Source organism: Hyla sarda, chromosome 3 (assembly GCF_029499605.1).
Source record: "Hyla sarda isolate aHylSar1 chromosome 3, aHylSar1.hap1, whole genome shotgun sequence".
Classification (NCBI taxonomy): Eukaryota; Metazoa; Chordata; class Amphibia; order Anura; family Hylidae; genus Hyla; species Hyla sarda.
In genome coordinates this window covers 83,180,001-83,324,179 of record NC_079191.1, presented here as the reverse complement: position 1 = coordinate 83,324,179, position 144,179 = coordinate 83,180,001, and the positions used below count along the sequence as shown (strand labels likewise).

The 144,179-nt window shown below is 44.6% G+C and overlaps 2 protein-coding genes across 9 annotated transcripts; one reads left to right on the top strand and one right to left on the bottom strand.

The window, feature by feature from the left end:
* Positions 1-62,077: 62,077 nt before the first annotated feature.
* GK5 (glycerol kinase 5) lies at positions 62,078-117,616 on the bottom strand. 2 transcript variants are annotated; one of them, XM_056564459.1, is made up of 17 exons: positions 117,461-117,598; positions 103,976-104,053; positions 97,501-97,594; positions 97,144-97,219; positions 96,382-96,475; positions 88,172-88,303; positions 86,242-86,317; positions 80,501-80,562; positions 77,770-77,843; positions 77,630-77,690; positions 77,252-77,378; positions 77,070-77,174; positions 76,077-76,171; positions 74,464-74,567; positions 72,766-72,825; positions 72,550-72,683; positions 62,078-66,296 (listed from the first exon to the last, which is right to left on the bottom strand). In XM_056564459.1, exons 3-17 carry the CDS (start codon positions 97,556-97,558, stop codon positions 66,148-66,150), a joined length of 1,407 nt encoding a protein of 468 aa, XP_056420434.1. In that variant the 5' UTR covers positions 97,559-97,594; positions 103,976-104,053; positions 117,461-117,598; the 3' UTR covers positions 62,078-66,147. The 2 variants fall into 2 exon arrangements, with proteins under 2 accessions (XP_056420434.1, XP_056420433.1); XM_056564458.1 differs by lacking the exon at positions 103,976-104,053 and having other exon boundaries at positions 117,461-117,616.
* RNF168 (ring finger protein 168) lies at positions 117,501-127,371 on the top strand. Of its 7 annotated transcripts, XM_056564455.1 has the most exons (9): positions 117,743-118,086; positions 120,000-120,060; positions 121,457-121,519; positions 121,663-122,000; positions 122,102-122,178; positions 122,920-123,099; positions 123,396-123,520; positions 125,170-125,236; positions 125,845-127,371. In XM_056564455.1, the coding sequence occupies exons 4-9, from the start codon at positions 121,688-121,690 to the stop codon at positions 126,700-126,702; spliced, it is 1,620 nt and encodes a 539-aa protein (XP_056420430.1). In that variant the 5' UTR covers positions 117,743-118,086; positions 120,000-120,060; positions 121,457-121,519; positions 121,663-121,687; the 3' UTR covers positions 126,703-127,371. The 7 variants fall into 7 exon arrangements, with proteins under 7 accessions (XP_056420427.1, XP_056420428.1, XP_056420430.1 ...); XM_056564453.1 differs by lacking the exons at positions 117,743-118,086; positions 121,457-121,519 and adding an exon at positions 117,509-117,659; XM_056564454.1 differs by lacking the exon at positions 121,457-121,519.
* The last annotated feature ends 16,808 nt before the right edge of the window (positions 127,372-144,179 follow it).

The following is a 144,179-nucleotide window of genomic DNA, read 5'->3' as shown; positions in this document are numbered from 1 at the left end:
TGTGTATGAGGGGCAGGGCAGGCTGGGATCGCTGGAGGTTCGGTCAAATGGGGTCTTGGATTCGGTTGTCACCAAGAGGGAGTCAGCAGGTGTCATTTCCTGGCTATATCGAGAACTTCTTAGTTATTATCATGCCTGATTTCCTCTGGTGGTGCGGGGTAGGTGGGAGGCTGATGTCGGCCCCGTGACTGATGATGAATGGACTATTATATTGGCCCTCACCCCCTTCCTCTCTCTATCGGAGGGGAATCGGCTGTCTCAGTTGTATTTGCTACACAGGGTGTACAAGACCCCAGCACACTTACATAGAATAGGATTACGTACGGACTCTACCTGTCTTAGGTGTGGTCAACTGAATGCACATCTACTACACATGATGTGGGACTGTCCGTATCTTATACCTTTCTGGAGGGATGTACTACTCTTAATACACAGGGTATACGGGATTACTTTGCAGCTGACCCCAAGTCATGTCTTCTGGGTCTAATTGGGTGTGACTCCGAACCCTCTGGTGTCAAGATCGGTATGTTATGTGTGTTGTACCAGGCCAGAAAGCTCATTGCCCAGTACTGGATCAGGGCTAGCCCCCCCACTGTTACTGACCTTACCGCTCGGCTGTCACTTATTGTCCGTATGGAGAAAGGTATATACGAGAAGCGGAAGGCCACTCGAAAGTTTCGGGCCATCTGGGGGCCTTGGGTGTGTGCTTATGATCGGAGTTCTGATGCTGTGTGATGGAATGCTCTTTCTTAGTAGTTGGTTGTGTGGGCGTGTCTATGCCCTCTCTATATGGGAGCCTTGGCTCGGTGTGTTCCTCTGCGTCTGTGGATCCCTTTAAGTTATGTATTCTCTCTCGTTGGTGAGCCTGACCTTTGTGTTGATTGAGGCTTTCTTTCCTTTCTTAACTGGCTGATTTACCTACTGTTAGCTGACGGCTTATTTATTTATTTGTTTGTTTGTTTTCAAAGTGGGCATTTGGTGGACACAGGGTTGTTTTGTTATTGGGTGGGGGGAGGGTCTGTTAGGGTGGAGGGTGGGTTTGGGGTGTTTGTTGGTATATGTGAAACTGTTGTTTAATTTGAAAAACTGCTTTAATAAAAATATCTGATTTAAAAAAAAAAAATGTGTAAACCAAAAGGCGCAAAAAAAAGGACACTTACGCCAAAATAGCACCAAATGTAGATAGAAAAAAAAAAGGTAAACATAACGATAAATGCCAGCCTTTATGTCAAAATAAACAGGCTGAGGGAAACTAAACTATGGAGAAGATATTTTTGCACCTTAAGGCTACTTTGGCATTTAAATCTGCATGTATATCAGCAGCTGTTTTTTTAAGCCCATAGATGATTTATGGCAAAATCATCAACAATGATTTTTAGATAGATGCCATCTATAAAATGCTGCAGATTTTAAAGGGGTACTCCGTCGGAAAACATCTTCTTTTAAATCACCTGGTGCCAGAAAGTTAAACAGATTTGTAAATTACTTATATTAAAAAATCTTAATCCTTTCGGTACTTAGCTGCTGTATGCTCCACAGGAAGTTCTTTTCTTTTTCAATTTCCTTTCTGTCTGAGCCCAAATGCTTTCTGCTGACACCTCTGTCCATGTCAGGAACTATCCAGAGCAGTATAGGTTTGCTATGGGGATTTGCTCCTACTCTGGACAGTTCCTGACATGGACAAAGGTGTCAGTAGAGAGCACTGTGGTCAGACAGAAAGGAAATTCAAAAATAAAAGAACTCCCTGTGGAGCATATAGAAGCTGATAGGTACTGGAATAATTAAGATTTTTAAACAGAAGTAATTTACGAATCTGTTTAAGTTTTTGACACCAGTTGATTGAAAAATGTTTTTTTCCAGTGGAGTACCCTTTTAAAGGCTTTAGACACCTTTGAATGCACCTTTAAATTATTACTTTTCTCATAAGTCTTTCACATGCATCGGATACAGTGCAGATTCTCCACACAGATCTGTATGCAAAAAAAAGTCTCTGCTGAACCAGCAATGTGAATGAGATCCTTTACATGCTGCCTGAAAAAAAATTACTACAGGGAATCTGTGTAGAAATGGCCATCTGTGTGGATTTAAAGGGGTACTCCGCTGGAAAACATTTTTTTTCCAATCAACTGGTGTCAGAAAGTTAAATAGATTTGTAAAATACTATTCCAGTACTTATCAGCTTCTATATGCTCCACAGGTAGTTCTTTTCTTTTTGAATTTCATTTCTGTCTGACCACAGTGCTCTCTACTGACACCTCTGTCCATGTCAGGAACTGTCCGGAGTAGGAGCAAATCCCCATAGCAAACCTATACTGCTCTGGACATTTCCTGACATGGACAGAGGTGTCAGCAGAGAGCACTTGTGGTCAGACAGAGGGTGCATTCCCACAGGGCGTAGACGCAGCGTATTTGACGCTGCGCAAAATTTATGGCAGCAGCGGGAAATTCGCTGCGTATCCCTTACTCACTACACACACATGGCTTTCTGGCGGCAGCCCTATGTGTGTAGTGAGTTTTGGAGGCGGAGCCGCGCGTCACAGACAAGCCGGCACATGGCCCCGCCTCCAAAACTCACTACACCCATAGGGCTGCTGCCGGAAAGCCCTTTGTGTATAGAGAGTAAGGGATACGCAGCATATTTCCCACTGCTGCCATAAATTTTGCGCAGAGTCAAATACGCTGCATATACGCCCTGTGGGAATGCACCCAGAAAGAAAATTCAAAAAGAAAAGAACTTCCTGTGGCGCATACAGCAGCTGATAAGTACTGGAAGGGTTATGATTTTTTAATAGAAAGTAATTTACAAATCTGTTTAACTTTCTGGCACCAGTTGATTTAAAAGAAAATGTTTTTCCAGCAGAGTACCCCTTTAACCCCTTAAGGACCAAGGGCGTACAGGTACGCCTTTGCTCCCTGGTACTTAAGGACCAAGGGCGTACCTGTACGCCCGTGGGAATTTCGGTCCCCGCCGCACGCCGGGCGGGGATCGCGCCGGGGTGACTGCTGATATCTATCAGCAGGCACCCCGCGCAAATGCCCAGGGGGGTCATTAGACCCCCCCCATTTCGGCGATCGGCGCAAATCGCAAGTGAATTCACACTTGCGATTTGCGCCGATTCCGGGTCATGCGGGTCTATGGTGACCCGGTGACCCGGAATAGAAGGGGGATCGCGGGTGTCCTAGACACCCACGATCCCCCTGTAGCGATAGGAGTGAGGTGGCAGGGTTGCCACCCCTCCTATCTCTGCTATTGGTGGTCTAGACGCGACCACCAATAGCAGATCGGGGGCGGAGGGGTTTACTTTCGGTTTCCCCATTCTGCCCTCCCACAATAGGCGGGGCAGGACGGGGAAACCGACAGGGACCGGCGCCGAAGATCCACTTACCCATCGGCGACGGCAGCGGCGACGATCAGCGGCGGCAGCGGGCGACGATCGGCGGAAGAAGAGGACCGGGACGCAGCTCCCTGGATCCAACGGAAGCCGGTGAGTTACTTAGCAACATCTGGAGGGCTACAGTCTGAGACCACTATAGTGGTCTCTAAACTGTAACCCTCCAGATGTTGCAAAACTACAGCTCCCAGCATGCCCAGAGAGCTGTTTAGGCTTGCTGGGAGTTGCAGTTTTGCAACAGCTGGAGGTCTACAGTTTGAGACCACTGCAAAGTGATCTCTATACTGTGCACCTCCAGATCTTGCAAAACTACAACTCCCAGCATGCCCAGACAGCAGTTTGCTGTCTGGGCATGCTGGGAGTTGTAGTTTTGCAACATCTGGAGGTCCACAGTTTGGAGACCACTATGCAGTGGTCTCTAAACTATAGCTCTACAGATCTTGCAAAACTGCAACTCCCAGCAAGCCTAAACAGCAAACAGCTGTCTCTGCATGCTGGGAGTTGTAGTTGCGATCCCTCCAGCTGTTGCATAACTACATCTTCCAGCATGCCTTTCGGTGATCAGTACATGCTGGGAGTTGAAGTTTTGCAACAGCTGGAGGCACACTGGTTGGAAAATACTGAGTTAGGTAACAGAACCTAACTGAAGGTTTTCCAACCAGTGTGCCTCCAGCTGTTGCAAAAGTACAACTCCCAGCATGCACGGTCTGTCAGTACATGCTGGGAGTTGTAGTTTTGAAACAGCTGGAGGTTTGCCCCCCCATGTGAACGTACAGGATACATTCACACTGGCGGGTTTACAGTAAGTTTTCTGCTTCAAGTTTGGGCTGTGGCAAATTTTTCACTGCAGCGCAAACTCCTAGCGGTAAATTCACTGTAAACCCGCCAGTGTGACTGTACCCTAAAAACACTACACTACACTTACACATAATAAAGAGTAAAACACTACATATACACCCCCTTACACTGTCCCCCTAATAAAAAATAAAAAACGTATTGTACGGCAGTGTTTCCAAAACAGAGCCTCCAGCTGTTGCAAAACAACAACTCCCAGCATTTACGGACAGCCACTGACTGTCCAGGCATGCTGGGAGTTTAGCAACAGCTGGAGGCACCCTGTGTGGGAATCACTGGCGTAGAATACCCCTATGTCCACCCCTGTGCAATCCCTAATTTAGTCCTCAAATGCGCATGGCGCTCTCTCACTTCGGAGCCCTGTCGTATTTCAAGGAAACAGTTTAGGGCCACATATGGGGTATCTCCGTACTCGGGAGAAATTGCGTTACTAATTTTGGGGGCTTTTTTTCCTTTTACCCCTTATGAAAAAGAAAAGTTGGGGTCTACACCAGCCTGTTAGTGTAAAAAAAAATTTTTTTTTTTACACTAACATGCTGGTGTTGTCCTTTACTTTTTATTTTCACGGGAGGTAAAAGGAAAAAATGTCCCCCAAAATTTGTAACGCAATTTCTCCTGAATACGGAGATACCCCATATGTGGGCGTAAAATGCTCTGCGGACGCACAACAAGGCTCAGGAGTGAGAGCGCACTATGTACATTTGAGGCCTAAATTGGTGATTTGCACAGGGGTGGCTGATTTTTACAGTGGTTCTGACATAAACACAAAACAATAAATACAGACATGTGACCCCATTTTGGAAACGACACCCCTCACGGAACGTAACAAGGGGTATAGTGAGCCATAACACCCCACAGGTGTTTGACAAATTTTCATTAAAGTTGGATGGGAAAGTGAAAAAAAAAAATTCTCACTAAAATGCTGGTGTCACCCTAAATTTTTCATTTTCACAAGGGAAAATAAAAAAAGCCCCCCAAAATTTGTAACCCAATTTCTTCTGAGTAAGAGCATACCCCATATGTGGATGTAAAGTGCTCTATGGGTGAACTACAATGCTCAGAAGAGAAGGAGCGCCATTGGGATTTTGAAGAGAAAATTTGTCCAGAATTGAAGGCCACTTGTGTTTACAAAGCCACCATGGTACCAGAACAATGGAACCCCCCCATATGTGACCCCATTTTGGAAACTACACCCCTCATGTAATGTAATAAGGGGCGCAGTGAGCATTTACGCCCCACAGGTGTCTGACAGATTTTTGGAACAGTGATCCGTGAAAATGAAAAATGTAATTTTCCATTTGCAAAGCCCACTCTCCCAAAGATCTGTCAAACGCCAGTGGGGTGTAAATGCTCACTGCACCACTTATTAAATTCTGTGAGGGGTGTAGTTTCCAAAATGGGGTCACATGTGGGGGGGGTCCACTGTTCTGGCACCACGGGGGGGCTTTGTAAATGCACATGGCCCCTGACTACCATTCCAAACGAATTCTCTTTCCAAAAGCTCAATGGTGCGCCTCCTCTTCTGAGCATTGTAGTTCGCACGTAGTGCACTTCAGGTCCACTTATGGGGTACCTCCATACTCAGAAGAGATGGGGTTACAAATTTTGGGGGGTATTTTCTGCTATTAACCCTTGCAAAAATGTGAAATTTGGGGGGAAACACACATTTTAGTGAAAAAATATATATATATTTTTTTACATATGCAAAAGTCGTGAAACCCGTGTGGGGTATTAAGGCTCACTTTATGCCTTGTTACGTTCCTCAAGGGGTCTAGTTTCCAAAATGGTATGCCATGTGGGTTATTTTTGCTGTTCTGGCACCATAGGGGCTTCCTAAATGCGACATGCCCCCCGAGCAAAATTTGCTCTCAAAAAGTCAAATATCACTCCTTCTCTTCGGAGCATTGTAGTTCGCCCGTAATGCACTTCATGCCAACTCATGGGGTACCTCCATACTCAGAAGAGATGGGGTTACAAATTTTGGGGGGTATTTTCTGCTATTAACCCTTGAAAAAATTTGAAATTTGGGGGGAAACACACATTTTAGTGAAAAAAAAAATATTTTTTTTACATATGCAAAAGTCGTGAAACACCTGTGGGGTATTAAGGCTCACTTTATTCCTTGTTACGTTCCCCAAGGGGTCTAGTTTCCAAAATGGTATGCCATGTGGGTTATTTTTGCTGTTCTGGCACCATAGGGGCTTCCTAAATGCAACATGCCCCCCAAAAACCATTTCTGAAAAACGTACTCTCCAAAATCCCCTTGTCGCTTCTTCGCTTCTGAGCCCTCTACTGCGCCCGCCGAACACTTTACATAGACATATGAGGTATGTGCTTACTCGAGAGAAATTGGGCTACAAATATAAGTATACATTTTCTCCTTTTACCCCTTGTAAAAATTCAAAAATTGGGTTTACAAGAACATGCGAGTGTAAAAAATAAAGATTGTGAATTTTCTCCTTCACTTTGCTGCTATTCCTGTGAAACACCTAAAGGGTTAAAACACTTACTGATTGTCATTTTGAATACTTTGGGGGGGTGTAGTTTTTATAATGGGGTCATTTGTGGGGTATTTCTAATGGGAAGACCCTTCAAATCCACTTCAAACCTGAACTGGTCTCTGAAAAAAAGCGAGGTTCAAAATTTTGTGAAAAATTGGAAAATTGCTGCTGAACTTTGAAGCCCTCTGGTGTCTTCCAAAAGTAAAAACACGTCAATTTTATGATGCAAACATAAAGTAGACATATTGGAAATGTGAATAAAATAAAAAAATATTTTGAATATCCATTTTCCTTACAAGCAGAGAGCTTCAAAGTTAGAAAAATGCAAAATTTTCAAATTTTTCATCAAATTTTGGGATTTTTCACCAAGAAAGGATGCAAGTTACCACAAAATTTTACCACTATGTTAAAGTAGAATATGTCACGAAAAAACAATCTCGGAATCAGATTGATAACTAAAAGCATTTCAGAGTTATTAATGTTTAAAGTGACAGTGGTCAGATGTGCAAAAAACGCTCTGGTCCTAAGGTGTAAAATGGCCTGGTCCTTAAGGGGTTAAAGTGACTTCCATCCATGAGCTCAATAAAGCTATGTGCACATCTCAGAATTTCTGTGCGGAATTCCGCATTGGAATTCTGCACAGAGATTCCGCAGCAGCAGAGTCCTGTTGAATTCAACGGGATTCTGCTGCACTGTGCACACCTCAGACATTCCGACATGTGAACATAACCTAAGCCAGTGTTTCCCAACCAGAGTGCCTCCAGCTGTTGCAAAACTACAACTCCCAGCATGCCTGGACAGCCAAAGGCTGTCCGGGCATGCTGGGAGTTGTAGGTTTTCAACAGTTGGAGGCACCCTGGTTGGGAAACACTGGCCTAAGCCTCACTCCTTTAGGGTGCATTCCCACAGGGCGTATACACAGCGTATTTGACGCTGCGCAAAATTTATGGCAGCAGCGGGAAATACGCTGCGTATCCCTTGGTCACTATACACACAGGGCTTTCCGGCGGCAGCCCTATGTGTGTAGGGAGTTTTGGAGGCGGAGCCATATGCCGGCATGTCTGTGACGTGCGGCTCCGCCTCCAAAACTCACTACACACATAGGGCTGCCGCCGGAAAGCCCTGTGTGTATAGTGAGCAAGGGATACGCAGCGTATTTCCCGCTGCTGCCATAAATTTTGCGCAGCGTCAAATACGCTGCGTATACGCCCTGTGGGAACGCACCCTTAGGGTAGAGGAACCAAGAGTGACTATAAAGTAGTTTTGTTACAGTTCCTACAAAGAGGCAGGGGCAGTCAGAAGTTTTATGGTGGATTTAATTTAATTGTTTGCAGCTTGTTTTCTACTGCAAGTTTGAGCCATGGCAGAATTTCTGTGGCAAAATTTCCACAGCGGAAAATCTACAGCGGATTAAATTTACTTTATTGTAAACCGCTGCTGATTTTCTGATTGGGGAATTTGCCGCGGCTCAAACTTGCAGCGGGAAATACGCTGCTGACTCGCCATTAGATCCACCCGTGGGAACATACCCTAAAAGGGTTATCCAGAATTTAAAAAAACAGACCTAATTTCTTCCAAAAACAGCATCACACCTGTGTGTGATGTGTGATGTGTGTGATATGGCAACTCAGTTCTATTGAAGTGAATGGAGCCTAGCTGTAATACCATACACAACCTGAGGACAAGGGTGGTGCTGTATTTTTTAAAAATGTTGATTTGTTTTTCTATTCCTGGATAAAACTTTTAAGGTTGTGGCCATATGAAGTGTAAATCCTGTTTGATATGATTGTTTTGCCTCTAACGATTTAAAGAGGGTTATGCTTATGTCTAACCACAGATTTGCATAGACTTGTCCAGAAGGTCAAGACTTTAAAGGGGTACTCTGGTGGAAACTTTTTTTTTTTTTTTTTTTTTAATCAACTGGAGCCAGAAAGGTAAACAGATTTGCAATTTACTTCTATTAAAAAATCTTAATCCTTCCAGTATTTATTAGCTGCTGAATACTACAGAGGAAATGATTTTCTTTTTGGAACACAGTGGTCTCAGCTGAAATCATGACCACAATGCTCTCTGCTGACATCTCTGTCCATTTTAGGAACTGTCTAGAGCAGCATATGTTTTCTATGGGGATTTTCTCCTTTTCTGGACAGTTCCTAAAATGGACAGAGATGTCAGCAGAGAGCACTGTGGTCATGATGTCTGCTGAGAGCTCTGTGTTCCAAAAAGAAAATAATTTCCTCTGTAGTATTCAGCAGCAAATAAGTACTGGAAGGATTAAGATTTTTTAAATGTAAGTAATTTACAAATCTGTTTAACTTTCTGGCACCAGTTGATTAAAAAAAAAAGTTTTCCACCGGAGAACCCCTTTAATTCTCAAGGCTGAGAATGAAAATAGGGGGAACCACACCCATTTTATTTTTAATAAATAAATAAAACGCGTAGGATTCTCCATATTTTCCTTCTCAGGAAGATACCAGCCAAGAAGCAACTGGCTGATGTTACCAGGACAATTGTTACTGGCCCTCCCCAGCCTAAATAATGTCAGCCTGCTACCGTCTAGGCCCAGGAGCGCCATTTTTGATGCTCCAGGCCTGTTAGTAAAGGCTCTACCCTGTGGCACTGGGTACCGGGGCAATAATTGGGGGCTAGCTCTAGCTGTTTTGGGGCAAACGCTAAGCCCCAGCTTAGTAATGGATTCCGTCTATAGGACAGCTTCCACTACTAAGCCTTAAAAAAAAACATGACAAATTGGAAAAATTTTATTTAAAAAAACACTCCCTCACAAGCCCTCGTTAACCATTTTACTAATAGAAAAAAAGTGGATCATTGACATAGTCCATGGAATCCGCCATAATCCTCTGCATACACAGATCTGAAGGTGAAGAAAGAAAAAAAACCAATGTAAAATGGGTTAGTACATGCATAATGCTTTGTCTTCACATACAGGGAGCCTCCAATTGTTGGGGGGAAAAAAATGACCTCATCACAAGAGGGCGGAGCTACATGTACCCGGCTGGGACAGGAGCCAGGTAAGTAAGTGGACGTCTGTATACAGTTTATACAGCAGTCGATAGAAATCAGCTGGAGGCTCCCTGGTTGGGAAACACTAATCTAGTTAATGAATGATTGGTATCTTGCTATGAGCTCGGCATCTGATTATTTTTCTGTATTGGGACAAGATTGACAGCTTGTTTCCATCCTGGCAATAATATAAAGCCTGCTATTACCCCTAATTAGCTTTACTCTTCAGATCACAGTTTACAAAATACGATTTAACATTTATTGGGGACGGAATCCAAAAATAAATCATTTGTAGAGGACAGATAATCATTAAGTCGGTTTCACAATTTCAGAACTCGTGCCAAAAATGGCAAAATTACAGTGTAAAAAATATGAACGCAGCTTGACATAAAGAGGGAGTTTATCACATAGCATATTTAAAAAAAGTTGCCCCATTTTTCAGAACAATTTGCACCCCTTACTTTGCAACTTTTTACAATATGGATAAAGCTTAGCGTTAAGGTGACATGGCTTTCCATGATCAAGCAAATTTACAAAAATTTATGCCAAAAACTGGTGGAAATTATAGGGAAAATCTACTAATAGCTGGTGCAGATTTCAATCCGTAATGCACGGGCTGTATCAGATGCGATTTTATTTAGAGGCGTGCACCATTTAAAAAGAAAAAATCAAGATCAGCATTTCTTACTTGATGCTGGCGCTAGCGATATGGCCACTCAGAAATGTGCTGTCTCCATAGAAGCCAATACATTTCTGAGTGGATTCCGCAGAAAGAATTAACATGTCAATTCTTTCTGCGCAGGCCAAAATTTTGATTTTCTGAGGAAATTCTGCTATGTGCACGCTGCAGCAGAATCCCATTGAAACTGAATTTCCAAGCAGATTTTTTTCTACCAGACTTCGCTCGGAAATTCCACTGCGTGAAGAGGGCCTAAGTGTTTATGACCTCAAGAATGTCCAACAAAAATCACTGTTACCTGGTTTTACCTACAAGGTTGGTGCCACCATCAGCAAAATTTGGGCAACCTAGGGGGCCAATGGCAATCTAGATAAACATGCTTTATAAATCTCCATCCATGGATTGGTGGCCACCTAAGTGCCCACATACAACTGGAGTAGGCTCCACTAGTAATACATTGGTAGGTTAATTAAGTATGTCATGATTATCTCTTATTGTTCATCAATTTAAAAAAAAACTGTGGTCACTGGGTCAGTCTAAAGTTTTACATTTATAATGCTGTATAATCGGTTGCCCAGATTCAAATGCTGTTTGCTGTTCACTCCCAGGCTTATAGCGATCATTGTCTTGCTGCCCCATAGACTTAAAGGGGTTTCTTCCCCTGGACATCTTATCCCCTATACAATGGATAGGGAATAAGTGGTCTGATTGCGATGGATCCAGCCACTGGGACCCCCCAGTGTTCTCCGGGTCGGCACCCCAGCATTCTGAACATTTGTAGGCAGATTACCCCTATAAAGCTTGTGCACACTGCAGGCATTCCATGGCACACATGCTTGTATCAGAGCCCAATTGTTTTCAATAGGATTTTGCTGCTCTGTGTACACTGCGGAATCACCAGAGCGGAAATCTGCCAATGGAATAGACATGTTCATTCTTTGGGCAGAATTCCTCCGGACTGCATAGCTGTCTATGAGAGGGCAGACATTTAGCCGGTGGAACATCCACAGTGTGAACAAGACCTTATAATGAAGCAGCAAAGACAAAGATCGGTATGAGTCAGGGAGTGAACAGCAACGCGGCACATTTCTCCCAGTTTATTCTCCTGATCAGTATTAGTGTTGCTCGTGAATATCGCATATTCGCGAATATAGCACTATATATTCGTAATTACGAATATTCTTTTTTTTTTTCACAGTACACATCACAGTGATCATCCCTCTCTGCTTCCAGCTTGTGTGGTGTAAAGAAGGCTCTAATACTACTACTTTTCGCATATGCTAATTTTTACATGCTAATTTTCACATATGCAAATTTTCGCTTGTGCGCATTTTTCGCATGTACGAATTTTCGCATATGCGAAAATAAAACGCGAATATTACGAATACGCGAATTTAGCGAATATATGATGAATATTCGTCCATATATTCGCAAAATATCGCAAATTCGAATATGGCCTATGCCGCTCAACACTAATCGGTATGGGTCTTGGCACTGAGACCTAGTCCAATTAAAACTTTTGACATATCCCTGTGACATTGTGGTGACACGGGGGTGCAAGGAATTCCTAATAACTTCATGATGCCAGGGCACCATTAGCCTATACACGGTCCAAGGTAGAAACAGCTTCTCCTGGGTCAGACACGGGGAGTAAAGAAACACACCAACGTCGGGTAACGGTCTTTACTGAGCTGGGTGCAAATGGTATTACATGCCAACAGTATGGTGCAGAGTGGAAGGGGTGCAGTGTAACCCCTTGGGAGTCCTGTTGACTTGCTGGGACTTATGGTGCTTTTTCACCCACTGAATTAATACTGACTTGATAAGAGACTGTAGATTCTCCACGCCGGCTAGGGTTCTGACAAGGTCCAATTGCTTTCTCCGCCAGGGCTTGACTTTCCACTGTACGGTGGATCCCTTGCAGAAGGGCTGGATAGAACTGAGAAGAGATTTGTTCTTGGACTTCCCTCACAGCTTCTCCACACATGACTTCATCTCTTTACCACACCGCGGCTCAGCCTTAGACTAGGGCAACTCCTCCCCCACTACACTATATACCTATGAATTTAGGGGTTCCTATTGGGCAGGCAGGGTCACCTGGTTTACACTGCTACTCACTCTTAAAGGGGTACTCCGCCCCTGGCATCTTATCCCCTATCCAAAGGATAAGATGTTAGATCACCAGAGTTCACTCTGTGCGTAATGACGGGCGATACAGGGGCCGGAGCAGCGTGACGTCATGGCTCCTCCCCCTTAATACAAGTCTATGGCCGCCACGCCCCCTCCCATAGACTTGTATTGACGGGGGCGGGCCGTGATGTCATGAGGGGCGGAGCAGTGACGTAACGATGCTCCGGCCCCTGTATTGCCCGTCATTACGTGCAGAGACATCTCGCTCTGCGCAGTAATGATAGCGGGGTGCTGCAGCAGCGATCCACGGGGTCCCCAGCAGCAGGACCCCGGCGATCTGACATTTTATCCCCTATCCTTTGGCTAGGGGATAAGATGTCTAGGGGCGGAGTACCCCTTTAAAGGTATAACACACATAAATAACATATAAAACAGTGCACATGGGAAACATACATTATATATATCATAAGATGCTTGAGCATATTAAATATAACAAACAGTCTCTTAGTGGGCCCAACACCTTTGCTGCCCGAGGAGATCCGCACCCCACAGGACAGCCCTTGGTGCTGGGACACCACAACATGTCAAAAGTTTTTCTAAGTGATAGTGCCCATTTAAAGGGCTGTTGAGGGCAAAAATAATAGGATAGGTAATCCATTGCTGATGAGTAGGGTGCCGACAAGTGAATGGGAGCTGAGCTGCAGTTACCAGGCACAGCCACTACACAGTGAGCAGAGTCAACTTTTTCTGCCCCCATTCACTGCATAGATCTGTGCCAACCCCACTGAGCAGCTATTTGGCCGGGTGCCTGGTATTCTGATGATAGGCCAACAATCATTTTTGCCCTAAAACCACTTAAGCTTATGGTGCCAAGTCCTTCAGGCAGTCATTCTGGGCTAGGGACTGGGGTGGACATACTATATATATGAACTGTACTGCAGGGGCCCAGTGCCTCCCTATAAGCAGCACACCAATAAAGAAGTTGGGTGTTCTAGACTGAGTTATCAGAGACCAAGAGGGCGCATGCTATTCCTGCATAGGGACCCTCTGCTGTCTGAGTTTTGGGGGGTGCATGGTAATGATTCAAGGCTGTAGGGGATTTCTTGTTCGATCTGCTTGTAAGTTTTTGGTGCACTGTTGCTGGATATTTTTCCCTTTTGATGCCACTTGTCTTTGAGATGGGAAACTTTTCAACTTTTCATGCTATTAGCAGGGTGTTTTATTTTGTTCTCTTTATATTCTATAACATAATAATAATAATCATAATAATCATAAGTCTAGGTTTCCACACAAGTTTTCTGCCGTTCAAAGTTCAAAGTCCAGCCTGGACAATGCTGGCAGACAATTAGTAGAAAAGAAAAGAGATATCCAGCGCAGCAAGAGCTCAAATGCAGAAGTAATTATTCCGATACAGCAACAGCAGTGACGCGTTTCAATCGTCTAAGCGATTTTAGTCATACTGGCACAATGATCACAATGTGGAAAAACCTATATAGAGGAGGTGCTCAGGATCACAGGTGCGAAATTCTGGTGTTTTTGGAAAACTGCTATTGCCGTTTTTAAGCCAAAGTCAGAAATGGATCCAACAGGGAGAAGAAGTATAAGCCCTTCCTTTATATTTACCATTCCTTTTGAATATACTTCTGGCTTTGGTTCAAAGACTTTAGTATCAGTTTTCAAAAAAACGCCCGAAAAAAACCTGTGTGGGAACCTATCCTTATATTAATAATAAAAATGTAGGCAAACATAAAAGCTTGAACTGGCTGCATACCAGATTACATCACAAGCAAAAAGCCTGTAAAGATTACCTAAACTATCAAGATATTTGCATACATATGCGTGAGCTATGTGTTCCTATGTTAGCTCCTTTTATATGGTATTTCAAATGCTTTTGGACAGGTGAAGCTATGCAAATAATGTGAAAAGCACCTGGCTGTCCAACAAACCGTACTGCTCCTGGGCAGATGTTGGGCTTTAGGAGCTATCTTCTTATCACATGCTAATCTCTCCGCATAGAAAGCTCAGTAATGTCTGTTTTTTTTCTTAGTGATCTTTCACCTCTGATATTTACTTACTGCGTTTTCTGTTGAAATTACGGACAGACAGCAGGCGTGATATGTAAAATGTCAATTTTAGGCGGCTGCAGAAGAAAGCCCCAGAAGCAACACAATACTATAGACACATTTTCTTTTAGTGGTGCTGATATAAATGATGGAAGTGTTTAAAATAAATAAATAAATCCATAAATAAATAAATAAATAAACTACAGCACCCTCTACCTCTTGATAAAGCTACTTACGTAGCGAAACATGTCGAGGAGGGCTGAGTAGGAAGTTTTTAATACAGTGCATAGCCCACAATTGTACTGGGTGTGTGCTGCAGGCGCACTCAGTTACTGACCAATATCAATCATACATTGAGGATAGAGTGAATCCTTTATACATACAGTCCCTATTAATTAAAAGAAAGGCTACATCACTGATGTAGTTATTTTCAGTAAAGCTCATGGGAAGCTTTTAATAGCGTATATGGGAATAAAGGGTACTTTTGGATTACTCTAAGGGGAAATCTATAGGTATACTGATTGAAGTTAAAGGGGTTATCCAGGAAAAAATACTTTATACATATACATCAGCTGGCTCCAGAAAGTTAAACAGATTTGTAAATGACTTCTATAAAAAATCTTAATCCTTTCAGTACTTATGAGCTGCTGAAGTTGAGTTGTTCTTTTCTGTCTAAGTGCTCTCTGATGACACCTGTCTCAGGAACTGTCCAGAGTAGAAGCAAATCAACATAGTAAACCTCTTCCACTCTGTGCAGTTCCCAAGACAGACAGAGGTGTCAGCAGAGAGCACTGTTGTTAGACAGAAAAGAACAACTCAACTTCAGCATCTGATAATTAATAGAAGGATTAAGATTTTTAATAGAAGTAATTTACAAATCCGTTTAACTTTCTGGAGCCAGTTAATATATAAAAACATTTTTTTGGTTTTTCCTGGAATACCCCTTTAACCCTCCATATACCAGTCTTGATTCATTGTGGAAATTGCTTAGGAGCTTTATGGGCCCAACATCACTTGCAAGGTTACCTAATTGAGTTTTTCAGGACTATTTTATTAATGGCCCATAGTCATGATAGGCCATCAATATATAACTAGTGGAGTGACAACCTGGCAACCTGCCAATCAGCTGTCTGCCAGAGCCACAGTGCCTATATATATATATATATATATATATATATATATAGTGAACAGAGCCAGAACCGGACAGCTCCTTATGTTGTGTAGTGGCCGTCCTGTGTTACTTCAGCTCTACTCCCATTGGAATGAAATGTAGCTGAGCTGCAACAACCCAGCCTGACCACTACCCACTGTACAGAGCTACCGACTTCCGGCACCATTCACTGTGTATTGCATGGGCAGAGTCTCTAGCAAACATATTAGAGGGGTACTGGGTGTCAGCACCCCACCAATCAGAAATTGATGACCTATCCTGAGAATAGGCCACCGATAAAAAAAAATTGTATTTTAGACTCACTGGTAAGAGATAACAGGGCCATTCTAACTTGGTGGGGCCAAGACATAACTTAATGCTAATCACATGATGACAAATCAATACAAATCAAACCATTGTTATACATATAAGAATTTGTCTCCAAGGGTGGTTAGATACTTTTTTTTTAAATTCTTTATGACACTATTGTATAGGTACTGTGGCGTCGGGGTGTGAGGTGCAGGGTAGATGTTATAACCCAAAGGGCAGATGTCGTGACGCCAGGCTGTGGTTTAGCCTTAACCCCCTGAAGGTAATACCGCTGGTCCTGGGCTAGGCATGGGAGCAATAAAGACATTGATGCCAAGTTACGGACAAATGGTAGCTTTACTGAGGGTAGATAGATGAGACAGTCTATGCAGTACAATCAATATCCCAAGGAGGTGACCAGTGACAAAGGGGGAACTCCCAGACTTGCTGGGACTTGCAGTAGTTAAACAGACTTTGGCGCAGGCCACGGTGACTATAAGGTGGACTTGATTGACGTGATGACTGACAATTAGATGACTTTGGATTACTTGAAATTGACAGGTGGCTGCAGACTTTAGGCTTGAGACCTCCAATGCTCTGGACACACACACTGAGATGACTGCACTGGACCTCAACATACAGCAGAAGAGAGAGATGGCAGCCCTTCCCTGGTTATATAGGGGGGCTGTGCAAGGAGCCTATAGGTCACTTGGGGTCACCTGGTCACTAGTGCCTCCTGGGTAACAATCACATGGTATAACTTTAATCACATGGTACAAACTATTAAAAGGTACAATACACTTTATAAGGAATAACATATCTACAATGGGGGTAACACTGCAGGGGGCTCTGGGGACATAGAGGGATTCTGCCTGACAGGGCAGGAGAAGGGTACAAGGAAACACCATCCTGTTCTGGGCCACCACAGTACAATATACCACCGATTTTGGATTACCAAGTAGCCTACATAAATTGACTGATGTTTAACTTGCATTACAGGATTTGTCTCTTTAAAGACGACTTCTTTAAAGATGCAGCTGCTGAGATGATCAGGTCGTAGCATCCCGAGTTAATAGTTAGGGCCTATTGACTATTGATTGAACAGGTTGATAATCACCTTTTATAATAGGCCCTGTGATTAGGGTTGCCACCTTTCTTGCAAAAAATATACCGGCCATGCTAATTTGCATAATTAATTATGTATGAGTAACATCGCAGGATACACATATGCGGGGGAAATTTTGTCCTATTCTGACCCTATAACTTTTTTTTTCTCCTTATGTGGGCATGTATGAGGGCTCATTTTTGCGCCCTGATCTGTAGTTTTTAACAGTACCATTTTTTTTCGATAAGTTTTTGATCACATTTTTTTTATTAAATTCGGGAGTTGAAGTTAGTTACTGACTACAACTCCCAGCATGCTCTGATACAACTCCTAGCTTGCCCTGATACAGCCTGTGACTGAGCAGCTTCCCCAATCAAAAACTACAACTCCCAGCATGTTGGACTATATAGTAGTATATAGTATAGGTCAGTGTTTCCCAACCAGGGGTGCCTCCAGCTGTTGCACAACTACAACTTTCAGAATGCCCCGACAGTCGTTGGCTGTCCAGGAATGTCGTTAGCTGCTGGGGGTCGTAGTTGCTGGGGGTTGTAGCATGCTGGGGGTTGTAGTTTTGCAAGAGCTTGAGGCGCTCTGGTTGGGAAACACTGGTATAGTATATGGTGCAACATTCCGGGAGTTGGAGGTTTGGTTAGATAAATACCGGTCATTGCATTGCTGGTATTTTTAATATAAAAAGGCAGGGAGGCCAAAATACCGGCTGTGCACCCGGTATCACACCCTACCTGTGATAAGCCAATGAGCAAGCTTGTTCATTGGCTGTTTGTGGGGGGTTAATAGAGGGCATTGGTTGGACGATTAGGCTTGGTAAACGAGCGCCAATCCAGGAGGTCAGCACTTATATAGGGCCTTCAGTCAGGCTATGTAATACAACCCTTAGTCTTGCCAGAAGAAACCTTGGCCGTTGCAGGGGAGATGTAGTATTAGATGGCGGCCATTCAGGTAAATAGCTTTCAATGTAATATAAGGACTGCTCATGTCTGTCAGAAGGAGACCTACTCCTAAAGAATTTTTCTTCATTCTGGTTCATAGATGCGTTGGTCTCAAGCAGGGCCGATGAATAGGGATGGTCTTCTTAGGACAACCCCTTTTATGTTTCCTCATTCTATGCACTCCTCAAGTATACATGTGAAGAATACGTATTATGGATCCACAACGCTCATTCATATATAATCTGCCTCCAAGCAATGGCTCCTGCCATGCATCACTGACAGGTAGATAGTTCTGAATAAAGCCCTCAGTCCCACACACAACCCTCTGAAGTCTTCAAGTATTTCTCTTTGTGTTTGATTCCACTGTAATTGCTATAGGCTCAACAAGAACCAACATCCCACTCCCCCACTACCACTCCCGCACACGTCAAAATACACCCCTCACGATTTACAGGCTAAGAATAGAGATCCCAAGCCAGGCCTTTGTTACCAGCAAACAGAGGAGCTACATGTCAGTACATTGCTCACATACTCCACATTCTGTCTTGCTGAACCAAGGTTCACAATCCTGGTAGTAAGCTCGATACATTGTTACTGTTCTCTCTTTATTTAGAACCGCCATATACACAGTGAGATATGGTGAAGGCTGTAAATTATTTTATATAGGACCGCCATATATACAGTGAGATATGGTGAAGGCTGTAAATTATTTTATTATACAAGCTATTATCTTTCTGGCTTGTGTCTAAATGCGGTCTCTGATTCCACATCATTATTATGGCAAATCAGCTGTTTAAAGGATGGATTCTGTTTATGAACTTAAACATTGCGTTCTTTTAAAGAATTCCAAGGTAGGTCAGCTACACTATTCCATACTTCGTTTTTGTGGTATACTGATATATACTAGGCTGACATTGACCAAAAGGACACTCATCTGGCCTCTGCTGACAGTGGACCCCAATGGACATATCTGCCGCATACATGCTAAATGTAGTGTCAAAATTGATGTGAATAGGGACTACACATGTTAGCAGGAAGATTTTAAGTACAAAGATATGGCATTTCCAGAGATATTATATTTACAAGTACAGTATCCTGCGTATATTTGATGCTGCAGATTTTATGTTGCAGAGTTTAACGTAAGCTAAAAACGATTGAACACAGCTTTAAATCTGCAGCATCAAATATGTGCAGAATACTGTGCGTGTGAACTTCCTCCACCCATAAATGCCAAAGCTAGCATTTAATGAAAAGTAAATGAACCACTTCTGTATGGTTATGGCTAGATACATATTGGGACTATGGTTCAGATCAACATGTATTACTAAATAGGTACACGGACATATAAAAAAAAATTTATTATAAAAAGAAAAGCATATGGCATGGCCTTTCTTTCTGATCGATTAGTTTGTGGGGGTCTCAGTCCTGTACTTTTTGGTTGATCAGGAATGCATTGCTTTCCCTTAGTTCTTCATCACAGTCCACCCTGTCTATTCCCCTCCAACAGCATTCCTGTCAGTTCCCTGCCCAAAGCTGTTGCAGAACATCTCATTTCACAGGAGACTATTGCACAGTGAGGTTGCAGCACCTCCTGCATTCATTTCCTGTTTGCTCCTCTGCCTGTGGAGCAGACAGGGGAGCTAAAGACAACACCACACAGACAATTAGAGAACTACACAACTTTCTGTCAGGCGTAAAGTTTTTCCAAGGGGTCTGCCACATCTGATGTCCAATACCAGAAAGCGAATCAGAAGGGGTTAATGTTTATTTCTACTTGCATCAATGATGTGACTAATATATGTTTTACATTTCTTAAAAACCTACAGTTTTGTTTGCTGTATTTCATCAGATATGCATGGAACGATTGGCTGTAGCCATTAAAGAAGAAGACAAGGTTTTCCCACCAAGAATTTGGCATTTACCACAATTAGTACTGTTATGTCAACCTCCATACTAGATCCACCCTTCATTCATTTTCAGTAGTTCGGGGATCATGTCGTTTCTTCCGCTAGGTGTTGAATATAAGCTACCGGATCATCAGGTGTAAGGCAGGGTTCCCACACAGTCAGTCAGTATTTGTGAAGCCCATTTTGATCAGTATTTTAAGCCAACATTAGGAGTGCATCCAAAATCTGTGTTGGTTCAGCTCCTGGTTTTGGCTATAAATTCTGACCAAAATGAGCTTCATTGCTGTCAACGGAAATCAGCTGCACAGCTCACATGTGCCACTGAATTAAAACCCCCCAAAGAAGGAACATGTTCAATCTTTTGCAGAATTCTGCACTGACTGTATTGCCGTCAATGGAATTGACCATATGCTGCACTCGGAATGTCCACCTAATACTCAGTGTGAACGCACCCTAAGGCTAAGTTTCCACTTGTTTTTTTTCTGGCAGTTTTTGGAATACTGCCACTGCAGTTTTTGAGCCAAAGCCAGAAGTGTATTCAAAAGGAATAGGACATATAAAGGCAGGACAAAAACTGCAGTGGCAGATATCCAAAAACTGCCAGAAAAAAAAAAACAAGTGGAAACTTAGCCTAAAAGTTCTATCAGGATTAATTCCTGCTCCACATAAAATAAACCTATATTACATGGAGCTCGCCATCTAACCCTTTATCATATCCTGCTCTTAGATAAATCAGCTGACAGGTTCACTATGAGTCTGTGAATCCACACAAGCCATAACTGGTATAAAAAGAAATCCATAATAACATATGTCATCCTCATCTAGGCTTCTTGGTGATGGTTTCTACACCACACCCAAGTAATGCAAGTGAAGGGCCAAAAGAACTTTCAGCCATTGAGCCGTGCAAAAGGATCACTAAACAAGTGCCAATCTGCTAGATAGGAGCCTGTATCGGGCATGAATCCGACTGTATTCACCATCAGAAAAAGGGCCAATTACTAGAATATTTACTCAAAATGCAAGACAAAAATATAAACAAAGATAGAAAATAAAAAATGTAGGCACTGAGATGACAACTACAGAAGAGTTGAAGCGGTGTCTGTCTTTTTGTGCTGCCAGGATCCCCCTGTCTATGTGGAGTGTGAGATAACCGGGTGTTGTCTCTCCTTGACTCCGCCCGGCTTTCCCGTCACGGCACTGACTTGCCATACGATTAGGGATCCCCGTTTGCCTAGGTTTCCATTTGCACATGCGCAGTATGAGAGATTCGGGCGGCATGTTTTTGGACTCCGCCGAACTCTTCTGTTATGCGCCATTTCATCACATGACCCTGTGTCATTTGTTAATCACGCCTCTCCTCCATCCTTGCGATTTACATCGACTGTTCAGTGCCGCCCATGGTTGTATCACACGACAACTATCATGTGACACACTAAATCTTCTGTTGCGCCCCAGGTAACAGCCACATAGGATGACGTAAGTGATGTGTTTGGCGGCATTTAGCACGAGTGAGAGCATTGCATTCATTAGGGTAAGGTTTTTTTTTTACAGCTGGGCTAACATTTATGGTATTGGCTGATTATATCTGTCCATCTTAATACATGCTTTATGATTGGTGGGTAGATATGTTATATACTCACCTTGGGGTTGATTAGAGACACGCCCCCCTGACGAAGCACTGGTGAAACGTACATTGGGGTAAGAAGTGGTGAGGTCTCTGGCAGTATACATGGTGGGATCACCCATTTTTGATGTATTGAATATATACATATATATATACATATATATATACACACAGACTGACATTTATCATTGACTTTAGACTGTTTTTTGTGTCTAGAAAAGGCGCAAAAAGGACGCAAGCAGGGTTTATTTGCGCCTTTTGGTTTACACATTTCTGCTGATTTTGAGTTGCAATCCACTGATTTTGGCAATACACGTGATATGGAAGGGTTTTATGAACTGCGCCTTTTTGTGAAAAGGCGCAAAAAAGGTGCAAAGCCACTGAAAAGTATCTAAACTAAACCAGTCCAGACTTAGCTTAACTTTTTGGTATATGTGAAGAGTGAAATTTCAGGGAATGTGACCTGCACAAAATTTATCAAAATCTCTGTGACCATTTAATAAATTTGGTGCTCCTGCACATTATCAGCACACAAAAAAAGGTGTAGAAATATGCTTCACTTACACCTACAATGATAAATGCTTCACTTACACCTACAATGAGAAAATGCTTCACTTACACCTACAATGATAAATACTTCACTTACACCTACAATGATAAATGCTTCACTTACACCTACAATGATAAATGCTTCACTTACACCTACAATGATAAATGCTTCACTTACACCTACAATGATAAATGCCAGCCACATACTCTGTTCTGTTTGTACTATCACTCTGTGAATACATCCTCTTTATTTTTTGGACTTGTATTCCCCATATTCCACGTGACTCTGCAGTCCCACTGCTTCAACTCTTCTGTAGTTGTCATCTCAGTGCCTACATTTAAAATTTTCCATATCTTTGTTTTTATATGTTTGTCTTGCATTTCAATCAAATATTTTTCTATTTTGAGTAAATATTCCAGTAATTGATCTTTTTCTAATGGTGATTATTGGTTTTGGAGACCACTTAATATAACATTAATAACATAATCACATTGCATATTTTTGATGGTTTAAAGGACAACTTCAGCAGAAAACACTTATCCCCTATCACCAGTATAGGGGATACATTTTTGATTGCAGGGGGTCTGACCACTGGGACCCCCCGTGATCTCCTAAATGGGGCCCCGGCCTTAGCGCTCAGTGTGAGCTGAGAGGTCGACGGTTATGCCCCCTTCCCATACAGTTCTATGGGAGAGGCGGGGAGGCAAGAACGCTGCCTCCCCGCCTCTCCCAAAGTTGAATGGAGGAGGCGTGTCAGCCGCCACGTCATGATGTGGCCAGCATGGGAGGGCCACGGTAGAGCCGTGAGATTCATGGGGGGGGAGAAGGCCAGTGTTTGAACCCCCTGCGATCAAACACTTATTCCCCTATCCTGTGGCTAGGGGATAAGTGTTTTCCGCTGCAGATGTCCTTTAATGAATCTGACTGTATTAGAGAAAGGACTGATAGAAAGATGTGACATATATATATATATATATATATATATATATATATATATATATATATTGACATGATTTATCATCTAACAGCAAATAAAAAAAAAAAATATATATTTTTTAGCTACCTATTAGCCAAAAACTCATAAGTCCTTTGTTAGCTTTTATCAATTAATATCATCTGAATAGAACAGATTTCCACTTATCATAGTATGATTGTCAGCTCCGACATGAAAGTCATAGCTCAGAGGCCAGACTGCTAGAATATATTAGAATTAAATAGTTTTTTTTTTTGACCCAGAAAGGATCAGTTAGGGCTCGTGATGGTCAGTAACAGAGAGAAAAGAGGAGCTGCCTACATATAAGGGTTTACATAGATGACACATTTGTTATAGGCCTCATTAAGAGGGGGGTAGATGGGCATGAAAGCTTTTTAGAAATGAGGTCAGAGGAGTGGCCCAGGATAATGGGAGTGAGGGGAAACAATGACCGTGATGTCCATTAAAAAAAATCTTTATGGAAAAGAGGTCACAGAAAAAAAATTATTAAATAAATACATAAAAGTGAATACACATTTTGCGGATACTTCTCTTACCTACAGATATAAAGCCTATACTTTCACCTCCTCTATAGAATACTTACCCTAGAACGAGCTGTGTACGGTGCAGGGATGTGGGAGTTTGCACAATGTAAATATATCAATAATAAAGAGTTTTTCCAATTGTATAGAAATCAAGCCTAACCTCTCTACAAAGACAATATTTACCATCTAAGTTACTTTGTGTTTCAGTTTCTCACCATTTTCATGATATTCATTTGCTGCGATCCCTGATGCAAATTTTGGAGCGTTTTTTAATTTTGCACATTGACTTGTGTCACGTATTGCCATATTTTTAAGTTGTCTGAGCTGGCCTTGTCATTTTTCTTGTGCCATTTCAGGGGGCGCTGTTAGTAACTACACTGATTGGTGTGTTGAGTTTCTTAAAATATATTAATTAAAATTATTTTGTGCATACTTACTCCAGTGACCAGCTGGCATAGGAATGTGTCTTAGCTTTTCACCCCTTTTTTGTCCTATCCATGGGTTTCCTGTCCTTTGAGCAAATTTATGAAAAAAATAAAAAAAAAATAAAAAAAAAACGTGTAACACATCTTTCATTTTTTGCAGCAACTAAGAAAACTACACATTTGTGAAGCAGGTGAAGCAGGTTTAGCATTTTGCAAAAATCTGTGCTAATGATAAATAAACACCCCCCCCCCCCCCCCCCATGTATTCATGCTACCATGTCCTTTGGGTGCTAAAGGGGTACTCCACTGCCCCAGCGTATGGAACATTTTGTTCCAAATTCTGGGTGCGGGGGTCGTGACGCCCCCCTCAATGCAAGTCTACCATAGACTTGCATTGAGCGGGGGTGGTGCGACGTTACGAGGGGAGTGGACATGACGTCACGACCCCCACAGCCCGCACCCAGCGTTCAATGGGGTTTGTGTCTTTCTATTCTGTCAGTGTCAGCACTGACTAGACAGCACAAACACACATTGCAACTATGTAGGGAAACATCCCCAACACCTAGTTGTAAATTTATTTATATAATACTAAGAGGAAAATCACAAATTCTTAAAAGAGAATGTATAATCAGAAAATGACTTATTGTTTAAAGGGGTACTCTGCTGGAAAAAAAAAATATTTTAAATCAACTGGTGCCAGAAAGTTTTGAATTTGTTTTCTGTGTGACCACAGTACTCTCTGCTGACACCTCTGTCCATGTCAGGAACTGTCCAGAGTACAAGCAAATCCCCATAGCAAACCTATCATGCTCTGGACAGTTCCTGACATGGACAGAGGTGTCAACAGAGAGCACTGTGGGCAGACAGAAAGGAAATTCAAGAACAAAATAACTTCCTGTGGAGCATACAGCAGCTGATAAGTACTGGAAGGGTTAAGATTTTTTAATAAAAGTTATTTACAAATCTGTTTAACTTTCTGGCACCAGTTGATTTAAAAAATAATTTACATTTTTTTTTTGTTAATGTTTTCCAGCGGAGTACCCCTTTAACCCCTTAAGGACGCAGGACATAAATGTACGTCCTGGTGCGGTGGTACTTAACGCACCAGGACGTACATTTACGTCCTGTGCATAACCGATGCCCGTGTCATGCGCGGCTGATCCCGGCTGCTGATCGGAGCCAGGGACCCGCCGGCAATTGCCGACGCCCGCGATCTCGCGGGCGTCCGCCATTAACCCCTCAGGTGCCGGGATCAATACAGATCCCGGCATCTGCGGCAGTGCGCGATTTCAATGAATGATCGGATCGCCCGCAGCGCTGCGGGGATCCGATCATTCAGAACGCCGCACGGAGGTACCCTCACCTTCCTCCTTCCGGCTCCCGGCGTCTCCTGCTCTGGTCTGAGATCGAGCAGACCAGAGCAGAAGATCGCCGATAACACTGATCTGTTCTATGTCCTATACATAGAACAGATCAGTATTAGCAATCATGGTAATTGCTAATTACCTATGGGGACTATTCAAGTGTAAAAAAATTTTTTTTAAAAATTTAAAAGTAAAAAAAAAGTGAAAAATCCCCTCCCCCAATAAAAAAGTAAAACGTCCGTTGTTTCCTATTTTACCCTCAAAAAGCGTAAAAAATAATTTTTATAGACATATTTGGTATCGCCGCGTGCGTAAATGTCCGAACTATTAAAATAAAATTTTAATGATCCCGTACGGTAAACGGCGTGAACGAAAAAAATAAAAAAAAGTCCAAAATTGCTACTTTTTTAATACATTTTATAAAAAAAAATTATAAAAAATGTATTAAAAGTTTTTTATATGCAAATGTGGTATCAAAAAAAAGTACAGATCATGGCGCAAAAAATTAGCCCTTATACCGCCGCTTATACGGAAAAATAAAAAAGTTAGAGGTCATCAAAATAAAGGGATTATAAACGTTCTAATTTGGTTAAAACGTTTGTGATTTTTTTAAAGCACAACAATAATATAAAAGTATGTAATAATGGGTATCATTTTAATCGTATTGACCATCAGAATAAAGAACACATGTCATTTTTACCATAAATTGTACGGCGTGAAAACGAAACCTTCCAAAATTAGCAAAAAATTGTGTTTTTTGGTTGCGCCATACCATACCATGCCATTTTATGATATAATGGGTTATGTCATTACAAAGGACAACTGGTCACGCAAAAAACAAGCCCTCATTCTAGTCTGTGGATGAAAATATAAAAGAGTTATGATTTTTAGAAGGCGAGGAGGAAAAAATGAAAACGTAAAAATTAAATTGTCCTTAAGGCCAAAATGGGCTGAGTCCTTAAGGGGTTAAGGTGTATGTGTCAGATCCCACACAAAAAAAAATATATATTAAAATGTTAGCCAGTACCTAATCCTAACCATGTACATGTAATTATGCCTCTATTACCTATTTATTTATTATTAAATATTAAATACTTATTTGCTCACAGTGTTAGAAATCCTCTCAGGGGAAGGGGGCATGTCCCCCATTGTGGTGGGGGGAGGTGATTGCTGTGTCTGCTCAAGCAGCCTTGTCCATGAGTCATCTTTTGTCTATGACTCATGGACAAGCCTGATGCTGCTGCAGGACTGGCTAGTGTCCCAGTAGGTATGGGGACCCCTAGTGGTGGAATTTTCAGGAGCCATTTTCTTTATTAAAGGGGTACTCCGGCCCTAAGACATCTTATCCCCTATCCAAAGGATAGGAGATAAGATGCCTGATCGCGGGGGGCAAGCCGCTGGGGACCCCTGCAATCTTTCATGCAGCACCCGGCTATCATCAGCCTCCGGAGCGAACATCGCTCCGGGTCTGATGAATCCGCCCCCGTGTGGCATTACAATACTCCGCCCCCGTGTGGCATTACAATACTCCGGCCCCGTGATCGTGATTCATCAGACCCAGAGCGATGTTGGCTCCGGAGGCTGATGATAGCGGGGTGCTGCATGAAATATTGTGGGGGTCCCCAGTGGTGGGACCCTTGCAATTAGGCATCTTATCCCCTTTTCTTTTGGATAGGGGATAAGATGTCTAAGGGCTGGAGTACCCCTTTAAATATTAAAAAACTAAAATAAAAAAAACTATTACAAAAGGTCTTTCATTTTCATCAGTAACAAAATCTAAAAAGTTTTTGGATCCAGCAGTGCCCATTTAAATCAAGTTTTTATGTAAAACTTTTTTTTTTAAATAGAATTCTTTTTTATTTACCATTTTGGAATTATAAAATAATCCTGAAATCTTGCAGTTTTCATTCAGACTAGTAAAATTAAAATTAAGCTGAGACTTCCTATTCTGTAGAGAGAACTATCTAGCGTGTCGTCCTTATAATCACAGAAAGGATTATAGTAAAAGGTGTAAATATACATAAGATGGGATCAGGCTATTCACAATAAGTGATGCTCAAAGCTCAGCTTCTCTTTCTCCTTGCACAGAAATCTCTACACAGGTCACAGAGCATGCCTAAAAAACTCTCCGATACAAGTCAATTGGGTCTCCTCCAGTTTATTGTGCCTATGTCCATAGGGCTGCTGTAAAGCAGATCTCTAAGGCTAAGTTTCTACTTGTTTTTTTGTGCTGCGTCTTTTGGGTAGAAAAAAATGCATTGAAAAACGCCTGAATAGACGCCAGTGCAATTTCCTGCATCTGGAGTTTTTTCTGGCGTTTTTTCTGTCGTTTTTTCATTTGTGTGGAAATTGCACCTTGGCAGTTTTTTTGGTACCCAAAATTTGTTGGGTACCAAAAAAAAAAAAAGGATGCAGCAGTGATGGAAAAAAAATTATTAAACAAAATGTATATATTTTATAACAAAATTTTTATTATTTTTTTATAAAGTGTGTGTGTTTTACATTTTTTTCTCTATTTTTTACATTTTTCAGGTAGTACTACTACTCCCAGCATGGAACATACTGTTCCATGATGGGAGTAGTAGTACCTGTACTATAGACATATCGCCCCGGGTGTCAGTCCTGACACCCAATGTGATCGTTCATAATATAGCAGAGATGCTGCTGTATACAACGCTCGCCTCTCCGCACTATACTGCGGCCAGTGATGTGAATAGAACATCATTCATTAATATTTTCCACCCAGAGCTGTGATTGGCCGGATGGTTGCAGCCAATCACTGCTCTGAGGGAAATATAAATGAGTGGCCGGAGTACAGAGCAGAGATGCGAGTGCTGTATAGAGCCGCTCCATCTCTGCTATAGACAGGACAATCACAGCGGGTGTCAGTAGTGACATCCGCTGTGATCTTTCCTTAACTGCAAGTACTATTACTCCCAACATGGAGCACACCCTGCTCCATGCTGGGAGCTGTAGTATCTGCATTAATAGACAGATCGCAGCGAGTGTAACTTCTGACACCCGTTGCGATCTGTCTATTAATGCAGGTACTACATCTCCCAGCATTAAGCAGAGTGTGCTCCATGTTGGGAGCTGTAGTACCTGCAGTTAAGGAAAGATCACAGTGGATGTCACTACTGACACGCGCTGTGTTCCTCCTGATTAATCTATAGATACGGCCGCTCTTCTATGGTCCCCTGCACGGCCATATATATATACACGTATTCCTATTTCTCACAGAGAGTTGTGATTGGCTGGAACCGTATGAATAGGTGTATATATACGGCAGTGCAGGAGACCAAAGAAGAGCGGCTGGCCGCATCTATACATTATACAGGAGGATCGCAACGGGCGATCTGTCTATTAGTACAGGTACTACTGCTCCCATCATGGAACAGTGTGTTCCATGTGGGAGTAGTAGTACTACCTAAAAAAGTGTAAAAAATAAAGAAAAAAAGTGAAAAACACACACACACCTCATTTTTATTATTGTCGGCTACATTGGGTCTCCGCCCGCCCACCTAAATTGATCCCTGATTAAAAAGCAATAAAAACATTTTTTTATAAAAAAGATACATTTCATTAGATACAATTTTTTCCTTCACTACTGTATCTTTTTTTTTTTTTTTTTTTAATTTAATGGTAGCCTACGAAATTTTAATAAAAAAGGTATCTCCATCACTTTTTTGGATCGCTAAAGTCCACAGTGTTTTTTGGCCGAAAAAACACCATGCGGCAGAACTGGCGTTTTTACAAAAAAAAAAAAAAAAAAAAAAAACAAGAAGAAACTTAGCCTAAATGCTGCTCAGGCAAGATGGCTTCCCATCATCAAGATCTACTAAAAATAAAATAAAAGTATTGATAAGCAGCAAAATAGAAACAGATTAAACAAGAGAACATGGTTCAGATTCTGCCTGTTATCACGAAAAAATCTAGATGATGTAATGGATACAATTGCATCCAGTCTGGGCAATGGTCTGTGGGACCAACAGGTCATTGTAGCAAATAGATTTGTGCAGCTGCATCTAACATCTAGCATTGCCAAGACTGGATCCAACTGTATCTACTACACAGCTGACAGCAGAACTAGCTATGTATGGGCTTGTAGCTTCTGAATGCAAAGAATGTTCACTAACTGATAATAATGAAAGTACACTGCTCAAAAAACAAAGGGAACACATAAACACCACAATGTAACTCCAAGTCAATGACACTTCTGTGAAATCACACTGTCCACTCAGGAAGCAACACTGATTGACAATCAATTTCACATGCTGTTGTGCAAATGGAACAGACAACAGGTGGGAATTATAGGCAATTAGCAAGACACCCCCAATACAGGAGTGGTTCTGCAGGTGGTGACCACAGACCACTTCTCAGTTCCTATGCTTCCTGGCTGATGTTTTGGTCACTTTTGAATGCTGGCGGTGCTTTCACTCTAGTGGTAGCATGAGACGGAGTCTACAACCCACACAAGTGGCTCAGGTAGTGCAGCTCATCCAGGATGGCACATCAATGCGAGCTGTGGCAAGAAGGTTTGCTGTGTCTGTCAGCATAGTGTCCAGAGCATGGAGGCGCTACCAGGAGACAGGCCAGTACATCAGGAGACTTATAGGAGACTGTAGGAGGGCAACAACCCAGCAGCAGGACCACTACCTCCACCTTTGTGCAAGGAGGAGCAGGAGGAGCACTGCCAGAGCCCTGGAAACTGACCTCCAGCAGGCCAAAAAATGTGCATGTGTCCACTCAAACGGTCAGAAAGACTCCATGAGGGTGGTATGAGGGCCCGACGTCCACAGGTGGGGGTTGTGCTTACAGCCCAACACTGTGCAGGACGTTTGACATTTGCCAGAGAACACCAAGATTGGCAAATTCGCCACTGGCGCTCTGTATTCTTCAGATGAAAGCAGGTTCACCCTAAGCACATGTGACAGACATGACAGAGTCTGGAGACGCCGTGGAGAATGTTCTGCTGCCTGCAACATTCTCCGGCGTGTACGGTTTTGGTGGTGGGTCAGTAATGGTGTGGGGTGGCATTTCTTTGGGGGGGGGGGGGGGGCTGCACAGCCCTCCATGTGCTTGCCAGAGGTAGCCTGGCTGCCTTTAGGTAACAAGATGAGATCCTCAGACCCCTTGTGAGACCATATGCTGGTGTGGTTGGCCCTGGGTTCCTCCTAATGCAAGGCAATGCTAGACCTCATGTGGCTGAAGGACATTCTTCAGGAGACCATCTGCCACCTCATCAGGAGCATGCCCAGGCGTAGTAGGGAGGTCATACGGGCACGTGGAGGCCACACACACACTACTGAGCCTCATTTTGACTTGTTTTAAGAACATTACATCAAAGTTGGATCAGCCTTTAGTGTGGTTTCCCACTTTGATTTTGAGTGTGACTCCATATCCAGACCTCCATGGATTGATAAATTTGATTTCCATTGATAATTTTTGTGTGATTTTGTTGTCAGCACATTCAACTATGTAAAGACGAAAGTATTTCATACGATTAGTTCATTCATTCAGATCTAGGATGTGTTATCTTAGTGTTCCCTTTTTGAGCAGTGTAGTGAGAAAGTGAGGCTATATTCACATACCATAACTGGCCTACATTTGGGATATACATCACCATCAGAGATTTTAAAATTTTCAAAAGTTTGGTTCTGTCCATCAAACTCTGACAAAAGTTGTGGTTGTAACCAAACTTGTTCTGTCTAAACACTGTCTAAGAGCCCTAAAAGCCCTGTATAACACTGTCAAGGTCAACTATCTACCTATCATGAATGTATCTACAGGGTGGGCCATTTATATGGATACACCTTAATAAAATGGGAATGGTTGGTGATATTAACTTCCTGTTTGAGGGGGGAAACTTTTCAAGATGGGTGGTGACCATGGCGGCCATTTTGAAGTCGGCCATTTTGAATCCAACTTTTGCTTTTTCAATAGGAAGAGGGTCATGTGACACATCACATCATCAACTTATTGGGAATTTCACAAGAAAAACAATGATGTGCTTGGTTTTAACGTAACTTTATTCTTTCATGAGTTATTTACAAGTTTCTGACCACTTATAAAATGTGTTCAATGTGCTGCCCATTGTGTTGGATTGTCAATGCAACCCTCTTCTCCCACTCTTCACACACTGCTATATACACCGCAGGAGAAATGCTAGCACAGGCTTCCAGTATCCGCAGTTTCAGGTGCTGCACGTGTCTTATCTTCACAGCATAGACAATTGCCTTAAGATGACCCGAAAGATAAAAGTCTAAGGGGGTCAGATCGGGAGACCTTGGGGGCTATTCAACTGGCCCACGACGACCAATCCACTTTACAGGAAACTGTTCATCTAGGAATGCTTGGACCTGACACCCATAATGTGGTGGTGCACCATCTTGCTGGAAAAACTCAGGGAACGTACCAGCTTCAGTGCATAAAGAGGGAAACACATCATCATGTAGAAATTTCGCATATCCAGTGGCCTTGAGGTTTCCATTGATGAAGAATGGCCCCACTATCTTTGTACCCCATATACCACACCATACCATCAATTTTTGTGTTCCAACAGTCTTGGAGGGATCTATCCAATGTGGGTTAGTGTCAGACCAATAGCGGTGGTTTTGTTTGTTAACTTCACAATTCACATAAAAGTTTGCCTCATCACTGAACAAAATCTTCTGCGTAAACTGAGGGTCCTGTTCCAATTTTTGTTTTGCCCATTCTGCAAATTCAGTGCGCCGATCTGGGTCATCCTCATTGAGATGCTGCAGTAGCTGGAGTTTGTAAGGGTGCCATTTGTGAGTAGCTAATATCCGCCAAAGGGATTGTTCGACTAATGCCACTCTCCAGTGACATGCGGCGAGTGCTACGCTGTGGGCTCTTGCTGAATGAAGCTAGGACAGCCACTGATGTTTCTTCATTAGTGACAGATTTCATGCATCCACATTTTGGCAAATCCAACACTGAACCAGTTTCACGAAACTTAGCAAACAGTTTATTAACTGTATCATGGGAGATGGGTGGTCTCGTAGGGTGTCTTGCATTGAAATCTGCTGCAATGACCCGGTTACTGCGTTCACCAGACATCAACACAATTTCTATCCGCTCCTCACGTGTTAACCTCAACGACATGTCAATAGCTGTAAACAAACAGAAACTTGTAAATAACTCATGAAAGAATAAAGTTACCGTATTTATCGGGGTATACCACGCACCGGCCTATAACACGCACCCTCATTTTACCAAGGATATTTGGGTAAAAAAAGTTTTTTACCCAAATATCCATGAAAAAATGAGGGTGCATGTGTGCGCGTGTATACCCCGATATACCCCCAGGAAAGGTAGGGGGAGAGAGGCCGTCGCTGCCCGCTTCTCTCCCCCTGCCTTTCCTGGGGTCTAGAGCGCTGCTGTCGGCCCTTCTTACCCCCTGGTTATCGGCGCCGCTGCCCGTTCTGTCCCCCTGACTATCGGTGCCGGCGCCGATAGCCAGGGGGAGAGAAGGGGCAGCGGCACCCATTGCCGGCGCCGCTGCCCCTTTGCCTCCCCCCATCCCCGGTGGCATAATTACCTGAGTCCGGTCCGCGCTGCTCCAGGCCTCCGTCGTGCGTCCCCAGCGTCGTTGCTATGCACGGCGCGGCGCTCTGACGTCATGCGCCGCGCCGTTCAGCGCATAGCAATGATGCCGGGGACGCACGACGGAGGCCTGGAGCAGCGCGGACCGGACTCAGGTAATTATGCCACCGTGGATGGGGGGAGGCAACGGGGCAGCGGCGCCGGCAATGGGTGTCGGCGCCGCTTCTCTCCCCCTGGCTGCCGATAACCAGGGGGTGAAAAGGGCCGACAGCAGCGCTCTAGACCCCAGGAAAGGCAGGGGGAGAGAAGCGGGCAGCGACGGCCTCTCTCCCCCTGCCTTTCCTGGGGGTGTATCAGCGTATAACACGCACACAGACTTTAGGCTAAAAATTTTAGCCTAAAAAGTGCGTGTTATACGCCGATAAATACGGTACGTTAAAACCAAGCACGCCAGTGTTTTTCTTGTGAAATTCCCAATAAGTTTGATGTGTCACATGACCCTGTTCCTATTGAAAAAACAAAAGTTGGATTCAAAATGTCCGACTTCAAAATGGCCGCCATGATCACCACCCATCTTGAAAAATGTCCCCCCTCACATATACTAATGTGCCACAAACAGGAAGTTAATATCACCAACCATTCCCATTTTATTAAGGTGTATCCATATAAAGGGCCCACCCTGTACAGTATCTCCTATAAGCAAGTCCACCCCTCACATTATATATACAGTATCTCCCATAAGTGAGTCCACCCCTCACATTATATACAGTATCTCCCATAAGTGAGTCCACCCCTCACATTATATATACAGTATATCCCATAAGTGAGTCCACCCCTCACATTATATATACAGTATCTCCCATAAGTGAGTCTACCCCTCACATTATATATACAGTATCTCCCATAAGTGAGTCCACCCCTCACATTATATACAGTATCTCCCATAAGTGAGTCCACCCCTCACATTATATATACAGTATCTCCCATAAGTGAGTCTACCCCTCACATTATATATACAGTATCTCCCATAAGTGAGTCCACCCATCACATTATATATACGTATCTCCCATAAGTGAGTCCACCAATCACATTATATATACAGTATCTCCCATAAGTGAGTCCACCCCTCACATTATATATACAGTATCTCCCATAAGTGAGTCCACCCCTCACATTATATATACAGTATCTCCCATAAGTGAGTCCACCCGTCACATTATATGTACAGTATCTCCCATATGTGAGTCCACCCCTCACATTATATACAGTATCTCCCATAAGTGAGTCCACCCCTCACATTATATATAGTATCTCCCATAAGTGAGTCCACCCCTCACATTATATATACAGTATCTCCCATAAGTGGGTCCACCCCTCACATTATATATACAATATCTCCCATAAGTGAGTCCACCCCTCACATTATATATACAGTATCTCCCATAAGTGGGTCCACCCCTCACATTATATATACAGTATCTCCCTTAAGTGAATCCATCCCTCACATTATATACAGTATCTCACTATATATATTATCTCATAGGTGATTCCACCCTTCACATTTTTTTAAATATTTTATTTTATCTTTTTTATGTGAAGAAATGACCCTCTGCTACAATGTAATTTAGTGAGTGCACAAACTGTATAACAGTCCCCTCAAAATGTTGTGTCGGACTTCCGGTTCCGGCGCGTCTGATGTAGCAGGCGCCTGAGGCGAGCTCCCGCTACCCCCGTCAGTTATCGGCTACATACCGGCCCCACGCCAGGCAAATCTAACGGAGGGGGCACCTGAATGTCCACAGGAGACGCGACGATGGATCGCTTCGTGCAGCGCAGCGGCCGGCCTCCACAGCAGCCATCTACACCGGCTGCTCCGGACCAACAGCGCGCCGCATCTAAAATGGCGGCCGCGCGCGCCAACCAGGAAGGCAGGGAGGAAGACGGAGAACCCAGCACCGCAGTAATAGAGATGCAGGGACGCAGTAAGAGGAGCCCAGGAGAAACGGAGGTTCCCCGAAATACAGCCGCTCCTCAGCCTGCGCCACATACAGTGTCGGGAGAAGCTGCTATGGAGGTAGGCACGCAGGAGCCCCTGCCTTCCCCTTCTCCCCCCACAAGAACAGCTTCACCATGCATGCCCCATATCTTGGATGAACACCCCACTCAGATTATCCCACCTACCCACCAGGCAACACAGGATGGGCAATTTAATATTAATTATGCCTTGCTGGCAACTGAAGTGGCTGCACGTATGGTACCTACTGTCCAACATATTGTGGAGGAGGTGTTGAAGACTGCACTGCAAAGCTTACATCTAGAAGTAAGGGGCCATTCACACAGAATTCTAGAGGTGGAGCAAAGGGTATCCCACTTAGAAGATGGAGAGAATACCTCAGAAAGGCGCTTAAACACTATAGAAGCTGAGCTGGTCAGAGTGTCTGAAAAGTTGGAAGACCTTGAAAATCGGTCCAGAAGAAACAATCTTAGGATTGTGGGGGTCCTGGAATCTATCTTACCACAAGATCTACAGAAGTTTTGTGAACAGGACTTACCTAAAGCATTAACACTATCCCATCCATGCAGGGTGGAACGGGCTCACAGGATAGGGCCACCACCTCCTTCTGCAAAAGGTAACAGGGCGACACCAGCAAACCGCCCTAGACAAGTAATACTACGATTCTTGGACTTCAATGACAAGGTCGAAGTTTTGCAAGCTTACCGGCGCTTACAGCAACCGCTAATAATACAGGGAATGCGCCTCCTAATCTTTGAGGACTTTTCCGTGGAAGTGGCGAAACGCAGAAGGGCGTTCAGCGCCATCTGCACATCCCTATTCAAAGCGAACTGCAGATTTCAACTCCAGTACCCGGCCACGTTACGGGTGTTCCATGCAGATGGTTCCATGTCTCTATATAAAACACCTGAGGAGGCGTCTACAGCGCTGGAAACGATTTTGCATCCGACTACTCACCATCCTAGGAGTCAACGATCACCACGCCGGCGAAGATCAAGATCTCCCCGAGTGAACAGACGATCCAGATCGGTAAACAGAAACGCAGACACGATCTCACCACCACCGAGGGATTATCGCAGGCGAGACAGATCACCCAGACAAGCAACGGGAGGGAGACGCCAATCATCGCCGGACTGAACAGCCACAGTGGGTCCAAATTGACTGTACAGCCGACAAGGTGACGGACGTCTGGGACGTGATCGGGCCTGGAGGCCACAGACAGGTTCACTTTTCTTGTTAACTGTTACCAGTTTTGATTGCAGCTCCCTCACCTACTACTACTTCTCTTCCCGGATGGGGGTGTAGACAGATATGTCCTGTAATCCTGTACTGGGTAGTGAGCTAGGGCTATACATCTGAGACAGGATCTATGGTAGGGGTACACGGCCACCTGAAGGGCACTTTTACAGAATTCGAGTGAGGGTACTTTAAGGGTAATGACCAGTGGGGGAGAAGTAGATGGGAATTTTGTTATGTGCTAGTCTCATAAGGGCCTTTACTTCACGAGGCTTGATCTCAGGGGGGAGGGGTTGACTCGCCTAGACACAATTGGGGTTTCAATGTATATTGGGTTACCTACTGTTATGTCAGACGAAAAAAGGAGGTCCTCTACCCTAGAGAGAGGCATCGTTTTTCCTCAGATGCCTCATGGGTTTCTTTTGTTTGGTTGTCAATGGTTTATTGTTTTGGTTTTATTTGCCTTAACTGTACAGGTGGGATTTCAACAGTCAGTCTCTTACTTAGCCCATGGACACCGAACATCACAGTTACAGCGTCAGGTTCATGCTTTTAGAAATGGTATCTCTTCCCAGTTGAATGTAACTACTGTATTAGAGCTAACTACCTTTTACTTACACTCATGTATCATGCTCACTGGTAAAACACGACTAGGAATGCACCATGACTAGAATTATATCTTGGAATGTCAAAGGCCTACGCTCTCCACATAAACGGAGACTTTTTCTTAGATACCTAAAACGCTTCAATCCTGACATTGTATTAATGCAGGAGACTCATTTGGCGACTGCTGATTTCGTAAGGATGCACCAACAATGGGTGGGACATGTCTTTGGCTCACCCGCAAACGAAGGGAAAGCCGGAGTCATCACCCTCATAAACAAATCGTTCACGTTTAAACTCCTTTCCCATACAACAGACAATGAAGGTAGAGTCTCTCATGTTATCTTGGAACATAACGGGGACACGTTTAGTATCTATAATGTATACGCGCCTAATGGGGAAAACAAAAGGTTCTTTATTGATCTTACTGACAGAATCCAGTCTGACAGGACACCGGGAAAGTTACTGGGTGGAGACCTAAATACAGTACTGGACCCATTAGTGGACAGAAAAAGCCCACATACCCCTAATTCGACCATCCCCATTCGGTCTAGGGACTGTGTATTACCACTGTTCCTGGAGCAACTGGGAATGACAGATGCATGGAGACTACACCATCCCGAAGATAGGGAATTCACCCACTTCTCCAATGCGCACAACTCTTGGTCCAGGCTGGATTATATGCTGGTGACCGCGGAAATGAGTAATAGAGTAGAGGAAGTGCGCATCGGGGAATTGGCACTATCTGACCATGCCCCCATAATATTGCACCTATACCCCTCATGCCCAAAGGGCTCAGATATTTTGTGGAAGTTCCCCACTTACTTGGTGAAAAATGACGCATTTGTGGAGAAACTGAGATCGTGGTGGCTGGAATTTGCGGCACAAAATGCTGATCACCGCACAAATCCGACATTGTTCTGGGAAACTGGCAAGGCTGTAATGCGGGGTAGGCTGATTGCAGATATGGCCAATCTAAAACGTACCTCCCGGGTGAAATTTGCGGAGGCTAGTGCCCGATTGCAATCTGCATACGCCGTATTCCTCGGTTCCCCCACAGATGACCACAAGGAGAAATGGAAAGAGGCAAAGGCTCAATTTGAACTGTGGCTTGACAGGAGGGAGAGGATGAAGAGGGCTCATTTTGAGGTGGATCTATTTCGCCACGGGAACAAGGCAGGTCGCCTAATGGCTAGGCTAGCGAGAGGTAAACGCCCCCTCACACATATCACAGCCCTAAAAGACACCGCAGGAACGATGAACACAGACCCTCATGTCATAAATAAAATTCTGGCTACCTTCTACGCTGACCTATATCGTGCTGGCCCTGCGGATATGACGTTAGGGGAAACATTTTTACGAGGGGTGGATATTCCTCAGCTGACGGGTGAGCAGAAGGATATCCTTAATTCGCCTATAACGGAGGAGGAAGTCAGCTCTACCATTAGGAATCTACATAATTGTAAAGCCCCGGGGCCTGATGGGTACACAGGGGAATTCTACAAAGCACTTCTACCACAGCTAACCCCAGTGCTAGTTGACGTATATACGGTCTATATGACCACAGGATCTCTTTCCCCAGCTGCATCACTGGCATACATCAAACTACTGCACAAACAAGGCAAAGATACCACAGATCCTGCATCATATAGACCCATCTCACTGATCAACCAAGACGTTAAAATCCTATCTAAAATCCTGGCAGATAGACTATCAAGGTTCATGCCGGCCTTAGTGGGCACCCATCAAGTGGGATTTATTAGGAACAGGTCTGCCACCATGAATCTTAGAACTGTTCTGGCGGTCCTGGACCGGTTGCAGCTCTGTCCCCAGCCGGGAGAAAAGCCAGCCCTGTTGACACTTGATGCCGAAAAGGCGTTCGATAATGTAAGGTGGGACTGGCTGGGGATGGTGCTGGATCGGATAGGTCTGCAGGGCACATTCCGCACATACCTAACAGGGTTGTATCGCAATCCGGTCGCTCAGATTTATACGCACGGAATTCTATCTGCACCCATAGCTCTATCCAAGGGTACCAGACAGGGGTGCCCACTTTCCCCGCTACTTTTTAATCTAGCACTGGAACCTCTAGCCAGATCTCTATTGTCCAAGCAAATATACTCCGGAATAAAAGTAGGCAGAGAAGAAGTTAAACTAACTATGTTTGCAGATGATGTACTATTATTTATAGACTCCCCTGACCAATCGTTACATCGATTGCTTACCCATCTACAACTGTTTGGAAGTTTTTCAGGCTATAAAATTAACCTACATAAATCAGAACTGCTAGCTCTAGGAACATCCGCACCAAGGTGGGCCAACCGCATTACAGGGTTAGACATTAGACTGGCCTCCTCCTCGGTCACTTATTTAGGGATAAACATTGGTAAAACGCCTGCCTCAATATATAATCTAAACTACCCGCCCTTGTTCGCTAGGATCCGTGCAGAGTTACTGCGCTGGAATAATATACCCCTCACATTTATGGGCAGGTGCCACTTGCTTAAAATGGTTAGCTTTTCCAGACTCCTTTATCCAATGCAAACCCTTCCCCTACTACTGAGACATGCTGACATACAGAATCTCAACTCGGCATTCACCAAGTTCATTTGGGCTGGTAAAAGACCGAGAATAGCCTTGAAAAAACTAATGTTGGGTACACAAGAGGGAGGTCTAAATTTCCCTAATCTGAGGGGCTACAACCTGGCCTGCCTGTTTCGATTTGTAATTGACTGGATTCACGGCTCCTCGTTCCACGCCACCACACAGTTGGAAAGGGAATTGGCGAACCCTTGGGATTTAACTACTATTATGCATACCTCCTATGCTAAGCTACCACCATTGCTAAAACACTCAGTCCTACTACGGGACACAGTGGTGACGTGGAAGGAGATTCGAAAACTATTTCACCTCCCTTTTTTAGTTTCCAAACATCTCCCCCTCACCAAACACCCAGAAGGCCCACACATATTGACCTCTCAAACCCTGTCGCTATGGGCATCCAAAGGTCTAACAACAGTACGACACATGATTAACAGGGCTGATAAGAGATGGCACACACCTCATGAGATGGTCCTGAAATACTCACTTCCGGCTGCGCATACTTACACACTCATACAACTACACTCTTTTCTGTCATCCCGACTACGAAATGTATCTAGGGAAGCCATAGAACATGACTTTGACCGTCTGGTAGGTGACTGCCCTCGCAAGCTGACAATTTCTAATTTATATCCCTCTCTGAAAAGAGCTCTCATCAAATTAGATCCAGAGTCCATATTCTCTAACTGGTCGAAGTGGGTCCCAGGAGAAGATATTTCAGCGTGTGTCCTGAGGGGATGGCAGGTGATACGACGGCACATCATAAATGAAAGATGGCGCGAGACTTACTTCAAATTTGCTCATAGAGCATTGTATGGTTTCAACATACGTCCATCGCCTGACTTCCCTGACAGGATCACAGAGTGCCCAAAGTGCTCCAGTCCCCTTACAGATATGTGGCATGGGGTATGGTCATGTTCACAGGTTGTGGAATTCTGGCACAAGGTAATACGCTTTGTTAAAGATCTTTGGGGCATTACCCTACCCTTCACACCGAGAACCCTACTGTTCCACCAAAATAGACCCCCGGAACGGGATGCCCAAAGGGAAGGGAAAACACCTCCATTGGTCCATATAACTTTACTTGTGGCACTGAGATGTCTTTTCTCTAACTGGCTACGGCCAGAAACACCAACCGAGGCCATGCTTATTTCTCAGCTAAAACTGCTGTGTGGGATAGACAGGTTGGACACTGAACGACACAGAGACACGCATACTGGCAAGTTCTTTGATAAATGGAGGGTATTTATCCTTTCCCACTATACAATGTCAGAAATAGTAGATATAGTCACTCCATTTGGTTCCACTGAATGGTACAGTATAGAATCGTTGAGTGGCACGCTAGGAGGCTTACGTTTACCCACCTAATGTCAGAAATGAGACTATTATCACAAGTCTTGGTGCATTCTGAATGCTTACGACTCAGGAAAGATTTGACCACATTAAGAGATGTCGCAAGGGGCTAGCTGCCTCCCGAGAGAGAAGAGGATCGACAGTGATACTTCCTATACGCTGAACTGACCTACCTGTAAAAAATTGCACATAACGTGTAAACTGCTTTGTTGTAGATTCTTTTATTCTATTTTGCTTTTCTGTATTTTGTATTTTCTTACAAAATTGAATAAAATATGTTTGAAAAAAAAAAAAAAAAAAAAAAATGTTGTGTCCCCTCAAAATAACTCAACACACAGCCAATAATGTCTAAACCTTGGCAACAAAGTAAGAACACTCCTAAGTGAAAATGCCCAAATTGGGACATCACGGAGATGGTGGATGTCAGGATTCGGCTTGGCTGGAGGTGGATCCTCTGTGCCAGAGAGGGATTGGCGTGGACCGTGTCAGTGGACCGGTTCTAAGTTGCTACTGGTATTCACCAGAGCCCGCCGCAAAGCGGGATGGTCTTGCAGCGGCGGTAGCAACCAGGTCGTATCCACCAGCAACGGCTCAACCTCTCTGACTGCTGAGATAAGCGCGGTACAAGGGAGTAGACAAGAGCAAGGTCGGACGTAGCAGAAGGTCAGGGCAGGCAGCAAGGATCGTAGTCAGGGGCAACGGCAGGAGGTCTGGAACACAGGCTAGGAACACACAAGGAAACACTTTCACTGGCACAATGGCAACAAGATCCGGCGAGGGAGTGCAGGGGAAGTGAGGTATAAGTAGGGAAGTGCACAGGTGAAGGTACTGATGAAAACCTGATGCGCCAATCAGTGGCGCACCGGCCCTTTAAATCGCAAAGACCCGGCGGGCGCGCGCCCTAAGGAACGGGGCCGCGCCCGCCGGGACAGAACAGACGGGGAACAGGTCTGGTAAGGGAATCGAGATGCGCATCGCGAGCGGGTGCGTCCCGCATCGCGAATCGCATCCCGGCTAGGAACATTATCGCAGCGCACCCTGTCGGCAGGGGCGCTGTGAATAAGAGAACGCCGTGAGCGCTCCGGGGAGGAGCGGGGACCCGGAGCGCACGGCGTAACAGTACTCCCCCCCCTTGGGTCTCCCCCTCTTGTTTGAACCTGAGAACCTGAGGATAAGACTCTTGTCCAGGATGTTGTCCTCAGGTTCCCATGATCTCTCCTCTGGGCCGCAATTCTCCCAGTCAACCAAAAAGAATTTTTTACCTCTGACCATCTTGGATGCCAGAATTTCCTTCACCGAAAAAACGTCAGAGGACCCGGAAACTGGAGTGGGAGAAACAACTTTGGGAGAGAAGCGGTTAAGGATGAGTGGTTTAAGAAGAGAGACATGGAAAGCATTGGGAATACGGAGAGAAGGGGGAAGAAGGAGTTTGTAAGAGACGGGGTTGATCTGGCACTTGACTTTGAAAGGACCAAGATAACGTGGTCCCAGTTTATAACTGGGGACACGAAAGCGGACATACTTGGCGGAGAGCCATACCTTATCTCCAGGAGAAAAAATGGGGGGAATTCTTCTTTTCTTATCGGCATATATTTTCATCCGGGATGAAGCCTGCAAAAGAGAATTTTGAGTCTCTTTCCATATGGTGGAGAGGTCCCGAGTCACTTCATCAACAGCGGGTAAACCAGAGGGCATGGGAGTGGGGAGGGGGGGGAAGAGGGTGACGGCCGTACACCACGAAGAATGGGGATTTAGCAGAGGATTCGGAGACTCTGAAATTGTATGAAAATTCGGCCCATGGTAGAAGATCTGCCCAGTCATCCTGGCGGGAGGAAACAAAATGTCGCAAATAGTCTCCCAGAACCTGATTAATTCTTTCTACTTGTCCATTGGATTGGGGATGATAAGAAGATGAGAAGTTTAATTTGATTTTGAGCTGATTACAGAGGGCCCTCCAGAATTTACACACAAATTGAACGCCTCTATCCGAGACGATATGCGTGGGCAACCCGTGAAGGCGAAAAATGTGTATAAAAAATTGTTTCGCCAACTGAGGCGCTGAAGGAAGACCTGGAAGAGGGATAAAATGTGCCATCTTGGAGTATCGATCAACGACCACCCAAACAACTGTGTTGCCATGGAATAAAGGTAAGTCAGTAATAAAGTCCATACCAATCTGAGACCAAGGTCGTTCAGGAACAGGCAGAGGATGGAGGAGACCAGCAGGCTTCTGGCGAGGGGTCTTGTCCCGGGCACAGACTGTACAAGCCCGTACAATCGAGAGATGAGTTGGATGGATTTTTTGATGCCAGCATGGCCTGCGAGGTGAGAGGAGTGTCCCCACTTGAGAATCTTGAGGCGCTGGCGTGGAGAGACGAAGGTCTTCCCTGGAGGAGTTTGTCTGATGGAAGCTGGAGAAGAGGAGATCAGACAGTCCGGAGGAATAATGTGTTGTAGGGAAGTTTCCACTTCAGAGGCATCCGATGAACGAGAGAGGGCATCAGCCCTAATGTTCTTGTCAGCAGGGCGAAAATGAATTTCAAAGTTAAAACGGGCAAAGAACAACGACCACCTAGCCTGGCGAGGGTTCAGCCGTTGGGCAGACTGAAGATAAGAGAGGTTCTTGTGGTCAGTGTAAATAATAACTGGATATTTGGATCCCTCCAGCAGGTGCCTCCATTCCTCAAGAGCCAATTTTATGGCCAGTAGTTCTCGATCACCAATGGAGTAGTTTTTCTCCGCCGGAGAGAAGGTCCTAGAAAAAAAACCACAAGTAACAGCATGCCCGGAAGAATTTTTTTGTAGCAGAACTGCTCCAGCTCCCACCGAGGAGGTGTCTACCTCCAGTGAGAAGGGTTTGGATGGGTCAGGTCTGGAGAGTACGGGAGCAGAAGAAAAGGCAGTTTTGAGATGTTTGAATGCATCTTCCGCTTGAGGAGGCCAGGACTTAGGGTTGGCGTTTTTCTTGGTTAGAGCCACGATAGGAGCCACAATAGTAGAGAAGTGTGGGATAAATTGTCTGTAATAATTGGCGAACCCCAAAAAACGTTGAATAGCACGGAGTCCGGAGGGGCGTGGCCAATCCAATACGGCTGATAGTTTATCTGGGTCCATTTGGAGTCCCTGGCCAGAGACTAAGTATCCTAGGAAAGGAAGAGACTGACATTCAAAGAGACATTTTTCCATTTTGGCATATAATTGATTGTCCCGAAGTCTCCGAAGAACCATGCGGACATGCTGGCGGTGTTCTTCTAGGTTAGCAGAAAAAATCAGAATATCATCTAGGTAAACCACAAAACAGGTATATGGAAGATCACGAAAAATTTCATTTACAAAGTCTTGGAAGACGGCAGGGGCGTTGCAAAGGCCAAAGGGCATAACCAGATATTCAAAGTGTCCATCTCTGGTGTTAAATGCAGTCTTCCACTCGTCCCCCTCCCTGATGCGGATGAGATTATAAGCACCTCAAGTCCAGCTTGGTAAAGATGTGGGCGCCACGTAGGCGGTCAAAGAGTTCCGAGATAAGAGGTAGGCGACAGCGTTTTTTTACAGTGATTTTATTAAGTCCGCGGTAATCAATGCAAGGGCGTAGCGAGCCGTCTTTTTTGGAAACGAAAAAAAATCCAGCTCTGGCAGGAGAGGAAGACATGCGGATAAACCCCTTTTTTAAATTCTCTTGGATGTACTCCAACATGGCTTGAGTCTCCGGAGCAGACAGAGGATAGATTCTGCCCCGGGGTGGAGTAGTACCCGGGAGGAGGTCAATAGGACAGTCATAAGGCCTGTGAGGAGGTAAAGTCTCTGCTTGTTTTTTGCACAAAACGTCAGCATAATCCAGATAGGCCTTGGGGAGACCAGATAGCGGGGGAACCACAGAGTCTTGACTGACAGTACAGGGAGCAGGCTTAAGACAGTCCTTGAGGCAAGAAGTACCCCAGTTCTTGATCTCCCCGGTGGTCCAATCAAGGGTTGGGGAATGGCGTTGAAGCCACGGTAATCCAAGAAGAATTTCTGAAGTGCAGTTAGAGAGGACCAAAAATTCAATTTTTTCGTGATGAGGTCCGATGCACATTAAGAGGGGTTCCGTGCGGTAACGCACAGTACAGTCCAATCTTTCATTATTAACAGAGTTGATGTAGAGGGGTCTGGCGAGACTGGTCACCGGGATGTTGAACCTGTTGATGAGAGAGGCCAAAATAAAATTTCCTGCAGATCCGGAATCAAAGAAGGCCATAGCTGAGAAGGAGAAGGTAGAAGAAGAAATCCGCACAGGCACAGTAAGACGTGGAGAAGCAGAGTTCACATCAAGAGCTGTCTCACCTTTGTGCGGAGTCAGCGTGCGTCTTTCCTGGCGTGGAGGTCGGATAGGACAATCCTTCAAGAAATGTTCGGTACTGGCACAGTACAGGCAAAGGTTCTCCATGCGGCGTTGTGTACTCTCGAGGTGTCAAGCGAGACCGGTCAACTTGCATAGCCTCCACGGCGGAAGGCACAGGAACGGATTGCAGTGGACCAGAGGAGAGAGGAGGCGGGGAGAGAAACTGCCTCGTGCGAACAAAGTCCATATCCTGGCGGAGCTCCTGACGCCTTTCGGAAAAACGCATGTCAATGCGGGTAGCAAGATGAATCAGTTTATGCAGGTTAGCAGGGGTTTCTCGTGCGGCCAGCACAGCTTTAATGTTACTGGATAGGCCTTTTTTAAAGGTCGCGCAGAGGGCGTCGTTATTCCAGGACAATTCGGAGGCGAGAGTACGGAATTGGATGGCGTACTCGCCAACGGAAGAATTACCCTGGACCAGGTTCAGCAGGGCAGTCTCGGCAGAAGAGGCTCGGGCAGGTTCCTCAAAGACACTTCGAATCTCTGTGAAGAAGGAGTGTACAGAGGCATTGACAGGATCATTGCGGTCCCAGAGCGGTGTGGCCCATGATAGGGCTTTCCCAGACAGCAGGCTGACTACTAAAGCCACCTTTGACCTTTCAGTTGGAAACTGGTCCGACATCATCTCCAAATGCAGGGAACATTGCAAGAGAAAACCACGGCAAAATTTAGAGTCCCCATCAAATTTATCCGGCAAAGAATCGGAGGCTGGATGCGGCCACTCTCTGCGGAGGAGGTGCAGGAGCTGGCGGAGGAGATGATTGTTGAAGCTGTGGTAGTAGCTGCTGTAGCATCACGGTCAGTTGAGACAGCTGGTGGCCTTGTTGCGCTATCTGTTGTGACTGCTGGGCAACCACCGTGGTGAGGTCGGCGACAACTGGCAGCGGGACCTCAGCAGGATCCATGGCCGGATCTACTGTCAGGATTCGGCTTGGCTGGAGGTGGATCCTCTGTGCCAGAGAGGAATTGGCGTGGACCGTGTCGGTGGACCTGTTCTAAGTTGCTACTGGTATTCACCAGAGCCCGCCGCAAAGCGGGATGGTCTTGCAGCGGCGGTAGCAACCAGGTCGTATCCACCGGCAACGGCTCAACCTCTCTGACTGCTGAGATAAGCGCGGTACAAGGGAGTAGACAAGAGCAAGGTCGGACATAGCAGAAGGTCAGGGCAGGCAGCAAGGATCGTAGTCAGGGGCAACGGCAGGAGGTCTGGAACACAGACTAGGAACACACAAGGAAACGCTTTCACTGGCACAATGGCAACAAGATCCGGCGAGGGAGTGCAGGGGAAGTGAGGTATAAGTAGGGAAGTGCACAGGTGAAGGTACTGATGAAAACCTGATGCGCCAATCAGTGGCGCACCGGCCCTTTAAATCGCAAAGACCCGGCGCGCGCGCGGCCCCGCTCCTTAGGGACAGCACAGACGGGGAACAGGTCTGGTAAGGGAATCGAGATGCGCATCGCGAGCGGGTGAGTCCCGCATCGCGAATCGCATCCCGGCTAGGAACATTATCGCAGCGCACCCGGTCGGCAGGTCTGACCGGGGCGCTGTGAATAAGAGTACGCCGTGAGCGCTCCGGGGAGGAGCGGGGACCCGGAGCGCACGGCGTAACAGTGGATGTTAGAGACCGTGCGCTCCACCACCTACATTTGAGGATGCCCAATAGGATTTAGGTCTGGAGACAAGCTTAGCCAATCCATTTCCTTTACCCTCAGCTTCTTTAGCAAGGCAATGTCGTATTGGAGAGGTGTTTGGGTGGAGTTGTTATGTTGGAATACTGCCCTGGGGCACAGTCTCTGAATGTAGGGGATCATGTTCTGCTTCAGTATGTGCCAGTACATGTTGGCATTCATGTTGGCAATGAACTGTAGCTCCCCAGTGACAGCAGCATTCATGCAGCCCCAGACCAGGACACTCCCACCACCATGCAAGACACACTTGTCTTTGTTCTCTCTACTTGGTTGCCATCATACACACTTGACACCATCAAAAACAATTAATTTTGTCTTGGTCTCATCGGACCACAGGACGTGATTCCAGTAATCCAGAGGAGCGAAACATGTCAGGAGGGCTAGATGTGTTTATGTTTTAAAGTCTTTTGAGGCCAGGAATGCTGCGCAATAAATAAAATACTGTTTAATAGAGGACAGTTGCAAAAGCAGAGGCACCTTAGATACACTGCACTGTAGGCAGAGAGGCCAGTCATCGCCTCCAATTTGGACTTCCCTTCCTACTCACGCCGATGGTGTGCCTTTTAGGTGTTATCAATGAAATAGTCTCTGGTTCACATAGACCCCTGCTGATTCGCTTTCTTCTATTCTGTGCCCATAAGGTGGTAGTGATGTCCTGGAAAGATACCTCTCCTCCCCCTTTGTCTAGATGGCTAAATCTGGTAAACCATTATGTTCCGATGTACCAGGCGTTGTATGCAAGTCTCCTAGGAAACTTGACAGGATGTGGACCCCATAGCTTCTCCTAGATGTATCGGCTGACCCCCCAGCTAGATTGCCCCAGTAGGTCTCCTACAGCATGCTATTGGTCTCTCAGGGAAGGGCGCATGAGTGATTGGATGTTTGCTGTATGGGGCTTTCTCCAGATGGGTCGTTGAGATGCCCTCCTTATTGCTAATGGCTGATTATATGTGTATTGCTCCCTGTCATTATGGAGGAGTCGGTCTCTGGAAATAAGGAGGCTGTTTATTTTGTTTATCTTGTTGATAATGTCTGTTACTTAACATGCAAAATTTGAAAAAAGGTTGAACATTTAGCAACGTTCTGCCCAAAACTTGTGTTCTATGGGTTCAGTTGGCAAGTATACACTTGGTCACTTATGGGTCATACAGGTGACTTTACCCTCTGGCTGAATCAAACGACGCCCCACCCACCTACTTGTTTTACGAAGAGGAAGAATCCTAAATTGGTTACAAGTGTCTAAAAGAAATAGTGCAAAACTTAGAGGGGCCACACTGGTCATAGATTTTCAGATATTTCTTTGCAGACCTCTACCAATCTCATGAATACAAGGGCAGCCAACACTCTCCAAACGTCCCCATTACATTTTGTTTTTCAGACTAAGGGTACGTTCACACTACGAATTGGCACGGAATTTCCGGGCGCAATTCCGCGGTGTGAACTTTAACATTAGTGTGAACGGGTTTCCGTGAGACCCGTTCACACTGCGGAATTTCAGCGGCGGACATTTCCGCCGCTGAAAGTGTTCCGCGCAAAGAAAGAACATGTTCATTCTTTGTGCGGAATCCGCGAGCGGACCATAGCCGTCAATGGTGACGGCTCAGTGCCCCGCGGCCCTAGCGCCAAAGAATCTCCGGCGGTGGACGCCAGGCGGAATCTCCGCTCGCAGAATTTAGACGCGAGAATTCGGTAGTGTGAACGCACCCATAAGTCTCCCCAGAGGTGCTGCCAGGAGCGATACCAGAACTGAAATGTGGCCCATAGGAACTTTACATTCAAAGAGATCACTACTTCCAGATCCGGTACACTCATAGATCACTCAGCTTGCAGGAAACATGGTCATGTGTTAATGGAGAGATTGTATTAGACAAATGTTCACTCAGCAACTTATTCCTGGCAACTATTGAAAGAATATGGCCAGCTTTACAGTAAATCAGGCCAAAGAGAACATCCTTAAGATGCCAGCTCATAACACCCATTTGCTAATATTTATACCTATACAACTATAACTATATTAAAAATGACATTTAAGGATAAATATTTCTTAATGTTACACAACCAGAAATGCAATTTCTTTAACAAATGATTTATTTTATTGCAGGGTTATGTATACGTAAATGAGAGCGAGTTCAAATGTGCAGGAGAACTGTATAGTATAAACAGCTAGCGCACAGATTTAGCAGGAAGGATCCATTAATGCATAAAGTTATAAATTGGGCTTAATGATTTTATGCTGAATTAGAGGCTTATGGCCTTTCCTTGAGAAAAAGGAGGGGAGGGGTCATCACAGGAGGAATATGTTCTGTACAACCACAGCTTATGCTACTGATCAGCTTAAAGAGTCAGTAATTCTCTCCAGATCTCCCCCATATAGGTCAGTGCAAGTATACATCCCTTTAAAAGGAGCAATGGACAAATATAAAAGTATATATTACAAAAAGAGCTTATAGACCTGGGATACATAGAAGATAAAAGAATATCCCTTATAAAAAAAACTTTTCAAATATAAGGGGTTTTGATCGGTGCGGCAGAACAGGTGCCGATACTCTACCATGTTGCTTATTATTTCTCCCTGAAGACACGACAGCTTGGAATAGATTCATAGAAAGTCTCAGGAAAGCAGACGTAGAGAAACAGCACTCGGGGAAGTGCTCTGCCTCTTCATTTTTTTTTTTTAAACTAGCTGAGTACCCGGCGTTGCCCGGTTTTTCCTTCCTATTCCTTGTTGTGGAGGAAAATCAACAGAGGAAGCTTTTGACTTCATATCCCATCCTCATATATTGTCATACCCCGACCTCCTATCCCGACCCGTAAATATATGTACCAGGTATTGAAATATCTCCAGCCGTACGGAATTATGTGGGAACATACATTTCCCATTGATTTGCATGGGACTTTAAACAAAAACCCCGACCCTGGCAAATGGGGGTGAGTAAGGGTTAAATTACCTATCCTATGTTTGTTGTTGACATATAAGTAACATGTGTGCCAAGTTTCATGTTAATATCTTTAGCCGTTTGAACGTGATGCTGGAACATACACACATACATATATATATATATATATATATATATATATATATATATATATATATATATATGTATCACACTGTATTTATCGGGGTATACCACACACCGGCCTATAACACGCACCCTCATTTTACCAAGGATATTTGGGTACAAAAAGTTTTTTACCCAAATATCCTTGGTAAAATGAGGGTGCGTGTGTGTATACCCCAATAAACTGTTTCTGACCGTGCAGAAGCCCCCAGGAAAGGCAGGGGGAGAGAGGCCGTCGCTGCCCGGTTCTCTGCCCCTGCCTTTCCTGGGGTCTAGAGCCCTGCTGCCGCCGCTTCTTTCCCCCTGGCTGTCGGCACCACTGCCCCTTCTCTCCCCCTGGCTATCAGTGCCCCATTGCCGGCGCCGATAGCCAGGGGGAGAGAAGCGGCGCCGGCAATGGGGCAGCGGCGCCGATAGTCAGGGGGAGAGAAGGGGCAGCGGCACCCATTGCCGGCACCGCTGCCCCGTTGCCTTCCCCATCCCCGGTTGTATAATTACCTGTTGCCGGGGTCGGGTCTGCGCTGCTTCTGGCCTCCGGTGTGGTGTCCCCTGCATCATTGCTATGCACTGCACGGCGCGGCGCAATGACGAGTGACGTCACTCGTCATTGCGTCTCGCAGCACATAGCAACGACGCAGGCCACACCGGAGGCCAGAAGCAGCGCGGACCCGACCCCGGCAACAGGTAATTATACAACCGGGGATGGGGCCGGCAATGGGTGCCGCTGCCCCTTCGCTCCCCCTGGCTATCAGCGCCGCTGCCCCATTGCCGGCGCCGCTTCTCTCCCCCTGGCTATCGGCGCCGGCAATGGGTCAGCGGCACCGATAGCCAGGGGGAGAGAAGGGGCAGCGGCGCCGATAGCCAGGGGGAGAGAAGGGGCAGCGGCGCCGATAGCCAGGGGGAGAGAAGGGGCAGCGGCGCCGATAGCCAGGGGGAGAGAAGGGGCAGCGGCACTGATAGCCAGGGGGAGAGAAGGGGCAGCGGCGCTGATAGCCAGGGGGAGAGAAGGGGCAGCGGCGCCGATAGCCAGGGGGAGAGAAGGGGCAGCGGTGCCGATAGCAGGGGGAGAGAAACGGCGGCAGCAGGGCTCTAGACCCCAGGACAGGCAGGGGGAGAGAAGCCGGCAGGTCTCTGCACCTGCAAAAGCTGCTGCAGTTCATTAACTTAAAGCGCCCACTTTAAATCATTGAACTGCAGCGGCTTATCGGCGTATAACACGCAGATAGACTTCAGGCTAAAAATTTTTGCCTAAAAAAATGCCGATAAATACGGTACATACACACACATTGAGTTTTATATATAGATAGATGATCTGTAGGGGTCTCAGCCTGTGGACTCCAACCAATAAAACTTATAACTAGTCATCATGACACCTTAAAACATAAAAAAATAAAAAATAAATAGGTATTTTTTTATATAGTGACGATGGGGATGGGGGGGGGGAGGACATTTTTCAGCCCATCCTGTCAGTTATCCCACAAGCATCGACTCCTCAGTATGTAATGTGTAGACAAAAGCATTGCATAGCAATCATATCAAACTGTAGAGCATGCAAAGATACATTGCTAAAACCATAAATCATGGTGTGACTGGGGAACACTTCAGGCAAAACTGATCCACTGTGTTATGCATAGTGCAGGGTCTGATCTCGGTGGCGCATGACATAGGAATTCAACCACCAAAGAGAATCCCACAGTCACACAGCACCTCCTCAGACACTGCACTTGGTATGACACAATGTTTTAGTTTTGCCTGAAATGTTCCTTACAGTGTTAGGGTCCCATTATATAGGGTGTTTATTGGATGAACAGGTCCATATCGTGCTGTGTAATGTGATCAGCTCATGTATATAAACAAATGATTGTCAGATGATCATTTTACCCTGCTTATAAATCACATAATAGGGGATACCTGTGTAATGTGCAGCTGATGGGTGCGGCTCATGGTGTCTAATAGGACCCTTACTGTCAATAAAAAAAAAAACTTTTACCATGTCATAGTCAAGTCAAGTCAAAGGTTGATAAGTCAGTGTCTGGGTGCCCAGACCCCACCAATTGCTAGAACAAGCAGGAAGAAGCCCTCTGAGCACCCAGATCTCAACCTCAAGTTTTTAAACACTCTAAGACCCTAGCTAAAATTTTAAAACAATTCTGATGTGGTGTGTGTCAGGCCCAAGGCCTGATTATTGAAACATACATGTGTTTTATAATTGCATATATGTATAAACTAAGACCTGGGGGGTGAGGGGTCATTCAGACGGTGTATCCTGTGTCTTTTGTGTATTGCAGTTTATTGGGGGTCTGGCTGTGTGTTTACATCTTCTTTGAAGTCATGCACTCTGGTCCCATCATATAATCAAACAGATAAGGGGCCAGGAAGAGAGAAGACCCCCTGGTGGGATCAGAGGGGAGGGGGGAATGGAGTCTCCCTCCCAAGAAAGCAGTTATGATATATTTAAACAATGCTAGACTAAAAGTTGGGTGTTCAATGCTGTGGAACAAGCTGACAAGACCATCCTAAGAACAGCTGGAACCTCACTCACTCTCATGGACTGCTAATATCATCGTGCTGTAAGAACTTCATTTTTGCTTTCTGAACCTGTCCTGCTAAACTCTTTTATACATTTTTGTAACTGTGTGTCATTTGTTCCTGTATTTTTATCCATAGCACTGTGATACCTTTTATCAGATTAAATGTTTAATGAATCAGCTCTGGTCTTTGATCTCTAAATATATGAGCTCACCTTTCTGAAGGAGGCTTTGGTAAACACGTTTATCTAAGGGTTAATTTGGTGACTTGCTGGGACTAGTAGTGGATACCCAGAGGTCTGGCGGCTTTAACCCTTGCACCATCACACCATCTAGCGTCTCGGCTGGACCGATAGGGTGTGATCGTGACAGTGTGAATATAAAAATCGTCCCAATACCTGTGACCTGTCCTGTGCAGTTTTCATGTTGTGCAAAATCTGCATGCCAAAATATCATTCTGGCCCTCTCCTCCCACCATACCTAACACATGTAGCACTGGGATCATTTCTACTGCCACTGATCTGCCCAGTACTCTCTGATCCCAGCCTGCGTCCAAATCAGCCCAGGCCTATTCCACAAGACATCACAGAAAGAAGAAATTCTAAAAGTCATCAAATATCGGCCTCAAGTGACCTGCCCCGAGATCTCAGAAAGCAGAGGGGAGAAAAACAGTGAGTTTATGGCAAGCTTGTGCAATGTTATACGTCACATTTTCAGCAAATTCTGTAAAAAAAAAAACTTTAACTTCAACCTTTCCACCACATCACAGAATGGTCTAAGTCTGTACACTGGAGAACCTTTCTAAACAGAACAGAATCGTGGATCTGTAAGGCCAGGTCTCCAGTCTAAGGATCCGGTCATATAACTTCCCATATATGTCAGCTTACAGGACCTTGTGACATGGGGGGGCCGCAGATTAAATAGTACTGAATATATGGACCAAAAAAACCACATATCCACTGCAGGAAACATGCGGATTGTCATATAGTCATGTATAGTGCTGCTCCAGGGCACGGCCTTGAACGTCTACAGAAAACTCGGTGTGGTCTTAAAGAAAAACTGGTGTGGTGTGATCTTAAAGAAAAACTGTCACCAAATCCACCCATCCCCCCCCTGCACTAACCAGAGGTACTGGCTGGTAGTCGGGGGACACTGATCAATATGATGCCAACCATTCCTGGATCCGTCCAGCCATTCGCCTGTTATCTTCATTATTCTAGATATGTAAATGATCTAACTGGCACGGGCAAGGTTACCGCCTTCATCTGACACTGTGACATCAGCGCCGCCCGGCCCGCAGGACTGCCCGGCTTTTGCATATTCATGCCCTCCCTCCATATCCTCCCCGCTCTGTATGTGACTCCACTGCGCATGTGCCAGCTTACTGTGTACACCCAGAAGCAGCCGCAGCAGAATCACATTTAGAACGGGGAGGGCATGAATATGCATAAGCCGGGCGGTGTTGCGGGCCGAGCTGCGCTGATGTCACAGTGCCAGATGAAGGCAGTAACCCCGCCCGTGCCAGTTAGAAGATGATTTGCATATCTGGAATAATGAAGATAACGGGCAAACCCCGGCATGGTAGGCATCACATAGATCAGCGTCCCCCGCACTACCAGCCAGTTCCTTTGGTTAGTGCGGGGGAGGGGGCATTTGGTGACCGTTTTCCTTTAACGAAATTAAAGAAATATGTAAAAAAAAAAAAAAAAAATGATGTAATAATAAATATAACAAGGATAGTGCTACAGATGTAAAATATATCCATATAAACTATATATATTTGAAATCTTTCACACAACAGCCCCATAAAACCCCCGCAGAGTTTACCACCATTAATACCAGAAAGAACAGGCTGCATTTTAAACATCCCCCCAGTTCAGGCTCCCTGACTAACTGGATTAGACCACCTGTCACCCATATGCCGTTTGTACATCTCAACTTTCAGAAGCCAGCAACTGAGAGGATAATCAGCCTTATGTCTGCTCCTAGAGCCCTTCTGTAGTAGCTCTGAATGCGGGATTCCTCCTCCCCGCCCCTCCCAGAAGACCCTCACAAAAAGAGATTATCCCCCCTTGGTCTTTGCCCAAAACTGATTCATTAGTAACCCATTACTTGCCAGAATATCCTAACCTGATATGCAACTAAATATGGGTGTGTGTCTTCCATCCAGACTATCCCAGCAACAAGTAGAACAATTGTCCAAAAAAGCCTGATGACACCCGAAAACTAGGATTTCGATGACTTGTCTCATCATGTATAGATGTAATGTAATCTTTATAATGATGACAGGATTAAGGATTAGGACATTTATGGGTGAATTGGCACCATGTAGGTTTTGTACTGCCAAAAATGCATACGAAAAAACACATAGGGGAATTTATCAATGGTTTTACCCTTTTTTGTGTTAAAAAGTTGCAAATGTTTGTGCAATCACTGAAAAAAAAAAATCACAAAAAGATTTATGCCACTTTACGCAAGGTCGAAATGTGGTTAAATAGCATTAAAACCCCACTGTGTGAATACAACCTATAACAAATATTGTTCAGAGCACACAAGAAATGCTACCTAAAGTATAACAGTATAAAGCAAGCAGAGTTGTGGATGTGGATTCATGAACATGATTCACAACAAAAACAGTGGGTATAAAACATGGAAGAGAACCCACAATATCATTATCCTATTTACTTGTATATAATTTAGCAAAACGGTCACATTTCATATCAATATGTATAAGTGCACGGGCAAACTGTATTGTGATATAACAATAAATGCCACCAGAGGGCGCTATAGTAAAGCTCTTCTCACATTCACACATAGGACATTCAGTAGAAGAGGCAGTAAAGTTATTTTTGAATGTATTCTGTGTTGTGCAAAACCTTTAGTAAAGTGTTTCCCAACCAGGGTGCCTCCAGCTGTTGCAAAACTACAACTCCCAGCATGCCCGGACAGCCAAAGGCTGTCCGGGCATGCTGGGAGTTGTAGTTTTGCAACAGCTGGAGGCACCCTGGTTGGGGAAAACTGCTTTAGTAGCTTTAAAACACATGAAAATATATTCTACTATATCATTGTGATTATAGAGGTAAATACTGCAATTTTAACATGCGATATACATTATATATATCTGCAGCAGACCTATTTGGGGGGGGGGGGAGGGGGGTGTAGGTAAGCACTTTTTCTTTTTTGTCTCTCTGCGCCCCAGCGCCGTAATACACACACCCAGGGGTCTGTTCTGGGGAAGGACAGCTGCCAAAATTCAATGACAAGGTAATAATTGCAGGATCTTGCAGATACATAATGCCAGTAATTGCAAGTGGCTTATATTGCGATTTTGATTCTTTTTGCTAAAAATCACTCAACCCCATAATCTGTATACTACATAACAGTATACCAAAAAAAGAAGAAAAAATCTGGATGAACACAACTACGTGTAATTCCGCACAGAAATTGTGCCGTGTGAACATAGACATAGGGAATATGATCAAAGAAGAATAATTTCACATCAAATAGTTTACCAGCATCTAAAAGAAATGAAATATGCATACCTGAAATTTTTCTTGGGAGTCCTTTTCTTGAAGTCCATAGGCGGCACATGTCTAGGAAGGAATAACATTTGCTTGCCTGACATTTTCTTTGCCTGTAGTCTGTAGGCAGCACAAACTTTGTGTGCTGCTGTAAGGCATCCAGAAAATAAAGATTTGTAGAAAAAGGCTATTTGGTGTACAGGGGGTGTGGAAATTTTTTATGTAGTCAGGCAGGTGGGTTTCCCCTAGTAAGTAATGCCCCTGATAGATTTGTCCCCCCAGTTGGTAGGAAGGGTGGGCTCCCCCATATGTAGACAGGTCCGCAGATAGATATGAACTCCATCAGGTAGGGCTCCCCAATAGGTAGTTAGACCCCTAGATAGACATAACCCCCATCAGGTAGGGCTCCTCAGCAGTTACACAGGCCCCCAGATTGATATGAAACCCCATCAGGTGGGGCTCCCCAGTAGGTACACAGGCCCCCAGATTGATATGAAACCACATCAGGTAGGGCTCCCCAGTAGGTAGACAGGCCCCAGATAGATATGACATCTATCACTGATGGGAGTCATATCTATCTGGGGACCTGTCTACCTACTGGGGAGCCCCACCTGATGATTAGGTAGGGCTTCCCAGTAGGTAGAAAGGCCCCCAGATAGATATGACCCCAAGCAAGTAGGGCTCCCATTTAAACAATTATACCACCTAAGTCAGTGTTCTTCAACCAGGGTGCATCCAGCTGTTGCAAAACTACAACTCCCAGCATGCAAGGACAGCTTAAGGCTGTACGGACATGCTGGGAGTTGTTTTGCAACAGCTGGCGGCACCCTGGTTGGGATGCACTGCCCTGCGTAGATAGGTTAGAACCTAGTGGTAGGCAGGTCCTCCCTTATGTAGTAAGTAGCAAAGTTTGAGTAGGTAACTCACTTCTACTTACATCTCCTTGTTCCCTGAAGGGACTTCCTGGCGGAGGTGCGCGCGGTGACGTCATCGCAAGCACTGTGCAGGACATCAGCGTCCCGGCATCCTGCGCAGCACGTGCGATGAGCTCACTCACCTCGTGCACCTCAGCCAGGAAGGCTCGCTATAGGCTGCAGCATGCAGCGGCGGTCTATAGCAGTTTAGTGACGGCGCAAGACGGTATTGCCCCCTCATTTGTGAATTCTTCCGGCATTTAGCGCTGCTTGCCCGAAGCAGGGCTAAATCCCTGAAAAATTCACCTACCCAGTGCACGGAACTGCATGTCCCAGGCGTCGGGCAATACAAGTGTATAGTTTAAAATGCCTTCCTATCCGAGCCCCATTGGCATCAGCCCCAGACTGCTCCACACTCTCCAGCCATTCTGACCAGCTTAAAACATTACAAAAGGTTCAACAGGTTTCCATTTGTCTTTAATTACAGGTTATTTACAGTATACATCCAGTTAGTAAGTAAAATGTACTAATGTATACACCGAGCAGCCGCAACATAAAAACCATCAACACGTGAAGTAAAACTTAACTCATGACCGTGGCATCTGACAAGAGGTGGGAAAGATCAGCAAGTGATCAGTCATTTATTGTATTTGATGTGTTGGAAACAGGATATATGGGCATGACAAAGGCTATGATCACATGGTGGAATATCAGCACAGCGAATTTCCATGTGGACATTCCACCGGAACCAAAAATGGTATCAATAAAAACTACAGATCATGGCACAAAAAATTACGAAAAAAATAACGTTATAGGGGTCAGAAGGGGACAATTTTAAACATAATTTTCATAGAGAAGAAAAAAAGTGTAAAAATGTTTTTCTTTAGAAGTAAAGCAAAATTAAACCTATATAAATTGGGTATTGTTGTACTCGTATGGACCTACTGAATTTAGATAATGTGTCAAAGTGCGATGCATAGAAATGGAAGACCCCAAAAGTTATAAAATGGCTTTTTTTCCCCCATTTCGCCCCACAAATAATTTTTTTTTGTTTCCATGAAGATTTTGGGCGAAGTGATTTATGTCATTACAATATACAATTGGTGGTGCAATAAACAAGCCCTCATATGGGTCTGTAGATGGAAAATAAAAAGCGTTATGATTATTAAAAGGCAGGGAAGAGAAAACGAAATGTGGAATCCATGCATCAATAGCTCAGAGCTGTTTTGGTGGCACGTAAGGGGCATAAAAAAGGGATTAGAACGTTCGGCTGAACGGTGTATCTACAAATCTTAATAACAAAAGGTAATTTATAGATTTTCATAATTTTTTACAGTCACAAATAATTTTCCCTTCATTCTGTTTCTTAGGACAAGGTTTTACTTAAAGAGAATCGGTCAGCTCTCCTGACATGAAGGGGGTACTTTGGTGGAAGACCATTGTTTTTCAGATCAACTAGTTCCGGAAAGTTAAACAGAATCATAAATTACTTCTATTTAAAAATCTTAATCCTACCAGTACTTATCAGCTGCTGTATGAAACAGAAGAAGTTGTGTAGTTCTTTCCAGTCTGACCACAGTGCTCTCTGCTGACACCTCTGTCCGTGTCAGGAACTGTCCAGAGTAGGAGCAACTCCCAATAACCTCAGTTCCTGACACGGACAGAGGTGTCAGCAGAGAGCACTGTGGTCAGACTGGAAAGAACTACACAACTACATCTGGCGCACACAGCAGCTGATAAGTACTGGAAGGATTTTTTTTAATAGAAGAAATTTACAAATTCCGGCACAGTTGATTAAAATTTTTTTTATTTCCACCAGAGTACCCCTTTAAGTATCTATGTTCAGAGAAAGTCCCTCCTGCCACCCATAGCAACTAGAATTCAATCTTGTCCAGGACAGCTTTGAGATACAAGGAACAAAGTTTATTGAAAAACATGATAATAATACAAACATAAAAATAAAGATGTATAATAATTTAGAGCAACAGGGTGCCTCCAGCTGTAGCAAAACTACAACTCCCAGCATGCATGGACAGCCAATGCCACAGTGGTATCCCGCCTCGGCCGGTGATAGGCTGAGCGCACTGTCATGTAAGGAGCCCGGGCTTCAGGGAGAAGGCGGTGCCCGAGCTCTTTACATGACAGTGCGCTCAGCCTATCACCGGCCGAGGCGAGTTGTAGTTATCAACCCACTTCTGGCAACCAATGAGGGTAACCAGTAGGGATCGACCGATTAATCGGCCGATAATCCCGATTTTGGGCATTATAGTTATTGGCAATTACCTTGCCGATAATGCCCCACCCCCCGCACCGCGCCTAGGGGTGCCTCCAGCTGTTGCAAAACTACAACTCCCAGCATGCCCGGACAGCCAACGGCTGTCCGGGCATGCTGGGAGTAGTAGTTTTGCAACAGCTGGAGGCACCTCTAGGCGCGGTGCGGTGGGGGGGAGCGGTGGCGGTGATAGGTCTCAGGACCCCCGGACAGGTAGGGGGAGAGAAGCGGGTGGCGGCGGTGGCCTATGGCACCGCAAAAGCCACTGCAGTGCATTGATTTAAAGTGCCCGCTTTAAATCAATGAGCTGCAGCGGTGTCGCAGGGGGATAAATAGCCGATAACTTATACCGGAATATCGGTATAAGTTATCGGCTATCGGCCCTAACCTCCACCGATTATCGGTATCGGCCCTAAAAAACGGTATCGGTCGATCCCTAGTAACCAGGACCCACTGTGATAATGAGCCCTTGGTGTATTAGATCTTGGTGTATTAGATATAGTACCAACTAGAATACTAAGATAAAACTTAACTTTTACTTAAATAAGTAGATAACAACAAATAGGGTGCACACAAACTGACATAAATAAATGGGGACAGGGATGAGGGGTACAGGTGAAGCCCTAACCTAAAGGCCCTAATATATAGAGGAACTCCTAATCATGTAGATCTGTAGCAGACTTAAACTTCCCTATAGAAAATCAAAGGAAAACCCACAACAGGTCCCCAAAAACTAATCTGACCTGCACAGGTCCGCAGCAGATCCGATCTGTGTGAAAGTAGCCTTATAGAATGAATTCTTCTAGATCGGCGCTTCCCTACCAGGGTGCCTTCAGCTGCTGCAAAACTACAACTCCCAGCATGCACAGACAGCCAACGCAGAGCGCATTCCACAGCAGCGGAAGTAACGCGTCACACTGGCGTCACTGTATATATAAGCCGCAGGACACCTCTATAAACTAGATGGCGTCCTGGTGGCTTATGGTGAATCTTACACCAGAAGACAACATCAGGTTTGTTTAACATCTTTATATTTTTGGAACAAACTACTTGATCTATAATCTCTTGTATTTGGGGTTGGTCTCTGACTTAATCTTTATATCGGTTTCTAGTATGCCGTGATGGGACATTGGTTTCCTGTGCGAGGTCCGGTAGTGACCTAACCCTTGCCATTAACCTTCTGGCGTCCTAATTACAATATCATTAGGTGGCGCTTACATGTCCTTTAAACCTGGGCCTCTTCTTGCTGTTATCAATACAGTTTTTGAACCTTATATTAGTATTTTTTGGCAATCATTTCAGTAGGAGTGAGGGACCCTCCATTTCCAGGGGGCATGTTTACTGCTCCTATTTGGCCTCTCGATGGTCCTGTTCCATGCCACTTGCCGCTCAGCTATCTATGTGTACTATCATTAGGTAAGCTACCTGATTTACTATGTTGGTTACTGCCATCTTTTTCACAAAATCACGTTTGTTTATACTGTTGAAGGGCTTTTTGCTTATTGTTGCTTATATCATCCCTAAGTCCAATGTCATTTTGTTGCCACTATAGGAGTCTGTGTGTTCCAATAACTGTCTGGTCATATCTATGGAAGCGTCAATACCCATTATCTAATCAAAATAAGGCTAAGCTTAATTCTTCATATTTTTATGTTGGACATATGTCACTCTTCCAACTCTAAATGATGTACAGTGGTCCCTCAACATACGATGGTAATCCGTTCCAAATGGACCATCGTTTGTTGAAACCATCATATGTTGAGGGATCCGTGCAATGTAAAGTATAGGACAGTGGTCTACAACCTGGGAACCTCCAGATGTTGCAAAACTACAACACCCAGCATGCCCGGACAGCCAACGGCTGTCCGGGCATGCTGGGAGTTGTAGTTTTGCAACATCTGGAGGTCCGCAGGTTGAAGACCACTGGTATTGGAGGTTATACAATACTCACCTGTCCCCGCCACTCCGGACCGTCACCGCTGCCTTGGATGTCGCCTTCCATCAATGTCGCCGCGTCCCCGGGGTGTGTCCGCCACGGTCCGGCAAAGCCTCTGCTTCCCCGGCATCCGCGCTCTCCGTCGCCGCCATCACGTTGCTATGCACGCCGCTCCTATTGGATGACGGGACGGCATGCGCAGCGACGTGATGACAACGATGGAGAGCGCCGACGATGCAGGGGATCCCGAAGAGGACGCTCCGGAGCCCCAAGGACATGTAAGTGATTGTCAGCGAACCACGCGGGGCACCGTAAACGGCTATCCGGTGGCAGCTGAAGCAGTCAGTGCTGCCGGATAGCCGTTTTTGCGATGGCCCAGACATAAAAAAAGCATCGTATGTTGATGCTGCCTTCAACATGCGATGGTCTCTGAGAGGTCATCGTATGATGATGAAATGATCGTATGTCGGGGCCATCGTAGGTCAGGGGGTCACTGTATATGTATATATTTTTGTCTTGTGTGGCTCTATTATCATGTATCAGTGAAGCTCATCTACAGCTCTAAGTCTGATATTATGGTCACACATCTACCCTCACAATATCTTAATATCCAAATAATATTGTATTTGTGATTGGGCTCTATTGTACCCTCTAGAGATGAGCGAACTTACAGTAAATTCGATTCGTCACGAACTTCTCGGCTCGGCAGTTGATGACTTATCCTGCGTAAATTAGTTCAGCCTTCAGGTGCTTCGGTGGACTGGAAAAGGTGGATACATTCCTAGGAAAGAGTCTCCTAGGACTGTATCCATCTTTTCCAGCCCACCGGAGCACCGGAAAGCTGAACTAATTTATGCAGGAAAAGTCATCAACTGCCGAGCCGAGAAGTTCGTGACGAATCGAATTTACTGTAAGTTCGCTCATCTCTAGTACTCTCTAAATCCAGTATTGTATTCTTCGTATGTTTGTGACGTACATCTGACTGACTGACCCAGACTCCCTTTCACATTCTTTAAAACTCCTTTGGACACCTATCTGTTCCATTTATTGTAATATGTCGAACTACATTAGCACTATCTATGTGGTAAACTGTATCTACCTACATCTATAATACTGTGGTTTCCTCTTATCCCTGATGAGCCCCTGTGACGCTAGAGGTGAAACGCGTTGGCAAGAGAGGTAGGTCTGCCACTTGTCATTGTATTGTAATTTTTGTCAATTATCCCTCTCCCCATTTCCACACCTAGAAATGACGATTTCCTCTATATATTAGGGTCTTTAGGTTAGGGCTTCTCCTGTACCACTCATCCCTATCCCCATTTATTTATGTCCATTTGTGTGTACCCTATTTGTTGTTATCTACTCATTTAAGTAAAAGTTAAGTTTTATCTTAGCCTCATTGTAGTTGTAGTTATGCAACAGCTGGAGGCACCCTGGTTGGGAAACAATGACTTAAGGCAACTCTAAGGGAATTTATCATCCTTTGCACCAGCTCAGAGAGGCAAAAATAGTCAAATCCATATCTTAAATCTTAATAATAACTACCAAAAGGGACAACTTTTCTACTTCCCATGAAAGTGCTCCTTAGTTTCAAAGAATCCCCTCAAGTGCGTAAAATGACTGATAATAGCGAACAATATGTTCACTATCCAGTAATAAAGTGAAGTGCAGCAAGAGAACCTCTAGGCCAGGTTTTCTAGTTTGTCCTGGTATTCGGTCCCATTCTTGGCACATTAGATACAGCTGTTACCTGTAGCCACATTACAGCGATATGAATGTGTCCTAAGGTTACAGTATAGAACTACTGGCCGAAAAAGAATATTGAAAACCTAGAGGAAAAAACATTTCCGACTCCTTCAGAAACACTATAGATTTTTTCCATGTAACTTAATGTGACTAAATGTCTCATAAGCTCAATGTTTGGTGTATACGACAGCAGGCTACATTTTTCATACAAAAGCCCACCACTGTTTCTTTTTCTTTTTGTATGTTTTGTTTCTTTACAATTGGAGTCAATGGGTGGCATACGACAAAATGGAGGCATACTGAGCGATGCCAAAATAGAGGTATGCGGCATAATGCCGAAACAGAGGCATACGTCAAAAGAATGGCTTACGGTGTGACACCAAAACAAGGCGTATGCCAAAAAGGAGGCATGCAGAGTGATCCCAAAACAGAGGTCTACCTCCCCTGACTTGCATGAAGTGTAAACAGGGCATTACTGCGGTGTTGCTCGGTTAAGGGAAAAAAACATTTTTTTATCTGCATCAAGTCCCAGAGATTTGAAGATCTGCTACATAGACTTTTCCATAAAGAGATGGAGATTGCTGTATAAAAGGAATCCGATTCCCCCCTGGCTGCCATCCTTCAGGTTCAACTCGCTTCACTTGTAGCAGGACATGATTCTGCTACTAACAATATGTAAGGATATTGTCTATAATATAACTGCCTAATATTTAAGGAACACTTAACCCCTTAAGGACTCCAAAGGATAGGGGATAAAATGTTTGATTGCGGAGGTCCCGCTGCTGTGGACCCCCGTGATCTCGGCTGCAGCACCCCGCTGTCATTACTGCACAGAGCAAACTCGCTCTGTGCGTAATGACCGGCGATACTGGGGCCGGAGTATCATGATGTCATGGCTCCGCCCCCTCGTCACATCATAGCCCACCCCTCCCATAGACTTGCATTAAGGCGGCGGAGCTGTGACGTCCCGATGCTCCGGCCCCTGTATCACCCGTCATTACGCACGGAGAGAGTTAGCTCTGTGCAGTAATGACAGCGGGGTGCTGCAGCCGAGATCACGGGGGTTACCAGCAGCAGACCCCCGCGATCAGACATTTTATCCCCTATCCTTTGGATAGGGGATAAGATATCTAGGGGCGGAGTACCCCTTTAAGGACCAGACCAATTTTATTTTTGCATTTTCGTTTTTTCCTCCTCGCCTTCTAAAGATCATAACTCATATTTTCATCCACAGACTAGTATGAGGGCTTGACTTTTGCGCGGCCAGTTGTCCTTTGTAATGACATAACTCATTATATCATAAAATGTATGGTGCAACCCAAAAAATACTATTTGTGTAGCAAAATTGAAAAGAAAAACGAAATTTATCAAATTTTGGAAGGTTTCGTTTTCATGCTGTACAATTTATGGTAAAATTACATTTTTTTTTTTTTAATTCTGTGGGTCAATACGATTAAAATGATACCCATGATTACATACTTTTCTATTAAATGTACCACTTAAAATCTCAAACTTTTAAAACCAAATTAGTATATTTAAAATCCCTCTATTTTGACAACCTATAACTTTTTCATATTTCCGTATAAGCGGCGGTATGGGGGCTAATTTTTGGTGCCGTGATCTGTACTTTTTATTGATACCACATTAGCGTATATAAAACTTTTAATAAATTTTTTATACATTTTTTTGGAATATGATGTGTCAAAAAAGCTGCAATTTTTGACTTTTTTTTTTACGTTTACACTGTTCACCATACGGGATAATTAACATTATATTTTAATAGTTCAGACATTTATGCACGTGGCGATACCAAATATGTTTATTCATTTTTTTCCTACTTTTTTTGGCGGTAAAATGGAAAAAACTGACGTTTTACCTTTTTATTGGGGGAGGGGATTTTTCACTATATTTTTTTTAAACACTTTAATAGTCCCAATAGGGGACTATTAATAGAAATCAGTTAAAGGGGTTGTGCACTGCCCTGCCTTTCGGAGCTCCGCTCACAGCGTCCGGAAGTTCATTACTCCGAACGCTGTGTGCGGGCTTCCATGTTCGCGGCCACTGGGCGTCACGCCCGCCCCCTCTACCAAAGTCTATGGGAAGGGGGTGTGACGTCACGAGGGGGCAGGCGAGACGTCACGAGGGGCCAGGCGTGACGTCACGCCCGGCGGCCGCGAACACGGAAGCCCGCACACAACGTTCAGAGTAATGAACTTCCGGACACTGTGAGCAGAGCTCCGAAAGGCAGGGCACCGCACAACCCCTTTAATTGCTAATACTGTTTGGTGCTATGCATAAGGTATAGCACTGATCAGTATTATCGGTCATCTTCTGCTCTGGTCTGCTCGATCTCAGACCAGAGCAGAAGACCCCCGCAGGGGATCCGATCATCCATATTAAGTGCTGCACTGTCGATGATGCCGCGATCTGCATTGATCACGGCATCTGAGGGGTTAATGGCAGACATCGGCACAATCGCTGATGTCCACCATTACCAACGGGTCCTCGGCTGCTGATAGCAACCGGGACCTGCCGCACATGGCATAAATGTACGTCATGGCGCGTTAAGTACCACCGCACCATGACATACATTTACGTCCGATGTCGTTAAGACCCAAAACACAAAAAAAAAAAAAAATTCTGTAGTGAATGAAGTCACAAGAACAACTTTTGTAGTATGAACACTCTGATAAATCTAAGCCTTCACATATATTATTCAGACCAAATGCGATAACAGACCATGAACTATCAAGGGCAGCGGATCCATTATATTCAACAACTATAGCTAAAACATCTGAGGCAACAACTGTGTCTGGATCAGATCCACCTATGCGCAGGTTTTGAAGACATCACATCATGAGCTATAAATAGTGTTGAAAGACTCCCTTCCGGCCAAGGAATTGCCACCACATCAAGGCACGTAACTTACTGTACAAGCAGCATTAAAGCTTAGAAGAGGAGCACTCTACCAATCCAGTAATAAATGACACTACTCTGACATTAATGTGAAACAAAGGTACGGGCAGAGATAGGTTCACATTACTTTTCTTTCTCAGGTAAGCGGTGTCAGCCATGTCCTTCATAGTCTCCTTCAAAGGCGATGGGTACAATACACCTGGTGTCCATAGTTGCCAAATGTCATCGCTCCAGTGTCCTCAGGACATAAAGGTTATAGCACTTAGTATTTTCTAAGAGTCATTGTACCAGTTGGAGCATCGCAGTAATGCCAGTTCCCAACTAGACATGGAGGACTCATAATCTTTGAGTTTGAGCTGTGGCTCATACAAGACTTCTGGATGTCTAAGCTTCTTCAGCTCCTCTTTGGTAGACCAGACACCTATAAAGAAATAGGAAAATTAGATTAAATAAGTAGCTTGACGTGGATATGGTCTTGAATAATGATTTATATGATCATATTCTGGATTTAATAAAAGGTTAATTGTTCTAATTTCAAAAGGTTTAAAGGGGTACTCTGGTGGAAAACTTTTTTTTTTTAAATGAACTGGTGCCAGAAAGAAACAGATTTGTAAAATTACTTCTATTAAAAAAATCTTAATCCTTTCAGTACTTTTTAGCAGATGTTTGCTACAGAGGAAAATCTTTATTTTTTTAATTTCTTTTTTGTGTTGTCCACAGTGCTATCTGTTGACTCCTTCCACGGGTCTTCTGCTCTGGTCTGAGATCGAGCAGACCAGAGCAGAGGATGACCGATAAGAATGATCAGTGCTATGCCCTATGCATTAGGGATGTAAGAAAAAAAAAAACAATCGATTCGCGCGATTATCGCGATTTTTCACTTGCCGATACTGAATCGATTCAAAATATTTTTGAATCGATTCTTTTAGGGATGCGGAATTTGTATCTCCTGACGCCCGGTACAGCATGTCCCGGGCATCAGGAGATAAAAGTTCCACATTTTGTCAGCCGGATCTGACGCGGCGTCGCTCTGGGTGTACGGAGCGGGCTCCGACTCGTGCCCGCTCCGTACTATGCGACCCCCGGCTGATTTCAGTATCCGGGGGCCGCTGATACATCACCGCCGCTAATATCCAGCATGTGGTGCTCTGCAGTCTGTATGGAGCGGGCTCCCGACTCGTGCCCGCTCCATACTCTGCAGCCCCCGGCTGTTCTCAGTAACCGGGGGCCGCTGCTAATAGCCAGCATGCGGCGATCGCCGCGGCTGGCTATTAACCCTTTAGATCGCCGCTGTCAAAGCTGATAGCGGCGTCTAAAGGGATCTGTGAATGCTACCTGGTGGGCTAGTGGTGTGGATTGCCCCCCGCAGCGCGATCGCGGGCGGGCGATCCACTGTGGAGGTAGCCGGAGGGCTTACCTCTGCTTCCCTGCTCTCCATGGCTCTGTCATTGATAGAGCCTGGCTGGACCAGGCTCTATCAATGGATCGCAGATCAATGGAGTTCAATAGAACTCTATTCATCTGTCTGAGGAATCTAATGATTGTAGTGTATAAAAAAAAGTGTATAAAAAAATAAAGTAAAAATAAAGTTTTAATAAAAGTGTAAAAGACATTGTTTTTTAGACAGAATCAGGATATATCGCGATGTATCGTCACCTAGACGGTATCGCGATATATCGAATCGCCACACTGGTATCGCCATTCGAATCGTATCGCCAATTTCTTGGCGATTCACACCCCTACTATGCATAGCACTGAACAGTATTAGCAATCAAATGATTGCTATAAATAGTATTTGGTATCGCCGCTTGCATAAATATTCAAAACTATTAAAATATAATGTTAATGATACCATATGGTGAACGGTGTGAACCAAAAAATAAAAAATAAATTAAAAAAAAGCCAAAATTGCTGCTTTTTTTTAAATAACATTTTATTCCCAAAAAAATGTATAAAAAAGTTTATTCAAAGTTTTATATAAGCAAATATGGTATCAACAGAAAGTACAGATCCTCCCACTGTCAGCTTGTGTCCCGCTACTGTCAGTGAGAACAAGCTGGGAGTTGTAGTTTTGCTAATGCTAGGGGAGATGTGAGCAGACAGGGGGGGGGGGGGGGGGAGGGTGGAGACCTGCACAGTGAGGCCACGCCCCCTCCCTTTGAGAGTCATTTAGACTAGTGAGCTAAATTAAAAGTGTAATAAAAAAAAAAATGTAAAAATAAAAAAGGTGCTAGACACATAAAAATGTGATCGTTAGGTCAGGATTAGATACTGAGTGATATATTAAAAAAAAAAAATTTGGTTGGATCTGAAGGGTACACTTTAAGGCCAAGATGGGCTGAGTCCTTAAGGGGTTAATCTTGCTATATACAAAAGCATAGTCAGTAACAAGATGGTATATAGCAAAAAAAATAAACTACTTACACATTGCTGTGTTTTTGTCTTTTCTTATTTTGCCTTCATAGCATTCGTTACCCTATAGATTATTCATCTTTTTAAGAGTATAAATGTGTTAAATGTAAAATTTAAAAACAAAAGTGTGACCTGGCCTTACATATGTATGAAATATACTGCAGGAATCTTAACCACATAAGGGTGTAACATCAGCCACATATAGTCCAAGGTTGGTAAGGCAAATTGTACTGTATTTTAAAAGAATTTTTTTTATCTTTAAAGAAGACCTGTGACTAATAAACTTTTGTAAACTAACTCAGGCTATGTTCCCTAACTACAGAAATTGGGCGTTTCCCAGCTGGCACAATGTCACTGAAGCCTGCTGGGGGACCACTTCTGCCCTCACATCGTTGCAGTGCTGTGATGAATAGAAGACCTCAAGCAGCAGCAGCAGCATTCTGTCTGTGTATCTTACAGTAAGACTCTGTTCATCTTTTAGTCTGTTCAGCTTTCAGTGAGGCTCTTTATAGCTGTCAATCAAGCTCAATGCAGGGAAACCCTTCCTGAGTTTGGACTTTTGCCATTACATGGATTTTTCCAATAGCTGTTTTAACCTGTTACAGCCCGTTATTAATAACGGCCGTTATTTTGTGACGGGAGAATGAACGGAAGAAATTGTGCATGCACTATTTCTCCCATTACTATCGCCCATCACAAAACAACGGCCATTATTAATAACGGGCTATAACAGGTTAAAACGGCTATTGGAAAAATCCCATAGACTATAATGGGATTTTCTAACGGCAGATTTCCAGGGTTTTTATAACGGGCGTTTATAACGGAGGTTTTTTTTATAGTGTGAAAGCAGCTTTAGTGACCAACAGCCAGAAGGCCAGAAAACAAAACGAGAGTGCTCGAAAAGGATGAAGTATGTGCAAGTACAATGGGCCAGCTCCTGTACACCAGCTCCTTCATGTGTATACATCTATCCCATCTCAGTGCCTCCAGCACTAACTACTAATAAAGAGGAGATGCTACACTTGATCATTGCCAAAAGGCAGAGGAGCGATATACAGTGGTCCCTCAACATACGATGGTAATTCGTTCCAAATGGACCATTGTATGTTGAGGGATCCGTGCAATGTAAAGTATAGGACAGTAGTCTAAAACCTGCAGACCTCCAGATGTTGCAAAACTACAACACCCAGCATGCCCGGACAGCCAACGGCTGTCCGGGCATGCTGGGAGTTGTAGTTTTGCAACATCTGGAGGTCCGCAGGTTGAAGACCACTGGCATTAAAGGTTGTACTCACGTGGAGGAGAGCACCGACGATGCAGGGATCCTGAAGAGGACACGCCGGAGCCCAGAGGACAGGTAAGTGATTGTCAGCGGACCACACGGGGCACCGTAAACAGCTATCCGGTGGCAGCTGAAGCAGTCAGCGCTGCCGGATAGCCGTTTATGCGATGGCCCCAACATACAAAAGCATCGTATGTTGATGCTGCCTTCAACATGCGATGGTCTCTGAGAGGCCATCGTATGTTGAAATGATCGTATGTCGGGGCCATCGTAGGTCGGGGGGTCACTGTACAGTATATGCATCTTTAGTAAGGTGCGAGGCAATGCGTATGCTGTAGTTGTGACAAGGTCCGCCCCATATCCTACAGTAAGGCTTGATTCTTCAGGGATCCTTTAACCTGTAGACATGTGCTTAGATCTTACTACAATTCCATTTTCTTACACATACTTAAAAGGGGTACTTATTAGTTGCTGTATTCTACAGATATACTACCGAGGAAGTTGTGTAGTTCTTTCCTGTCTGACCACAGTGCTCTCTGCTGACACCTCTGTGTATGTCAGGAACTGTCCAGAGCAGGAGAGGTTTTCTATGGGAACTTGTTTCTACTCTTGACAGTTCCTGACATGGACAGAGGTGTCAGCAGAGAGCACTGTGGTCAGACTGGAAAGAACTGCGCAATTTCCTCTAAAGCATACAGCGGCTGATAAGTACTGGAAGGATTAAGATTTTTAAATAGAAATAATTTACAGATCTGTAGAACCTTCTGGAACCCAGTGATTTGAAAACATTTGTTTTCTACCAGAGTTTCCATTTAATGTGAATATCTACATAGTTCTCCCATATGGTGTTATGGATATGAATAGGACATACATTTTATTTGATATATTTGTGTTTTTATGCCACCTTTTCAACACAGGAAGGATTCATATCAACGTAACCTCCTGTCTTTTGTTATAGACCTGCCTGACTGCTTCTAGGAGGTGTTGTATGGATAGGGAATAACAGGGGTCAAGTCCTGGAAAAAAAAGTGTGGGAACTCACCTAAGATTTCCACACAAGGGCTGGTCCTACAGGACTCCTGCTAATGGGAACAGTGCTCCTGCTGTGGAAAAAGTGCATGAACTCCGTTCCCATGCGTTCCTGCAGGACTTGAGCCCTGGGGAATAACCTGGAGGGTGTAGAATCTGAGAGGGGCTTCTTTTAGATAAAAAACGTTGTTGAGCATTGTTGGGGGTCTCTTTCCTTTCCCACCTCTGGCTGTGGCTGGAACATTTTCCAAGATGTAGGCCTCCAGGTTACAGGTCCTCATGGGTCACCAAAGGCCGATCCATCCACCAGAACAGCTGAAACTTCCATCTACATTTTTCATCTAAGATCATGGGATGCTAAGTATAACACTATCATTTCTGTGCATTTTATTCTTTGATAGCCTTTAGAGATGAGCGAACTTACAGTAAATTCGATTCGTCACGAACTTCTCGGCTCGGCAGTTGATGTCTTATCCTGCATAAATGAGTTCAGCTTTCAGGTGCTCCCGTGGGCTGGAAAAGGTGGATACAGTCCTAGGAGACTCTTTCCTAGGACTGTATCCACCTTTTCCAGCCACCGAAGCACCTGAAAGCTGAACTAATTTATGCAGGAAAAGTCATCAACTGCCGAGCCGAGAAGTTCGTGACGAATCGAATTTACTGTAAGTTCGCTCATCTCTAATAGCCTTGATCTGCCTTTATGGACATCATGTGATCTGTACTTAGTACTGCATAGATAATTGTCTAGTTAGGATTACAAGTGATTAACTAGAATATGTTTATTATATTATTAAACTTATTATCTTTTGCTGCATTCTGAGTGATTGTCAATATTGTTTGTTAACTGTTAGGATATAACTCTGCCAGAATTCCTCATATTACCGTATTTTTCACCATATAAGACGCACTTTTTCTTCCCCAAAACTGGGGGGGGAAGTTGGTGCGTCTTATAAGGCGAATACACACACACCTATCACGGCGGTCCCTGCGGCCATCAACGGCCGGGACCCGAGGCTAATACAGGACATCACCGATCGTGGTGATGCCCTGTATTAACCCTTCAGACACGGCGATCAAAGCTGACCGCCACGTCTGAAGCGAAAATAACACTAACCCGGCTGTTCAGTCGGGCTGTTCGGGACCGCCGCGGTGAAATCGCGGCGTCCCGAACAGCTTACAGGACACTGGGAGGGACCTTACCTGCCTCCTCGGTGTCTGCTCCCTGCCGGGATCCCCTGCATGGCCGGCGCTCTCCATCGCCATCACGTAGTCGCGCACGCCGTCCCGCCATCCAATAGGAGCGGCGTGCGTAGCGACATCATGGCGGCGACGGAGAGCGAGGATACCGGGCAGCAGAGACGTTCCGGAGCGACGGGGACACCCCGGGGACGCAGCGACAGCGATTGAGGGAGACATCCAGGGCAGCGACTGATCCGGAGCGGCAGGGACACGTGAGTATAACCTCCTACACCAGTGGTCTTCAACCTGCGGACCTCCAGATGTTGCAAAACTACAACTCCCAGCATGCCCGGACAGCCGTTGGCTGTCCGGGCATGCTGGGAGTTGTAGTTTTGCAACATCTGAAGGTCCACAGGTTGAAGATCACTGTCCTATACTTTACATTGTATTTGGTTCAGAATCTTTATTTTCTAGATTTTTATCCTATACGCTTATATGTCGGAGCGTCTTATATGACGAAAAATACGGTAATAGGTTGGCTTTGGGGGCTTATGAATACATTTAGGCAGCACTAATTCTGCTTAAAGTGTCTAATGTACCTGGGATTTGTAATATTATATTCACTGACCACATGGTTTGGTCAGACATTTTGTGTTATTTTGTTAACCCCTGATGCACATGGCTTACCCCAAGCCATGAACCACAACATTTGGTGATTTATTTATTTATTTTTTTAAATATTACAAGCATTTCCCTATACACAAGGACTCACCTACAGCTAAACCAGCTAGAAAAGCAGCTCCCAGGGAGGACATGTCTGTGTGTTTTGGTTTATCAATGGTTTGGCCAAACAAATCTGCTGTCATCTGCATCACGAAACTGTTGTTACTAACTCCTCCGTCAGCCCTGCAATGTTCAGATCAGAACATCCCATCACAACAATGGAAACAAAAATCAAGGTGTATTTATATACAGGTCAAATACATACCTTATTTTTGAGATTTTAATAGAGGTTTCTCTCTGCATCGTGTCATAGAGCTGCCTATTCCTTAGAAAACAGAAAAAATATAATTTGTAGAATACTGAATGGATAAGCAGAGAAATAACGTATTTTTCGCCGTATAAGACGCACTTTTTCTTCCCCAAAACTGGGGGGAAAAAAGTCTTATACGGCGAATACACCTCTATCGCGGCGGTCCCTGCGGCCATCAACGGCCGGGACCCGCGGCTATCAACGGCCGGGACACAGATCGCGGTAATGACCTGTATTAACCTTCAGACGCAACGTTCAAAGCTGACCGCCGCGCCTGAAGGGAAAGTGACACTAACCCGGCTGTTCAGTTGGGCTGTTCGGAACCGCCGCGATTTCACCGCGGCGGTCCCGAACAGCCCGACTGAATAGCCGGGTTAGTGCTTACAGGACACCGGGAGGGACCTTACCTGCCTCCTCGGTGTCTTCTCCGTTCAGGGATCCCCTGTATGGCCGGCGCTCTCCTTCCTCGTCAACACGTCGTTGCGTACGTGCGTCGGCGTGCGTAACGACGTGATGGCGGCGATGGAGAGCGAGGATACCCGGCCGGCAGCAGAGACGTTCTGGAGCGACGGCGACAGCGATGGAGCGACATCCAGGGCAGCGGTGACGGGTCCGGAGCGGCGGGGACACGTGAGTATTACCTCCTATGCAGTGGTCTTCAATCTGGGGACCTCCAGATAGTGCAAAACTACAACTCCCAGCATGCCCGGACAGCCAACGGCTGTCCGGGCATGCTGGGAGTTGTAGTTTTGCAACATCTGGAGGTCCGCAGGTTGAAGACCACTATTGGGTTCAAAATCTTTATTTTTTTAGATTTTGCACCTATAAATTGGGTGCGTCTTAAACGCCGATGCGTCCTATAGGACGAAAAATACGGTAACACTACTCAATATACACATAAGAAAATATGCCGTACAGAAGGAAGAATTGTCATAACCATTGCACCTATGACTAGGAGCTTGAATGAAAGTTCTATCTGCCGAACTGTTCACACTGATGAACTTCTGCTGACAAAATGCTGTCCTCGAATCGTATTCTGCCAGAAGATTAAATGGGTATTCCAGGAAAAACTTTTATTTTTTATTTTTTTTTATATCAACTGGCTCCAGAAAGTTAAACCGATTTGTCAATTACTTCTATTAAAAAATCTTAATCCTTTCAATAATTATCAGCTGCTGAAGTTGAGTTGTTGTTTTCTGTCTGGCAACAGTGCTCTCTGCTGACATCTCTGCTTGTCTCGGGAACTGCACATAGTAGAAGAGGTTTGCTATGGGGATTTGCTTCTAAACTGGGCGGTTCCCGAGACACGTGTCATCAGAGAGCACTTAGACAAATAACAACAACTCAACTTCAGCAGCTCATAAGTACTGAAAGGATTAAGATTTTTTTAATAGAAGTAATTTACAAATCTATTTAATTTCTGGAGCCAGTTGATATATATATATAAAAATAATAGTTTTTTCCTGGATAACCCCTTTAAACATGTTCATTCTTCTGGTGGAATCCGTGGGTAAAAGCCAATTGGAGTCAATGAGCTTTATTTTTCCTGACATGGAGCAGAATTAAACACAGGCAACATATTAAAAGTTCTTTTAAAAGAGTCACACATTTTTCTACTACTTAATGTATTAAGTATAAATAAAGTATCTGTACCTAAAAGCCACTGACTCCAGAATGGCTCGTACGAGATGGCACTTTGTGGTGGAAGGCTTCAGTCCCATGAAGGAGGCACATGCGTAGGGATCATTCACTGGAGCCTAAATACAAAGATATATCATTTAGCAAAAAGAACATGCTCCCTGCCACTGCCTTTCATAATATAGAAAGAGAGAGACACTTACATACATGCACCGGCAGCAGGGAGGGAGAAAACAGACACGTTACAAGCAGACAATACACACTCTATATGCATTATCTCTGTCTCTAGAGATGTATATGCATATAATACAGATGCCCACATATGATGTACACAGAGCTGCAATGCATAGCATCATGGACAAAAGACTTGTGACCGGTGTTATTACAAGTTTGCCTTGAAGCTCTTCACACTTATGGAAGCACCAAATGTCAGCCTGACTTCAAGACTTTAGCTTAACTATAAAAAATGATGTAGCCTCTATATTTTCTTGTACAAACGGACTACTTTACAGGGGTTGTCCCACTATTAAAGGGAACCCATCAGCTGCATTTGCTGCCAAGAGCTGCAGACACCACTGGATCGCTGTTATGGTATAAAAGCAAACTATACCTTTCCTGGAGCCGATGTGGTTCCTAAATCTATAAAATCTCCACTTTATTTCTTAGCCAAGTGTCAAGCCAAGTGTTCTTGTCAACAGCCTGGCACTACTTCTTGCTTGTCTCCACCTCTGAGCCCCTTGGCATGTCAGGCAAAGATGAGCTGGGTCATGAGAGGGAGCAAGGAGACATGCCTGCCTGTGACACTTGACCAGCTCAGCTCTTTGGATAATTAAAAAAAATAAAAAAATAAAAAGTCTGGTGTAGCAAGGAGCAGAGGGCCCCTCCCCCAGCTCTTATGTCATGGAAGGGGGCAGGCTGGGGGCGGAATAATGATGAGGCAGGGGAGCTGGGCAAGCTGGCTCCCTGCCTCTTTTGTGTGCTGGAGCACAATGGCAACAGACCTACTAATGAGCAGAATGCAGGAGATACCAAACATAAATGTAACACTTCTTACAGCTATTCACCCGCACTATAACCCAGTATATTGGATTTAGTGCAGGTGAAGTAGCTGTCAGTTTCTCTTTAAAAGGTGGCCCGACCACTGATACCTTTAGGCCAGGCTCACATGGTAATTTTTATTATTTTCATTATTCATTTATTTATTTATTTTAAAAGATAAATCACAGCAAAAATTCTTGTTCTAGCTGCAGACTTCTTGGTCCCGTTGTGTTCAACAGGGCTAATCTGAAGCTTTGTGCTGTGTGCCATAGGCCAATGGTCTTCAAACTGGGGACCTCCACATGTTGCAAAACTACAACTTCCAGCATGCCCAGACAGCCAACATGCTGCGAGTTGCATTTTTGCAACATCAGGAGGTCCCCAGTTTGAAGACCACTGCTGTAGAAAAATGTATGCAGCATGCTCATTACTGCATGTGGATATTTTCCTGGGTGTATTACTACAACACCCCAAACACTGCAGGCAGAATGTTCCTAGATTTGGACAGAATTTAGATGCAGAATCTGCACCTAAATCTTGCCAGAAGCCTCATCGTCTGAGCAGTGCCTACTTCCATTGCCTGAACTTACCTGCAGGCCTGTAAAAGACGGTACAAAGTAAATCCCATCACTGTCCGGGACATTTTTGGCCATTAATTCAGTGTCCGGAAAATCTGTGAAAAGATCTTAGGAATGGAAAATTTTACTCAACGGATCCCCTCCTCCATCAGGGAGATACAGCAAATCACGTTTCCATAGCTTATTGTGAATTAAAGGGGTACTCCGGTGAAAACCTTTTTTCTTTTAAATCCACTGGTGCCAGAAAGTTAAACAGATTTGTAAATTACTTCTATTAAAAAATCTTAATGCTTCCTGTACTTATTAGCTGCTGGATACTACAGAGGAAATTCTTTTCTTTTTAGAATTCTCTCTGATGACATCACGAGCACAGTGCTCTTTGCTGACGTCCTTATAATAATAATAACTCTTTATTTATTGTTGTCCTTAGTGGGATTTGAACCCAAGGCCCCAGCACTGCAAGGCAGCAGTGCTAACCACTGAGCCACCATGCTGCCCTTAGCATACATCTGCTATGTACGGTTGCTAAAATGGACAGAGATGTCAGCAGAGAGCACTGTGCTCGTGATGTCATCAGTGTTCCAAAAAGAAAAGAATTTCCTCTGTAACATTCAGCAGCTAATAAGTACTGTAAGGATTAAGATTTTTTAATAGAAGTAATTTACAAATATTTTTAACTTTCTGGCACCAGTTGATTTAAAAGAAAAAAGGTTTTCACCGGAGTACCCCTTTAACACTGCATTTTGGTATGTATCCAACACCATCTACAGCAGTGTTTCCCAACCAATTTGCCTCCAGCTGTTGTAAAAATACAATTTCCTGCATGCCCTGACAGCCAACAGCTGTCCGAGCATGCTGGGAGTTGTAGTTTTGCAACAGCTGGAGGCACACTGGTTGAGAAACACTGCTCTCGAGTTCATGCAACAATGGCTCAAATTCATCACAGCAACCCACATGTTAAGCATTTGGGTTTATAACTATTCTGAAGACTTACTTAGCACTTACTCAGCTCTTGTGCCCACTTGATAGCTGTCCCTGTATCGGAGGCATTACCCTCTGCTACACACACCAGCTCATTGCCGATCTTCCAACCCACTAGTGGGTATAGGCCTTAGATAGAAATATACAATTAGGTTCCCGTATGAACACTATATATTTGTTATGGTAGATTGTAGACATTCCCGTACCCTCTATAGAAGTGTGCAGATTATTCCCAGTATTGATTGTCAAAAATGTTCCCGTTCCCATTGTCAACTTTACATCCCCCACATCAAAACAGCACTGGCCAAACATTCCAGCCTGTTGGTCTGCGACCTGTGAAAATACAAAATTAGAAATATGGTAAGTTGTAGTAGACATTAGTTGTTGTTATCCACATGATTTTGGCTTTATCTCCTAGAACAGTGGTCTTCAACCTGCGGACCTCCAGATGTTGCAAAACTACAACTCCCAGCATGCCCGGACAGCCGTTGGCTGTCCGGGCATGCTGGGAGTTGTAGTTTTGCAACATCTGGAGGTCCGCAGGTTGAAGACCACTGTCCTAGAACATGTTCGGGTTCACTCACCAATGACAGAATAGGAATCCCAACTCCAAAAATGCTTGGATCCACTTCTCCAAAGTTGTGACTAACAACAGGTGAGAAAACAAAATCTCAGGCCACGTGTAACAGGATGACAGACCAAAAAGAAACCTCAATAGCCCTACCTGGTATCCTCCACGGGAGGAAAGATAGACAGGGGGATGGACATGAGTGTGCAGAGGAAGGAGCTCCAGCTCATCTAGAAGAGAAACACAGGTCACGGATCATGTACGTGAAATAATACAGAATCAGCTTATACATCCAAAGAATTATGGCTGTGTCCAGGAGGATTCCTGCAGATGGTGGAAAAGATCACATTCTGCAGGGCAAAGTACTCTGGAGCACGTAGCTGGAATATAGGCTCAGAAGTGAACATACCTGGTTTAAAAGGAGTACTCCAGTTAAAAACTTTTTTCTTTTTATTTTTTTAAATCAACTGATGCCAGAAAGTTAAAACAGATTTGTAAATTACTTCTATTTAAAAATATTAATCCTTCCAGTACTTATCAGCTGCTGTATGCTCCACAGGAAGTTCTTTTCTTTTAGAATTTCTTTTCTGTCTGACCACAGTGCTCTCTGCTGACACCTCTTTCCCTGTCCGGACCTGTCCAGAGCAGGAGAAAATCCCCATAGAAAACCTATCCTGCTCTGGACAGTTCCTGACATGGACAGAGGTGTCAGCAGAGTGCACTGTGGTCGGACATAAAACTTTCTGGCCCCAGTTGCTTTGAAACAAAAATGTTTCCACTGGAGTACCCCTTTAAAAAAGGGTCTGTCAATCAGCAGAAAAGGTTACATTTAATTTCCTTTTTATAGAAATCATGGCTTGTAAAATGATGGCTTTGTTTGAGCTGAAGCAGAGGCATGGATAAAGTCCAGTAATTGAGGGTGGGCTAGTACTCCTCTGTACTCTCTCCTGTCTGATAGCGCTCCTCTGTGCTCTCTCCTGTCTGATAGTACTCCTCTGTGCTCTCTCCTGTGATAATTCTCCTCTGTGGTCTCCCCTGTCTGATAGCACTCATCTGTGCTCCCTCCTGTCTGATAGAACTCCTCTGTGCTCTCTCTCCTGTCTGATAGTACTCCTCTGTGTTCTCTCCTGTCTGATAGGATTCCTCTGTGCTCTCTCCTGTCTGATAGGACTCCTCTGTGCTCTCTCCTGTCCTATTAGACAGAGGTTTGCTAGCCCACCCTCATCTACTGGACTTTGTCCATGCCTGTGCTTCAGCTTGGACAAAGCCATGATTTTATAAGCCGTGATTTCTATAAAAAGGAAATAAAATTTCCTTATAAAATATATTCGAAAGGTTAATGTTTTGCCAAGATAAACGACATATAAAGTTTTTGTATCTGACGGTACCAATTTAAGGATTGTTTTTGGATTTGTAGAAGAAAGGCTGTTCAGTACATGGATATGTAGAAAAGTGTCTTGGTTTTATTCAGAATCAATATTGCATAAAGAATGTAAACAGGAACAGTAAAAATGCCAGGCGCATATTCATGCTTACAGCGTTTAATCATAGAACGACAGGTCTATGATTAAGTGCTATTAGCATAAAATCCGTCAGACATTTTTACTGTTCCTGTTTGCATTCTTCATGTAATATTGATCCTGAATAAGACACTGTTTGCTCCATATCCATGTGCTGGAAATCTTTCTTCTATTATTCGTACTGGAGGTGGTTTCGGCATGACCTGTGCACAGGTGATTGAAGTTGAATGGGGCAAGCTGTTTTTTCTACTAAAAGTTTTTTAATTTGCTTATTTATTAAAGTTGTGAGTGCAGTCTTGCGGTCTTAAACTTCTGAGCTTCTGCTGTAAAGTTTAGCTTCTCTTTGTGCCAGGAGGTGACTAGTAACATGGTTTGAGGGGGGTGGCTGACAATACCCCACGTTAGGACAGTGAGAGGTAAGTAGTAGAAAGAAAAGGCTGAAATCAGCACAGTGATTCAGCCAGTTGTCATCCTCCTGAGGGGTATAGAAGAAAGTGGAATGGTCAGAAAACGTGGCCCTGCGCCATTGCCAATCTGAAGGAAAGTCCAGAAATATGGAAACCTTGGGATTATTATAGGTAACCTCCAGAATGCAGCACACTAAGCAAAGTATGAGGTCATGGTCACTGCAGTTTTACATCCTAGCCAGGGCTGTAGTAGGGCCCCAGGTGGTGGGGGCCACCCAGGGATCCTATGGGCTCTCTCAACTGCAAAGGCCATAAAGAAGAGTACACAAGGAAACCATTCATTTGGCCAGGTCTCATATAAAGAATTCAGGGTTTTGTCCCCCAGCATTCTCCGGTAAGCCAATGAATCTGAGATTATTTGGGCATAGCCGATTCACAAGGTAATCATTCTTCTGCTTAATCTGCTCCAACTGGGTTTGCAAGAAGGTAATGGCATTAGGTAGGAGAGCCAGATTGTACTCTGCTGTAAAGATCGAGTCTTCGTACTGTTTGAGGATTATGTATGTGTATTTATATGTGTAATTGATATAATAAAATTCATCGGAATTAAAAAATAAAATAAAAAAAATGAAAGATCCGGTCTTCAGCCTCAGTAAGACACTCCCTGGAGGATTGCATGCTGTGCCTGAGGATAGTCACATCCACTTTAATCTCCTCCATTGTGGCTATTAGTAATGTCCGACTTCTGCATGGGTTTGAAAATTCTACCTCACACCGGCCAAGTCGGGACTTCGTTGCAGCTGGTGATTGGCCATGAGTGCAGTATGAATCGCCGACCACTGGCAAACAGGAAGAGGATCGCGGCGGAGACCGGAGGAGCGAAGGAAGGTATGTACATCTTTATTTTTTTTGCATAAAAACTGTGATGTTCACTCTTATCTGTGTTTGGTGGCCACTTACCAAGTAAGGGTCAAATATTCCAGTGCCACTTGCATTTGAGTAGTCGGTAGCATGTACAGAGCCTGAAAAACAAAAATAAAAATAAAACCAAACTTTCTCTGACATCCGCATGGATACCAACATGGCATTTGACCCTTACAGCTTTGTGGGATAACTTTAAGGATGCCTTTATTTTGGGAGGTACCTACACAATAGCATTTAATTTCTATTGCAGACAATTTTTTCTCATAAAAGTATTTTGACAGATTTTCAGTTTTGGAATCACCCAACATACCATGTTCTTTATAATGGCACGTTGTTCAATATACATAGAAGGCTATGGGAGGAAACAAAATGCCATAAAAATGCAATATGGGTTTAGCATTGGCATTCTTTTCTCTATTTCTTCCATAGAAATCCTTGAGTCACATGATGAGGTAATCAAATGACTTGTCAGGTTAAAACCAAAGGGGAAAACCACCAAACAAAAAAAGGACGCCAAGACTAACACACACTGGGGTAGAATTATCATATTTAGACCTTTTTTGCTTACACTGGGTGCACCAAAATGTCACGCCTAAGCCCTTTATTTGGTGACTTGTGGGTATGCCTAAAGTTGTAAACAGCCTTAACTAAGCAACTTTCAGTTCTTATGGTTGCGAATTTATGAAGTGCAAAAGTCGCACATAGGTATAAAATAGTAAATGGGGGACATTTATCAAGGGATTTAGAGCTCTTTTTTGCTTACAAAAGTCGCATTAGCACCTAAGCAAATTTTTGTGAGACTTTTGGCTGTAAGCAAAAAGCTACAAAAGAGCCTACGAAAGTAAATTTTATTGTCCACTTTGCAGTGGTCAGGGATTTATCATGTGCGAAAGTCACACTAAAAGTTGCACCCTTTTAAAACAGCGTAAATGTAAGCCAGCCCGGAGCTGGCTTACAAAAAAACGCTACGGAGAGCAAATTGTCATATTTCCCGCTGGCAGCCGCGATCACAACTCCAGCGGAAAATATATTACAACTGTACAAAGGAGCCCGGGCTGGCATCACTCTGCAGCCGCCTGGGACTCCTGCAGACAGGCTGGGAGATGTGAAGGAGCCGTCCCTCTATCCCTCAGCGCTGCGGTACACGCTGCACATCTCCTGACCCAGCTGCGGGATTTCCGGGCGGCTGCAGTGTTATGTTAGGCCAGGCTCCCTTTCTTTAGCTCCACTGAGTTTACTGTCATTTCAAATTGAAATTACAGTGACTTTCTGATCACCGCCGGCCAGGGAGCGGAGCGCATTACCACCTGCTTCCCTGGCTTGCACAACTACAACTCCCTGCATGTCCTTACTGCAAGGGCATGCTGGGAGTTGTAGTCATGCAGCGGAGGGTAGGTGACAAGCTTGTCACTTGCCTGCACATCTCCCGCACCACATGAGTACAACTCCCAGCATGTCCTTACTGTAAGGGCATGCTGGGAGTTGTGCTCGTGCGGCATGGGAGATGCGCGGGCAGGTGACAATAAATGCATTAACCTATTTTTCTTTTTTTTCTCATTTCAGTATCCTGTGGACTACTTCGGATTCGGTGGAGTGTATCGATGACCGGCGTTTATTTTTTTCTTTGCTTAATTTTATTAAAATGTTAATGAGGGCTTGTGGGGGAGAGTTTTTTTGGGGAATAAAATCTTTTTTAAACATGTTGTGTTTTTTTAATTTACTTTACAGGCTTAGTAGTGGAAGCTGTCTTATAGACGGGGTCTATTACTAATCCTAGGCTTAGCGTTAGCCCCAAAATCAGCTAGCGCTAACCCCCAATTATTACCCCGGTACCCACCACGACAGGCGTGCCAGGAAGAGCCGGTACCAACAGGCCCGGAGCATCATAAATGGCGCTCCTGGGCCTAGGCGGTAACAGGCTGGCATTATTTAGGCTGGGGAGGGCCAGTAACAATGGTAACGTCAGGCTGTGTCTTTTTTTTAAATATTTAATTATTTATGGAAAAAGAAAAGAAGAGAAAAAAAAAAAGAAGAGTTACCCCATATTTTTATTCTCAGTTAAATATCAACCAAGCAGCAACAGCCTGACGTTACCAGAGTGGGCGAGGACCATAGTTACCCCACCCCCCCAGCTTTAGTAATGCCTGCCTGTTACCGCCTAGGCCCAGGAGCGCCATTTTTGACACTCTGGGCCTGTTGGTACCGGCTCCTCCCAGCATCCCTGTGGCAGTGGATACCAGGGTAATAATTGGGGGTTAGTGATAGCTGTTTTTGTGGCAAACGTTAAGCCCGGCTTAGTAATGGACTCAGTCTATAAGACAGCTTCCACTACTAAGCCTTTCAAGTAAATATTTTATTTTTTAAAACAACACGTTTAAAAATGATTTATTTCCCAAAAAAACACTCCCCCACAAGCCCTCGTTAACCATTTTATTAACATTAAAACTAAAAAACACTGGTCATCGTACTCCTCTGAATCTTAAGTAATCTGCAGGATACCGGGATCTGAAATGAGAAGAGAAAAAAAAAAAAAAACACCACGAGTTGGTACATTTAAGGGGGGGGGGGGGGGGGGAAGTAAAAAAAATTTAATAAACACATATATATCACTTTTTTCTAAGCTACAAAGTGGCGTTCTGAAGTCATTTATTGGTTTTTGCTTAAGCGTGCTAAATAAAAATGGTATTAAAAAGTGATTTATTGTTTTTTGCTTATGTAAGCCAAATTTATCAACCCCCTGTGATAGTATAATAAATGTGTCATACATAAGAAAAACTTTGCTTTGCTTACAAAACTGCCTTTGGAGGGCACTTTTAAAAAAGGCACAAGGGAGAGGAGGAATCCTACAAACTGGTGTTCTGTGATTTACTGTTTATTGCTTATGTGTGCCACATTTATCTATCCCCCTTGATAGGCGAGCTCAGGGAGGACAGAAATGATAAATTTCCCCCACTATTTAAAAAATAAATAAATAAATGCCACAAAAACTGCACAAAATGACAGGGCAGAGTATAAGTAACTTTTTATTTATTTTTTTAAATAGTGGGAGAAACCTAGCCTTAGTGAAGAATAAAAACCTTTTAGAATCGTATGTTTATCTTAGGACATGGTGATGCTGCGGTTTTCTTCCTGTTTTTTTTTTTCTTTAAGCTAAGTGCCTGATGGGTCAGGGCCTAAAACTGCCTGTACATGTCAAACATGGTTTGCATTTGAGATGCCTTTGGCTGTCCGGACATGCTGTGAGTTGTAGTTTAGCAACAGCTGGAGGCCCCCTGGTTGTGAAACCCTGGCATATACACAGCATAGAATCCAGAAACACAAACAATGTCACCCTTGATGGGGTTTTCTTTACTTAGTATTGGGCTTAGAAACCACTTATATATTCCTTAAATCTCCCAAGGCAATGTCATATTTTATAGATAATGTTAATGTTCTGTGATTTGACAAGTTATGGTAAAAGTACTTGGCAAGTATAGTTCAGAAAAATCCAGCTCGCTCCACCAATGCGCCCCCGACACGGATCCGCACCCAGCCCGGTGCACATGGATTCAAACAAGAAGAGGAGATGATCCAGCGTGGGTCAATAGAAATCCAGACTTTATTAGAACTCACAGTAAAAGCAGTAAAAGCAACCAGCAGATCAGACGCGTTTCAGGCGCATGCGCCCTTCGTCAGTGATGTCATCCATCTGCACAGGTGTCAGTTAAATACCGACCAGGTAGTGGGTGGAGAGTTAACCACCAATTAAACTACACTTGGACCGCTGACAACGGTGCAGAGGAGGATACTAATACAAAACATGGACAAAATGTTAGTAAAAGTACAAGAAGCTAAAAACAATACACTAATATGCAATTTTGCACAAATGGCTTGTACAACACAGGAAAATAACATGGTGATATGAAAGAAACATATAAAATGTACACCAGTTATAATCCGCTGTGAAAGGGGAACAAACGTGTGTGTGTGACTGCGGCGCTAATAATGGAACAGCAATTCTCTCTTTAAATTCAGACCCTTCGGTGCACTGGTGCCCAAAGTGAATTGCCAGAATGCCTCACGTTCCAACAATTTTCGCCGCACACAACCACCACGGGGTCCTATGTGAACACGTTCTATAGCATAAATTTGAAAATAGTTAATGTGGCCACCATGTACAGTTTTAAAATGTAAAGATGCTGCCGATCGTTTTCTTACGGCATTGCTGGTTATGTCATTGAGATGTTCCAGCGCTCTGACCCTAAGTTTCCTGGAAGTGGAGCCTACGTATTTAAGTTGGCACTGCGAACACTCAATGACATAGACTACATTATGGTGGTTACAGTTAATATAATCTTTTATCTGATAATTTTTGGTTTGCTCTGCATTGGAAAATTGTGTGCATAATTTAGCATAATTACAAGTTCTACAAATCCTACCGCCACATTTAAAAAATCCTCTATTACTCAACCAGTTATTTCTATTAACTGTGTTGGACAATACCAAGCTAGGGGAAAGAATATCTCCCAGGGTTTTTGCCTTTTTTGGGACTATGTGACAACCTTTAGATAATATTTTTGCTACAGTTTCATCCTGTCTCAGGAAATGGAGATGTCTATTGATAATGTTCTTGACCTGTGTAAATTGAGGAGAATAAGTGAGTGCTATGACCGGTTTGTTCTGAAAATTAGAGCGACTGTGTTGTGAACAGTTAATAGGTGGAGAAATTAGACGAGAACGGTCCTTTTTAGCAACAATAGTTTTAGCTCTGGATAAAGTACGTTTAGGGTAGCCTCTATTTCACTTCCAGGAAACTTAGGGTCAGAGCGCTGGAACATCTCAATGACATAACCAGTAATGCCGTAAGAAACCGATCGGCAGCATCTTTACATTTTAAAACTGTACATGGTGGCCACATTAACTATTTTCAAATTTATGCTATAGAACGTGTTCACATAGGACCCCGTGGTGGTTGTGTGCGGCGAAAATTGTTGGAACGTGAGGCATTCTGGCAATTCACTTTGGGCACCAGTGCACCGAAGGGTCTGAATTTAAAGAGAGAATTGCTGTTCCATTATTAGCGCCGCAGTCACACACACACGTTTGTCCCACTTTCACAGCGGATTATAACTGGTGTACATTTTATATGTTTCTTTCATATCACCATGTTATTTTCCTGTGTTGTACAAGCCATTTGTGCAAAATTGCATATTAGTGTATTGTTTTTAGCTTCTTGTACTTTTACTAACATTTTGTCCATGTTTTGTATTAGTATCCTCCTCTGCACCGTTGTCAGCGGTCCAAGTGTAGTTTAATTGGTGGTTAACTCTCCACCCACTACCTGGTCGGTATTTAACTGACACCTGTGCAGATGGATGACATCACTGACGCATGCGCCTGAAACGCGTCTGATCTGCTGGTTGCTTTTACTGCTTTTACTGTGAGTTCTAATAAAGTCTGGATTTCTATTGACCCACGCTGGATCATCTCCTCTTCATGGTAAAAGTACTCACTGTCCAGACAACAGAAGATATGGGTCAGTACAGTATATGTCTTTTTTACATTATATATATATATATATATATATATATATATATATACACACACACACACACACACACACACACACACATACACACACACACACACACACACACACATATGGAATGTTTGTTAGATTTCTTTAACCAAATGTTTTGACCAAAATCTAATTCTTAAATTTCATGTCATCAAGTCAACAACACAATTCCTATTGCAAAGAGATAGTCATGCATATTTTAGAAATGGGCATTACTTACCATTTGTGAGTTTATAGAGCAGCCAAGTGTCAATGGTACCAAAACAACAATTGCCCTCTTCTGCTGCTTGGCGTACCTAGGTTGAAATGAGACACAAGTCAAGATAATCCCAGTTAGTGCATTAGTAAAGTTACTAAGATCACAGTATAGTCTAGATCAGCTTTTACCAAACAGGGTGCCTCCCTACTTTTGTATAACTACAACTGCCAGCATGCCCGGAGGCTATTCGGACATACTTGATGTTGTAGTTTTGTTGCAGCAGGAGGCACACCAATATGGAAATACTAGCCGTCTTGTTGCATTTTTGCAGTGAATTCACCCATTAGACTTGACATTAAAGCATCCACCACTAGGGGGAGCTCATTGCATAGATTATTAATAAAGTTCTCATGAAGCTTTGCAATAGGTCAATATGCAGTAAACTTCTCTCAAATGCAGTGTTTCCCAACCACGGTGCCTCCAGTTGTTGCAAAACTATAACTCCCAGAATGCTCGGACAGTCTTTGGCTGTAATGGAAAGCTGCAGACAACAAACCTACGTTGCCTGCTTTGGAACAACTAGCAATGACATATTTATGATCTTTCCTGTAGAAAAAAAATGTGGGAAAAAAAATCCTGAAATATCCGTTTTCACCTGTGGGATATTTTCAATCACTGCTTTATGTTTAAAAAAAAAAAAAAAAAAAAAAGCCAAATAGGCGTTAAAGCTGCATTCACATAATGATGATTTGCTGACATGTGGCATGTATACCAAAACTTCATAGGTTTTTAAAAAATGCATAGGTAAACACATGTAGGCCATTTTTCTCTTATTCTTTGAAATAAATATTTGAGTCACATAATCAAAGGTATCACATGACTTGAAAAAAGAAATGAAACTGAAAAAACAAAAAAAATGCAGTTTTATGAAAAAAAAAAGCATCACAAAAACTTCATCAATGAGAGAAAAAAAAAGACAAAAAACTGTTTTGTAGTGTTTTAATGGAAAAAAAAATGCTATGCAAAAAGTATGTTTACCTGCAGCTATTGCCTGTGTGTCTCTGTATGCTCCTGGCTTACACAGCAGGCAGTTTGACAAGTCCACTGTGTAAGCCCGGAGCATGTCACAAAACTTCAGTGCCCAGAGCCCCGCTTGACCTCAGTGCCCAGAGCCCCGCTTGACCTCAGTGCCCAGAGCCCCGCTTGTCCTCAGTGCCCAGAGCCCCGCTTGTCCTCAGTGCCCAGAGCCCCGCTTGTCCTCAGTGCCCAGAGCCCCGCTTGTCCTCAGTGCCCAGAGCCCCGCTTGTCCTCAGTGCCCAGAGCCCCGCTTGTCCTCAGTGCCCAGAGCCCCGCTTGTCCTCAGTGCCCAGAGCCCCGCTTGTCCTCAGTGCACAGAGCCCCGCTTGTCCTCAGTGCACAGAGCCCCGCTTGTCCTCAGTGCACAGAGCCCCGCTTGTCCTCAGTGCACAGAGCCCCGCTTGTCCTCAGTGCACAGAGCCCCGCTTGTCCTCAGTGCACAGAGCCCCGCTTGTCCTCAGTGCACAGAGCCCCGCTTGTCCTCAGTGCACAGAGCCCCGCTTGTCCTCAGTGCACAGAGCCCCGCTTGTCCTCAGTGCACAGAGCCCCGCTTGTCCTCAGTGCACAGAGCCCCGCTTGTCCTCAGTGCACAGAGCCCCGCTTGTCCTCAGTGCACAGAGCCCCGCTTGTCCTCAGTGTACAGAGCCCTGCTTGTCCTCAGTGTACAGAGCCCTGCTTGTCCTCAGTGTATGGTTGCCAAAATCGTTGAGAACGATTATTTAAATAAACAACTGCAGGTACATATAGTGTGGTTGCTCTGATACCAAGTGTGAGGCTAGGATTTCTGGGCCTTCAGGAGGTTTCGGTTATTTGCAGTTCCTCAGCAGAGGATATAGCAGATTATTCTAAACATTCTTTTCTATCTTATCTTTACCTCAGGAATGTTTTGTAAGACCCAAACCAGCCGTAGGGACACGTGCTGAGTGGTAAAATTGATCAGGCTTGCTGCTAAGAAACGTTTTCTTCGAGTGAAGAAATGGAGGAATTTACAGGAACCATGAATTGACTTAAAAACAAAAATAAAGAGAAGAGTGTGAGGTTATTGTAAGCTGAAGGACATACATTTGCAACATCTGGGGAGGACCACTTGTTTAGAGATTCATCCCCTACAAAGCTGTGCAGAGAACTGTGGCCAAGGTCTATCTGGGTGAATAGGACCATCCCACACTTCCTTACACAGTCAAGTGGTTTAGTGCACCAGTGGAAGAATCAGACAAGGTCCCAGAGGTCAACCCCCACAGATCAAAGACATAAGCATATAAATATAGATACACCCTAGAGATTATGGGAATCCCACCTAAATAACCTGTCCCTCAGCCAACAGAAAGGACATTAAATAGATCTGCCACATGCCAAGGAACACTGAACTATGAAGTCTGGATATCTGCAGACTGTACCATGTACGCCCAGCTACAGTCCAAATCAAAATATTCAGCCCCCAAATGTATATTAGCCCCTTGATGACATCAGGCTTTATATTTTTGCACTTTTGTCTTTTCCCTCGCCTTCTAAAAGCCATAACGTTTTCAATGTTCCACCTACAGATCCATTCTTTGTAATGACATCACTCATGTTACCACCAAATCTACGGTAAAACTAAAAAATTTATATTTGTGGAAAACAACTGAAAAAACACCCCATTGTGAAACTTTTGGGGGCTTCCGTTTCTATGAAGTGCACTTTTCAGTAAAAATGACGTTATCTTTATTCTGTAGGTCCCTACGATTGAAAGGTTTTGTTTTGATTTTTCTACTTAGAAATAAAAATATACAACTTTTTGTACTAAAATTAGTCTGCTTAAAATTGTCCTCTTCTGACCCCAATAACACGTTGGAGACAAGAAGGGCCGGTGAGGACCCTCTGCTTTTCTGTCCATCAGGTTCCTGAGCTGCCAGGCATAATCAAATAGTTTTCTTAGATACTTTAGCAATTTACCACACCTTTTGCCAAATTTAAGTATTATGTTCATTAAACAGAAACCTTTTCTTAATTTTAGAGAGAACATAAAGCTTCTCCTCAGTCTCCTCCCACTGTTTAATCACAACATCTGAATGGGAAAAAAAAAAAAAATTATATATATATATATATATATATATATATATATATATATATATAATTTTGAGACGTGTAATTTTCTTTATTGTATATAACAACAATAATAACTGAAGACCATCACGCAAGAACTGTTCCTGTCACATTCCTGACTCCATGGCTCTCACCACTGGGTTGCAAATGCGGGCTTGCACTGTGGATAGCTAAGCTGGCCATTCATTTGGTTGGTGATAACTGTCCTAACATATGTGGCCTGGATGCCCGGTGTGTACACTGCGCTCCCACTCCGCATGGTGCTGTTAAACCTGCTAGGAGATTGCTGTACTGAACCTGTGAAGGATTCCTTATTCCAATATGACATACTGAGCCTCAGTCGGACATCTGAGCATTTGTGAGGAACAGCGTCCCTGGTCTCCTAGTTACAGAACACATGACGGCGTCTATGACGCCACTTCCGGCTTGTGATCCGAGATCCGGAAGTATACATCGGCCACCGCAATTTACCATGTTGACTGCCTGGTGAGTGACACCGTCTCCCCGCCCACTACCTGGACATATTATTATATGTCTGTACATAGAATGACATAGAATGACACTTATATGTAGCACGATCGGAATGCTTAACTTGATTGTATATGCAGTAATGTACCGATCATTTCTTTCTCGTCACTGTATGTACACCATCTGTATACTTCGCAATCTTGTATTCGCCACCCACCTGTTTGAGCTGCAACCCACAGTGCCAGCTCACCAACAGCCGGGTGGCGACCACGGGGCCGGAGTATCGGGAGTGCCCATGTAAACCAAGAGGCCATGCTCCACCACCAAGAGACTGTGGTAGTTACGCTGGGATGCTGCACATTACTCCTCACAAGAACAGTGCAGGAGAACAGAGATACAGCAGGATGACCAGAGGCCACCAACATGGGAATGTGACAAGCCTTGTTTACGCCCTTGCTGCTTTGGTAATATTCTTCCTAAGGATCCATCGTAACAGGTTCTCCCTTACTCTCATGGCAGTCCTTACCAGGGATAGGAAAAACACTGGTAGATGAAGGGTCTTAAAGGGGTACTCTGGTGGAAAGAATTTATTTTTTATTTTTTTGTCAAATGGTGCCAAAAAGTTTTACAGATTTGTAAATTACACACATATATATATATATATATAAAAAAATCTTAGTCCTCCCAGTATTTATCAGCTCTTATATGCTTTTCTTTTTGAATTTCTTTTCAGTCTAACCACAGTGCTCTCTGCTGACACCTCTGTCCATGTCAGGAACTGTCCAGAGCAGGAAAGGTTCGCTATGGGGATTTGCTCCTGCTCTGGACAGTTCTTGACATAGACAGAGGTGTCAGCAGAGAGCACTGTGGTCAGACAGAAAAGAATAGGAAGTTTCCTTATAGCATTCAAGTTTTAAATAGGATTTTGTGGAGCTGGATAACCCTCTATTGGATTGCATTCATCTAGACTGAGAATGTGGCTCAGCGCTCTTTCCTGTGCTCCCTGCTAGGAAGCTGCCCCTACTCATTGGACCTTTCAACAAGGTACTGGTCCTAATCAGATGCCATAGTCCACCAAAGCTTGGTTATAAAAGTAGTTCTAGAAGCTTCTGGAGATGTGCCAGAAGCCGGTATCTGGCTCTGTGTTCTATTTGCAGCAAGTCGTAAAAGTACTAAGTACTAAAGACTCTTGTCATGGTGAGGTTCAATAACCGTCATATGAAAAAAGGCTCATACACACTGTTACTGCTAAAGCTTCTCCTTTTATATAAACTTTCTTCACAAGAAATATTTTCTTCCTAATACAACAAAGCAAGAAAAAAGCAGTGAATAATCAGCCAGGTGGATGCAGATAGTCCGCAAGATGAGGATTGGAGAAATAGCCGATTTCTTAAAGTGGTACTCCGGTGAAAACCTTTTTTCTTTTAAATCAACTGGTGGCAGAAATTAAACATATTTGTAAATTACTTCTATTAAAAAATCCTAATCCTTCCTGTACGTATTAGCTGCTGAACACTACAGAGGAAATTCTTTTCTTTTTGGAATGCTCTCTGATGATATCACGAGCACAGTTCTCTCTGCTGACATTATTATAATAATAATGCTTTATTTATTGTTGTCCTTAGTGGGATTTGAACCCAAGTCCCCAGCAATGCAAGGCAGCAGTGCTAACCACTGAGCCACCATGCTGCCCTTAGCATACATCTGCTATGCATGGTTTCTAAAATGGACAGAGATGTCAGCAGAGAGCACTGTGCTCGTGATGTCATCAGTGTTCCAAAAAGAAAGGAATTTCCTCTGTAGCATTCAGCAGCTAATAAGTACTGGAAAGATTAAGATTTTTTAATAGAAGTAATTTACAAATATGTTTAACTTTCTGCCACCAGTTGATTTAAAAGAAAAAAGGTTTTCACCGGAGTACCCCTTTAACCCCTTAAGGACTCAGCCCATTTTGGCCTTAAGGACTCAGACAATTTAATTTTTACGTTTTCATTTTTTCCTCCTCGCCTTCTAAAAATCATAACTCTTTTATATTTTCATCCACAGACTAGTATGAGGGCTTGTTTTTTGCGCGACCAGTTGTCCCTTGTAATGACATCACTCATTATATCATAAAATGTATGGCGCAACCAAAAAACACTATTTTTGTGGGGAAATTAAAACGAAAAACGCAATTTTGCTAATTTTGGAAGGTTTTGTTTTCACGCCGTACAATTTATGGTAAAAATGACGTGTGTTCTTTATTCTGAGGGTCAATACGATTAAAATGATACCCATTATTATATACTTTTATATTATTGTTGCGCTTAAAAAAATCACAAACTTTTTAACCAAATTAGTACGTTTATAATCCCTTTATTTTGATGACCTATAACTTTTTTATTTTTCCGTATAAGCGGCGGTATGGGGGCTCATTTTTTGCGCCATGATCTGTACTTTTTTTTGATACCACATTTGTATATAAAAAACTTAATACATTTTTTATAATTTTTTTTTTAATAAAATGTATTAAAAAAGTAGGAATTTTGGACTTTTTAAATTTTTTCTCGTTCACCGTACGGGATCATTAACATTTTATTTTAATAGTTCGGACATTTACGCACGCGGCGATACCAAATATGTCTATAAAAAATGTTTTTTACGCTTTTTGGGGGTAAAATAGGAAAAAACGGACGTTTTACTTTTTTATTGGGGGAGGGGATTTTTCACTTTTACTTTTACATTTTTTTAAATTTTTTTTTACACTTGAATAGTCCCCATAGGGGACTATTCATAGCAATACCATGATTGCTAAAACTGATCTGTTCTATGTATAGGACATAGAACAGATCAGTATTATCGGTCATCTCCTGCTCTGGTCTGCTCGATCACAGACCAGAGCAGGAGACGCCGGGAGCCGCACGGAGGAAGGTGAGGGGACCTTCGTGCGGCGTTATGAATGATCGGATCCCCGCAGCAGCGCTGCGGGCGATCCGATCGTTCATTTTAATCGCGAACTGCCGCAGATGCCGGGATCTGTATTGATCCCGGCACCTGAGGGGTTAATGGTGGACGCCCGCGAGATCGCGGGCGTCGGCCATTGCCGGCGGGTCCCTGGCTGCGATCAGCAGCCGGGATCAGCCGCGCATGACACGGGCATCGCTCCGATGCCCGCGGTTATGCTTAGGACGTAAATGTACGTCCTGGTGCGTTAAGTACCACCTCACCAGGACGTACATTTACGTACTGCGTCCTTAAGGGGTTAAGACTTCATAGTGCAGCTCCACTGCTCAGCTTCTCTGGCCGTCTCCATTCACACGAACGACAGGTGAGAATAATTGCAACGTTTCAGAGGCTACGCCTCCTTTGTCAGGCCTCAGGAGAAGATATGGCCTCTGAAACGTTGCAATTATTCTCACCTGTCGTTCGTGTGAATGGAGACGGCCAGAGAAGCTGAGCAGTGGAGCTGCACTATGAAGTCTTAAGAAATCGGCTATTTCTCCAATCCTCATCTTGCGGACTATCTGCATCCAACTGGGTGATTATTCACTGCTTTTTTCTTGCTTTGTTGTATTATGAAGAAAATATTTCTTGTGAAGAAAGTTTATATAAAAGGAGAAGCTTTAGCAGTAACAGCAGTAACAGTGTGTATAAGCAATCCCTCTTTACCCCTCTACTCATGACAGCACCCCTGGAGACTAGGCTAGTAGTAAGTTTTAGGGAGGGACAATATCCTGCAGTACTTTGCGGCCAAAAGAAAACTCTGAGGTGGGATTTTATTGCAATCTATAATGCATTAAGGTATGTATTATAAAAGGTATGGCAAGAAGACCATGTGGTGGCCTTACAAATTTGCTCAAGAGAAGCTTCTGCCTTCTCTGCCCAAGATTTTGCAATGACTTTAGTTAAATGAGCAGAAAAATATACAGGAGGGGTCTGATTATTACAAATATAGGTCATGGAGATAAAGCTTTGATCCATTTACTAATGGACTGTTTTGAGGAAGATCTACCTTTGTTTGGACCTGAACATTTTCTGACAGACAAAAGTCTTTAGTAGTGTCCAGATAGTTCAAGAACAAAGATCAGGATAGTTGTACGGCCTATCCTCTTCCTTTTCCAAAAAATATCTCGGCATATATACCATAAACCAAGAGAAAGAAGTGCCATTAAAGCATGCTTTTTATTAAATCTTATTAAAATTCTACCCAAAGCAAAAATTATGTGCGTGTCGTTTAATATAAAAATTGCTCCACAGACAAACATCCAACTAATTGTGCCCAGATATAATGCATAAAAACAGATTAGGAACAAAGACTATACACCGGCAGCCACCACAATCATGAGCTACCTAGTGACCGCTAATCTCTCAGGTCAATGATCTCTCGACGCGTTTCTACCAACTATGTCTTTGGCCTCCTCAGGAGAGATGTTAGAGGTGCTCCCAATGGTATCAGAACGGAGCTGTATACCACAAGATTGCACTTATGCCCTTGTACTGATGTCTTTACAACACGATCAAATACTGACCAGAGGGAATTACACATCTTAAATATACTTAATAAGGTGCCAGGCAGTGTCACGTATTGCACATCTAGTATATTGCACAAGTAATGGCATTTATATTGAAACATGCTCAGTAAGGTTCCAGGCAGTATCAAGTATTGCACAAAATCTATTGCACATCTGATATAGTGCACAAATAATAGCTTATACAGTGATCCCTCAACTTACAATGGCCTCAACATACAATAGTATCAACATACAATGGTCTTTTCTGGACCATTGGAAGTTGAAACCAGACAACATACAATGCTACAGACAGTCCAGATCTGTGAAACGTGTCAATGGCTGGAAGAACCGACCAATCAGAATGGGCATTCACTGGTAAAACCCCTGTATTACTGAAGCGTATGCACTGACTGATGTCTGGTAGCGCCCCCTACAGTACAGCAAGGTATTACATGTTCTGTACACTTTACCTCTACCAGGGTTACCTGCTCCTTTGGACACCAGGTGAGGGTGACTCCATGTTACAGTACTGAAGCTCCTGTCCTCTACATAGACCAGTGTTTCCAAAGCAGGGTGCCCCCAGCTGTTGCAAAGCCACAACTCCCAGCATGCCCGGACAGTCTTTGGCTGTCCGGGCATGCTGGGAGTTGTAGTTTTGCAACAGCTGGAGGCTCCATGCTTGGGAAACACTGACAGACAGTGATTACAGCTCCCAGCAGATCTTTCTTACTTTTATATATAAGGATTTTCTTTATCTATATTAGTTATCTACTTATTTTCTTAAATCCTCACTTTTTCCTATTTTTTGGATGACATTTTGGTGCCTTCAGAACCAATTACCAGGTTTCCATAGAGTTCTGGTCTCAACATACAATGGTTTCAACATACAATGGTCGTCCTGGAACCAATTAATATTGTAACTTGAGGGACCACTGTATATTGCAAGTTATTTAAAGGCTTGTTCTTTATTATATTTTTTGGATCAGAGCAAAAGAATGGTAATATTTCCTGATCCTTATGAAATTCAGACACTAACTTTGGCAGGAAAGAGAGTAAAGTTAATATTATGATCCTATTGTCCAGAATTTTAGTGTAGGGAGGGAAGGCTGGAAAAGATTGGAGCTCCCCCACCCTTCTGTCCCAGTCTTGGAAGCAGCGCCTGACACAGAATGCCAGGGGCTGCACCGAGAGCGCGGAGGATCATACAGCGGTGGATCCTTTGGATAGGGGATAAGATTCGAGATGAGCGAACTTACAGTTAATTCGATTCGTCACGAACTTCTCGGCTTGGCAGTTGATGACTTATCCTGCATAAATTAGTTCTGCCTTCAGGTGCTCCGGTGGGCTGGAAAAGGTGGATACATTCCTAGGAAAGAGTCTCCTAGGACTGTATCCACCTTTTCCAGCCCACAGGAGCACCTGAAAGCTGAACTCATTTATGCAGGAAAAGTCATCAACTGCCGAGCCGAGAAGTTCGTGACGAATCGAATTTACTGTAAGTTCGCTCATCTCTAGATAAGATGTATAAACCCAGAATACCCCTTTAAACATAAGAATTTTAATAGGCAGAGCATCTAACAGTTCAAAGGGTGGACCTGAGAGAGCTTCTAAGACTAAATTTAGATCCCAGGGAGGAACTGTTCTCTTTGTATGTGGATCTAACCTTTCAGCGCACGTGATGAATCTCTTTACTAAAGAGTCTTCTGCCAGTTTGTAATTGAGAAAAAGAACTAAAAGCCAAGATTTGTACGTTTATCCAGGGAATCCTACCAGAGGACAGGAGACCTGAACTGAGGGGTGTCCTATATGTATATCCTCAGGTTTCCTGTCCTGAGGTGGGAGGTCCTCTTCAGGGGTTCTGTCATGAGCGGAGGGGTAAATAAACAATTGTATATAGATGCCAGGAGCTGGTAGAGAACTCTAGACTTCAGAGGTCATAATACCCAACACTGACATTATATACATTAGTATAGTGTAATCTCTTATCACCTTCATTTCCTGGCAGCACATATAGTTCTCTATGAGCACAAGGCTGTATTACCTTTAATAGTAAGGAGCTGTTCCAAGAACTGACCAGATCCGCTGCCCGCAGGTCTTGCCAGCTGATAAAGTTATGAAAAGGCTCGCCAGTCTTTCTGGAGACACAATGAGATGTTAAGTTAGGAAAAAAAAAAAGGAACAAGTCCATTAGATCATGGATAACATATCTACACTGATGATTTACATCATAGAAAAGTGAAGAGCCAACACTGAAAACCATACACGCTGCCAGCGACCAACTTGGATGCCAGTCCAGAGACACAAAGTGATGAGAACAGAATAAAACTTCAGTTGTAAGATATTCTGGTCTCAGCTGTGACTGTACCTTCTACATCAGTGCTCCTCAAGCGCGGAATGCAAGACCCTCCCAGAGACAGCACCACTCTTGTACTCAGTTTGTGTGTGGTATTACTGCTCCGTTTTATTTATTAAATGGTATAGATACTTCCCCCAAACCTATGACGGGAGTAATAGGGCGCTGGACACACGGCAAAGGAAAGGGATATGTTTATTCACCCATGATGCAATGAGTTTCACAGTAAGACTGCTTCATCAGATGCCTGATGAAGCAGTGTTACTGTGAAACACATGTATTTGTGAAACAAATACAGAAGCTAGACACATGCAACATAATAAACAGTTTTGGGACATTAAACCTCAGCTGCATATAGACATGCTGGGGGCTTAGTGTCCCAAAATGTAGGAAAAGGCTCTCTTTATTATAGCCCTTCAAGACAACCAGCCCAAATGCTTAACAGCTTACTTGTTCCAGGTAATGAACGTCGCCCTTTGTGTTGAGATACCAAGACCAGCGACTTGATTCAAGTGGATACCCGCATCTGTGGAGATGTATGAAATGTCTTGCGTCAATAAAGAGTTAACAATGACACTACTTCCATTATGTAATAATGCAGGTATAGCCAGCAATGGGGGAGATTTATCAAAACCCGTGTAGAGGAAGAGTGGTGCAGTTGCCCATAACAACCAATCAGATCACTTATTTTTCACAGGCCTTTTTAAAACTTAAAGAAGCGATCTGATTGGTTGCTATGGGCAACTGCACCTCTCTTCCTCTACAAAAGGTTTTGATAAATCTCCTCCAATGTTTTGAAGGGATCACCTTTCACTGCCTTCTTTACTACAGTCACAAACTGCTTCCATAGCTCCTCGGGGTCCATCTCCACATGTCCACGACGGGGATACAACACTTTTATCTGTCAAGAGAGGATTGCAAAAAAATAAAATAAAAATTTAAAACAAAACTTAGGGTAAGTTCACAAGGCGTCAAACGGACACCTAAGAGGTTGGAGAACAACTGACACCGCCGGGTGCTGACAGCCTCCATTGACTTGAATGGTTAACTCCTGTCCTTCTGACTGAGCGACGGAGCTCGCTTTAGCATAACACAGCAGCAGTGTGACTGTAGCACAATTTTTTAAATTTAGTTTTGCTCCATCTATGGCCAAAAGAAGTAGAGCCTACAAGGACTAAAAGAGTGGTCTTCAAACTGTGGTCCCACAGCTGTTGCAAAACTACAACTCCCAGCATACTACTGGCATGTGGGAAGTTGCAGTTTTGCAACACCTGGACCACTGGAGTAGAAGTATAACTAAAGGAATAATGTGGGCTTCCTGCTGCAGATCTGCATGCTGAAATGCAGTGGATTTGCTGCAGCATAAAATCTGCAGCATTTCCACTGCATGTGAATGTCCTCCATAATCACAAACCTGTATACAACTGCACAATCCACCTATAGTAGAGATTAAATGGGCACAACTTTTGATATGTTGTAAGGCATGCAAAACGAATAGGTTTTGCAATTGCTTTCATTAGAAAAATTTCAGTATTTCATACTGAAAAAGCCAGTCAAACAACTGCCCCCCCCCTGCCTGCATGGACACATACTAGTCCTGCTGTGTCCATGCATTATCACCTATGTCATGGACACACTTCCTTGATTGACAGCTGTGAGCGCAGGAAGCCAAAGGCTGTCCGGGCACGCTGGGAGTTGTAGTTTTGCAACAGCTGGAGGATCCCTGGTTGGGAAACCAGTGATGTACAGAAAAGGAAAGATGTAATGTGAGATCCTACATCCTGTATCCTGACAAGGAGTGTGTATTACGAGTCAAATAATCTGTGTCCACAGAGGTAAGCAAATAAGTCCACGCCAAATATTTCATGGCTATATATGTTCAGCCTAAAAAAATTAAAAAAACAGAAGTCATATTTTTCATGCATAAAACGACTCAAAGTTTCAGGTGTTATTTCTATCATTCTGTCCTTTTTAGAAACTTTTTCCCCAGACTTTTATCCATTTGTCCTTTCTTCTTTCTACAGATTTACTGCAGTATAGTTTAAACAGCAATGAGAAGATCGCAACTTCCCTAAAGCGACCTGAAGGGTTAACATATGATCTCTGCTGCAGGGGAGAAGGAGCAGTACACAGACCTTAGAGATAGCAGTCCTCCCTGCACCAGGAAGATCTGTCACGAGGATGGAGAACATAGCTTCTGGCCGGACAGGGGGGCTCCCACCAGGTCAGGACTGTAGACCGAGGACAAGGAGGCAGTGCCAGGTTCTGGACTGCATTCTCAGGGCTGGAGCTAGGCAGCAGATGTTGCAGACCAGCAGCATCTTCAAAAAAAGCAATGAAGAGTAAGTGGAGGCAGAGGGGGACAAATCGGGGCAGACTGAGGGGTTAGAAGGCAGGGAAAGTAGTTACAATAGTATGTAAACTAGGTCACCATGCCACGTCCCCTATTAACAGATGAATCGATAAAAGGAAATTGTCGACGATTACCATTATCGATAAATCGTTGCAGCCCTAGTATCAGCTCTCCAAGAGAGGTATACGCTGTGAGTGTATACATCTGCAGAAAACATCCAAGGCTTCCTTTACATACAGTCATGGCCGTAAATGTTGGCACCCCTGAAATGTTTCTAGAAAATGAAGTATTTCTCACAGAAAAGGATTGCAGTAACACATGTTTTGCTATACACATGTTTATTCCCTTTGTGTGTATTGGAACTAAAACAAAAAAGGGAGGAAAAAAGCAAATTGGACATAATGTCACACCAAACTCCAAAAATGGGCCGGACAAAATTATTGGCACCCTTAAATTATTTGGTTGCACACCCTTTGGAAAAAATAACTGAAATCAGTTGCTTCCTATAACCATCAATAAGCTTCTTACACCTCTCGGCCAGAATTGCTGCCCTTCCAATAAGAGAGACCTGAGCAAAGAGTGTTCAGGGTAGTGCCTTAAAAGTAACCTTTATTTGGATCATTAAAAATCACCTAAAAATTTGTTTAATTCCAACACCATTAAAACGAATATATGTAGACCACCAGGAGCAGAAACCTTCTAGAAACAAAGGAGACGCTCAACCTGTGCCACAGCTAATTAGTAACTGTTGGTTACCAAAACTGAGTAGCAACGTGTCATACCACTAATATATTATACCACCGACGCGTTTCTGCCATATATTTAAATGGCGTCCTCAGGGAGGCATACAATATGTACAGAATAGGTATGTCAGATTCATATAAGATTTTATATGTACAAAATCGGTGTATCAGATCAATACAAGAGTATTAAATAGGTCCTTGGCATAGGAAACAGGTCATCCATCTGCAAAAAGAATATTCTTCTATCCCTATGTATCCTGTAGGGAAAAGCAGCAGATATACACAAATGGTAAAGCTCTGTCCCTATATTGTATGCCAGGACTCTGTCCATTGGTCCACGGTTCCGGTACTGTGTTCTTTTCTTTGTGCCTCATTCGGTTTTCAGTAAACAGTATATGATTTGCTTTACCAAAAAGCTCTATCTTGGTCTCATCTGTCCACAAGACATTTTCCCAGAAGGATTTTGTCTTACTCAAGTTCATTTTGGTAAAATGTAGTCTTGCTTTTTTATGTCAGCAGTGGGTCCACCTGGGTCTCCTGCCATAGCGTTTCATTTCATTTAAATGTCGACGGATAGTTTGCGCTGACACTGATGCTCCCTGAGCCTGCAGGACAGCTTGAATATCTTTGGAACTTGTTTGGGGCTGCTTATCCACCATCCGGACTATCCTGCATTGACACCTTTCAATTTTTCTCTTCCGTCCACGCCCAGGGAGAATAACTACAGTGCCATGGGTTGCAAACTTCTTGATAATGTTGCGCACTGTGGACAAAGGCAAATCTAGATCTCTGGAGATGAACTTGTAACCTTGAGATTGTTGATATTTTTCCACAATTTTGGTTCTTAAGTCCTCAGACAGTTCTCTTCTACTCTTTCTGTTCTCCATGCTTAGTGTGGCACACACAGATACACAAATGCAAATACTAAGTGAACTGCTCTCCTTTTTATCTGCTTTCAGGTATGATTTTTATATTGCCCACACCTGTTACTTGCCCCAGGTTAGTTTAAAGGAGCATTATATGCTTGAAACAAACTTATTTTTCCACAATTTTGAAAGGGTGCCAATAATTTTGTCCAGCCCATTTTTGGAGTTTGGTGACATTATGTCCAATTTGCTTTTTTTCCTCCCTTTTTTGATTTAGTTCCAAAACACACAAAGGGAATAAACATGTGTCTAGCAAAACATGTGTTACTGCAATCCTTTTCTGTGAGAAATACTTCATTTTCTAGAAACATTTCAGGGGTGCCAACATTTATGGCCATGACTGTATATGTGTCATCATTTGTTTTTTCCTCTGGCGCTGCAGAAAATGCACCGGAGGGTAAATGACGCAAGAACTAGAACTGATCCCATAAATTTGAATGGGACATTGGACACCGGATGATTGAGCTCGCCAGACAGGCACAGAAAGGGGAACGCATCTTTCTGCGTTGACCCCGCCCCCCCCACCCCGTCCAACAATGGACAACGGATGATGCACAACTGATCAGTTATGGCAATTTTCGGACAGTTTCGCATGAGCCGGACACCACATATATGTAGCCTAATGCAGTGTATCCAGAGTCCTATCGTTTCTCAAAGCTAAAATTGCTTTGGCTTCAGAGTTCACTGACACCAAAACAAGTGATAATCTGTAATAAGTCCCAGCATTACATCCTATCACAGCTGAAAGACTTACATAGCAAGAAAGGATCAGAGTCCAGTGCCTATCTTATCTCCCTTGGCTCCACCATGTTATTGTTCTTTGGACCATCGGGTGACAAAAACAAAGGTTGTGAAGCCAATAGGGACAGACTCCCAGACAGAAGCGATAACAACAGACTGAGCTTTATTACTATGATGACTACTTCAGGGCATTAGACTTGAATGTCCACGTGAAGAGATGTTGTAAAAGTTATTGGGCCCCATCACTTCACGTATCAGGACTTCATTGCAGGTATATAATGAAATAACCCTGAAAAGATATCCCAACTTACTGGTAGTACAGCCATGGACTTTAAAGGGGTCCTCCGGTGCTTAAACATCTCATCCCCTATCCAAAGGATAGGGGATAAGTTGCCTGATCGCGGGAGTCCTGCAGCTGGGGACCCCCGGGATCATGCACGCGGCACCCAGTTTGTAATCAGTGCCCGGAGTGTGTTCGCTCCGGGTCTGATTATGGTCGACCGCAGGGCGGGCGGCGTGTGATGTCACGCCCCCGTGTGACGTCACGCTCCGCCCCTCAATGTAAGCCTACGGGAGGGGGCGTGATAGCTATCACGCCCCCTCCCGTAGGCTTGCATTGAGGGGCGGAGCGTGACGTCACACGGGGGGCGGAGGCGTGACGTCACACGCCGCCCGCCCTGCGGTCAACCATAATCAGACCCGGACCGAACACGCTCCGGGCACTGATTACAAACGGGGTGCCGCGTGCATGATCCCGGGGGTCCCCAGCTGCGGGACTACCGCAATCAGGCATCTTATCCCCCTATCCTTTGGATAGGGGATAAGATGTTTAAGCACCGGAGAACCCCTTTAAGGAAGCACTTTGGGAAATTGATGTATTTTATTGCTTACAGTGTATTATAGGCTGTTAAGAGTTTGTAGAGGTTCTTGTGTATGCATTGTGCTTACCTGTTTTAGTTAATGTGGCAGGCATGCTTTTGCAGCCATTCTGGTTGCCATTCCATCACTAAAATGTTTTCCTAATTCTGCCTACATTTCCCATGAATTCTCTGTCTACGGGTGGTGAGTTTAAAGAGATATTTCAGAATTTGTAATTTTTTTTATTTGACTATGCTAGAAGGTCTGTAAAGTTAGTGTAGTTCATAATATAGTGTCTGTACCTGTGTGTGACGGTTTTCTCACAATTCTTCTATGATTATCGCCCCAATATTTATTTTTAACAGCATACAAAATGACTGTTGTCTCAGAATTTCCCAGGTTGCAGTGTGTTGAGACCTGACATCACTAGTCAGGTGATCAGAGGGAGTCTGTCCTGCTTTAATGGGTGGAGTGACCTCTGGGTGGGAGAGAGTTAATTCTGCAACAGCTGTAGGCACCCTGATTAGAAAACACTGGTGTATTGCATTGAAGGGATCACAGGTGTGTTTTAATGGGTGGGGTAGCTGATGTGTGGGAGGGAGGAAAGTGACCTAATACATACAAACTATTGAACTATGGGATGTGTAGTTTAGAGAACTAAATTCAACAGTAAATACCCAGTTCTGGCAGGTAGGTACTACTAAAATCACCTTATGGTGGCTAACCTCTCATCAGGCTGCAGGTGCTGGTGTTTACCCAGATGAACTCATAAGTGGGTTGGTGTTTGTTCACACTTCATGCAGTTTTGATGCGTTATTTAGAGAAATACTGTCATGGGGAGAAAATGACCTAAGCTATAATCCCAATCGAGGTGTTTTATGAAGATCTGAAGTCTTTAGGCTGTGTTTACACATAGAATTTGTACTGCATTTTGCGCTTTGATTTTCCAAAATTGTGGTAAAATATCCCAATTTTGGCAGCAATTTGGAGAAATCACAGCAAAAAATAAATAAAAATGCAGAGCTCAGAGGCGGTTTATAACTATACATCCTGACCCATAGAGATAGCAGCAGTGGTGAGTATACTGGTGGGTCAGAGCTAGCAGAGGCGATTACATAGGTTACTGTATCATCCGGTTCACAGCAAGTCAGCTGACACAGGACTAACCACTTCCTATGACACAATAAGCACTGTCATTTCCAATGCTTATTGTGCTATGGAGTAATGTGGCCCTCCATTCTGCTGATAGGTGGGGGTCTGTAAGATGAGATGGGCACTGGCACTAATCTCTTGTATGGATAGCACATCTTGCATTAGAAAATACAGAATGTTTTAGGATCATAGCACATTAATCCTCACGGAGTTCTCATTCATCTGCCAAACAGTCCTGGAGGATTCATTGGGCAACACACCTAGAAAATAGGCTGTAAGATCTTTAACCTGTGCTGGAGGACAACGCCTATGTGAACAAGGCATGCTGGGAGAGCTAGTTCCACAACTGCTAGAGAAGACTATGTTTTCACTGCAAAATCTATTCTTATAATTTTGTCATTTTAATAACTGTATTATAGGGCAGTGGTGGCATTTATAAGTACAACTTGTCATGCAAACAACACACACGCATATATTATATAGCAAGGACAGTGTATAACAGTGCTTACTTTGTTCGTTTTAGTGGTCTCAGCACCCGGACCCCACCAATCAAGTCTTCTCACATGTCAGACATTTTCTGTTATACACTGCCCAAAAAATAAAGGGAACACTTAAAAGGAGAACTCCAGAATATAAAAATTGTTGCCCATACTGCCGGCAGTAAAAAAAAAAAATAAAGATGTACATACCTTCCTCTGCTCCCCCGGGGCCTCCGGTAACCGGCTCCGGTCTCCGCCGTGATCCACTTCCTGGTTGCTGGTGGTCGGATGAATCATACTGCGCTCAGCCAATCACCGGCCGCAGTGAAGTCCCGTCTCAGCCGGCGATAGGCTGAGCGGCAGTGTGAATACGCTTCAGGACACAAAATTCTTCACTACACCGGCACCTGCTGCCGAAAACATCACACTGGTGATTGGCTGAGCGCAGTATGATTCATCCAACCACCGGCAACCAGGAAGTGGATCGCGGCGGAGACGGTTACCGGAGGCCCCGGAGGAGCGGAGGAAGGTATGTACATCTTTATTTTTTTTTACTGCCGGCAGTATGGGGGACAATTTTTATGTTCTGGAGTTCTCCTTTAAAGGGGTACTCCGCCCCTAGACATCTTATCCCCTATCCAAAGGATAGGGGATAAGATGTCAGATCGCTGGGGTCCCGCTGCTGGGGACCCCCGGGATCTACCATGCGGCACCCACCTTTTGCGACTTCTGAAACCGCTGGAGGTCCTCAGGCTAAGTCCATCTCGACCACGGGGACGGTACATCGTGACGTCACGACTCCGCCCCTGTGAGATGTCACACTCCGCCCCTCAATGCACAGCTGCCACGCCCCCTCCCATAGACTTGCATTGAGGGGCGGAGTGTGATGTTACATGGGGCGGAGTCGTGACGTCACCATGTACCATCCCCGTGGTCGAGATGGACTTAGCCTGAGGACCTCCAGTGGTTCCGGAAGCCGCTAAAGGTGGGTGCCGCATGGTAGATCCCGGAGGTCTCCAGCAGCGGGACCCCGGCAATCTGACATCTTATTCTCTATCCTTTGCATAAGAGATAAGATGTCTTAGCGCCGGAGTACCCCTTTAAACAACACAATGTAATTCCAAGTCAATGACACTTCTGTGAAATCACACTGTCCACTCAGGAAGCAACACTGACAATCAATTTCACATGCTGTTGTGCAAATGGAACAGACAACAGGTGGGAATTATAGGCAATTAGCAAGACCCCCAATAAAGGAGTGGTTCTGCAGGTGGCGACCACAGACCACTTCTCAGTTCCTATGCTTCCTGGCTGTTTTGGTCACTTTTGAATGCTGGCGGTGCTTTCACTCTAGTGGTAGCATGAGACGGAGTCTACAACCCACACAAGTGGCTCAGGTAGTGCAGCTCATCCAGGATGGCACATCAATGCGAGCTGTGGCAAGAAGGTTTGCTGTGTCTGTCAGCGCAGTGTCCAGAGCATGGAGGCGCTACCAGGAGACAGGCCAGTACATCAGGAGATGGAGACGTGGAGGAGGCCGTAGGAGGGCAACAACCCAGCAGCAGGACTGCTACCTCCGCCTTTGTGCAAGGAGGAGCACTGCCAGAGCCCTGCAAAATAACCTCCAGTAGGCCATAAATGTGCATGTGTCCACTCAAATGGTCAGAAACAGACTCCATGAGGGTGGTATGTGGGCCTGATGTCCACAGGTGAGGGTTGTGCTTAGAGCCCAACATCGTGCAGGACTTTTGGTATTTGCCAGAGAACACCAAGATTGGCAAATTCGCCACTGGCGCTCTGTGATCTTCACAGATGAAAGCAGGTACACACTGAGCACATGTGACAGACGTGAGAGAGTCTGGAGACGCCATGGAGAATGTTCTGCTGCCTGCAACATCCTCTAGCATGACCGGTTTGGCGGTGGGTCAGTAATGGTGCGGGGTGGCATTTCTTTGGGGGGCCGCACATCCCTCCATGTGCTTGCCAGAGGTAGCTTGACTTCCATTAGGTACCGAGATGAGATCCTCAGACCCCTTGTGAGACCATATGCTGGTGCGGTTGGCCCTGGGTTCCTCAAAATGCAAAACAATGCTAGACCTCATGTGGCTGGAGTGTGTCAGCAGTTCCTGCAAGAGGAAGGCCTAGATGCTATGGACTGGCCCGCCCGCTCCCCAGACCCGAATCCGATTGAGCATATCTTGGACCTCACGTCTCGCTCCATCCACCAACGCCACCATGCACCTCAGACTGTCCAACGCCACCTCATCAGGAGCATGCGCAGGCATTGTAGAGAGGTCATACGGGCACGTGGAGGCCACACACACTACTGAGCCTCATTGTGACTTGTTTTAAGGACATTACATAAAGTTGGATCAGCCTGTAGTGTGGTTTCCACTTTGATTTTGAGTGTGACTCCATATCCAGACCTCCATGGGTTGATAAATTTGATTTCCATTGATAATTTTTGTGTGATTTTGTTGTCCGCACATTCAACTATGTAAAGACGAAAGTATTTCATCCGACTAGTTCATTCATTCAGATCTAGGATGTGTTATCTTAGTGTTCCCTTTATTTTTTTGAGCAGTGTAGTTAGGATAGGTTCACACTACAGAATTTTTCTGAGTGAAGTTCCGCTTTAAAGGGGTACTCCGGTGAAATAAATATATATTTTTTTAAATCAACTGGTGCCAGAATTCCGCGGTGTGAATTTAACATCAGTGTGAATGGGTCTCCGCAAGACCAGGTCACACTGCGGAATTTCAGCGGCGGACAATTCCGCCGCTGAAATTGTTCCGCGCAAAGAAAGAACATGTTCATTCTTTATGTGGAAGTCCGCGAACACTGCATAGCCGTCAATGGTGACGGCGCAGTGCCGCACGGTCCTACCGCCGCCATCGGCTGCCAGCGGAAATTCCGTTCACACTCTGTAGTGTGAACATACCCTTAAGAACAGTCCAGAGCAGGATAGGTTTGCTATGGGGATTTGCTCCTACTCTGGACAGTTCCTAAAATGGACATAGGTGTCAGCAGAGAGCACTGTTACATGGGGGGTAGCGCTGCGGCCATAACAAAGTTATTGTTTTCACCACAGGGTGCCTCCAGCTGTTTCACTACTACAACTCCCAGCATGCCCCGACAGCCAATAGATGTCAGGGCAAGCTGGGAATTGTAGTGGTGAAACAGCTGAAGTCCCCCCCAGCAGACATCAGTGACGTTGCCAGGCAGACAAAAAGCCATTTCTAGGATAGTAAAAAAAAAAAAAAAAAAAAAAAAAAAAAAAAATGTAAAGGCAGGGAGGGGGTTAGGAATAGATGGGCAATAGGCAGGGACAGAGAGGGGGAAAAAAAAAAAAAAGCGGATGGTGGAAGCTGCTCTTTAAACAATGAGTAAAGACTGTGGTTAACAGTACGTAAATCCACAATAGCTGAGGGTCTGCCTTGGATTTCCTCTGCAGATTCTACAAAGGAATTTTCCAATAAAAAAAATCTAACATGTAAACATAGCGTTACATTATTACGAAGAATTTTCCTGGGTACCTTTCATCAAAAAAACTTTTGCTATATTATGGATTAATGTATGCAGAATAACTTTCCAATAGCATGTTATTAAAAAATATGCTTCTTTCTATTTAATTTTCCACTTTGAAAAAATGACCACTAGGGGTCTCCCTACCAGTCCTTCTTTATAGATTTCAGACTCATGCTGGAGTCCTAAATGTCAGACTACAGCCAGGACACAGACAAGCTCAACACTGCTCCCTGGCAGTGAGCAGTGCTGAGTTTGTCTGTGTATAAGCTGCAGTTTGAGATTTAGGACTCCTGCATGAGTCTGAAATCTATAAAAAAAAAAAAAAAAAAAGGACTGGTAGGGAGACCCCTAGTGGTCATTTTTTCAAAGTGGAAAATTAAATAGAAAGAAGCATATTTTTTAATAACATGCTATTGGAAAGTTATTCTGCATACATTAATCTATAATATAGCAAAAGTTTTTTTTTTTTTTTATGAAAGGCACCCTTTAAAAGTACACCTGTTATGAAAAACATTTGACATGTCCTAGGGCAGTGTTTCCCCAACCAGGGTGCCTAAGCTGTTGCACAACTACAATCCCTAGCATTGCCTGGACAGCTGAAGGCTGTCCGGGCATGCAGGGAGTTGTAGTTTTGCAACAGCAGGAGGTGCACTGGTTGGAAAACACTGCCCTAGGGACATGTAGACCTTAATTGATGAACAGAATGTGACGGTTCCATAGAGTCAGAGAGCCAGGAGAGAACACTTCTTGCATTACGCCTGACTCTTTCAAGTGATCGGACAGGGTCTGAAGACAGCCATTGGCTGTCCGGGCATGCTGGGAGTTGTAGTTTTGCAACAGCTGGAGGCACCCTGGTTGGGAAACACTGACATATTCAGTGATTTACAGCTCCCAGCAGGGTGTGTGCGGGTGTGTCTCCTGAGACTTCCAGCAGAGCAGAGCCAAGCAGAGATTTCCAACAAGCCTTCCCCAGGTTTGTGGCAGATTCCTGGGGAAGAAGCTCCTGCAATGGAGCCTCGTGGCTCCACTCCCCGTTCCAGGCTGGCGGGAAGTGGAGTGAAAACTTCGACAGCCATTGTTCCGGCCGGGAGAAGATCGGGCAGAGTCTGCAGCAATGCAGGCTCTGCTACCCAGGCTACGGATGCCAGCCAGAGATCCACTGGTGGAAGAAAGGCACGGAAAAGCAGTGTGGAGATGTGGTCGGAGAGTGGGCCCGGCGAGTCCAGTTCCACGTACTGCTCCCGCATGGCCGCAAAGTTTGCGGAGTACGAGCAGCGCGGCAAGGAGCTGAGGATGGCCAGAGAGGATCTGCGTGCGACCCAGAGTCTGATGAGTACCGGATCCAGAAAGAGCAAGCCAGAACTGAAGAAGAGGATAACATCGCTGAAAGGCGAGATTGTGAAGCTGGAGGCGAGGAGAGCGGAGATACTGGAGGGGAGCGGTCTCTTCAAGGAGAAGCTGATCAACAGCAATCGGTTTGCCGCCACGAAATCCCCAGGTAAGGTGGAGGTGGATGATGGGGAGAGTAGTGGCGGCGAAGATAGTGAGGATGGTGGTGAAGAGGAGAAGATGGAGGAAAGTGTGGGAGTTGTAGCTACTCCAGGTGACACCCAGACCCAGGACAGCTACATTGAGGCTGGACAGGTGGCACTTCCGCCAAGCGAGAGTGAGGAGGATGACGTGGAGGGTGTGGCTGGGGGTCTGCTGAGGGCAATTGTGATGCAGGAGTCCCCAGCCCACCTCCAGAATTTCACCTTTGGGGACGAGGAGTGTGAAGATGTGGTGGTCAAGCAGAGGTCCAAAAAAAGGAAGACCAAGGAGACAGTACAATATGTATTTGTCCCTTTCCAGCAGTCTGGGCCAGCTGCAAAGCTGGTTCAGGCTGCGGGCTCCCCCAAACTGCCAGACCCCGTTCCTGTGGTGGAGCGGGGCCAGCACGGGGAGTACAGTAAGGCGTCAGGAAAGGCTAAGGGCGCAATAGTTGTGAAGCCCACCCATCCTGTCGGTAGGGAAGGGCAGGATGGGCTCATGCCGGGCAGCTCTGGCACTGCAGGACCGCCCCAGGGTGGCAGGGGGCGTGTCCAAGTGCCAGAGGCAAGTTATGCTGCCGTGTGCTCGGGGGGCGGTTCCCCGAGTACTGTGGGCACTACTGGCGCCGCGGGGCACTCCCCTGTGAGGGGGGGGGGGAGTGTCCGGGCGCCAGAGAGCGTTGTGTCTGTGTGCTCGGGGGGCGGTCCCCCGAGTACAGTGTGTTCTGCGGGCACTGCAGGGCACTCCCCTGTGAGGGGGGGGGGAGTGTCCCGGTGTCGGGATCAGTGTCCGGCAATGGCGCCGTGGGAGGAGCTGGGGTGCGCTCGGTGGGGCAGCCCCAGACTCAGGAGGCACCATTGATCATTCAGAAGGAGGAGCCATTATCATCATCAGCAGCAGCAGCCAAGCCGGAAAAAAAGACTGTAATTAAGCCAGCGGTACTACAAATCCCAGCCAGCCCAGAATCAGTTAGGCAGGGTATGAGTGAGAATGCTGAGTGTAGTAGTGTTGTGGATGAGAGGAGTGTCAGTGGAGTGAATGATGGTGGGAGTAGTGGTATGAATGGAATAAAGGATGATGTGAGTGGTGGTGTGAGTGAAGGTGTGAATGGTGGTTCTGGGTCTGGGTCTGGCCCGGCTGCCCCCCCGGCAGTGACTGCTCCTAGGAGCTATGCTAATGTCGCTGCCGGGGGTCCAGGGGGGTCCCCGTCTCCGTCCGTACCCGGGGGTTACTTGCAACAGCGCCTCCTGGAGGCTCTGCGTAGGGGAGACAGGTCGATCCAGGTAGAGGGAAGGGGTGAGGTCGACCTGTCTTTCTGGATAGAGAGGCACGGTTTGGGGGCTTTCCGAGAGCAGAATGGGGAGGTGGTCTGGTCCCTCCCGACAACCGGGCAGGACAATAACCGCAGGAATGTGGTCCGTCTGATTTGGAGGGGTGAGGATGTGTGCCCACCTCGCGCTAAAGTGGTTGAGCTCCTCCTTCAGATGGAATTCAGGGCGAGTGACATCTTTGCCCTGATCCACCCCTACGGTACGTCCGAGTTTGACGTCAGTTTCGTTCGGCCAGAGGGTCTCGAACTCTTCTGGTCAAACTACGAGGTGGCGAAGAACGAGCCCGGCTGGCGGGATTTTGCCGTAAAGGCAATTTCCCGTCAGAACTCAGTCAAGAAGGTGACCGTTTTGACCCGTAACGAGTCACTTTCTTGTTACGACATCATGACCTGGCTCGGTCGGTATGGGGATGTGACGGACATGCCCAAGAAAAACATTGATGAGCACGGGATCTGGTCCGGGGCCTGGACGTTTTCCGTCAAACTCAGGCGTTCAGGGAGTACGGTTGCCCACATTCCGTCAGCCGCCTTCCTTGGACGTGACAGGATCCAGGTCTTCTAACAGGGGCAGCCTAAGGTCTGTCACAGGTGCGGTAGCCCCACCCATTTTAGCGCAGCCTGTACTGTACAGGTCTGTGCTTTGTGTGGTGGGGTGGGTCATCTGGCCGCATCCTGTAGGCAGATCCGCTGCCATCTGTGTGGTGTCCTCGGGCACCCTTTCAGCCGTTGTCCTAGCGCCTTCGCCCGTGCGGCGGCCGCTCCGGCTGGGGAGAGCTGTGAAGTTGCCTCGGCTGGAGAGGGTACGAGCAGGGATGGGGGCGCACCAGGGCTAGTGAGGAAGAAGGGCCCCGCCAAACTAAGGCGGGAGGAAAATCGGAGGAGGAGTAGGGAGCAGGAGAGTGCCCAAGTGACGGGGGTAGCTCCGGCCCCTGCTCCTGAAGCTGGCCCTGAAATGACTGAAGCCCTGGAGGAGGACGTGCTGGATGAGGAGGTCAGGAGACTGGGCGAAGAGGAAGGCAATATGGCCGACTCTTCCGATTCCTCCCACTATGAAAGTGTGGATGAGGAGAGTGTAGAGAAGGCCAAAAAGAAAGACAAGGGCAAAAGGAAAGGGAGAAAGAAGAGGTCCAAGCCCTCTCTCCCTCGTACTGCGGGCCGGATCCAAAGCGGAAGCCTGACTGCCCCCCCTCTGGTTGACCTGTCAAACCGGTACCTCGTCCTTGATAACATCTCCTCCCCCTCCTTGGAGGGGGAAGGTGAGGGCGAGGTGCCTAGGGAGAGAGAGCCTCTGGGGGGAACTGGGCCCTGTCCTGTTGAGGCACCTTCCTCGGAGGGCAGGGCTAGACCGGGGTCGGACGGAGACGGGGACCATATGGACCAGAGTGAGTCCAAAAAAAGGGGTAAAAGCGGTCCTGCCCTTTCTTCTTCTGGGGATGAGGGGACGAAGAAGAAGGGGAAGAAAAAATAAAGGTGAGGCCGTCTAACTCAATCACTCATGATGGCGGCACTCACCCCATTGACGCTGGCATCCATTAACTGTGCCAGCATAAAGTCTGATACGGCTAGATTCGCAGCCTTTGATTTTCTCGGCCGTGTTGAAGCCGACATTTTGTATCTGCAAGAGACCAGGTTGTCAGATCTAGCCTCCCTGGTAAAAGCCAGAAGAGAGTGGAGGCGCGGGCCCTCCCACTGGTCTCTTGCGGCTGAGCCGTATAGTGGGGTGGCGGTCCTTTTTACCGCTCCGGTTGAATGCCGACGGGTTATTGAGTTAGAAATGGGGAGGTGCCTGATCTTAGATGTCCTCATGAAGGGGCAAGAGCTCCGGCTCATTAACATCTACGCCCCACAAACCAAGTGGGGCCGCAAAGATCTCTTTATGAGGATTAAGCCCTTCCTTTTTACTAGCCAGCAAGTAATTTTTGGAGGGGACTTCAATAATGTCACGAGGTCCCAAGATAGGAGAGGTTCCAATGGTCCGCTGGCTTACGATAGCGTGGCCCTCAATAATATAGTTAGGGAAGCTCGCCTAGAGGACGCCCACATCCGGAGCCCCTCAGGCCACGTGGGTTTCACCTATCATCGAGGTAGCTGCAGGTCTAGGATAGACAGGTTTTATTTAAAGGAGGAAGCCGTCTCTTCCGCAGTGTCCGTGGTTGAGGTGGAATTCTCCGATCACTGTATGATTTTGTTTTCCTTGAATGTTTCAGAGACCCCCCGGATGGGTAAAGGTTATTGGAAGCTGAATTCGTCCCTCCTGGAGGAAGCGGAGATAAGACAGTCCTTTGAGGATTTTCTTCAGAGTCAGGTACCTTTACTGGACTTTTGTAGTAGTAAGTCAGAGTGGTGGGAGATATTCAAGAAGCGGGTTGCGGGGTTCTTCCGCCAGCTCTCGAGCCTCAGGTCCCTGAACAGGTACCGCCTGTATCAGGGTCTGAGGAGGAAACTCGAGCTCCTTGTCTCGACTGGAGGTAGCCGGGAGGATATCTCCAGAGTGAAATCCTTGCTGATGGGGTGTCAGTACGATAGGCACGCATCTTTGGTTTTTGAGAGGGATTACGGGAGGTACCGCTCGCCCGACCCTTACAAGAACTGTAAGATGTCAGTGAGTAGTAAAGTGGTCTCAGGACTGATTGATAGTACGGGATCTCTGAATCGGTCCAGATCAGGGATCCTGGAGGTCGTCAGATCCTTCTACTCGCACCTCTTGGGAAGGAAGGATCTAGATCGAGACGGGATGTCGGCTTTCCTGGCTGAAACTATTCCTGAGCCAGGGGTAGACCCCTCTCTTGATGTTTTGGCAGAAGAAATCAGGGAAGAGGAAGTGAGACTGGCGATCGAGGGGCTCGCCCCCAAGAAGTCGCCAGGTCCGGATGGCTTAACTTCCGAGTGGTACAGGACCTTTAAGGAGTCTTTAGCTCCCCTCTTGACTGAGGTATTCAATGAGTGTCTCTCCTCGGGCACTCTACCAAAGTCAATGAGGAGGTCAGCCCTGATTCTTCTGTCAAAGGGTAAAGATCCTAGCCGGATTGAGAATTGGAGGCCCATAGCTCTTCTCAATACGGACAGGAAGCTTCTGGCCAAGATACTGTTTAATCGGTTGGTGAAGTTTGCACCCCGGCTCCTTTCGGGGGCCCAGCACTGCTCTGTTCCGGGCCGAAGCACCTTAAGTGCTGTCCTCAGTGTCAGGGAGGCAGTGGAGCGGAGTAGTGCGGGTCTCTGGAAGGGGTACATGCTGTCCTTGGATCAGGCCAAAGCATTTGATCGGGTGAACCACGAGTACCTCTGGTCCGTCCTCCTGAGATATGGCTTACCGAGTACTTTTGTGAATTGGCTTGTCACCTTATATGCAGGGGCAGAGAGTTTCCCGCTGGTGAACGGTTGGTCTGGCCGCTCTTTTGAGGTGGGGTCCGGAGTCCGTCAGGGTTGTCCTTTGAGCCCGCTGTTATACGTGTTCGCAATCGATCCCTTCGTCCGGAGGGTAGATTGTGGGCCGTTGGCGGGAGTCGGGATGACTCTGGCGGAGCCGGATGTCGCCCAGAGAGTGGTGGCGTACGCTGATGATGTCACTATTTTTGTCTCCTCACGGGAGGAGGTCGATGTGGTGATGTCAGAGGTGGACCGCTACTCGGAGGCATCCGGGTCCAAGATCAACCGGGATAAGTGTGAAAGTCTCTGGCTGGGAGGGGGAGATCCCACGTTTGATCTCCCGGACACCCTTCCAGAGCTCCAAGAGTCAGCAAAAATTCTGGGCATCACATTCGGCCAGGATGATTATCCCACCAAAAACTGGGACGGTAAGCTCCAGGATGCCACTCAGAGGGTGAACCAGTGGAAGGGTTGGTCTATGACCCTCAGGGAAAGGGTACACCTGACCAAATCGTACCTGCTCCCCTTGTTTATCTATCTGGGCAGTGTATGTATCTTACCAGAGGCTTACTACACTAGGGTCTACAGCCTGTTTTTCCAACTGTTATGGGGGAACAGGTTGAACCTAGTCAAGAGGGAGGTTACGTACCGCACGAGGAGACTAGGGGGTTTATCTATGGTAAACCCTGTGGTGTTCTTAACGAACACCTTCTTGAAAGCTAACATCTCGAACCTCTGGTCAGAGAGGGCTCCTCCGTGGGTACTCTCCTGCAGGGAATGGTTTCGGCCTTTCTTCCAGGAATGGGAGACAGGAGGGCAAGTGAAGGACCTCCGTACGCCCCATGGATATCTTCCGGCTTACGCTACCCCGACTCTGAAGGCGATACGTCGGTGGGGTCTGGGAGATCAGGACCCAGTCAAGGCAGTTCCTTGACAAACGGGTTCTGTTGACCCACTTCCAGAAGCCTCTGGCGCTCAGGGACTGCCCAGGTCGGGATCTGAGGGTGGGGTTGTATCTTTTAAACATGAAAAGGATCCCCCAGAAGTTTTGGGACTTGGCCTGGCGCTGCTTTCAGGGGAAGCTATGTGTAAAGGACAACCTGAAGTACAGGAACTCTGATGACCGGGGATGTCCCCGAGAAGAGTGCGGGGACACGCTGGAAAGCATGGACCACTTTCTGCTTCATTGTCCCTTTAACATAGGGGTCTATAACAGGGTGGGCGCTTCCATCGGCTGGAGTCAACTTGCCGGCCTTGCCTATCCGGAGTGGGCTTATGGGGCATTCAGGAACCTGGGTGGCCGAGATCGGGGCACTTTATTTTTAGTCAGTTTAGTGGTTAGGTACTACACGTGGAACGCACGGTGCTTAGTGTCGACCCAACAGAAAATCCTCTCCGAGGTGGAGGTCTGTAGGAACATCACCGGTGACCTCGGGAAGATCAGGTCTTTGGAGTATGGCAGTCTTGGTACCAGTAGGGCATCTCTCCTGTGGAGAGGTTTCTCATTTCATGTGCCCTAGGTACTAAACCTTTTGGGTAGAGTACCTTTTATTTTTGGTTAGGGGCAGTGTTATAGGGGTAGAGATAGGGTGAGGGCAGGGTCAGATTTATTGTAGGGATAGAATTAGGGAGAATTGTAGGGGGAGTTAGGGAAAGAGTATAAAATGATTTATGTATCAGGTCTGCCATCCTTCTCCCTGGTGGAGGGCTGATGCATGTGCACATTAGGTTTTTGTTTTGTTTTTAGTAGACATGGTATGAAGGGCTTACAGGCAACCAAACTTGGGCCTAAAAGGGGTTGTGATTAAGAGTGTATAAGTTTGTATATAAGTTGGTTGGGAGGAGTGTTAGGTGGGGAGGGTGTATTTGTGGGTGGTGGTTTTGTGGTGTTTTGGGGACCTGACATGGGTCAGTTAAGGACTGGACTTTGAGAACTGTATGGACAGTATGGACTCTGACCCATGTACAGGAGGGGTGGTGTGGGTGAGGGGACAGTTTTAGTGTAGGTGTTTTTCTGTTGTTTTTTGTAGTGTATTTACTATATTTTTGTACATTTTCTGTGATTTTGTATATATTGTGTTTTGTATATATTGTGTTTTGTATTTATATTGTTTTATATTATATAGTGGCAGTCGGGCCAGTAAAAAGGGAAAAAAAGCGGTGTCATGTGTATGTATATGTATATATATGTATATATATATATATATATATGTGTGTGTGTTTGATTGTGTATATGCATTTACACATGTTTGTGTATTTTTTTTTTTTTTTTTTTTTTAATTTTCCCTCCTTCGGGGAGCTGCTCCCCTCCGGTGTCTCTGCTCTCCTCGCCTCTGGCGTCGCGGTTTCGCTTTTCGGCGGTGTTGTCCTTTTCTTCAGTTCTGGCTTGCTCTTTTTGGGTCCGGCGCTCGCCGGTTTCTGGGTTGCGCGCGGATCCTCTCTGGCCGTCCTCGGCTCCGTGCCGTGCTGGGCGTGCTTTGCGGGCCTTGCGGCTGTGCGGGGGCAGTGCGTGGGACTGGGCTCTTTAGGCCCTCTCTCCGGCCGCGTCTCCGTGCTGCTTTTCCTTGCCCTTCTTTCACCGGTGGATCTCTGGCTGGGAGGCAGAGCGTAGTTTTTTGCGCAAGTTGTGCTGAGCAATTTATTTATAAAACTTTTTTTTTTTTTTTTATTTTTTTTTTTCTTTTCTTCCCCCCCGTGGTAAGGGTACTTTTTATGTTATAGCCAAGTTGTGCTACTTTTATGTTCCTTTTCATTTGGTTTGTTTTTATAGCCAAGTTGTGCTGAATTTTATGTTTATATATATATATATATATATATATATATTTTTTTTTTTTTTTTTATAAGCCAAGTTGGGCTCTTGCGTGTTTGTGTGTGTTATTTTGGTATGGGGGAAAAGTAAAAGTGTATTTTAGTAAATTTGGGCTGGCCGGTTAGGCAGAATTTGTTTTTGCAATTTTATTTATGTTATGTTTGTTATAGCTGGTTAAGCTTGTTTTTGTTTAATGTTTTGTATCAGATTTGTTTTGCATTTTTATAATAAAAAGAGTTACAGCCCCAGCAGATCTTTCTTACTTTTATATGTAAGGATTTGCTTTATCTATATTAGTTATCTACTTATTTTTCTTTAATCCTCACTTTTTCCTATTTTTGGATGACATTTTGGTGGCTTCAGAACCAATTACCAGGTTTCCATAGAGTTCTGGTCTCAACATACAATGGATTCAACATACAATGGTCGTCCTGGAACCAATTAATATTGTAACTTGAGGGACCACTGTATAGCCTAGATCTCCAAACTGTGGACCTCCAGCTGTTGCAAAACTACAACTCCCAGCATGCCCAGACAGCCTTCGGCTGTCCGGGCATGCTGGGTATTGTAGTTTTGCAGCAGCTGGACGTCCACGCTTTAGAGACCTAGGCTATACAGCATCCTGCATCTCTCCAGCTTTTGTCAAACCACAACTCCCATCATGTCCTGATGGCTTTTACCTGCAACACAGGTTGCGGAACACAGCTATAGAGACAGAGGTTGCTGAACACTATAGGAAGGAATGACAGCAGTCTCTGTTGTCCATAGCAACCAATCACTGCACAGCTTTCACTTGAACATCAGGTTACAAAATAAAAGCTGCTCTCTGATAGGTTGCTACGGGCAACGAATCCTGTTAGACATGCGCAGAGCGGCCATAATAATACTAACACTATAACTACTACAAACAGGCTATGAGAGCAGGGTAAGCACTGCCAGGCTCCGCGCCTACCTTGTCCTCCGCGCTCCCACAAGTCTCCGCAGCCGCGTTATACACGTGACAGCGCAGGACAGTGCTACCCACATCCACGGCCAGCACCAGCCGCTCCCGGTATCCGTTCCGGACAGAGCCCATGGTCCAGGCTCCGCCGCCGCCGCCGCCGATCATTCAGCGAAGACAGCTGCGGTCTATACTGGGCGGAGCTCCTCAGGTAGATCCATGTTTACAATGGGCGGGGTTTGTGACCGCACTGACGGCTGGGATTACTACAGGCGGCGGACATGTTGACTACTGGCAAGTAGGGCGGCCGTGTGACAAGTGACTTCTTCGCTCGCGAGTACATAACAATAGCCGGCCAATTTATGAACTCGGAAGAACACCTCCTGTCTGTTCTGTCAGATATTCCCATTTTAAGCCCTTGTCGCCCGTTCGATAGGTCACTGACCCGGGTGGAGGCGTACGCATCGCTGTCATGACTTTGGTCTCCGGCAAAATGGCGGCTTTCCCGCAGAGTTCTCGCTCGAGCGGGAGAAGCGCGCGCTCCAGATTTGGCGGGTAAGCAGATCGGCGCCTGGGGATTGGTGGTCGGTGATCGCGGAGTGAGAGAAAATTGCTGCGAGTTGGCCTCGGAGCTTACGGTCAGTACGGGGCGGTATATATAGGGATGACTGCGGGACAGCAGCCGCTGTGATCTGTGGGGCCTTGTTCAGACATGTCTGTTAGTGCTGTGTATAGTGACGGACTGTCATGGTGGATCCACACAGATTTGTGACACGAGACTGAATGTCATTCTATGTGTGTATGTATGTATGTATGTATGTGTGTATAATATATATATATATATATATATATATATATATATATAATTATAACTTTCTATATGTTTCCCCCTTTATAGGTTAAGGCAGTGCTTCCCAGCCAGTGTGCCTCCAGCTGTTTTAACTACAACTCCCAGCATGCCTGTACAGCATTCTGGGAGTTGTAGTTTTGCTACAGCTGGAGGCACACTGGCTGGGAAATGCTCTCCTAAGTACATATTCACACTACTTACATAACCATGGTGAATGCCATCAAAATGCGCAAAAGAGACTTGTCACTGCTTTTCTTGACTGGAGACTCAACAATCCTCATATAGTTAAAGCGTTTCTCTTATCGGAATAAACCTTTGATGCATTGTCTGGAGATGTCATAAAGGTTAGACCCTCTTGACATGTCTGGACGCTGGGACCCTCCGCAGTCTCTGGCCCAGCACCCCAGTAATCCACGTGTGTAGAGCCAACTCCGCTCTGTGGCGGATTACCAGTGACCACAGCCGTCATGTTCCCTCCATATATCTTCCATAGACATTAATGTAGGGGACGTGAAGACCACAGCTGGCGTTCTGAGCTTAAATATTCAGAATGCTGGGCTGGAGATCATGGGGGGATTACTCCCGAAACCCATTGCACTCGCGAGTTACATCCAGATGAAGTGTGTGGCGGCACTTCACTCCCCAGCTGTCACTCAAATCCAACTCATTCACTGCATTATCAGTCTATGACAGTGTTTGCCTTTAGCTATTGCAGTACTGTAACTCCCAGCTTGCTTGGATAGCAACAGCTGCCCGGACATGCTGGGTGTTGGAGAGGATAACATCTTGTGACTGCAGCTGATCTCAGGAGAGTGAGTGGTGTGATCTAACCTTATGACATGTCAGAAGTTTATTCAAATTGCTTAAAAGAGAAATTGTGTCAAAAAGGTACTCCGGAGGAAGACACAATTGTTTTCAAATCAACTGGTGACAGAAAGTTATACAAATTTGTAAATTCCATTTATTTAAAATTCTTAAAGGGATACCCCGCCCCAAGACATCTTATCCCCTATCCAAAGGATACGGGATAAGATGTCTGATCTCTTGCAGCACCCCATGTCCTCTGCTGCACGGATCAAACTTCCCTCCGTGTCTGATGACAGGTGATACAGGGGCCGGAGTATCGTAACATCACGGCCCAGCCCCCTTGTCACTTCACACCCCGCCCCCCTCAATGCAAGTATATAGGAGGGGCGTGGTGGCCGTCTCGCCCACTTCCATAGACTTGTATTGAGGGGGAGGGGTGTGACGTTACGATACTCAGGCCCTTTTATCGCCGGTCGAGGCAAGTTCGCTCCGTGCAGCAGATGACTGCGGTGCTGCAGGAGAGATCACGGGGGGGTTCCAGCGCCGAGACCCCCGCAATCAGACATCTTATCCCCTATCCTTTGGCTAGGGGATAAGATGTCTAGGGGCGGGGTACCCCTTTAACTGTTTCAGTACTTATCCGCTGCTGTATGCTCCAGAGGAAGTTGTGTAGTTCTTTCCAGTCTGACCCCAATGCTCTCTGCTGCCACCTCTGTCAGTGTCTAGAACTGTCCAGAGCAGGCGCAAATCTCCTTATCTCTTACTGTGCTGCAGTGCATGTTCTGAATGACAACCAGCCCATGCACGGTGCGCTCCATTCATTTGGGGGGCAATTCTTCTCGGTTCTTGTGACTGGTGGGGTCCCAACATTTACTGAACCTTATTCCTCACCAGATCACCAGCAGATCTCCCCGGAGGCCTCTAGGGTTTGCAGTTTCTCAACACCAGTAAACAGGCAAGCTTTTTAATAACCCTTAAAATTGACCTGTAGTAAGTTTATTTTATATATATATTTTTTTTTAATTACTTTGTAAACTCAGAGTTTATACTTTCTTGCTACTTAGGGAGCAGAGCGGTGGCATGGACTGTCATCCACACTTAGTGGGCGTGATTTCAGCCAAGGCAAATGGGAGTAGCAGAGAATGGCTATCACCCAAGAAACTACTTGGGGGGGGTAGCTTTCAAACTGCATATCCTCACTATCGCTGCTGACAGGAACGTCTCTTGGGCATGGCGAAAAAGATTTTACCCTACATAAATCTGTGCAGTCAGAGACATGATGGAGCCTTCAAGGCAGACAGCTCAGCTGATATGGACAGATTGTGCACTATGGCTTATAACAAAGTTCCTTTATTATACTTTTTGACAGCATGCACAGGTTGTTTTCCACTGGACAACCCTTTAAGGCCTTCCATCTAGGCATTGGTCAGTCCAGGCAGTTAAAAAAAAAAAAAAAAAAAGTCTTAACATATTGTAAGTTGAGGAGTATTGCAGCTCGGCTAGGTAGAAAATTAGACAACCTATAGCACCTAATACCAAAGGTGCTTGGCTAAAAACATGAAGTGTGAAAAGTAAGGTAACAGTCCTCAAGTGATCTAGTGAGAGGGGGGGGGGGGGCGCGAAGAGGAGGAGGGAGAGGAGAGGGGAAATGGGAAGAGGTGGGAATCAGATAATAGAGGTGAGCAAAAACAAGAGATTGGACTATAGAGTAAAAATTGAGTTTAATGAAAAAAAAATTTGATAAAATTACAAAAAGGGTAGATGTGAACTGGAGAGGGGTAACGCAGGGCCCTTGCGATTCCCCTCCAAAAATGAAAAATAAGATATAATAGGATAAATTCAATATAAATTAATAAATAAATAATTGTACATTTTATTTATATAGTATTTATCCTATTTATTATATCTTATTTTTCATTTTTGGAGGGCAATCGCAAGGGCCCTGCATTACCCCTCTCCAGTTAACATCTACCCTTTTTGTATGTTATCTAATTTTTTTTCATTAAATTCATATTTTTACTACTCTGGTCTAATCTTTCTTTTTTTTTTTTTTTGCTCACCTGTATTATCTGATTCCCACCTCTTCCCATTTCTCCTCTCCCTCCTCCTCCTCTTCGCCCCCCCCCCCCCTCACTAGATCACTTGAGGACTGCTACCTTATTTTTCACACTTCATATTGTAAGTTTGAGCCTAGATGCATTACCAAATTTCATTGTCCCAGCGTAGACCACATCATTAGGCAGCCATGATTTACTAGCTACAACCCCCACAGTGGGGTATCATCTGTTTGCTGACAAGGTGTTTCTGGCTGCTGCATCTATTCATGTTAACAGAAATAAAACTCTTTGCAGGAGCAGCCTAAACCTCTGCTGAGAGAGATGGAGCTGGATGATGTTGCAAAATACAGCTCTGCTGTGAGTGGAAACTCTTAGTTATAAAATGCATGTAGTACAGAAACAGTGCATTATGTTGTGGCGTCATTTCTTAATGGAACAGAGTATTGGTGCCCTTGTTTGTGTCATGCCTTTCCTAATTCATGCCGTCTTTCTTTCTGCAGATGATGGTTGTTCCATAAGGCCAGGATGTCGAAGAAAAGAAAATATCCTTTGACACGATTAGAATGCATTTGTGGTATCTGTCGGGAGATACTTCTGGAGCCGGTGACGCTGCCATGTGGTCATACCTTGTGCCACCCGTGCTTCCAGTTAACTGTAGAGAAAGCCAGCTTGTGTTGTCCTTACTGTAGGAAGAGAGTTTCCAATTGGGCACGTAAAAATGCACGTTCTGGAACGTTGGTTGATACAGAGCTGTGGGAAATTATCCAGCGTCAGTATCCAGAGGAGTGTGAGCGCCGTGCCCGGGGACAGGACACTGTGGAGGATGACTTTGAGGATGGTAAGAGCATAAGTAAAGAAGAAAAAATCTAAATGATGATAAAATATAAAAATCTAAGCTCATAATCGCTTATAATACCATATTTGTTTTTCCTACCTCAGGCTTAGCCCCCTATCCGATACCTCACATATGCAAACCTGGAGAAATCCGACAAGAATATGAGGCAGAAATTAACAAGGTAAGAATTCTGTCACCACACATGCTCTTTTCTCTCTCTTTGATAGAATCATAATTAAAAATGTTATATTAAATATATTGTATTGTTGTTAAATAACTTACACTGCTGCTGTCCTAAATGTTATAGGTATCTTAAAGGGGGTTCTCCACTGGACAGAGTTAAGTGAACACGCTGCGGGGGTCAGTCACGCCACGTCCCCTCAATGCAAGTCTATGGGAGTGGGCGTGATGGCCGTCACGCCCCCTCCCATAGACTTGCATTGAGGGGGCATGGCAGACCCCTGCAGCGCGCACACATCGTTCTGAACTAAATGTTCCAAAAGCTTGCCAGTCGAGTACTCCTTTAACTAGAGATTTCCATGAGTTGCATTTAAAGGGGTTGTCTGGCAAACAAACACAACTTTTACCCTATCCACAGGATATGGCATAAGTGTCTGATTGCGAGGGGGTCCGACTGGAGATAGGTGGGGGTTCAAGCGGTCATTGCCCATAACCCTGACTTTTGGGGAGAGATTTATCAGAACGTATGTGGTGGGAAAGATTAAAAAGGCCTCCGACGCGATCTGATTGGTGCTACGGGCAACTGCACAACTCTTGATCTACAAAGGTTTGGCTAAATCTCCCCCATAGTCTCTTAGGAGAACAGAAAGGGGATGGTAATTACAGCACACATGGGTTTATAAATTCATGGTGGAAACAAAATATTGTAACTTACTTTCCTTTATATATCATATCAATTCAGATTAAAGCTGAGCAACTTAGCAGAGAAGAAGAAGAAAGCCGAGCAAGTGAAGAGTATATTCGGAAACTTTTAGCTGAGGAAGAGGAGGAACAACGAGCTCATATAGAATATTTACAGAGGCAACTGGATGAGCAGCTGAAGCGAGATGAGGAGTTAGCTCGGACACTAAGCAGTGATCTGGTAAGTAAAAGAAAAATCCATTTCATATGCCTGTTCCAGTGGCTGCATCACCTACTGAAATATGCAGTTAGCATTAGCATATATAGTATTAAACTGGATGGTCCAGAGGCAAAAATTATGATGCCATTTAAGTAGTTGTGTCTTGTAGAGCACATCTTACTTGAGTGTAGACCAGGCTGTGAAGTGAAGTTGAACTTCCAATTAACACATAAAGGTGCAGATAACATATGAGGTGTTTAAGACCAGTACATAAGTGGGTAACAGTGGAGATCTAAGTAGTGTGTTTTATCTTACAGAATGAGTCTACTACATCTGAACAGTCATCCATTTTAGAAATTCCTGTAGTTTCCAGGCAGACTCCCAGCTCAAAGGCTTCGAAAAGTGTGAAGGCCAAGCCAAAAGTGTCTGGAGACATTGAAAGGTGAGGCCTGCCAATTGTTACCAGTTCCATACTGTAAATTACATGTGACATTTCGCTAACCTCTTGAGGGGTTGAGAACCTGTGCAGTGGAAAGGGTGACCAGTTGCTTGTAGCAACCAATAAGATTGCTTCATTTTTTTTTTTTTTTTTGTCTTCTGAAAAATGAATCTGGTTGCTATAGGTAACTGGTCAACTTTTCCTCTGCACTGATTTTGATAAATCTCCCCCTATTGTGTGTGAGTATAAATTATGCTGGATAGGAGTCCTTTTCCTAAACAGCAGACACCTCCCCCCCGGATTACAGTATTTAGGTAGTTTGGTGGCCTCGGCATAATATTGCAACTAGTGGCTCAGTGAAGGCAGATCTCACAAAAAAACAAGAAAAAATGTTGAATGTTACTCGGTACCTAATCCTGATAATGTACATATGACTTTTATGTTCCTATCATCAATATTTCACTAAAAAATAGTATAATACAGTTGCTCAATGTCTTTTTCATCTTGTCAATGGGAGGAGGTATGTCCTTCTCTTGCCCACACTGACTCCTCCCCCTCCCTCACTCTGCTGACTCACTGCTCTTGCGAGCCTGGCAGCCCTGCTCTGTTACCCTTTCCTCTCTGGATTTATGCTTTACACACACACAGCTATACACACAAATATGGTGAGTATATATCTTACATCTTCCTATGTCATTCATGTGTATCATCCTTTGCCAGTCCTGTAATGCTGGGACTTCTAGTTTTGGAATAGCTGGAGGTACACTGTTTAGATAACTCTTTTTTTGCAGCAGTGTTGCCTTTAACTGTGTGCCTACAGCTTTTGCAAAACTACAACTCCCAGCATGCCCAGATTTCCTTTGACTGTCCAGGCATGCCTCGTGTTGTAGTTTCACAACAGCTGGATGCACATGTTTGGTAAAACTCTGTGTTACAGCAGTGTTGCTGCAGGCTGTGTTCCTCCTGCAGCCTTGTCAATCAGCCATCTTGTGTCCATGACCCTTGGACACCCTCATGCTGCTGTCCCAGGAGGTATGGGGTTCCTAGTGGTGGGATTTTCAAAGGCAATTTTCTTTAATAAAATGTGAATTTTTATCAAAGTATATCAGAAAAACTGTTTTGCCAAGATATACAACCTATAAATAGTGCCTATTTAAGCCTACTACCTTACGAATCTTTGTCTCTCCTTCCAATGGTTGAACAAAATGCAGTGTATTGTATAAGCAATGGTTTGGTTAAAGTGTTACTGTCATTTGGAAAAACTTTTGACTTGGGGTCCAGACATGCTAAAAGTTTAGATTGAACCATGCCCCCTGAACTGACTGCAAATTGTAAGCTGGTGAAAGAATAATACAGAAAAAAATCTAGCAATTATCCACCAAATGAAATAAATGATAAAAAAATGTATTAGACACACAAAGAAAACACAGAAGCTGGTGGAGTGTACTGCAGCCTGATCTGACTTTCACTCCATAGACTAATACATTTTTTTATTTTTATTTATTGACCATAAAAAAATGGCAAAATATCCTGAAACCATATCAATTTGTTACTGCCATTATTGTCCTGACCCACAGAATAAAGTTAACATACCCTTTATGCATTCTACTGTGACCTGTTTAAACACTTGTTGCATTCTCATTTTCATATAGGTTTCTGTCCCCAAAAGCCAAACAAAGCATTCATAGTTTTCCTCAAATGAAGAGTGAAGATTTAAAGGTAAATGCATTTTGTTTGCAGCAATAATCAGCCTCCCTGTCAGATAGGTGGGAACTTATTGTTTATGCCCCCACAGTCTCCTTACCATACCTGAGCCTTTCATGATTTCCGCACACGGCGATACCAAATATTTTTATTTACACTTTTTTTTTTTAATAGGAAAAGGGGGGGTGATTAAAACTTTTGTTAGGGAAGGGGTTAAATGATCTTCACTTAGGGACCTATAACACTGCACACACTGATCTTTTACATTGATCAATGGTTTATCATAGGAAACCATTGATCAATGATTCTGCCGCTTGACTGCTCATGCCTGGATCTCAGGCACTGAGCAGTCATTCGGCGATCGGACACCAGGAGGCAAGGTAGGGACCCTCCTGCTGTCCTACAGCTGTTTGGGATGTCTTGTTTTAGCCGTGGCGATCCCCAACAGCCCACTGAGCTAACCGGCATTGATTTACTTTCACTTTAGATGCAGCGTTCATCCTTGGTTGTTAAGGGGTTAAACCTCTTTTAGAAATGAGTCAAACGCCTGTTATTTGTATTCTGTAGGTCTTTTAATTTACATCAATTTGTTGTAACAGGTTTTTTTGTGTTTGACTTTTTAGAGCATTAATTCCAGTGCATGTGTGTCGGACTCCGAAGGAGAATCTATGCCAAGTCTGTCACCCCAATTCAGTTTTCATGTTGATGGCAGAAAAATGCATGACTCTGATGCAGAGCTGCCAATACCTTGTCTGTCAAAATACTCCCCTACTGATGCAGCTGAAAATGGCCTGCAATTGGAAAGCTCTTATAAGAATTCAGCTGCTAAATCCATGGTGAGAAGTAAGATACCATCAGACTTTGCTGCTATAGACTTGTCTCCACCAATGACTATCAGTGGTCAAAGTGACTGCGGGGGGTGGAGCTCTTCACAACCCAACCATGGTACCAGTACACCAGAGAAGTGGGTTAAAACTGCAGCCAAACGTGCCTTAGAATCCCCCAAAGATGGAGAGTGTCATACAGCTGAAAAGCGTCAGAAGGTCTCTTGCATGGAGAATAGCTCGGTTGCCGGATTACATGCTGAGCGATTAATGGAACTAGAAGAAACCCTCACTCAAAGGAAAATGCAGGAAGAACAGGACAGGTTGCTGGCGCTGAAGCTGCAAAAGCTTTTGGACAAAGAACAGAGTACAGTGTCCAGACACAAAGGATCTCCGGATGAGTACAAGCTGCGGCCTAAGAGAACATCAGTGCAACAAGAAACATTGAACCTAACACCACTGAAAATGTCTGACAGCGAAGCGGAAAGCCCCAAAAGTGAGGACACTTCAGATGAAAATAAAAAACCTGCCCCCAAAAAATGTATGCAGCAACCTCAAAATAGAGCAAGGCACTCATCATCAAGATCCCAAGTCTTAAAGCCAAGTAATAAGCAGCAAACCATATTGGACATGTTCCAAAGGTCCACTGAAAAGTGAGAGTATAAGTGTCAGTGAGGGTTGATTTCAATGTTTGCTCTCGGTTGCTTTTGGTTATTGCGTTAAAGATTTAACAGCATTGAAACTACTTTCTGTTCTTGTCTTTGCATTGAGTTTTAATTTGCATGTGCGGCACCTGATGTCCTCTTATGGCATTATGGAGCAAGCAAGAAAGTTTCCAACTCTTGGTGTGCAGAGTGGGAGAATGGAGAATATAGGGGGAGATTTATCAAAACTTGTGCAGAGGAAAAGTTGCTGAGTTGTCCATAGCAACCAATCAAATCCCTTCATATATTTTTTGACAAGGCATCTGCAAAATGAAAGAACATTTTCTGACTGGTTGCTATGGGCAACTTTTCCTCTGCGCAGGTTTTGATAAATCTTCCCCATAGTGTTTCCCAATCAGTGTATTTCAAGCTTTTGCATGCTGTGGGTTGGAGATTTGCAACAGCTGGAGGCACACTGGCTGGAAAACACTAATATAGATCTTTCAAGCAGTTACAATACATTGTGCTCACAGCCTTCATCTTTTTTGGGGGAGGATTCTGTTCATGTTTTTTTTTTTTGTTTGTTTGTTTCCACATTTCATTACTGTGTATTAAATGTACAGCTGTATAAGAGAATCGGTATGAGGGTCGCTCCTTAGTTGCTGCAATAAACCACTACCATATTAAATGCTTTGGTTTTCTTACAAGCAGAGAGTCTTAGTCCTAGAACTGGTGCTACACTTAGATACCTGGCCCACAGCTATTTCTGTACCCACCCTGTACCCTTGCACAGACTATTTTGCTGAGTGTGTGTATATTGATTGGGGAAAGGGGAGTAAACTGCTGCCAGGCACCTAATGGCAGCTTATTTTTCCTGAGAACATAGCATCATCTGTCAAGGGAGATTCAAGAAGCGCCCCCCCCCCCCCCCCCCCCCTCACACATTGGTTGGCTAGTCCTGCCAAAATTGGTGGGTTTTGCTGACATTGATTTGGTAAGCTTAAAAGTTACCAGGAGTGCAAAGAGGTGTCACTTCCCAAATTCCGTCCAGTGTCTCCTGTGATATTGCCCGAAGAAAGTCCCATGTTCAATTTGGTTAATTGTGTGCAGGAGGCGGAGGCCTGCTGGCTACCGCCCCCTGCTTCTTTCTGGCTCCTGAAACAATCTGCCTCTATTTGCATATTCAAATTCTTCACTGCGCTCTGAGGCAGGAGTTCGTTTACAGACAGCTCTCAGGTCCTAATGATGTGAGTTTCATGTCACGTGAGCGCTGCGCTCCTGGGCCAGCTGGCCTCATAGCAGAATGCTCTGGCAATGTACTCTGCAGGAGCAAAGCACCACATACAGCATCTTGAACAGGGAGTCCATGCACTGAAAATATGAGGGGGCTACAAGACTGAAAGCTAGCTGCACATTTGCCTGTAAGGCAGTGCCAACACTGCAGAGGACCACACCACTGTGAAGAATGCGGAGGCAGTAAGCAGGCACCACTGACTAGGTGAGAGGCTGTGCCACTGTTTGCAGAAATATGCTAATATATATTTGTATGTATGTTCCAGCACCACTTTCAAATGACTGGAGATATTTCTATAAAACTTGGTAAAAATGTTACTTAGATGTCAAATAATTAATATAGGCTAATTAAACTAAACCCTAAATCGCCCCCTTTTGTGAGGGTTGGGTGTTTATATAAGGTCCTGTGCTAGTCTATGGGACTTCCAGGATCTTACTCCACAACCGCTGCATCTGCTGGTGAGTGTGCCGATCCTGCTTGCAAGCCATGCCCCTTCTATTGTAGGGCCTTCTATTTTTTCTCGGCCTAAAGCTGAAAACACCATTTTTGCCTGAGACACTGATATCACAGGTCCTTCAACCACAATCTCTTCATTACAGCTCAGCCCTACCTAAGGTCAGGATATGCGGATACGACTGTAGTTGTTTCTTTTTCCTTTCCCCCAAGGTTCAGATAGGAAGACCAGGCAACGCTGGATACTCTGCTGATATATACAAAAAAAAAAACTACAGTGGGGATCAAAAATTTGTATTACTGTGCATAAAGAAGCCAAGGAAAGATCTCCAAAAGGCATCAAATTACAGATTAGACATTCCTATAATATGTCAACAAAAGCTAGATTTTATTTCCATCATTTACACTTATTCAAAATAACAGAAAACAAAAAAAATGGCGTCTGCAAAAGTTTGGACACCCTGCAGAATTTATAGCATGCACTGCCCCCTTTGCAAAGCTGAGACCTGCCAGTGTCATGGATTGTTCTCAGTCATCATCTGTGAAGACCAGGTGATGTCAATCTCAAAGGTTTTAAATGCCCAGACTCCTCTGACCTTGCCCCAACAATCAGCACCATGGGTTCTTCTAAGCAGTTGTCTAGAAATCTGAAACTGAAAATAGTTGGCGCTCACAAAGCTGGAGAAGGCTATAAGAAGATAGCAAAACGTTTTCAGATGTCAATATCCTCTGTTCGGAATGTAATTAAGAAATGGCAGTCATCATTAAGTGGAAGTTAAAGCAAGATCTGGAAGACCAAGAAAAATATCAGACAGAACAGCTCGCAGGATTGTGAGAAAAACAATTCAAAACCCAGGCTTGACTGCACAATCCCTCCAGAAAGATCTGGCAGACACTGGAGCTGTGGTACACTATTCCACTATAAAGAGATACTTGTACAAATATTGTCTTCATGGAAGAGTCATCAGAAGAAAACCTCTTCTACGTCCTCACCACAAAAATCAGCATTTGAACTTTGCAAATGAACATATAGACAAGTTCTGTGGACCGATTAGGTTAAAATTGAACTTTTTGGCCGGAATGAGCAAAGGTACGTTTGGAGAAGAAGGGGAACAGAATTTAATGAAAAGAACCTCTGTCCAACTGTTAAGCATGGGGGTGGATCAATCATGCTTTGGGGTTGTATTGCAGCCAGTGGCACAGGGAAAATCTCACGAGTGGGAAAAATGGATTCAATAAAATTTCAGCAAATTTTGGATGCTAACTTTCTTTTTTTTCAAGAATACATTTTTATTAAGTTTTTACATGACAAACAGTTGGGTGAGCCCGAAATCAACAGCATAACATGTCAGGCATAACATCCTGAACTACAACAAGTAAATGCTGACCGTCTCATGGAAAAACATACACACTACCGAGAAGGTCCATAACCTGTGAAGGCAAGTGAATGAAGTGAAATAGAAGGCACACAATGGTCAAATACAGTAAGGCAAAAACTTAGCCATTGAGATAACAATGAAAATGTCAGTGCAGTGTCTATAATACGAGTTCTACAACATGAGGAGCTATCCATTACTTAAAACAAGTAAATTGGAGGCAAGGGGATGAGGTAAAATAGAATATCTCTAAGCAACGTAAATTTGTGGGGAGGCCAAAAGAAGGCGTCACCAAGATTTATAAAGGGCCTATTATATGAGGTGGCAAGAAGTCACAGTACCGATGCATGTGGAGAGGACAACCATTGGGACCACGTAAACTGAAATTTGGAAAATGAGAAGTTGCCCATGGCTATGATTTTTTCATAAGAACAAGTGAGGTTCAAAGTGGTTATCACTTCTTGTATTGTTGGGATCTTATCTGATTTCCAGTACCTCGTCAATATTGTCTTAACCGTGGCACACATGATACATAATAGTCCTCTGTAACTGTGAGGAAAATCTTCCATACCTATCAATAGTAAAACTTGTTGTGGGGACCATGAGTCATATGCAGGTATAATTTCCTGAAGTAGCTTGTTACATGCATTCCAATAGTCTTGTATTAGGGGCAGAACCATAAAATATGAAATATCGTACCTCTATGTCCGCACTTCCGCCAACACCCAGCTGAAGATTGGGGATATATTCGGACCAATCTGTCTCGTGTATAATACCATCTGAGGGACGTTTTTATGATTACTTCTATGTGAGTGGTGCATTTTAGATATGTTGTTAACATTTTGAATACGGACATCCATTCATCATCTGAGAAAGTGACCCCCAGATCAACCTCCCAGCTCCGCAAGGTATGACATTTTTGAAAATGTGCAGAGCGAAGCAAGACATTGTATAGAGGTTTTAAACCTTTCTTGCCCTTAGAAACATGAATATATGCTATCGGATCTCTGTATATTTGGGATTGCGCCAGGGAGGCCACTAGGTGTCGGAGTTGAAGGTATTTAAAGAAATCAAAAGTAGGGAGCGTATAAATGTCGCACAGTTGAGAGAAGGGCATGAGGGTATGGCCGTCCATAAGGTCTCCTACAGTGGCTATCCCCCTATTAAGCCATAATTGGAAATTCGTGTCGGGAAGCAATGCTTGCAAAAATGTAAAGGGTAATGCCTGCTTCAAAATGGAAATAGTTGAACCAGGTATGGAATTCTCTCCAAGCAAATAGCGTTGCCGATATCACAGAGCTAAACTCAGGAAGGGTCGGGATCCACCAGAACGGGGTTAGAAGCAAATCTGGAAGGGAGAAGGGGAGCGACGTGGAGTGTTCCAGTTGGACCCATGGGAAGGAGTCGTCTAACGTAAACCACCCGGAGAGAGTCGACACCAGTGTAGAAAGGTGGTAATATTTCAAATCTGGGAGGGCCAACCCTCCTACATGTTTGTCTTTAATTAATATGGAACGGGCTATACAAGGTTCTCCCCTGGCCCATATAAAGGACGTAAGCAGTGAATGAGCTCATCTAAAGAACTCTGAGGGGATATGTATTGGTAGTGACCTGAACAAGTATAAAAATTTGGGTAATAATAACATTTTAAAGGTCACAATACATCCAGTCCATGCTTTGTCAAACTTGGTGAGTGTGGACATCTCTGCCTGAGCTGAGGAAAGGAGGGGTAAATAATTTAGTCTGTAGAGATCTGCTGGGGACTGCGCTAAGGTGATACCTAGGTATTTAATCCCCACCAGTTGCCAGTCAAATGCGTATGTGTTTTTCAGTGAGGACAATAATGGGGCAGGAACATTTATAGGGAGGGCCTGGGTTTTGGCAGAATTTAAATTATGATAAGAGAGGGTACCGAATTTGTTGATCAATGACATCAGAGCTTCCAGGGAACTTGCGGGGTTGGTAAGGGTCAGGAGTACGTCATCAGCGTAAAGTGAGATTTTATGTGATTTACCACCTATCTCTACACCCTGGATAGCTGTGTTTTCTCTTATTGCTTGAGCTAGTGGCTCCATGGCCAAAATAAATATTAGGGGAGAAAGAGGGCATCCCTGCCGAGTCCCGTTGGTAAGATTAAAGGAAGGGGAGAGAGCTTCATTCACATAAGCCTTGGCTGTGGGGTTTTTGTATAAAACCAAGATAGCGGTGAGGATCGATCCCTGGAATCCAAATCTATCCAACATTGAGAAGGCAAACGACCACCTAAGGCGGTCGAACGCCTTCTCGGCATCCAGGGCCAGAACTGGGAGTTTACGCGCTATAGCGTGATGTATCACGCCCCTACTCTTCTAGTGTTATAGTAAGCTTGCCTGCGAGGGACAAATTGATTGGTCAGTAGCTATCATGGAAGGTAACAGGGGGGCAATCCGGTTGGCGATTATTTTAGCGAATATTTTGACATCTATGTTTAGGAGGGAGATGGGGCGAAAATTCTGAGGGCAGGTAGGGGGTTTACCCGGTTTAGGGATGGTCACTATGAGGGCCTGCATGTTCTCTTCAGGGAAAGTGCCTGAGTCCAGAACTTGTTGAAAGAACTGACATAAATGCGGGGCTAGTGTAGTGTCAAAACATTTATAGTAGTGGTTTGCAAAGCCGTCTGGGCCTGGGGCTTTATCTTTGGGGAACTGTTTGATGACCAGGGAAATTTCTTGGGGAGTTATGGGAACGTTAAGTGTGGATAACTGCTGTGGGGTGAGAGAGGGGAGATGTAGTGAAGTCAGAAATTGTTCGACTAAGGCAGGGGTGTTCGGGGGGGGGGGGGGGTAGGGACAGAATCCCCTAGATTGTAGAGACCTGCGTAATAATCTCGGAACCCCTGTGCGATACCCGAGGGAGTGTATATTTTAGAGTTAGTATGAGGGTTGATAAGATGTGGGAGTTTAGATTTAATATGTTGGGCCTTCAGTCGGGACGCTAGTAGTTTCCCTGCCTTATTGCTCATGGAATAGTAGGAAGCTTTGGTCTTGCGATGAGCCTTTTCATAAGAGACTAGAAGGGGGGATCTCAGGGTTTGCCTCAGTGTCCTAAGCCTGTCAACTCCCGATGGGGAGCGGTTACTCATATTGTCCCTTTCTGCCTGTCGTAAATCTTTAAGGGTTGCATCAAGTAGGCTATTTCTTTGACGCTTCAGGAGTGCTCCCTGTTTAATGAAGGACCCTCTAATACAGGCTTTATGGGTGTTCCAAAGAATGCTCGCTGGAATTGAGGGTGTGTCATTTAAGGTGAAGTATTCTATCAAATCTTTCTCAATCTGAGTTCGGGAGACAGGGTTAGAGAGAAGAAAAGGGTTACTCCTCCATAGATACGTGGGAGGTGAGTTGAGGTGTTCAGCTAGGGTTAAGGAGATCGCAGCATTGTCGGACCACTGGATAACTTCAATGGAGGAGTTTAAGGCTAATGGGAGCGTTGCTCTGTCAATTCTGGAGAACATATTATGCACCCCGGAGTGAAACGTATATGTACGTTCAAGCGCGTGATGAGCACGCCATACGTCATAAAGATCCTCTCTCCGCACAAAATCAGCCAGCGGCACAGCATGTCGTGCGGTCCTAGACGTAGAGTCCATTTGTGGGTCTAACATGGCATTAAAATCCCCACACATAATCAAATAACCTTCTCGTATTTGGTGAATCTTTCGCATCAGGGAATTCAAGAAACGTATCTGGAGGGCGTTTGGAGCATAAAGAGCGATGTAAGTGACGTTATTTACTTTACATACCAAAATAACAAACCTGCCCTTGGGGTCTGATACTTGTTTAGTAACTGTAAAAGCAACCGTATTTCTAATTGCAATAGTTACTCCTCTCGTCTTAGTATGGTAGTGGGAGTGGAATATATGGGGGTATAACCTGTGAGACAGTCGGAAAGCATCTTTAGATAATAAGTGAGTTTCCTGTATACAAACGACATCCCCTTTAAGGGCTAACGCCTGCCTCCACATGTGATATCTTTTCATTGGGCTATTTAGACCATTGGCATTAAGACTAATAAAATTTAATACCATTGTATACTAATAGGAACAGCAAAATCTGAGAAAAATATGGAGTATAAAAATGTGCAGGGGGAACGCCTCCCAGCGAGGGGGTCCCTTCCCCAGTGAAATAGGTCAGGCCATACCTTATTGTAAGTGGACGGGCAGCAACAAACACAGTAACAATAACAAAAATAAAATACACAAATAGCAGCTAGACAAAAAGCTAGAAAAAGGATATTCAACAACAAGGTGAAAGATGTAAAAACATAAATCTGTGTGGGGTCAAAGTCCCATCTGCAGTCTTCAACTGCAGGCATCAGAAGAAGTCAGCAGGCAATGGACTCCTGTGTCCGGGAAGACAAGACAACCAGCCATATTCAAGCTTTGGACCATTGGTCCTGGATTTTGGTCGGAGCTGTTCTTTGCAGGGGCAGTATGGAGATGTCCCAACCGCGCAGCAGGCTCTCCCCCTCCTCAATAGACTTGATTGTATGTAGCTCATCTTTGTAGCGCACCAACAGGCGGACAGGGTAAATTGGCGTTTCGAAGTGCTAAGGTGATAGTGTTCAGGTTGCGTCTCAACTGTAAAGTAGCCGCAGATAAATCTGCATATACCAGAACATTATGATATGGAGCTGGTAAACCTCTGTTTTTTCTCCAGACAGTCATGAGTTCCTCCTTCACCCTATAAAAGTGAATGCGAGCCAGCACATCCCTTGGGACCGTGTCAGCGAGGTGTTTGGGCCTGGGTACCCTGTGAGCCCTATCAATTTCTAAATCTGCAGCAGGTAAGTCGGGCAGGGTGGCTGCAAGGAGAGCTCGGACATATTGTGGAATGTCTCTGGGTTGGATAGATTCAGGTATCCCCCTCAGCTTCATGTTATTCCTCCTCCCCCTGTCCTCCAAATCAGCCATCTTCGCCTTCATGCTAGACAGTTCCTCCTCCATAGAATTATGTGCATCTATAAGGTCATTATGGGAATTAGCAAAGTCCTCAAATTTATCCTCCAGGTGGTCAGCTCTGGTTCCCAAATCCCCTATGTCAGCGCGGAGGGGTTGAAGTAAAGAGTGAAAGTCTGCCAGCAGCGATTTACGTTGTGCCAGCATCATTTCCTTCATCACTGTATCTGTCAGTGTAATGTTAGCTACTGGAAGGGCCAAGAGGTCATCTCCCCCCCCCCCTTCCCCGTGGAAGCAGCTCTTCACTCTGGGTCTGGGGAGAAGAAGTGGTGTCCCTGGGACTGGCGTTCAGCTTAGGGCGCTGTTTGTGGGGACTGCAGGAGGGGGAGGGGAGAGTAGGGCTTCCCGGCTGAGGAGCCATATCATGGCGGCTGTAATTCACCGCTGGAGAGGAGACCCGGGAACCAGGTGAGGAGTTGTGACTGCCGGGGTCTGAGATGTGTCCACTCTTAGGGTCCCTTGGAGTCAGCGCCGGGTCCGATGTGGAGCGCCGCAGGTTAGTGTGGGTGGTGCGGCGAGGATCCCCGCGTGCACACGGAGGTCCCTCCGCCCTGTCTCTCTTCACCGCCGCCATCTTGCAGGGAGGCCGCTCCTCTGTTGAAGTAGAACTTAGCCAGCGCAGCGTGGCCAGCAGGTTTCCTGCGTCTCCCTGGCATTCTGGAGATATTTAGCTTTCGAGAGGTAGTAAAGTCGGGCGGCTGGGTGCTATATACCGTCGCTTTATAGGACACAGGAGCCGGAGCTCACGGCTCAAGCTTGCATGCAGCTAGGCAGCCAGACCACGCCCCCCTTTGGATGCTAACTTGATGTCATCTGTGAAAAAGCTTAAGTTGAAGAGAGGATGGCTTCTACAAATGGATAATGATCCTAAACACACCTCGAAATCCACAGGTGTAAACTGAAGGTCTTGCCATGGCCTTCACAATCTCCTGACCTCAACATAATTGAAAATCTATGGATAGACCTTAAAAGAGCAGTGCATGACAGACAGCCCAGAAATCTCAAAGAACTGGAAGACTTTTCTAAGGAAGAATAGGCAAAGTTACCTCAAACAAGAATTGAAAGACTCTTGGCTGGTTACAAAAAGCATTTACAAGCTGTGATACTTGCCAAAGGGGCAGTACAAGATATTAACTCTGCAGGGTGCCCAAACTTTTGCAGACGCCATTTTTTTGTTTTCTGTTATTTTGAAAGTGTAAACGATGGAAATAAAATCTAACTTTTGTTGACATATTATAAGAATGTCTAATCTGTAATTTGATGCCTTTTGGAGATTTTTCCATCTTTCCTTGGATTCTTTATGCACATAATACAAATTTTTACCTGGGGTGCCCAAACTTTTGATCCCCACTGCATATGTTCCAACTTAAAGGGGTACTCCCGTGGAAATTTTTTTTTATTTATTTATTTATTTTTTTATATCAACTGGTGCCGGAAAGTTAAACAGATTTGTAAATCACTTCTATTAAAAAATTCTTAATCCTTCCAGTACTTTTTAGGGGCTGTATACTAAAGGGAAATCCAAAAAAGAAATTAATTTCCTCTGATGTCATGACCACAGTGCTCTCTGCTGTCCATTTTAGGAACTGTCCAGAGCAGCATATGTTTGCTATGGAGATTTTCTCCTGCTCTGGACAGTTCCTAAAATGGACAGCAGAGAGCACTGTGGTCATGATATCAGAGGACATTAATTTCTTTTTTGGATTTCTCTTTAGTATACAGCCCCTAAAAAGTACTGGAAGGATTAAGATTTTTTAATAGAAGTGATTTACAAATCTGTTTAACTTTCTGGCACCAGTTGATTTAAAAAAAAAATAAATAAATGTTTTCCATGGGAGTACCCCTTTAACAGATGAGTTGAGGAGACCCTTGATCAGAGAAGGAAGCTTGTTGCATGGAGCAGTTACCCCGTATGTCTTTTTCATACCAAGAATACAATAAAAAAATATTTCATGATTTTTGCTATCATTGGTACCTTTTGTGCTGCTTCTGTGCCTCTTGGCTGAATCAATCAGTGGCCATTTGCCCTATAGCCCTTTTATAAAGCCACTGATTGTGGTGAAACGTCAGGAGGGCGATGTGTTAAGTTTTAATAATCACCTGCTAAGTCTCTAATAGGTAGTTGTGGACTGTAGCAACGGCACCCTGATACATGCACTTGATGAGACCAGTGGGTTAAGGTTTTTAACTTTCTAGGCTCATCATTTTTATGAGCATTTTTTTTCAAGCTCCCATTAATTTGCATGTGAGCTCCCAAGCAGAAGTGCTATGTCAGTGTTTCCCAATCAGGGTGACTCCAGGTGTTGCAAAACTACAAAGAAATCTGGAGGCACCCTGGTTGGGAAACACTGCGCTATGTAGTAACATCACTGTAAATACTGCAGATGTGCCACTCTTTTTTTTTATTTTTTTATTTATTTTTTTTTTTTTTTCCCTCTTGTCCAATATCTGTAAATCAACCCTAGGACCCTGATTTAGGGTACGTTCACACGAGCGGATTTTTGCAGCGGATTTTGCTGCAGATCCGTCGTTGAAGGACCCTCTGTATTCTTCCTTTACATGTGCCTGCTCGGAGCGGCAATACGCAGACTCACTGAAGCAATGTGCGAGTCGCCGCGCATGCGCGGTGTACTCGCACACATCGCGGCCGCTCCCCCTGCCGCGATGTGAGAGTATACTGTGCATGCGCGCAGCGACTCGCACATTGCACTGTATCTGCTCGTAGCAGCGTATTGCCACTCCGAGCAGGCACATGTAAAGGAAGAATACAGAGGGTCCTTCAACAGCGGATCTGCAGCGTAAAATACGCTGCAAATCAGCTCGTGTGAACGTACCCTAAGGCTGATTTACAGTACAGTACATGTGAATACCACATGTAGGGTAGGGTAAAAGAGCATGCTGCATTTATTCAAATATGCAGCTTGGTTATTTATGTTTTTACTATGTATTTTACACTTTGCAATGCAGGGAGGGGTCAAATCCACACTAATTTGGTGACAAATTAAGCATTTAAAGGGGGTTATCCATATAGCTAAAAATAAAAGACCCTAAGGGTGCGTTCACTTGCTAGTATTTAGCAGCGGGTTTCCTGCTGTGAGTTACGCTACCATTCATTTGAATGGGTCCGTGGACAGTATGCAAATCTGACACTTGCGGAACCATAAAATGAATGGTAGCGTAACTCACAGCGGGAAACCCCCTGCTAGTTACTAGCCTGTGAACGGACCCTCAATGTAATTTAAAAACAAATAATGAAATAATCATGGTAAGGATCCTGTGGTGATCCACGGTACAAGTTCCAGTGGGACCAGAAATTGTGCAGTGGATCGCTGTGAGATTGAAGAGGTAACATTTTTTGTTTAACCCCTTAAGGACTGAGCCCTTTTTCACCTTAAGGACTTGGCCATTTTTTTGCAAATCTGACCACTGTTACTTTAAACATTAATAACTCTGGAATGCTTTTAGTTATCATTCTGATTCCGAGATTGTTTTTTTGTGACATATTCTACTTTAACGTAGTGGTAAAATTTTTTGGTAACTTGCATCCTTTCTTGGTGAAAAATCCCAAAATTTGATGAAAAATTTGAAAATTTAGCATTTTTCTAACTTTGAAGCTCTTTGCTTGTAAGGAAAATGGATATTCCAAATAATTTTTTTTTTTATTCACATATACAATATGTCTACTTTATATTTGCATCATAAAATTTATGAGTTTTTACTTTTGGAAGACACCAGAGGGCTTCAAAGTTCCGCAGCAATTTTCCAATTTTTCACAAAATTTTGAAACTCGCTTTTTTTCAGGGACCAGTTCAGGTTTGAAGTGGATTTGAAGGGTCTTCATATTAGAAATACCCCATAAATGAACCCATTATAAAAACTGCACCCCCAAAAGTATTCAAAATGACATTCAGTAAGCGTTTTAACCCTTTACGGGTTTCACAGGAATAGCAGCAAAGTGAAGGAGAAAATTCACAATCTTCATTTTTTACACTCGCATGTTCTTGTAGACCCAATTTTTGAATTTTTGCAAGGGGTAAAAAGGAGAAAATTTTAACTTGTATTTGAAACCCAATTTCTCTCGAGTAAGCACATACCTCATATGTCTATGTTAATTGTTTGGCGGGCGCAGTAGAGGGCTCAGAAGGGAAGGAGCGACAAATGGTTTTTGGGGGGCATGTCACCTTTAGGAAGCCCCTATGGTGCCAGAACAGCAAAAAAAAACACATGGCATACCATTTTGGAAACTAGACCCCTCGGGGAACGTAACAAGGGGTAATGTGAACCTTAATACCCCACAGGTGATTCACGACTTTTGCATATGTAAAAAAAATAATAATAATTTTTTACCTAAAATGCTTGGTTTCCCTAAAGTTTAACATTTTTAAAAAGGGTAATAGCAGAAAATACCCCCCAAAATTTGAAGCCCAATTTCTCCCGATTCAGAAAACACCCCATATGGGGGTGAAAAGTGCTCTGCTGGCACACTACAGGTCTCAGAAGAGAAGGAGTCACATTTGGCTTTTTTGAAGGAAATTTTGCTCTGGGGGCATGCCGCATTTAGGAAGCCCCTATGGTGCCAGGACAGCAAAAAAAAACACATGGCATACCATTTTGGAAACTAGACCCCTCGGGGAACGTAGCAAGGGGTAAAGTGAACCTTAATACCCTACAGGTGTTTCACGACTTTTGCATATGTAAAAAAAAATTAAAAAAATTACCTAAAATGCTTGGTTTCCCAAAAAATTTACATTTATACAACGGGTTAAAGCAGAAAATACCCCCCAAAATTTGAAGCCCAATTTTTCCCGATTCAGAAAACACCCCATATGGGGGTGAAAAGTGCTCTGTTGGCGCACTACAGGTCTCAGAAGAGAAGGAGTCACATTTGGCTTTTTGAAAGCAAATTTTGATCTGGGGGCATGCCGCATTTAGGAAGCCCCTATGGTGCCAGGACCGCAAAATAACCCCACATGGCATACCATTTTGGAAACTAGAGCCCTCGGGGAATGTAACAAAGGGTTAAGTGAACCTTAATACCCCACAGGCGTTTCATGACTATTGCATATGTAAAAAAAATTAAAAAAAATTTACCTAAAATGCTTCTTTTCCCAAAAACTTTACATTTTTAAAAAGGGTAAAAGCAGAAAATACCCCCCAAAATTTGAAGCCCAATTTCTCCCGAGTACGGCGATACCCCATATGTGACCCTTAACTGTTGCCTTGAAATACGACAGGGCTCCAAAGTGAGAGCGCCATGCGCATTTGAGGCCTAAATTAGGGATTGCATAGGGGTGGACATAGGGGTATTCTACACCAGTGATTCCCAAACAGGGTGCCTCCAGCTGTTGTAAAACTCCCAGCATGCCTGGACAGTCAACGGCTGTCCGACAATACTGGGAGTTGTTGTTTTGCAACAGCTGGAGGCTCCGTTTTGGAAACCGTGGCGTACCAGACGTTTTTCATTTTTATTGGGGAGGGGGGCTGTGTAGGGGTATGTGTATATGTAGTGTTTTTTACTTTTTATTTTATTTTTTGTGGTAGTGTAGTGTAGTGTTTTTAGGGTACAGTCACAAGGGCGGGGGTTCACAGTAGTTTCTCGCTGGCAGCCCGATACTTACTGTAAGCCTCCGCCCATGTGAGTGTACCCTGTACATTCACATTGGGGGGGGACATCCAGCTGTTGCAAAACTACAACTCCCAGCATGCGCTGACAGACTGTACATGCTGAGAGTTTTAGTTTTGCAACAGCTGTAGGCACACTGGTTATGTATCACGGAGTTTGTGACCTTACTCAGTGTTTCAAAACCAGTGTGCCTCCAGCTGTTGCAAAACTACAACTCCCAGCATGTACGGTGCATGGTGTAAGGTGACTGCTGGGAGTTGTAGTTTGCAACAGCTGGAGGCACACCGGTCGTGAAACACTGAGTTAGGTAAAAAAAAAAACTCTAAGTTTCACAACCAGTGTGCCTTCAGCAGTTGCAAAACTACAACTCTCAGCAGTCACCGACAGCCAACGGGCATGCTGGGAGCTGTAATTATGCAACCAGCAGATGCACCACTACAACTCCCAGCATGCACTTTAGTTGTTTGTGCAAGCTGGGAGTTGTAGTTATACAACAGCTGAAGGTACACTTTTCCATAGAAAAAATGTGCCTCCAGCTGTTGCAAAACCATAAGTCCCAGCATGCCCATAAGGGAATGCTGGGAGTTGTGGTGGTCTGCCTCCTGCTGTTGCATAACTACAGCTCCCAGCATGCCTTTTTTGCATGCTGGGAGCTGTTGCTAAGCAACAGCAGGAGGCTGTAACTCACCTCCTGCTGCTGCTCCATCGCAGGCTGTCCCTCGCCGCCGCCGTCGCTCCTGGGGCCCCGATCCCAACATGGACGCCGGGGATCGGGGTCCCCAGCACCCGGGGTCGTCTTCCCGCACCCGCTCGCGCCCTCCGGAAGAGGGGCGGAGCGGGTGCGGGAGTGACGCCCGCAGCAGGCGCCCTGATTGGTCGGCCGGTAATCCGGCCGACGAATCAGGGCGATCGTGAGGTGGCACCAGTGCCACCTCACCCCTGCAGGCTCTGGCTGTTCGGGGCCGTCAGAGACGGCCCCGAACAGCCAGTAATTCCGGGTCACCGGGTCACTGGAGACCCGATTGACCCGGAATCACCGCAGATCGCTGGACTGAATTGTCCAGCGATCTGCGGCGATCGCCGACATGGGGGAGCATAATGACCCCCCTGGGCGATATGCCGGGGTGCCTGCTGAACGATTTCAGCAGGCATCCGGCTCCGGTCCCCAACCGGCTAGCGGTGGGGACCGGAATTCCCACGGGCGTATGGATACGCCCTGCGTCCTTTTTTTTTTTTTTAATCAGCTGAAGCCAGAAAGTTAAACAGATTTGTAAATTACTTCTTTTAAAAAATATTTACCCTTCAAGTACTTTTTAGCAGCTGTATGCTACAGAGGAATTTCTTTTCTTTTTTCTTTTTATTTCTTTTTTGTCTTGTCCACAGTGCTCTCTGCTGACACCTGATGCCCATATCAGGAACTGTCCAGAGCAGGATAGGTTTGCTATGGGGATTTTCTCCTGCTCTGGACAGTTCCTGATACGTGCATCAGGTGTCAGCAGAGAGCACTGTGGACAAGACAAAAAAGAAATTCAAAAAAATTCAGGGTCAGTCCCCTATTTTTCACCTTTTTTCACCCGACGCGTTTCCCTGTAGATTAAGTATGTCTACGGTTCATCAGGGGTTACAACATAGGCCCAAGACACAAAGTGGAGATATAGGTGTTACAGCTTATTCCATTCTATGTATGATGAACAATAGACAAACATTTTTTTTTCTTAAACTCTCCTCCTGGACAACCCCTTTATATCAGCTTGTCCAGTCCTAAATGATGGCCTACAAAAAGGTCTCATTGTCAAGGTGTCACACAAGACTCCTCTCATGATGGGTAAAAGCAAAGAGCTGTCTCAAGATCTTCACAACTTAATTGCTGCAAAACATCTATATGCATGGATCCAGCTGTACAGATGTGAAATATGCATGGATCCCTGCTGAACATATTATTGTGAAATATGCATGATCCGGCAATATACATGGGAAATATGCATAAATCCCAGCACTGCACTTTGTATACATGTGAAATAGGAAAGGATCTTACTATATACATGTAAAGTATGCATGGATCCCTGCCTTTCGTATTACATACATGTGAAATATGCAGGGATCCGGCTGTATACGTGTAAAGTATGCGTAGATCCCAGATGTACATATTGTATACATGTGAAATATGCATAAACCCAAGTAGTATGTACAGTCATGGCCGTAAATGTTGGTACTCCTGACATTTTTTCAAGAGTATGAAGTATTTCTCACAGAAAATGATTGCAGTAACACATGTTTTGCTATACACCTGTTTATTCCCTTTGTGTGTATTGGAACTAAACAAAAAAATGAGGAAAAAAAGCAAATTGCACATAATGTCACACCAAACTCCAAAAATGGGCTGGACAAAATTATTGGCACCCTTAACTTAATATTTGGTTGCACACCCTTTGGAAAAAATAACTGAAATCAGTTGCTTCCTGTAACCATCAATAAGCTTCTTACACCTCTCAGCCGGTATGTTGGACCGCTCTTCCTTTGCAAACTGCTCCAGGTCTCTCTTATTGGAAGGCGCCTTTTCCCAACAGCAATTTCTCTACACGTGTTCAATGGGATTTAGATCTGGACTCATTGCTGGCCACTTCAGAACTCTCCAGCGCTTTGTTGCCATCCATTTCTGGGTGCTTTTTGACGTATGTTTGGGGTCATTGTCCTGCTGGAAGTCCCAAGATCTTGGATGCAATCCCAGCTTTCTTACACTGGGCTGTACAGTGCGACCCAACATCCGTTGGTAATCCTCAGATTTCATGATGCCTTGCACACATTCAAGGCACCCAGTGCCAGAGGCAGCAAAACAACCCCAAAACATTGAACCTCCACCATATTTAACTGTAGGCACTGTGTTCTTTTCTTTGTAGGCCTCATTCCGATTTTGGTAAACAGTAGTATGATTTGCTTTACCAAAAAGCTCTATCTTGGTCTCATCTGTCCACAAGACGTTTTCTCAGAAGGATTTTGGCTTACTCAAGTTCATTATGGCAAAATGTAGTATTGCTTTTTTATGTTGCTGTGTCAGCAGTGGGGTCCTCCTGGATCTCCTGCCATAGCTTTCATTTAAATGTCGATGGATAGTTTGCGCTGACACTGATGCTTCCTGAGCCTGCAGGACAGCTTGAATCTTTGGAACTTGTTTGGGGCTGCTTATCCACCATCCGGACTATCCTGCGTTCCACGACCTGGGAGATTAGCTACAGTGCCATGGGTTGAAAACCTCTTGATAATGTTGCGCACTGTGGACAAAGGCAAATCTAGATCTCTGGAGATGGACTTGTAACCTGGAGATTGTTGATTTTTTTCCACAATTTTGGTTCTCAAGTCCTCAGACAGTTCTCTTCTCCTCATTCTGTTGTCCATGCTTAATGTGGCACACACAGACACACGATGCAAAGACTAAGTGAACTTCTCTCCTTATCTGCTTTTAGGTGTGATTTTTATATTGCTCACAACTGTTACCTGTTTAACCCCTTAACGACCACAGACGTAAATGTACGTCCTGGTTTGGCAGGACTTCCCGCACCAGAACGTACATTTATGTCCTGTGTATGACCGCAAGCATCGGAACGGTGCTCGCGTCATACACGTCAGGTTCCGGCTGCTAGTAGCAGCCGGGGACCCACAGATAGGAGCGATGTGGCAGGGGTCAAAGTTGAGATCCCAGCTCTACCCGCTCTGAAAGTCTGGGCAGAGCGGGGCAAAGATGGAGGTGGCGGTT

Coding starts and splice junctions, on each gene's coding strand:
- GK5 (XM_056564458.1), bottom strand. CDS start 117,616: ATGATCGGCGGCGGCGGCGGCGGAGCCTGGACCATGGGCTCTGTCCGG. Junction 77,844..80,500: donor GAATATTTGACCCTTACTTG/GTAAGTGGCCAC, acceptor TTTCTCTTCTAG/ATGAGCTGGAGCTCCTTCCT. Junction 72,684..72,765: donor ATTAAAATCTCAAAAATAAG/GTATGTATTTGA, acceptor TGAACATTGCAG/GGCTGACGGAGGAGTTAGTA.
- RNF168 (XM_056564452.1), top strand. CDS start 121,688: ATGTCGAAGAAAAGAAAATATCCTTTGACACGATTAGAATGCATTTGT. Junction 122,001..122,101: donor GGAGGATGACTTTGAGGATG/GTAAGAGCATAA, acceptor TTCCTACCTCAG/GCTTAGCCCCCTATCCGATA. Junction 122,179..122,919: donor ATGAGGCAGAAATTAACAAG/GTAAGAATTCTG, acceptor ATATCAATTCAG/ATTAAAGCTGAGCAACTTAG.